The sequence below is a fragment of the Schistocerca nitens genome, chromosome 2 (assembly GCF_023898315.1).
Source record: "Schistocerca nitens isolate TAMUIC-IGC-003100 chromosome 2, iqSchNite1.1, whole genome shotgun sequence".
NCBI lineage: Eukaryota > Metazoa > Arthropoda > Insecta > Orthoptera > Acrididae > Schistocerca > Schistocerca nitens.
The window spans coordinates 678,045,336-678,189,514 of record NC_064615.1 but is presented as its reverse complement, the minus strand read 5'-3'; the positions used below and the strand labels follow the sequence as shown (position 1 = coordinate 678,189,514).

General features: G+C 43.1%; 1 protein-coding gene across 1 annotated transcript; it reads right to left on the bottom strand.

Annotated features, from left to right (window-relative positions):
- Positions 1–43,652: 43,652 nt before the first annotated feature.
- On the bottom strand, positions 43,653–137,117 carry LOC126234550 (UDP-sugar transporter UST74c). The gene is made up of 4 exons (XM_049943252.1): positions 137,091–137,117; positions 111,973–112,129; positions 83,390–83,626; positions 43,653–44,584 (listed from the first exon to the last, which is right to left on the bottom strand). The coding sequence occupies exons 2-4, from the start codon at positions 112,117–112,119 to the stop codon at positions 43,946–43,948; spliced, it is 1,023 nt and encodes a 340-aa protein (XP_049799209.1). The 5' UTR covers positions 112,120–112,129; positions 137,091–137,117; the 3' UTR covers positions 43,653–43,945.
- Between the last annotated feature and the right edge of the window lie 7,062 nt (positions 137,118–144,179).

The window sequence follows — 144,179 nt, the reverse complement described above, 5'->3', positions numbered from 1 at the left end:
TTTGTGATAGATCTTCAGGGAATATGTAAGGGATACTGTGTCGATAGAGGATCGACACCTCAGTAGATATTGGCTGGTAGTGTAAGATAGAACTGGTACTCTGAGTGACGGAGTATAGAGGAACCCAGACCAGCGTCTCTTCGACAGATGAAACAAACAGATTTCAATGACATGGCAGTAGAGTCAAGAATAACAGGGAAAGGTTCCAAAATTAACTACAGCGACATGCGACTACAGAGTCCTACCGGCAGTACGGGTTGCTATACATTGTGCCTTGTCAATAGCATAAGGTACTGTCTCATTGTGAAATTATCCCAATGCCACTTTGTTTACAGCAGGTACGCGCGAAAGTTTTCCATGAGTTAATCAGCATATGGCCATGTTAATAGAGGTAAATATTATGCTTGGTATCTAGTGACAATGTCATTTGCTCATTGAAAAAGCAAACCGGTATGTCTAGATGCCCAGATGCATCTGGTGCCTCTACTTGTAACTTTGGTATAGGGGAGAGTTGGACAAAACCGGGCCCTTCTATCTAGCGGTTGAACACTGGAACTACTAGCGGCAGCCATTTCATGCAATTGGAGAGATTGTCTAAAGATAGGGGTAAGTGCATATCTTGATTAAGTATATTTCACTGCATATTTTGATGTTTTTTTTTTTTCTCTCCATACACCTACAGCAACACACAACCTAGTGACGCCATTTCCAAGTCAACAAGTCGCTGTTGGGTCAAACCAGGTACCTAAGTGTGGGGCAAAACAGGGTACCCGGTTTTGCCCCACATGTCAGAAGTAGTGTAACATTATTGCTTTGATTGCGAAATAGTAGTTAAAACACATTGAATGGAAAAAAAAACAGCTGTGGGATTCTTATTATTACTTGTCATGATAATATAAATACAAAAAAAGAGAAGAATAAAAATATAGGCCCATCATTCTCTTCCATAAATACACAATAGGTACGTAAGGCCTATTGGGTTAAATAGGCCTTACGTAGGCTACCTAAATAATTGAAGTGCATTCATTTGACTGTTTAAGTTAGGTTATTATTTCTTTCAAGCTTTTTATCATTATTTCTTGAACAAATAAGCGTAATGTTTCGACAAGCTGTCATCTGTAGGCCTACAGGTTCTCGAAACATGTTCGAATTCTTAAAGAAACATTGAAATACTGCTTGACTGAGGTAGTTTGGCCTACCTAATCTAAACAATATCCTTATATTCCTCAACTGGTTTTTAAAAAAATTGTTTTGTTTGTCAGTCAGCAATGCCCAGGAATTATCGGAGGAAGACACAGAAAGCTGGAGCTTGGAATCCATGACTGCAGCAATTGAGGTGGTTTTAACCCAAAGAATGGGTTACAAGAAAGCTGCTAGAACATTTGGCATTCCACAGTCAACACTAGAGGATAGGGTCAAGAAAGCTCGTCTTATGCATCTGTCTGCGGAGGAACCTAGATTAGATTAGATTAGATTAGTACTTGTTCCATAGATCATGAATACGACACTTCGTAATGATGTGGAACGTGTCAGGTTAATAAAAGGTGTCTATACAAGATATTACATTACACAAAATATTACATGACACTTAATATATTTTTTTATGGTGGGGATTGGGGAAATTATCCACTTACTATATCCAAAAATTCGTCTAATGAGTAGGAGTTGCCATTGAGATTCCTTTAATTTCCTTTTAAATGCTATATGACTATCTGTCAGACTTTTGTGGCAGCATAATTTACCCCCTTCTGACCCAAAGTTAGATTTAACCTTGAGTAGTGAAGCTCGTCCTTTCTCCTAGTGTTGTAGCCATGTACACTGCTATTATTTTTGAATTCGTTCGGATTGTTAGTATACTTCATGAATATAAAATGGCAAGTCATTAATATATATTAAGAACAGCAGAGGACCCAAGACTTAACCTTGTGGCACCCCATTCTTGATTGTTCCCCTGTTTGAGAAATCACCAGTTTATGTGAACTGCTTATTTCAACTTTCTGCACTCTTACAGTTAGGTATGATTTAAACCATTTGAGCACTGTCCCATTCATACCACAGTACTTGAGCTTATCTAGAAGTATTTCATGATTTACACAATCAAAAGCCTTTGATAGATCACAAAAAATCCCAACGGGTGACTTCCGGTTACTCAGAGCATTTAATATTTCATTAGTGAAAGTATATACAGCATTTTCTGTTGAAAAACCCTTCTGGAAACCAAACTGATATTTTGTTAAAACTTTATTTTTACAAAGGTGTGAAGCTAGTCTACAATACATTACTTTTTCAAGAATTTTGGATAAGGCAGTCAGAAGAGAGATTGGGCGGTAATTGTTGACATCAGATGTATCCTCTTTTTTTTTATTCAGTAGTTTAAAAGGGCATACTTCAGTCTATCTGGGAAAATACCGTGCTTCAGAGAGCTATTACATATGTGGCTAAGAATCTCACTTATTTCTTGGGAACAAGCTTTTATTATCCTGCTGGAAATGCCATCAATTCCATGTGAGCTTTTATTCTTGAGAGAGTTTATTATCTTCATAATTTCAGAAGGAGAGGTGGGTGGAATTTCAATTGTATCAAATGGTGTGGGTAAGGCCTCTTCCATTAACATCCTTGCTTCTTCTAATGAACATTTAAATCCTATTTTCTCTACAACATTTCAAAAAATGATTATTCAAAATGTTTTCAACTTCCAGCTTGTTGTTTATCAAGTTTCCATTTGCTTTGATGGTGATGCCATTATCCTGTACTCTTGGTTGCCCTGTCTCCCTTGTAATAATGTTCCAAATTGTTTTGATTTTGTTATCAGAGGTATTAATCTCAGACATGATGCACATGCTTCTGGACTTTTTAATAACCTTTCTTAATGTAGCACAGTAGTTTTTATAAGATTTGGCTGTTTCTGGGTCATTACTCTTTCTTGTTGTTAGATAAAGTTCCCTTTTGTGGTTACAAGATATTTTTATTCTTTTAGTAAGCCAAGGTTTTTTGCGTGGTTTCTTATAATTAGATTTAACTACTTTCATGGGGAAACAGTTTTCAAATTCTCTTACAACTGTATCATGAAATAAGTTGTATTTTAAATTAGCATTTGGTTCATTGTACACCCTATCCCAGTCTAACTGCTGAAGATTTTCTCTGAAATTACTAATTGTTGAGTCATTAATTGAACACACAACTTTGGAGGGTAGTTTTGAATTACTGAATGGAGCTATGTCATTTTTCTGTAACTAGCTGAGCATCATGATCAGGAAGGCCATTCTCAACAGGACAAGAATTTATGTTTTTAAACCTACCTTGGTCTATAAAAGTGTTATCTATCAATGTGTGCTGCTGTCCTTTACTACCCAAGTAGGAAAATTAATGACATATGTCAAATTGGAAGAACCGAGCAACACTTCCAGGTCATTCTTCCTATTACACTCTTTCAGTGAAGCAGTGGCAAAAGCACTGGGCAAGTACAAAACTGTTTCCCCCCCCCAAGAACAAGAATGAGAGCGGGTTAACAACATACTTTTTCTTGAAGAAAGATTATGGGGAGTCACTGTACATGACCTTCGTAGACTTGCATTTGAGCTTGTGGAAAAAAAATCATATACCCAACACTTTTAACCAGTTGAGAAAAATGGCTGGAAAAGAGTGGATGTATAGTTTCTTGAAAAGACATCCACAACTGTTTTTGAGTAATCCAGAAAAAACTTCTTTGGCTAGAGTGCAGGGATTCAGTCAGGTGGTTGTCAACTCGTTCTTTGATCTATTGGAATCAATTCTTACTCAGCATAAAATGAAACCAACAGAGATATACAATGCTGACAAGACGGGTATTTTGACAATGCCCAAAGTTCGCAGCTTACCATGAGAGTGGCTGGATAAATAAAGATTTGTTTTTGATATGGTTTCAGTGGTTTGTAGATTTTACAAATCATTCAAAAGAAAAACCTGTCGTCCTAATATTGGAAGGTCACCGGTCTCCCCCCCCCCCCCCCCCAAAAAAAAAAAAGTCTTCAACCCCTTGATGTTTCTTTCTTTCATGCTTCCCTTGAGCACATACTATGAGCAAGAGGTCAGACAGTGGATGATTTCAAACCCTGGTTGGCCAGTAACTATTTACCAAGTAGGAAAACTTTTCAAAGGTGCTTTTACACGTGCAGCTGTAATGAAATCCGCTCAGAAATGCTTTGAGAAGACTGGTATTGAGCCCTTTAACAGACATGTTTTCCCAGATCATCTGTTTGCACTGGCAGATACCACTGATCGGCCTGCGCCTCTTCAAGACGTGCCTCACCAACTTTTGCAAACCTCTGTAGAAGCTGGCAAAACTGAGGTAGAAGTGCCGAAAGCACCTCAACCCCCAGAAGCAGAAGAGATTCCAGAAGAAGCACCCACTGAACAGCTCACGGCAGTACAGGCTGATGGCGGCCAACTAGAAATTCCTCAGCAAAACCCAAAGGATATACAAGTTGCTGGACCTTCAGGAGTGTCAGTTTCCATCCATCTCTAAGCTGTTAATGCCTCCTCCAAAGGTAAATTTGGAGGCGATAACCAACAGACCAATGAAAGCAATACGAAAAAAAGGTAAAACAGCGATACTCACTTCTTCACCATATAAAAATGAGTTGCAAGAAGAAGTAAAAAAGAAACAAGAGCGAGAAGAAAAAAAATGAAGAGAACACTTTTCAAGGCTAGTAGGCCTACATCTATTAGTAGACATAAAACAAAATTCCAAAAAGGCAAATGTTCCAAAATGATATGATCTGTGGAGGAGCAATCATTCTCAACAACATGTAGCCTGGTGAAAAACTCATTTGATGAGAGTTCTAGCTCTTCAGATGAAGACAACTCTAAGGAAGCTTGCATATTTTGCAACGAGTTGTATGCACAGTCTCGTTCGAAAGAAGGGGGGGGGGATTCAGTGCATTTCCTGTCATGGTTGGGCACATGAGGCATGCTCCAACGCCGAAGAAGAGGATGACACATTTGTTTGTGACTTTTCAATAAAAGTTTTACAATAGTATACATTGCATTGTATTGATTTAAATGTGTAACCGATTTTACCCAACCCATGGGCTAAAACTCGGTTTTTGCACCTGCTTAACAAAAAAAAAAAAAAAATTGTGATTCTTGAGTTTCTCCCGGCGTATTTGATAATCAAAATATCCACGGGTGTACTGCCGGTCTACAGTGTCCAACGGGCACAATATTTCGGCGATCATACATGTCGCCATCATCAGGTGAACTGACGGACTGAGCTCCTGTGAACGTGCCGGCACGGAGATCCGTACACTATGGCTGCTCAGGTGGAACTGGGTTCGGTCGCGGCGGCGGCGGATTTAAATACCCTCCGCCCGCGGCGCGCTCACTCCGCCGTCCGCGCCCCGCGCCACGGTCGCGCGGTGGAACAGATTGCGACGGCGTCTGAGATGACGTCGGTGTGATGGCTCCGTCCGCCGTGGTCGTCACAACTATACATTTGCTCGATTTACTCTTGATTAACCCAATCGCTGGTTCCCAAGCCTTGCTAAGATTATAGCCACAGTCACGATTTACGAGGTCGTCATTGGTGCGAATTTCGATGGCCTCTCTAACAACGCTGTCCCAGTATCTCGACGTCTGTACCAGAATCCTCGTGCGTTCATACTCCATAGCGTGATTTTCCGACAAACAATGTTCAGCGACCGCCGACTTGCTCGGATACATCAGTCGAGTGTGCCTCTGGTGTTCACGGCATCGATCCTCGACGGTACGCATCGTCTGACCAATATACGACTTGCCACATTGACACGGAATCTGGTACACGCCGGCCTTCCTCAAACCGAGGTCATCTTTTGGCGCTCCCCACCAGTGCACGAGTTTTATTCGGAGGACAAAACACAGTTCCGACCCGGTGTTTCTTCAAAATGCGGGCGATCTTTCCCGAGAGTGCGCCTGTATATGGGATAAACGCAGTGCCTACCTCCTCCCTCGTGATTTCATCCATATCCACAGGTTGTGCTGTAGTGGTTGGGCGGAGAGCACGTTGAATCTGCCACTCTGAGTACCCATTTTTTCGAAATACAGTTCTCAGATGTTCCAATTCCTGGGGTAGACTCTCTGCGTCAGAGATAGTGCGCGCCCTATGTACTAGAGTTTTAAGTACCCCATTCCTCTGTGAAGGGTGTGGCAGCTGTCTGCGTGCAAATACAGATCAGTGTGCGTTGTCTTCCGATACACCCCATGACCTAGGGTGCCGTCAGGCCTTCTCTTGACCAAGACGTCAAGGAAGGGTAGTTTACCCTCCGTTTCAGTCTCCATAGTGAATTTGATGTTGGGGTGTATGGAGTTTAGATGTGTAAGGAAGTCAAGGAGTTTATCCATACCATGTGGCCAGATGACGAAAGTGTCGTCCACGTAACGGAAAAAGCAAGTAGGTTTCCATTCGGATGACGACAGGGCTTCCTCCTCGAAGTTCTCCATGTACAAATTCGCTACCACCGGTGAGAGTGGGCTACCCACGGCGACTCCCTCCGTCTGTTCGTAGTATTCTCCATTAAAAAGAAAATACGTGGAAGTCAAGACATGCCTAAAAAGTTCAGTGGTCTTCTCGTCAAACTTCTGACTAATCAATTCTAGTGACTCTCGCAGGGGTACCCTCGTGAACAAGGAAACGACGTCAAAACTCACCATGATATCTGACTCACCCAACGTGAAGCTATCAAGGCGTTTAACAAAATCCACGGAATTACGGATGTGATGAGGGCATTTACCCACGTAAGGACTTAATATTCCCGTCAGGTATTTGGCCAACAAATATGTAGGTGCCCTGATGTTGCTGACAATGGGGCGTAATGGTACCCCCTCTTTGTGAACCTTCGGGAGTCCATATAGTCTAGGCGGTACCGGACCTTGGGGTAACAATTTCTTAGCGTCACCCTCCGGTAAATCTGCGTCCTTGAGAAGCGACCTCGTCTTGTTGTCCACCTTCTTTGTAGGGTCAACGCTGATCTTCCGGTAGGAATCGTCATTTAGCAGGCTCTGCATCTTATCAGTGTAGTCCTTATGGGAGACAACAACTGTAGCATTGCCTTTGTCGGCCGGTAAGACAACAATTTCAGAGCGCTCCCTCAGATCACGAATGGCCGCCCTCTCTTTACTAGTGATATTTGACTTCATCGGCTTGGATTTCGTCAACGCACGACAAGTTTCACGACGTATTTCCTCAGCTGATTTAGGCTGAGGAAATACGTCGTGAAACTTGTCGTGCGTTGACGAAATCCAAGCCGATGAAGTCAAATATCACTAGTAAAGAGAGGGCGGCCATTCGTGATCTGAGGGAGCGCTCTGAAATTGTTGTCTTACCGGCCGACAAAGGCAATGCTACAGTTGTTGTCTCCCATAAGGACTACACTGATAAGATGCAGAGCCTGCTAAATGACGATTCCTACCGGAAGATCAGCGTTGACCCTACAAAGAAGGTGGACAACAAGACGAGGTCGCTTCTCAAGGACGCAGATTTACCGGAGGGTGACGCTAAGAAATTGTTACCCCAAGGTCCGGTACCGCCTAGACTATATGGACTCCCGAAGGTTCACAAAGAGGGGGTACCATTACGCCCCATTGTCAGCAACATCAGGGCACCTACATATTTGTTGGCCAAATACCTGACGGGAATATTAAGTCCTTACGTGGGTAAATGCCCTCATCACATCCGTAATTCCGTGGATTTTGTTAAACGCCTTGATAGCTTCACGTTGGGTGAGTCAGATATCATGGTGAGTTTTGACGTCGTTTCCTTGTTCACGAGGGTACCCCTGCGAGAGTCACTAGAATTGATTAGTCAGAAGTTTGACGAGAAGACCACTGAACTTTTTAGGCATGTCTTGACTTCCACGTATTTTCTTTTTAATGGAGAATACTACGAACAGACGGAGGGAGTCGCCATGGGTAGCCCACTCTCACCGGTGGTAGCGAATTTGTACATGGAGAACTTCGAGGAGGAAGCCCTGTCGTCATCCGAATGGAAACCTACTTGCTTTTTCCGTTACGTGGACGACACTTTCGTCATCTGGCCACATGGTATGGATAAACTCCTTGACTTCCTTACACATCTAAACTCCATACACCCCAACATCAAATTCACTATGGAGACTGAAACGGAGGGTAAACTACCTTTCCTTGACGTCTTGGTCAAGAGAAGGCCTGACGGCACCCTAGGTCATGGGGTGTATCGGAAGACAACGCACACTGATCTGTATTTGCACGCAGACAGCTGCCACACCCTTCACAGAGGAATGGGGTACTTAAAACTCTAGTACATAGGGCGCGCACTATCTCTGACGCAGAGAGTCTACCCCAGGAATTGGAACATCTGAGAACTGTATTTCGAAAAAATGGGTACTCAGAGTGGCAGATTCAACGTGCTCTCCACCCAACCACTACATCACAACCTGTGGAGATGGATGAAATCACGAGGGAAGAGGTAGGCACTGCGTTTACCCCATATACAGGTGCACTCTCGGGGAAAATCGCCCGCATTTTGAAGAAACACCGGGTCGGAACTGTGTTTTGTCCTCCGAATAAAACTCGTGCACTGGTGGGGAGCGCCAAAAGATGACCTCGGTTTGAGGAAGGCCGGCGTGTACCAGATTCCGTGTCAATGTGGCAAGTCGTATATTGGTCAGACGATGCGTACCGTCGAGGATCGATGCCGTGAACACCAGAGGCACACTCGACTGATGTATCCGAGCAAGTCGGCGGTCGCTGAACATTGTTTGTCGGAAAATCACGCTATGGAGTATGAACGCACGAGGATTCTGGTACAGACGTCGAGATACTGGGACAGCGTTGTTAGAGAGGCCATCGAAATTCGCACCAATGACGACCTCATAAATCGTGACTGTGGCTATAATCTTAGCAAGGCTTGGGAACCAGCGATTGGGTTAATCAAGAGTAAATCGAGCAAATGTATAGTTGTGACGACCACGGCGGACGGAGCCATCACACCGACGTCATCTCAGACGCCGTCGCAATCTGTTCCACCGCGCGACCGTGGCGCGGGGCGCGGACGGCGGAGTGAGCGCGCCGCGGGCGGAGGGTATTTAAATCCGCCGCCGCCGCGACCGAACCCAGTTCCACCTGAGCAGCCATAGTGTACGGATCTCCGTGCCGGCACGTTCACAGGAGCTCAGTCCGTCAGTTCACCTGATGATGGCGACATGTATGATCGCCGAAATATTGTGCCCGTTGGACACTGTAGACCGGCAGTACACCCGTGGATATTTTGATTAAAAAAAATTGTAAAAAATTTTGTGTTAATTTTAAAATAAAAACATATGTTGATAACAAATAAGTCAGAAACCTAAACTATGGTTTGTTGATCTATTGCTAATAGATATATTTTTATAAAAATTTTAAGTTATTGTACCCAGTTTTGTCCGAATCTCCCTTAGTGTTTTAACACTAAAATCATGGTCAATCGAACATGAATAACTGTAAATAACTACTGCAGGATCCTGTAGGAGCTACCCGTTTCTATCGCACTTACGCATGTGAATGGCTGTCATAGTTTGCAGCCTATGTTGGAGAAATAGTGCAAAATAACGTGGCAACGTGTATGCATTTTTCAGTAATTAAAACCTCAATAAAGTCATAATATATGCAGTTGTAGTGCAACGATATATCCTTTTCCTAAGAGGTGAAACAGCAATCGTTAAATTATTCACAGTACGAGAAGTAAAAACCACACTCAGGAATGACGTGATTCCCTTAAAGTATTTTAAGCATAAGTTCCCCACTTATTTCAAATGAACAAATAAGAAATGGTAGTCAATATCTAACATCAATAATACTTTCTTTCATTTAGTAACACCCAACCTCAATAAAATATTCCACTCATAGTATCATTACATGACATAAAATTATACCGTAACTCAGTTATGGCGGGGCTCAATGGGAAGGGGCTGTCGTATCCTCAAGATCCATGTACATAGAATACAGTACATCAAAAATGCAAAAATAGCAACACAGAGCTCAGCAATCTGAGGCTAAATATCTTTGCATTTTCAGTAACCTTTGCAGCAGTGGGAGCGGTTAGGCCGCCATTATTAGTTCCAGAGCAGCTTTCATTGCACTCCTATCAGTGTGAACGTACTGTAAACGTTTGCTCGTGTGAGATGGTTGGTGCCTTTACCTCACGTAAAAAAGTGTAAAATTCAGAGTTGCCTCTTACATATCTCCTCCAAAACCTCGTGAATTATACTTTTTTTTAGTGACACTGTCAAGTGCCTCCTCTTAATAATCGATAGAATCAGCAATGCTACCGAATTAATGTATAGCTTATGTCACTTGTGAGTAGTTCACGTGTTGTATCTCAGTCCTCGTGTATATAGTTTCGTAAGTTTTCTGCTTACAGTCTTCTGACCGATCTCCCAAGCCCTGTTTTTTTCATTGTGCTCGGTCGGTAATCTTAGTGCGCGGCAGCAAAGGCAGCGTGATCTGTGACGAACTTAATCTCTGATGCTCATTGTTTCAGTTTAGTGCAGTAGCCCATAATTATCTAACAATAAATTGTGAAAAATGTGATACTTTTATCTCCCTCGGAACGGCGTTTAGTAATATTTGTTGTAATATGTATTATTTCTCTATCTTTGTTTCAATGACTGAACTGTAATTGCTGTACGTACGTATCTGTGATGGAGTAAGTGGTCCCGTAGACATTCACAACAGAGCAGCAACCAGCTTCCTGCTGTGTTGAGCTGACTGAAATCTACTCTCCAGTGCTGCAACACACACGCTTTGCTGGCACTCGGGTGGATGCTCGTGGACTGACTTTCATGTCTGCTTTGGTTATGTTAGGTCTTAGACACCACCCTGCACTGTGTAGCAAGGAAAGGACACATGAATGCGAACGTTTTGTATCTACCATATAGTTTATTTATTTATTTATTCTTTGCCCATGGACTCCAGCTGAAAATCCAGTTGAGAGTATTGGGTGTGTCATACAATAGGCTATTAACACAACGTGATTTAGTTATATATAAATGAAACAAATAATTAGACAGAAATAGTCTATAACCATACAAAGGTATTACATGTTTCACATTATATATACACACAAATCCAAATAATATACAGAAATAATAATTTTTAAATGTACATTTCAGTAATGATATAACATATTTAAACACCATCTTAGTATTCCCTCAAACTGTATATACATTTCTCTGAGAGATATAGTTTCAAATGATTTTTAAAACTCTTTTTTAATGATCTTGGGGAGTTAATTAAAAAACCTTTTGCCTGCTTCTTCAGGGGCAGTCATAGTGTAATTACTCCATAAATTTTTCTGTTAGTATTTTGCTGACAGGCAACTGTGTCTTAGAGTTATATAATTTGTCTAACAATAATATGGGGTACAGTGAGTAATTTTATTATCTTTTTATGGACTAGAATATCTGATAATAGTTTCAGTGTCGCCTTCTGGTGTTTAGGCTCCGCTTACACTCAGCAGTCTACTATGAGGCTTAAACAGGACGGTTTGCCTGATCTTGGGGCATGCTAGCTACGAGCCAGAGGTCCTGGCTCATAGAATAAGAAGCAGGAAGACATAGGGGCTTTCACAAAGAGGGGCGTCTGTCAAGTGTCGCACCTGCCGCTGTGCCGTCCGTAGCTGTACCTAAACATGGCTGTACCATAGCTGCATCCGAGTAAGGTTGTTCATACACAGTGACCAAACAGGGCTTCTAAGAGTTTCATGTGTGGCAAGCTAGTTGTTTACAACGTTTGTTGTGCCATGCAGCACTTCATGTCTTGTTCTCAGAGCTCTAAGGTGACGGTACCGCCACTCTAGGATCATCCCATCGACACCATCAGGTGTCAACTCACTCGCCGTCAGTCCTGTCATCACCAGCCCAATTACAACTGGTCCTTCTCTTGGCATCACTCCTGACAGCTCTGTCCAGTTCCAGCTGCACCCTCCTCTCACGGTCGAGCTTGTCGGTGGCAATGTCAGTCCCGTTATCAGTCCGAACGTCGCTGGCTCTGTCGCAGCCAGCCCTCGTGTCATCACCAGCTGCACTGACAGTGCCACAAGTCCGCATACCACCGGCGCTGTCCCAGCTGGCCCTGCAGTAGTTGCCAAGACTGTAATGATGTCAGTCTTGTTGTCAGTTCATCAGTTGTCACTCCTGACCCAGTCGACCCTAGTGTCATTCATTTTCATGTCAAGGCCACTGCCAGCCATCCATTCTGTCCCACCCTCACTGATCCCGGCCAGCTGAACTTGCAGTCATTGCCCAGTCTGTCGGTGCATTGCTGGCAGGGGTCCGTCCATTGCCGGCCATGCCCCAGCTGATTCTCCTACCACTGCTGTCCCTGTTTTGGCTTGCCCTCCTGCCATCACCAGTCCTGTTGACACTGATGCCAGCTGTCTTGTCAGTGTGTTGGATTCCGGGGTGCTGTGGCTGAGCCCCTTGCAGTGCTGCTGCTGCTGCTGCTGCTGCCATCGCCACTGTTGCGACCAGCCCAGCTGATGGCACTGGCATCACCATGGCTGACCACACGACTGCTCCAGTTGTGGTTACTGGCCTGGCCACCAGTCTTGCTGCCGGCTGGAGTGGCCGAGCGGTTCTAGGTGCTACAGTCTGGAACCACGCGACCGCTATGGTTGCAGGTTCGAATCCTGCCTCAGGCATGGATGTGTGTAATGTCCTTAGGTTAGTTAGGTTTAAGTAGTGCTAAGTTCTAGGGGACTGATGACCTCAGAAGCTAAGTCCCATAGTGCTCAGAGCCATTTGAACCAGTCTTGCTGTCTGCACTGGCGTTACTCCCCTCATGTCTCCTGTTGAGGCCATGGGTTACACCTTCCTGAAAATTTCTCCACGAGCGCTGCCTGTGCCTGGCAGCTTCACTGTTGAATGCAGAGGCCACTAACCGTTCCTCTACAAGGAGACAGTTTGTTTGTTGTTTTGGGATCAATTTCTGGTGCTGTTTAGTAGTTTTGTCTATATTTTCGTGTACTTGACGGTGAGCTTTGTCAAAGTTTCTGTACTATTCTTGTGTATCTGAAGTCATGGGTCCTACACCACAGGCTCCGCAGTTTTGTCAGTTGTCTCTTGCAGTCTTATTCAGTGGTTATGTACTTTACAATGCTCCTATGTATGCATAGTGTTTTTGTTCAGTTCAATGCGCATGGGATGCAAGGTTCTGTTACATTTTTTTGGTCCATTCTCGACCACTTTTTCCTTTGGCTGACTCTATTGTTGATCGTTACAGTACCCTGGACAGCCAGTGCTGGCAGTGGGGTCCCTGCGCCTGTGTGTGTGTGTAGCACGTCTTTGAGATGACTGTACCATCTGTTTTTAAGGGAGAGTGTGTTGTATCTGCCTGGTAATCGATTCTTCCATGCACCAGGCTGGCCATTTGGGCACTTGCCCTACCATGAGGATATGCATAAATGGCTCTCATCAACACAGAGATATTTTCCTTATAAGACCTGGGTTATTTACCATGGATGTACACGTCCTTCCACAGCAGATAGGGGTGGCAATCTCGCTGACAGGCAGTGTGCTTGTCGCAGCAGAGTGCTGTCAGCAGAGCACTATTTTGCTACACCAGGTCATGCTCCCTCATAGTGCCATATGGATATCTTCCCATGCCTGACTATTTAGGCCACCACTGGACCATTCTAAGTCAGTTATGCCCTACGTGTCAAGTCGGCAGAATGAGCAGTTCCATCTGACCACATCAGCATTACAAGTTGGCAGTAACAGAAATTTTGTCTCAGTGTTGGCTGCGGACCCGTCCCAGCTCGTCACGGTCTTCGCCAGTCATACGTCAGCCCAGTAACATCCCAGGTCTTCATGCTGTTGCTGATTACGACTATGGAGCTTATTGCGTTGGCAAATCAGAGACACTGTCACAGGTGAGACATTTCTGTTGTATGTATTGTGTGATATTCATCCAAGAACATTACAATTGATTTTTGTTTTGTTAATAACTGAAGCGTGAATTCCGTAGTTTTTCCTTTCTTGACACACGGTTTCGAAAAGAATAAGGTCTCTGGGTTTCTACTGGGGAAGCATAGCGTCTTTGTTGTTATGTCATAGTTGTTTCTGAGTGGCTTTGGAATTATTTTGTTTAACCTTTTGCCAGATAGTTTCAAGGCGTCAGTCCAATCCATTCACTTCAGCCTAATTAGCCGTTGGTGGTAGCTTATCTAGTTAGAAACAGAGTTCATAGGTCTTCTGTGAACTGCGTTATAGGGAGTATACCCAGTTGATTCGTGTATACGACTGTTATACGCTGGGGATATGTAAGTAGTGTACCGTCCCATGACATAGCAGCACAACATTCGGACAGTTGTCTTACGAACACGTTTGAGACGATCATTAGCTTTCAGACGAAAAGATGTCGTTCGACATTTTTTGATTCGCAACAATTTGCGTAGTTGTATGAACAAGGCAGACAGAAAATTAGTTCCTTGATCAGTCAAGATAGCATCAGGGCTTCTGAACGACAGAACTAAGTGACTGACAAAGGTGGTGGTAAGATCTTATGGGACCAAACTGCTTAGGTCATCGGTCCCTAAGCTTACTCACTACTTAATCTAACTTAAACTAACGTATGCTATGGACAACACAGACATCCACGCCCGAGGGAGGACTCGAATCTCCGACGGGGGGAGCCGCGTGGACCGTGACAAGACGCTTGAGACCTCGCGGCTACCCCGCACAACACTGACAAAGGCACACTGAACAGTTACTGCAGTCATGTCTGCAAGTAGTACCAGAATTAGATACCTGAAAAAGTGATGGTTGATGGATAACATGTATTTATTAATCTGTGCGCCTTGTGGGAAGAGGCCAATAATATAGAAACAGACGTTTTGAAATGTTCTAGTAGCTTGTGGGACGGCTTAAAAGGGAATTTTGGTCCTTGGTTGGAGTGCCCTTTGAGCACAAGCCAGACAATTCTGTATGTGTTTTCGAGCATCAGAAGCAGAAAGCTACCATAACATTTATGGCATATAGCCCATTATGGCATGCCTGCCAACTGTCTTGAAATTATGCTACGATACGCTGTTGAACTCTTTAGATATTATGATTGTTATCCAGGGGAAACTTACGCTATAAGATACCATCTTCTGCAATGAAATCTGGGAGGGAAGCATACCGGCGACAATCTACGTCTCTCGCCTGGGCTTCTTTTAGTTATTCTACCTGATCATCATCTATCTGAAAAACCCTACCTTTATGGCCTCGTGCATCAGATTTCTGGTGTAAACGGACTGGTTTGTGGCATGCTTCATAGTCATATTCCGATAAATGATTCCGTTGAGTTAAGCGATTATTGGGTTCCCTTAAACTCAACATCCACATAAAGGCAGCATGGGCAGTGACCACAGTGAATTTTCGCCCGTCAAAATAAAGTTTGAAATAATTTACTCCAAAAACAATGGCTAACAAATCTTTTTCAGTAGTACTGAAATTGATCTCTGCTGGGCTCGCCTGCCTGAAAGCATAACCTATGGGTCTTCCTTCACCAGTTCATTCCTGACTAAGGACAGCTCTGATACCGCAATCCGAAGTGTCCGTGGGAAGAATGAAACGTTTCTCAAAGTATGAGTAGATCAGCAAAGGTGAACTTGTCAAAATATCCTTAATTTTTCTCATAGCTGTCTTGCACTCCTCTATTTACTCAAATACAGCGCCTTTCATCAACATTTTAGTTAATGGTTTAGCTACCATGGCATAATCCTTCATAAAATGTCGATAATAATTAGCGAGACCAAGAAAAGATTGCCACTCTTTGATATTAGTAGGAACTGGAAAATTCTTATCTGTTTCTGTTAATGTATCTGGCTTAACTTCATCTGTGCTAATAATATTCCCCAGGTACTGAATCTGTGATTTTGCAAAAGAAAATTTCTTTACTTTCAAGCTTAAATGTGCTCTTTGCATCTCTTCTTAATCTCTCCACATGTTCCTCAATTGTTCTTGAAAAAATTACATCACCTAAATATATGAGACACATAGTGGCTTACAGACCTCTTAACAACAGCTCAACGAATCTGTGGGAAGTGACAGGCGCATTCCTTAGACACAAAGGCATGCATAGAAACTCAGAATCTGGAAGGAACCACAAAAGTTGTCTATAGTCGAACTTGTGTTGGAATCGGAATTTGGTGGTAACCAGAGCGCATGTCAAAAGTAGTTAAATACCTCAGTTCCCTAATCTACGGGGTAGAAGATAAGTATCGTATATTGTGACTTTATCATGGCAAGAGGTACCTCAACTATTGGCGATGACCATGGGCTTGCAGAAGATTGAATTATCCCTGCAGCCAACTGTTAACGGATAGTATTTTCAGCAACAGATTGTAGATGAAACATTAGTCTGTATGGTTTGTGAGTAATCGGTCTAGCATCTCTCGTAGGAAATTTGTGATGCTCGAGATCGGTTGATGCCAAATACTCCATTCCTCGAATACCAACACGTACAAAGTGTGGCTATAAAATAACAGTAATAATGCTGTCACAGAATAAGTACGCATGCGCGAAAGATGAACGACGAGTGGCTGTGAAGTGTGAGGTCTTCCAGTGGAATGCAGCATCGCTAGTGTGTGTAGGCAAATCGGCGTGACCGCGGCCTTCGTTTGTGTAAGAGCTGTTACTTCGTTTTGCCGTAAAAATAAGTGTAATAATGCAGCAACGAATGGTCGTGAAGTTTCATATGAAACTTGGAAAAACTGCTGCTGAAACGTGTCTTTTTACCACAAGAAGTGTATGGTGTAGACTGTTTATCACCTGTGCGAGGTTTTGAGTGGTTCAGGCGTTTCCAGGATGGCTAAGAAGACGTAGAAGATGACTCACGCCTGGAACGCCCTATAACATAAAAAAATGAATGAAAATATCGAAAAAGTAGATAATATGGTTCTATCAGATCGCTGGTTGAGTATTCGATCAATTGCCGGAACTGTAGGAACTGAAAAAGAATATCTAATGAAATTACATTGAAATCCAGACCATTAGTTCCTTACAGACGTTGTTAACTACCAACAGGGGCAGTTGAAAATGTGTGCCCCAATCGGGCGACAGGGACACGAACCTGGGATCTCTCTGCTTATATGGCAGACGCTCTATCCGACCCCCCCCCCCCCTCTTTTTCCGCTGATCTTATTTTGTTCTAAATTGTTCGTGGTATTCGTTCGGGGCGGACATCCCATGACACATCCGGATTATTCGTTGATCTGTTCACTGCTGAGCTACCGTGCCGGCATTGAGCCACCGAGGACACAGAGGACAATGCAACTGCAAGGACTTATCTCTGGCACGCTTCCCGTGAGACCCACATTTCCAACTTACTGTCCACACACTAAATTTTTAGTGCCCCTGCCCACTATACTCATTACTCGCGGTAGTCAATCTACCGATCCCGTAAGAGTTTGAGCAATGTGAGTGCATCCGCACTGAAGAAGATCATTGACCAGTAAGCCTTATCTATATGAAGATGGTATCTGTTCGTTCGGACATGTCCGGGAATCGGTAGATTCGGTATATTGACTGCCGCGAGTAATGAGTATAGTGGGCAGGGGTACTACAAATGTAGTGTGTCAACACTAAGTTGGAAGTGTGGGTCTCACGGGAAGCGTGCCAGAGGTAAGTCCCTGCAGTCGCACTGTCCTCTGTTTCCTCGGTGGCTCAGTCGGATAGAGCGTCTGCCGTGTAAACAGGAGATCCCAGGTTCGAGTCCTGGTCGGGGCACACACTTTCAACTGTCCCCGTTGGTATTTATCAACGCCGGTAAGCAGCTAAATGTCTGAATTTCATTGTAATTTCATTCTTCGAGAGCTGCAAGACCACTAATGGTATCTGTTGTTTCGGACATCTTCATGCAAAAAGAATATGTAAGGTAAATTTCCCATAACCAGTGTAACATGAGAAAGTGTTTGCGAAACTGATGCTGAAAATTCTTGCGATCGAACAAAAACATATCTTGTGAAAATGTTTGCACCGACACTTTGAATAGCCATTGAAAATGATCCTGATTTCTTGGAAAAGTGATAACATGTGCCTAATCTTTGTTTTTCAGTTATGATCCAGAAACTAAGCGCCGATTCATCCACTGGAAGGGGCCAAGGAGAGAAAAGAGCCCGAACGAGAAAATCGAGATTCAAAGCGACAATGGTGTTTTCTTTTCAGATATTCATGGAACTGTGGATCTTCACTGGGTTCCTAAAGGTCAGACTGTTAATCAGTGTTACTAGCTCGAGGTTCTTGCTCAACTCCATGAGGAAATAAGAAAAAAAGCGACGTGAATTGTGGAAGAACAAGGCATGGGTTCTGCGTCAAGACAACGCTCCAACTCGCACCGCAATGTCCGTTAACAGGTTTCTAGTGAAGAATAGCATCCCAGTGTTAGACCGCTCGCTTTATTCGCCTGCCCAAGCACCATGTGACTTCTGTTTATGCGCTAAGGTCAAATCTGCATTAAAAGGGACAAGATTTCAGTCTGGGCACCAGTGAAAGGGTGCTCATGGAGGCACTGTTTCCATCAATGGAAAATTCGCAAGGTGCGTTGTAGGGCTGACTGTAACAGGAGTGTTAGGTTTTAAATACAGCGTACGCGTCTCTGTCAGGGCCTGTGGAAAGGCCTCATACGACAGGCACCTTGCGACTGAGACGTGAGTTGCCTCACTGAATTGCACAGTACGCATTTTGTAATCTACAGGGTGTCCAGGAAATACGGACGGATATAAGTGCTATAGAACATATAAAATTTATTGTAAATTTGATTTTTTTTTACAAACTCATTAGTTAATTCTTTTATTTAAATATGAAAAATTATATCCTCCGTCTGACCATCCAAGGCCGTGCGGCTACGACCAATGCGTTTATTGAAGTTATCGATGATACGTTTACTAACATCTGGTTCCATGCTGTTAATAACCCTTTTAATTTCATCCTTCAATAGGTGCATTGTTTGTGGTTTGTTCACGTACAAAATGGTTCAAATGGCTCTGAGCACTATGCGACTTAACATCTGAGATCATCAGTCCCCTAGTACTTACAAGGGAACCTCCCCATCGCACCCCCCTCAGATTTAGTTATACGAGGTGCATTCAAGTTCTAAGGCCGCCGATTTTTTTTCTCCGGACTGGAAAGAGATAGAAACATGCCCATTGTTTTAAAATGAGGCCGCGTTCATTGTCAATACGTCCCAGAGATGGCAGCACCGTACGGCAGATGGAATTTTACCGCCAGCGGCGAGAATGAGAACTGTTTTAAATACTTAAAATGGCGACGTTTTCCTTACTTGAACAGTGTGCAATCATTCTTTTTCTGAATTTGCGTGGTGTGAAACCAATTGAAATTCATCAACAGTTGAAGGAGACATGTGGTGATGGAGTTATGGATGTGTCGAAAGTGCGTTCGTGGGTGCGACAGTATAATGAAGGCAGAACATCGTGTGACAACAAACCGAAACAACCTCGGGCTTGCACAAGCCGGTCTGACGACATGATCGAGAAAGTGGAGAGAATTGTTTTGGGGGATCGCCGAATGACTGTTGAACAGATCGCCTCCAGAGTTGGCATTTCTGTGGGTTCTGTGCACACAATCCTGCATGTCAACCTGAAAATGCGAAAAGTGTCATCCAGGTGGGTGCCACGAATGCTGACGGACGACCACATGGCTGCCCGTGTGGCATGTTGCCAAGCAATGTTGACGTGCAACGACAGCATGAATGGGACTTTCTTTTCGTCGGTTGTGGCAATGGATAAGACGTGGATGCCATTTTTCAATCCAGAAACAAAGCGCCAGTCAGCTCAATGGAAGCACACAGATTCATCGCCACCAAAAAAATTTCGGGCAACCGCCAGTGCTGAAAAAATGATGGTGTCCATGTTCTGGGACAGCGAGGGCGTAATCCTTACCCATTGGGTTCCAAAGGGCACTACAGTAACAGGTGCATCCTACGAAAATGTTTTGAAGAACAAATTCCTTCCTGCACTGCAACAAAAACGTCCGGGAAGGGCTGCGTGTGTGCTGTTTCACCAAGACAACGCACCCGCACATCGAGCTAACGTTACGCAACAGTTTCTTCATGATAACAACTTTGAAGTGATTCCTCATGCTCCCTACTCACCTGACCTGGCTCCTAGTGAGTTTTGTCTTTTTCCAACAATGAAAGACACTCTCCGTGGCCGCACATTCACCAGCCGTGCTGCTATTGCCTCAGCGATTTTCCAGTGGTCAAAACAGACTCCTAAAGAAGCCTTCGCCGCTGCCATGGAATCATGGCGTCAGCGTTGTGAAAAATGTGTACGTGTGCAGGGCGATTACGTCGAGAAGTAACGCCAGTTTCATCGATTTCGGGTGAGTAGTTAATTAGAAAAAAAAAATCGGAGGCCTTAGAACTTGAATGCACCTCGTAAGTTGGCACAGGGATAGGCCTAAAAAAACTGAACACAGATCAATCGAGAAAACAGGAAGAAGTTGTGTGGAACTATGAAAAAAATAAGCAAAATATACAAACTGAGTAGGCCATGCGCAAGGTATGCAACATCTAGGAGAGTGTCAGCTTGCGAGCGCCATGGTCCCGTGGCTAGCGTGAGCAACTGCGGAACGAGAGGTCTTTTGTTCAAATCTTCTCACGAGTGAAAAGTTTAATTTTTTATTTTCAGACAATTATTAAAGTTCAGGCACTCACACATAATCAACTTCGCTCTCCAAAATTCCAGGACATGTTTAGATTTGCTTGGACATATGCAGGATTTGACGGTCTACACACGGAAACATTTGAAAAAACATACGTATTGACAGAGCACAGGGAAAACTGTGCGACTGTGAAACTGTTGCATTCATTTGTTGCAGTTTATGTGACAAACTCTTATGTTTTCATCACTTTTTTTGGGAGTGATTATCACATCCACAAGAAAACCTAAATCGGGCAAGGTAGAAGAATCTTTTTACCCATTCGCCAAGTGTGCAAGTTAGGTGGGTCGACAACATATTCCTGTCATGTGACGCACATGCCGTCACCAGTGTCGTATAGAATATATCAGACGTGTTTTCCTGTGGAGGAATCGGTTGACCTATGACCTTGCGATCAAATGTTTTCGGTTCCCATTGGAGAGGCACGTCCTTTCGTCTACTAATCGCACGGTTTTGCGGTGCGGTCGCAAAACACAGACACTAAATTTATTACAGTGAACAGAGACGTCAATGAATGAACGGACAGATCGTAACTTTGCGAAAATAAAGAAAGTAAAATTTTCACCCGAGGTAGGATTCGAACAACGGACCTCTCGTTCCGCAGCTGCTCACTCTAACCACGGGACCACGGCGCTCCTCAGCTAGGATTGTCCTTGATGTTGCCTATCTTGCACATGGACTACTCAGTTTGTATATTTTGCTTATTTTTTCATAGTTTCACACAACTTCTTCCTGTTTTCTCGATTGATCTCTGTTCAGTTTTTCAAGGCCTATCCACTGCGTCAATTTATAACTAAATCTGAGGGGGGTGCGATTGGGAGGTTCCCTTGTTAGAACTACTTAAACCTAACTAACCTAAGGACATCACACACACCCATGCCCGAGGCAGGATTCGAACCTGCGCCCGTAGCGGTCGCGCAGTTCCAGACTGAAGCGCCTAGAACCGGACGGTCACAACGGCCGGCGTTCACGTACACTTTTGATTTCACAAATTACCTCACAAGAGAGTTAAAAGGCGTAAGATCGAATGATCTGGCAGGCCATTCCTGGTTGCCACGCAAAGAGATAATTTTTTGAGGAAACTTTTCATTCAGCAGAGCAGTCGTTTCACGGATTGTGTGACATGTCGCACCATCTTGTTGAAACCAAAATCTTCATTTTCTTCAATAAAAGGGAAAAACCAATGAGAAAGCATGTTTCGGTAACGGGCGCCTTCCACTGTGACGGCAGCTCCCTCATTATTTTCAAAAAAGTACGGGCCGATCACTCCTGCCTTGAAACCACACCACACAGTCATGCGTTATGGATGCATCTCATCTTCCACAGCCACTCGCGGATCTTCGTTATCCCAAATTCTGCAGTTATGTTTATTGACGTACCCGCTGAGTTGGAAGTTCGCGTCATCCGAGAAAATTATTCTTTTTGTGAAGTTCTCGTTCTCCGCTTGTCGAGCCAAGACCCATTGAGCAAATCGATCTCTTTCCATGATCTGCAGGCTTCACCTCTTGTGTAAGTTGAATCTTGTGCGCATGTGTTTTCAGATGTTTTGAAAGGATTTTATGCAGTGAACTTGGTGATAAATTCAATTGTTGAGCTCGTCGGTGAACCCTTTTTCTGGGGCTTACGGTCACGTTGTCACGCACGACAGTAATGTTTTCTTAACGCCGTAGTCCTAGTTTCTCAACGTTTGAAACGGAACCTGTGATCTCAAACTTCCAGATCAACTTTCGAACTGATGATTCGGTTGGAGCAACGTTACGTCCGAGTGTCATACGCAACTCACGACCGGTTTTTGTAACGACTTTTTATCACTTGGATAAGTTGCTCAGTTGTCATCTGCTCCACGGCGAAAATAATCATCAAACAACAATGCAAGTTATCAGGCTATTAAAGGGGAGGATCACAGATAACAAACATGAAAAAAACCACGGCTGCCAACCGTCACATGACAAAATGGCGCAAAAGTCAAATTCGTCCTCACTTCCCGGACATCCGTTATCACTGCCTGAAAACGGTATAGGAAGTCGTTTCCTTAAACAACAGTGAAATCCCGTCTAAATTTTCGCGCTGCTTCCAAATCGTATCCATATTTTTTCCTTTCAGTCTGGAGGTTTACGAAACAAGTCCCTGAAGGCATTATTATTTTCTCTCCTAATACACTTATTGAACAGCGGCTTAAGTGCACTCTTATCACCGTGAGAGAGACAAATAATACACTAATCTGAGCTTCTGTATCTACTAACATTTTGAATCTTTCCCCTAAGCTTACTTTTTAAAACTACATTTGTCACCTCAACCTCTCCATTTCTTATAGGATTCACTGTTCTTACTGGAGACGAGGGCAGATGGCCGGCCTTGCTTCATGTGTCATTTTTTTCCCCTGTGTCCTTTCATCATTTGTGTTATTTTGAGCAGTACTTCGCTGTTGGTAATCTCGCCTCAGATTATGGGGCAAGCCATCGCTTGTGTGCCCTAGAGTAAGACATTTTGTACAGTACGGAGCGCTCAGCACTCGGCTGTGTGGTTTGGTTTTCCACGCCGTTGACAATATGAGTAATTTACAGAAACACGGCACAGCTGTTGTCTCACGCTTGCATACGTATCAGAGTCAACTTTACTGCGTCGTCTAATAAGATAGAGGAGGACACCTTAACTTTAACACAAATCTGTCGGGTTATTCCGCGAAAAAATAGTTCAATAGCTCTCGCCTCAGCTTGTTCGATTAGCATTTGTGTGTAGCATCTTTCCCCACTGCATACACATGATACGATACGGTTCGTATAAGATTTGCCGAAGCCTCAAGACCTTCCGCAATTTTCTGGCATGAAGTGGATAAACGATCTCTCTAATAACTATCTCTTCTCTTGTCTGGGTAGCTCTCTGACAACCCCTTTGCGAGGATATCAAATGTTGTCGCATTAACGCACCAACTGACTTTACGAGGGTAACCCCAAAAGTAAGGTCTCCTATTTTTTTTATAATTATATAGACCCGTTTATTTCTACAGTGGTTTACATCAGTTTACAGCTTGAACATTTAGCTATTTTTCGACATAATTCCCATTTCTGTCGATGCATTTTTGCAGACGCTGAGGCATTTTTTTTATGCCCATGTCATACCAACTCGCCGCCATACTGTTCAGAAAGTTGTGAACCTCTTCTTTCACCTCGTCGTCGGAGCTGAATCGCTGGGACCACAGTTAACGCTGACAGGTACTGTGAGACTCTGAAAAAACTCAAACGGGCAATGCAGAACCGGAGAAGAGGACTGTTGAGCAAGAGCGTACACATTCTCCATGACAACGCTCACCCACACATCACTCGGCAAACTGTTTCTCTCCTGCAACAGTTTCAGTAGAATATAATCACCCACCCACCCTGTAGTCCTGACTTGGCGCCCAGTGACTATCACCTGTTCCCTAAGTTAAAAGAACGTTTAGCCGGAAAGCGATTCAGCTCCGCCGACGAGGTGAAAGAAGAGGTTCATAACTTTCTGAACAGCATGGCGGCGAGCTGGTATGACATGGGCTTACAAAAACTGCCACAGCGTCTACAAAAATGCATCGACAGAAATGGTGATTATGTCGAAAAATAGCTAAATGTTCAAGCTGTAAACTGATGTAAACTACTGTAGAAATAAACAGGTCTATGTACTTACAAAAAAAAATGGGAGACCTTACTTTTGGGATTACCCTCGTACATAAATGTGCACGCCACCTAAAAGTTTCCGTTAGATTACCAACAATTGGAATTCATCAAGTCAAGAACATAAATTGCTAAAGTAAACAATAGTCTGTATGTTGTTGTTGTGGTCTTCAGTCCTGAGACTGGTTTGATGCAGCTCTCCATGCTACTCTATCCTGTGCAAGCTTCTTCATCTCCCAGTACCTACTGCAACCAACATCCTTCTGAATCTGCTTAGTGTATTGATCTCTTGGTCTCCCTCTACGATTTTTACCCTCCACGCTGCCCTCCAATGCTAAATTTGTGATCCCTTGATGCCTCAAAACATGTCCTACCAACCGATCCCTTCTTCTAGTCAAGTTGTGCCACAAACTTCTCTTCTCCCCAATCCTATTCAATACCTCCTCATTAGTTACGTGATCTACCCACCTTATCTTCAGCATTCTTCTGTAGCACCACATTTCAAAAGCTTCTATTCTCTTCTTGTCCAAACTGGTTATCGTCCATGTTTCACTTCCATACATGGCTACACTCCATACAAATACTTTCAGAAACGACTTCCTGACACTTAAATCTATACTCGATGTTAACAAATTTCTCTTCTTCAGAAACGATTTCCTTGCCATTGCCAGTCTACATTTTATATCCTCTCTATTTCGACCATCATCAGTTATTTTGCTCCCTAAATAGCAAAACTCCTTTACTACTTTAAGTGTCTCATTTCCGAATCTAATCCCCTCAGCATCACCCGATTTAATTTGACTACATTCCATTATCCTCGTTTTGCTTTTGTTGATGTTCATCTTATATCCTCCTTTCAAGACACTGTCCATTCCGTTCAACTGCTCTTCCAAGTCCTTTGCTGTCTCTGACAGAATTACAATGTCATCGGCGAACCTCAAAGTTTTTATTTCTTCTCCATGAATTTTAATACCTACTTCGAATTTTTCTTTTGTTTCCTTTACTGCTTGCTCAATATACAGATTGAATAACATCGGGGAGAGGCTACAACCCTGTCTCACTCCTTTCCCAACCACTGCTTCCCTTTCATGCCCCTCGACTCTTATAACTGCCATCTGGTTTCTGTACAAATTGTAAATAGCCTTTCGCTCCTTGTATTTTACCCCTGCCACCTTCAGAATTTGAAAGAGAGTATTCCAGTTAACGTTGTCAAAAGTAATAATATTCTCGCTCAGCTTACCTGAAAAGGGTGGAACCAGAGCAACAGTTGGAAAAGTACTGTTTGGCCCTACATGTGACGGCAGCAGTGGATATTTCTCTTGTAATTTTTTCTGGTACTTTTTTCGCTAATGAATGAGGAAGGATCCACCAACTACTCTTTTGGATCTGTAATTTTTACAGCTTGCTCGTTTGGCGCTACACTTTTTGTCATGAATGGACTGTTTGCTCTTGTAATGCCACAGAGGAACCCACCTCTCTTGCAGGGTTAAATTGTATCAAGCTTTTTTTTTTTTTTTAAAAAAAAAAAAAGCAGGAATCCTGCATATATGTTTGTACTCGCCACAGAGGCCCCAGAGGTGATAAGAGAGCCACAGACATGATGCGCAAATTGGGGTGGCAATAATTAAAACAAAGGCTTTTTCGTTGCTACACGATCTTCTCGTGACATTTCCACCACCAATTTTCTCCTGCGATTGCGAAAGTATTCTGTTGGCGCACACCTGCGTGGGAGAAATGATCATCGTGATAAAATGAGAGAAATCAGAATTTGTGCAGAAGACTGTAAGTGCTTGTTTTTCCCGTGTGCCGTTCGAGAGTTCAAATGTGTGTGAAATCTTATGGGACTTAACTGCTAAGGTCATCAGTCCCTAAGCTTACACACTACTTAACCTAAATTATCCTAAGCGACAAACACACACACCCATGCCCGGGGGAGGACTCGAACCTCCGCCGGGACCAGCCGCACAGTCCATGACTGCAGCGCCCGTAGCACGCTCGGCTAACCCCGCTCTCGTTCGAGAGTGGAACGATAGGGAAATAGTTTGAAGGTGAATTGATGTACCCTCTGCCAGGCAGTTAATTGTTAATTGCAGAGTATTCATATAGATGTAGATATACTGTAGATGCAATAACGCGGCAACTTGTTCCTGAAAAACTAACTTTTGCAGGGCTAATCTGCTCTTAAAATAAAGCGGCACGAGCTACCACAGCTGCTGCTGCTTCCTGCCATTCTGCCAACCTGCGAGAGCATACTTGTATATCAGGCATGGTTACAAATTCTAGGGCCACTAGTTTTAGAGATTGGGAGGTTTTAACACAAGCGAAAAGGTATCAACGTGTACATGCCCACTAAAACCTAACCGTGACGGATTCCAATGGCGGTAGCTTGCAGAAAAATGACAGCATGCGTGGCAGCGAGACATAAGGCCGGTCCCCACTACAGCGCGGCGTGCAGCAACGGCAAGCGTTGACGCGGCGGCTCGCGGAATTGGCGTTCCTTTCTGCCATGAACCATGGACCTTGCCGTTGGTGGGGAGGCTTGCGTGCCTCAGCGATACAGATAGCCGTACCGTAGGTGCAACCACAACGGAGGGGTATCTGTTGAGAGGCCAGACAAACGTGTGGCTCCTGAAGAGGGGCAGCAGCCTTTTCAGTAGTTGCAGGGGCAACAGTCTGGATGACTGACTGATCTGATCTTGTGACACTAACCAAAACGGCCTTGCTGTGCTGGTACTGCGAACAGCTGAAAGCAAGGGAAACTACAGCCGTAATTTTTCCCGAGGGCATCCAGCTTTACTGTATGGTTAAATGATGATGGCGTCCTCTTGGGCAAAATATTCCGGAGGTAAAATAGTCCCCCATTCGGATCTCCGGGCGGAGACTACTCAGGAGGACGTTGTTACCAGGAGAAAGAAAACTGGCGTTCTACGGATCGCAGCGTGGAATGTCAGATCCCTTAATCGGGCAGGTAGGTTAGAAAACTTAAAAAGGGAAATGGATAGGTTAAAGTTAGATATAGTGGGAATTAGTGAAGTTCGGTGGCAGGAGGAACAAGGCCGGCCGCGGTGGTCTCGCGGTTCTAGGCGCGCAGTCCGGAACCGTGCGACTGCTACGGTCGCAGGTTCGAATCCTGCCTCGGGCATGGATGTGTGTGATGTCCTTAGGTTAGTTAGGTTTAAGTAGTTCTAACTTCTAGGGGACATTTGAGGAACAAGACTTTTGGTCAGGTGAATACAGGGTTATAAATATAAAATCAAATAGGGGTAATGCAGGAGTAGGTTTAATAATCAATAGGAAAATAGGAATGCGGGTAAGCTACTATAAACAGCACAGTCAATGCATTACTGTGGCCAAGATAGATACAAAGCTCATGCCTACTACAGTAGTACAAGTTTATATGCCGACTAGCTCCGCAGATGACGAAGAGATTGATGAAATGTATGATGAGATAAAAGATATTATTCAGATAGTGAAGGGAGACGAATATTTAATAGTCATGGGTGACAGGAATTCGATAGTAGGAAAAGGAAGAGAGGGAAACGTAGTAGGTGAATATGGAATGGGCGTAAGGAATGAAAGAGCAAGCCGCCTGGTAGAATTTTGCACAGAGCATAACTTAATCATAGCTAACACTTGGTTTAGGAATCATGAAAGAAGGTTGTATACATGGAAGAATCCTGGAGATACTGAAAGTTTTCAGATAGATTATATAATGGTAAGACAGAGATTTAGGAACCAGGTTTTAAATTGTAAGACATTGCCAGGGGCAGATGTGGACTCTGACCACAATCTATTGGTTATGACCTGTAGATTAAAACTGAAGAAACTGCAAAAAGATGGGAATTTAAGGAGATGAGACCAGAATAAACTGACAGAACCAGAGGTGGTAAAGAGTTTCAGGGAGAGCATTAGGGAACGATTGACAAGAATGGGGGAAAGAAATACAGTAGAAGAAGAATGGGTAGCTTTGAGAGATGAAATAATGAAAGCAACAGAGGATCAAGTAGGTAAAAAGCCCAGGGCTAGTAGAAATCCTTGGGTAACGGAATGGATATTGAATTTAATTGATGAAAGGAGACAATACAAAAATGCAGTAAGTGAAGCATGCAAAAAGGAATACAAACGACTCAAAAATGAAATTGATAGGAAGTGCAAAATGGTTAAGGAGGGATGGCTAGAGGACAAATGTATGGTTGTAGAGGCGTATATCACTAGGGGTAAGATAGATACTCCCTACAGGAAAATTAAACAGACCTTTGGAGAAAACAGAACCACTTGCATGAATATCAAGAGCTCAGGTGGAAACCCAGTTCAAAGCAAAGAAGGGAAAGCAAAAAGGTGGAAGGAGTATATAGAGGGTCTATACAAGGGCGATGTTCTTGAGGACAACATTATGGAAGTGGAAGGGGACGTAGTTGAAGATGAAATTGGAGATATTATAGTGCGTGAAGAGTTTGACAGAGCAATGAAAGACCTAAGTCGAAACCAGGCTCCGGGAGAAGACAACATTCTATTAGAACTACTGATAGCCTTAGGAGAGCCAGCCCTGACAAAACTCTACCATCTGGTGAGCAAGATGTATGAGACAGGTGAAATACCCTCAGACGTCAAGAAGAATGTAATAATTCCAATCCCAAAGAAAGCAGGTGTTGGCAGATGTGAAAATTACCGAACTATCAGTTTAATAAGCCACGGCTGCAAAATAGTAACACGGATTACCTACAGACGAATGGAAAAACTGGTAGAAGCCAACCTTGGGGAAGATCAGTTTGGATTCCATAGAAATGTTGGAACACGTGAGGCAATACTGACCCTACGACTTATCTTAGAAAATAGATTAAGGAAAGACAAACCTACATTTCTAGCATTTGTAGACTTGGAGAAAGCTTTTGACAATGTTGACTGGAATACTCTCTTTCAAATTCTAATGGTGACAGGGGTAAAATACAGGGAGCGAAAGGCTTTTACAATTTGTACAGAAAGTAGATGGTAGTTATAAGAGTCGAGGGGCATGAAAGGGAAGCAGTGGTTGAGAAGGGAGTGAGACAGGGCTGTAGCCTATCCCCGATGTTATTCAGTCTGTATATTGAGCAAGCAGTAAAGGAAACAAAAGAAAAATTCTGATTAGGAATTAAAATCCATGGAGAAGAAATAAAAACTTTGAGGTTCACCAGTGACAATGTAATTCTGTCAGAGAGAGCAAAGGACCTGGAAGAGCAGCTGAACGGAATGGACAGTGTTTTGAAAGGATGATATTAGATGAACATCAACAAAAGCAAAACGAGGGTAATGGAATGTAGTCGAATTAAATTGGGTGATGCTGAGGGTATTAGATTAGGAAATGAGACGCTTGAAGTAGGGAACGAGTTTTGCTATTTGGGGAGCAAAATAACTGCTGATGGTTGAAGTAGAGAGGATATAAAATGCAGACTGGCAATGGCAAGGAAATCGTTTCTGAAGAAGAGAAATTTGTTAACATCTGGTATAGATTTAAGTGTCAGGAAGACTTTTCTGAAATTATTTGTATGGAGTGTAGCCGTGTATGGAAGTGAAACGTGGACGATAAATAGTTTAGACAAGAAGATGGTTCAAATGGCTCTGAGCACTATGGGACTCAACTGCTGAGGTCATAAGTTCCCTAGAACTTAGAACTACTTAAACTTAACTAACCTAAGGACAACACACACATCCATGCCCGAGGCAGGATTCGAACCTAGAGAAGAAGAGAATAGAAGCTTTCGGAATGAGGTGCTACAGAAGAATGCTGAAGATTAGATGGGTAGATCACATAACTAATGAGGAGGTATTGAATAGAACTGGGGAGAAGATAAATTTGTGGCACAACTTGACTAGAAGAAGGGATCGCTTGGTAGGACATATTCTGAGGCATCAATGGATCACCAACTTAATATTGGAGGGCAGCGCAGAGGGTAAAAATTTTAGAGGGAGACCAAGAGATGAATACACTAAACAGTTTCAGAAGGATGTAGGTTGCAATATGTTCTGGGAGATGAAGAAGCTTCCACAGGATAGAGTAGCATGGAGAGCTGCATCAAACCAGTCTCTGGACTGAAGACCACAACAACATCTGGAAGCGGCAGATGCTAGCGGTAGCCAATGACGGTCCACCACTGAGGTACGGGGCGGGACCCACTGAAATGCCCGGTGCGTTTGATTAACTATATCGTGCACCTACAGGAAGAAAAGACGAAGTTGGGTGAACACATACCAATTTTTCATTTTCTTTACAATGTACTCTTTCACATATTTCATTATTCATGTTTTCTCATGTCACCATAAACAGATTTCATGACTACCGTTCATGATTAGTCACTGTCTCATGACACATTGAAACAATGTACGATAAAAGAGATTATTCAGATAGTTAACCGAGACAAAAATTTAAAATGTGACACGGTAGGAGGTACAGGAAGAGAAAACTGTAAGAACACAAAGGCTTGGGGGAAAGGATGAAAGGGGAAGACACCTGATAGAATTTCGCACAGAACATAATGTAATCACCTTGATTAAGAATCATGAAAGAATAATACATATTTGGAACAGAGTTTACGTAACCAGATTGTAAATTATAAGACATTTCCTGGTGCACACGCAAACCGGCAATAATTTATTGGTTACATGCTGCAGTTTACAACTAAAGAGACGATAAACGGTAGCAAATTAAGGAGATGGAACTTGAATTTTTTCGATAATGTTAAAGGTACCGTAAGACAACGACTGACTGAAACAGACGAAGGAATTCACTACAATACGAATGAATATCTTTGAGAGAAGAAGTCGTGAATGCAACAGAGGATATGAATGGGAAAAAGGTACAGTAGAAATCTTTGGATAAAACGTGATGTATTAAATGTAATTGATAAGAAGGAAAAATATAAAAATGCGGCAAATAAAGTACACCATGGGAAATGTCTAAAAATGACGTTGACAGAGAGTCCAAAATCACAACGCGATTTTGCACTTGGAAAATATAGGAGAATGAAAATGAGAAAGAAGGAAGAAAAGTTTGCTCAAAGGAGAAGTAACTGTCAAGAACTCATTTGGTAAGCCAGAACTAAGCAAATAAGAGAAGGCTAGAAAGTGGAAGGAATATGTAGAGAGGAGAGGGGGAGGAGTTATACATATTAATACGAGCACAATGTTAGATTCCTGTGAAATGTCTGAACACGCAAGGCAATACTGATCCTACCATTTAGCTACCTAGACAGACTGAAGAACGGCAAAACTGTGTTGAAGCTCTGGAGGTATCATCGGTAAAACACAGGGACACAAACACAGAAACCAAACTGCATTTCTAAAACTGCAATGACTTGAAAGGGAAGCAGTAATTGAGAAGGCAGAAGTAGAGAGGATATAAAATGAAGACTGTCAATAGCTAGAAAAGCGTTTCTGAAAAAGAAAATTTGTTCACGACGAATATAAATTTTGATGGTTGGGTACTATTTTACAAGGTATTTGTGTCGAGTGTAGCCTTGTATATAAGTGAAACGTGGACGATGAACAGTTCTGTCAAGAAGACATGGACGCTTTCAAAACGTAAGTGATGAATAACAATGCTGAAGATTAGATACCAGGATCGTATAACTAAAGAAGAGGTACTGAATTAAATAGAGGAGGAAGAGGAAATTATGGCACAACTTTGCTACAAAAGGAGTTAGTTGGAAGGGCATATTATGAGGCATCAAAGAATCCTTAGCTTGATAATGGAGGCTAAATGGTAGAGTGAGACCAAGGCTTTCCAACGGTAAGCAGATTAGAATGGGTGTAGAATGCAGTAGTTATGTAGAGATGAAGAGGCCTGCAGAGGAGAGACTACTCTGCAACACTGTATCAACACACAGACGAATTGTATTTCTTATTATTGCAGCCCAACAACAAATAACATCACTTTTCATTAGGTAGGTCAGTTCCGTATTTATTGCCAGAATATTTGTTTAATGTAGCCCCTAGCACATGTATTTGTGTATACATCTCTATTAGTCTGTGCAAACAGCCTTATGTTAGGGAGAAGTTACAACTTGAATGCAGTTTTCTTATGGTGACCGTCAGCAAATGAAGAAGTTTAATTACTTTTATGGCCACTCTGCCATTTGCAGCATTTCCCATAAGACGTGTATTCCTCCATGAAACAACAACCAATGATTGGTTACCTATTATTCATGACTTTCGAATGCACTGGCAGTTCTCAAAACTGTGTAGACGTCATCAGTGGCAGATGTATCGTAATGCACTTTAACATATGCTGCTATACGTTTCTTGTGCAGTGGAGGCTTTTCCGCTGACTTAAGGTATCATGTGACCATTTCAGGCATATTAAAGGATACACGCACGTTGTATGAAACTATTTTTAATTACCGTTTTTGTCGGAGAAAGCAGGTTAAAAAATAAATATGGTATTTTGGGACCCAAATATGGAATCGGCAATTGGGTTATAATGCCTAAATTGATAATTGTGAAAGCAATTATTATGATTGATCCTTCATAACTACTTGCAAGACTGTGATCAGTGAGACTTAATATTGAAAACGATTCACATAACATTGTATTTGGTACTTTATGCCAAGGTGTTTGACACAAAGATTCGATCAGGGATGTAAAATCTTACGGTAAAAGAAATCGACTTATCGAAGACTATACATCCTGACTGTAAAGACTGTTTTAGCGATTCTGGAAGGAGTAACTGGCAACATGTTGTTATTACATGTAATTATAAAGTATTCTAAACTTTGCAAATAAACAAAATATCTTAAGGTAAAACGAAATAATAAACAAGAAATTTGTTTACGTGGCCATCACTTGCAGCAAGCACAGAAATATTCGTTTTGTAAATAACAAACGCCATTTTCTTCGTGTGACGTATTTTATTTGTTCTACATGCTTTTCGCCTTTTACTTTAAGACACTTCCAGTGGAAGCTTTGTGATATTTGTAGATTATGAAACAGTCCAGGTCTTATTTTTTAAGTGAATAAGTGATTACTGACAGTTAATAGAATTTTTGGCTGGCATCTGCGTTTCCTCTCATTTGGTCACAGGCTAAGATCGCACTATACAATATACAAGACGTAAGCACATTTTCGTGTTATAAACTTTTTTCCTTCGCAATTTTTATGTTCTTTGCCCTAATTGGTGTGGAGCACAATTATTCTTCTGATACTAGCTGCGAATATTTTACCAAAAACTGATTCAGAGTCGTAAATACTATGTGTTCAGTTTATATCTCTTCTTATTTGGTTTGTTTATGTACACGTTGCCAACCTAACGAAGTATATGCTGAAAACTAAAGTCTGTTCACTCTGTTTTCTTTATATCTGTTTACATGTACGTGTAGTTAATCAGGCTCAGTTGGAGAAATTGAATGTGAATGTAACATATGCCAGAGCGTAGTTGAAAGTTTTCGTGTTCAACTGATTCGAGTTTTGATTTAAATATCTTGTGGAGCAGTTCATGTAAGAGTGAGGACAAAGGGTTGGGTGCTATTATTCTGGTAATAATCATTTGTTGAAATGCCAAGGATGTGATTCACGAGTTGGGGCAGTAATCAGGCCTCTTTTTCGTTCCCTTTAACAGAATTTCAATCTTCCGTCTCCACAAGGAAAGATATCCATCATAATAAAATCAGATATATACCGAATTTATAAAGTGATATGTAATACTAACCTGAAACTTCAACTCCTCTGTGCTGCTATTTCGCTACGTTACGAGACTTCATAGGTAACGAAGCATTTGAATACCTTAAGACCTCGAAAGTGATGAGGCATCCTGTGAGCATGCTCTTAGCACTCCATCGTGAGCCAAAAATGAGTTTAATATTATAGTCCAGTGATGCAGGTCATAACAGATATTAAGCATATAAGGACACACTTTTTTACGTGATGAGAGAATGCTTGGAGGAAATATAACCAATGCCATACTGTTGTACAGGATTTTCACAACAATTAACCATACTTTAGCGATGTGAAAATGCGTGTATGTTACGATTTCTTCTGTCTTCGAAAATAACGCGAGTAAGCGAGAGGAATTCTACATTGTATTCGCATGAGAAATTCGAGGTGTATGGACAACATCCTCCTCTCGGATTGAGTAAAGTGGATTTTTTAAACTGGGTAGTCTATGTTGGGGGTGGCATTGCAGTTACAACTTTGTCTAAACTGCACCTGCTTGTCTTGAAAGGTTTCGTCCAGTCGGCTCTTCAGATAGACAATACATTTGGTAGATGGCGCTGGACTAGACTGGAGAAGAATGGCCAGTTCTTCTGTCTTGAGATGAGCACTATATTCATAAAAAATATCATACAGTGTATCTCCTATGTTTCTGTTGGCTAAGATGCGACTTACGACTCGTGAGTAGATATAAGTGTGTTTCATTCCCCAATGTTGTTGCTACACGACTCCTGTATAGAGAAAGCATGGATCCGAAGCAGCCCAGTCCTTGAACACGTTTGTACCCCATGTGTCGTCTGCAGACTCGATCCCCCACCCCCTGGTTTCTCCCATCCTCTCTACCCCTGGCCTCTTGCTGCACCTCTACCGCTACGTCCCGCCCTCTCTCCATATCCATGCCCTACACCTCCTTTACCGACGTACCTTCAAGTGCCTGCCCCCTCCTGGATCATGACCTTCACCTTGATATCCACCCCTCCTACCAACTCTAACCCACCATCCCCTCCCTCCTCAGGGCTTCCTCTCCCTCCTTCTTCCTTCCCCTGAGCGGTTTTTTCCTCCCTCCTACACCCCCTCCCTTTCCAGTACACCCCTTCCATGTCTCTGGGTTTGCCTTCCCTCTCCCTCTCCCTCTCCCTCTCTGTCTCCCACTTCCACTCCCACCCCCCCACCCCAACCTGCTCATCTCCTGCCCCTTGGTGTGCCCCACAACCCATTTTCTTTTCATCTCACCCTCACCAGACCCCCTCTTCTCTTCTCTCTTATCTCTTCTCAGGCCTCCCCCCCTCGGCAGCTCCCTCCCGGCAATTTTTACTCTTCATCTCGTGCAGTGGTTTTAAAGTGTCATAGTTCTTGTGTGTTTTTTAATACTGTAGCCAACTTTTATCTTATGTGTATGACTTCGATGTATTTTACATGCTACACACATAGCCCATAGCCCACTGTGTTTTTAACTTTATGTGGACTTTTTTAACTGTACCTTATTGTGTTATTATGTTCCCCTTTTATATGTATCGTTTCAGCTTTTTATTAACTGTAATGTCACTCAGTTGAAGAGCAGTGGACTGTGCCACTGACAGTCCTCCCCTTCTCATATGGGGCAGGAGAATGAAATCACAGTAAAGAAGAAAAACAGCAGCATTAATATCCCAACGATCTCTCCAGCTCCACCTCAAACAGTTCACCTCCTGGTGCAACCAGTGGCTCCTCAAAATCAACCCTACCAAAACGCAGGCAATAATTAATAGGCCAAACCACCCCATCTCCCATCTGAACGATTTTTACCTTATCATTTACAGCCATACTACCCAGTAAACTAACACGCTAAAATACCTCAGACTAACATTTGATTGCCGACTAACATGGAAGCCCCATCTACTAACCATTCAACAGAAAGCTCACAATAGATTAAAATTACTAAAACTACCAAGTGACCAAACATGGGGATTGTACCCTTCCACATTCCATCACACCAATAAATCCTTGATCCAAAACATCCTCTGCTATGCCAATGTGACATGGACTCCCTCCTTTCATCACATCTTACAGATCCTCGGACACCATGCACTCTGCCTAGCTTTTCGAGTCTGCTTATCCTCCCACACCTGCGCCCTCTACCAATGTATAAAAGTCCCCTCCTTCCTATTCCATCTTCAACATCTCCAAATATCCTACATTACCCACAAACTCGGCACTTCCCACCCCTTAGTTTCCCCCTCTGCTCACTGCTGCTGGTACTCTGCCATGCTTCTACCAGCACTTGGCCCCATACTACATCTCCACACCCTCCATATTCTCTCTCGCTAGAACTTAAATTGCCTTCCCTTATGTGACCATGAAATCCATCCTAATATATACCCATCTTACCAGATATAAATGAACCCGTCCCATGTACTCCAGTCAGGACTTTCTTCCTCTCTACTCCTCTCCAATCACATCCTAAGCCTTAGCCCAGTATGGCATTCCTCTTCACTCTCCCAAATTTCTCTTTTATCCATCCATCTGCACACACACCCTCTTGAGCACTACCCCAACTGCTACATCCCTGTGATACCCCACTTCCTGGCAGTCTAGGACCACTCACCACTTCACATTGGCTTTTTGCTGCTTATAACTTGTGCGCTTGTCCCTCTGTCTTTTATCTTTCATGGCTGATCGGTTGATTTGAGGCAGGGGATCAAGCAGCAAAGGCATCGGTCCTATTGGATTAGGGACGGATGGGGAAGGAACTCGGCCATGCTCTTTCAAAGGAATCATCGTGGAATTTGCCTGAAGCTATTTAGGGAAATCACAGAAAACCTAAATCAGGATGGCCAGATGCTGATTTGAACTGTCGTCCTCCCAAATGTCCAGTGGGCTAACCACTGTCCCACCTTGCTTTGTTATCTTTCATGTACCATTCTGTTCCCGTTTCATCTGTGACAATCTTTTAATTCAGCACACACTCCACCTTTTATGTTTTAAATTATGTACCAGGATATATGTCTTTTTGTTGTGTCAAACATTCATTTGTCAATCTGCCATATTCAATTTTATACACTGTTTTAATATTTTTGCTCTCTTATGGCCAAGGAGGGGCGACTGGTATCCGTTGACAGCCCTCTCCCGTCCATATGGAACCAGGGGAATTAAATGAGCCGGCCGCGGTGGTCTAGCGGATCTGGCGCTGCAGTCCGGAACCGCGGGACTGCTACGGTCGCAGGTTCGAATCCTGCCTCGGGTATGGGTGTGTGTGGTGTCCTTAGGTTAGTTAGGTTTAAGTAGTTCTAAGTTCTAGGGGACTTATGACCTAAGATGTTGAGTCCCATAGTGCTCAGAGCCATTTGAATTAAATGATGATAAAGGAAAAAAAAACAGTAGCACTGGGATAGTGGGTCACTGTCCTAATATTATTACCCATCCTTATGTCCCTCCCAGCAGTAACTATCTGCTTGTAGATTTGCAAGAGGCCACTCTTCTTGTACATCAGTGACAGTTTGCTGTCCTATTATTATTATTATTATTATTATTATTTTTACCCTTCCTTGCCGCGTAGGGCTATTGGGTAGACTGGCTGGAGCAGTTCTCTAGTGATGGACTAATAGCGAAAATATCCTCTCTATATCCAGCACTCATTGATGAGATGGGCTAGAGGTACATTATAGTGCTTGAACAATGACAGCTACTCCTCCCCAACTACTATGTTTCACAACCAGAGGAAAGTACTTGAATTTTCCTACTGATTTGTACTTCCCACCAATTTTGAATTTACTGCCAATGGGAGAAGGAGAGTTAGACTGCACCAGTATTCTGGGTCAGCCTTCTTGGACTGTGACATCATAGTAAGACGGTGATAGTATTCTACACATGATGAAATAGAGTAACCTACATCCTTCCACACAAGCGATATGTAAATTGAATTTTTATAAATAATGAATATACTACTATTAATTATAATTATCACTATTATTATGTTATATGTATTGCAATACAATTAGCAGTTGAATTCATCGTGAAAATTCGAATTTACCATGAAAATTCGAATTTCTCACCGATTTTGAATTTTCTGCTGATTATTGCGTTTCCTGACATTTTTTCTGGGCTGGGGTGGGAGGGGAAGAGGGTAATTGGTTGAAAAGTAGTTGAAATTTGGCAGTTTAAAGCATAGTAAACCCCATTTATTACCTATATGAACGCCAGCAGAGAAGCTCGTGTAACATTGACCTTGTGAACAATACCCATCCACAGAGTATTTCACACTGTCTTTGATGTAGCCGACAGTAGGTTTTTTTGTAGGTAGGGTTGATGAATGCTGACAACGGCAATCCTGGAGGAAGAAGTCGTTGCTGTTTCATCTGAATGCTGTGGGACAACGATGCTTCACGTGTCTGACTCTGCTAACCAGGGTTTACCCGCAGTGTAAGTGTTCTTATTGGTTCCCACCAATTTTTTCTCCCATGACATCACGTTTTCGTGCGCCGTCTGGTGGCAGCAATGTGAACTACACACCAAGGCATATGCACAACAGAAAAAATTTAGGAATCATTTTCCCAACATAAAGAGAAATCACACTGTGGCCTTCCATGCTCACATCTCAGCACAGACTGATCGATTTATTTATTTTCTGGAAGAAGTGGGAGGAGGGGAGGAGAGGGAAGGGAGGGGAAGGGATGGTGGAGTGGTGGGAAGGGGTGTATGGTGGCGATAGGAGGGGGATAGGAGGAGGGGTTGCAGATGTGAGAGGAGGGAGAGGAGAAAGTCCGCGACATCATCAGTGTGATGTTGCCATATCTACACCATGGGTCAGGGGGGATGGGTGGGGTAGGATCTGCCATCTCGAATAAATTAAAAATGTGCTAGAATCATCCTTATTCTCCTCAAGCATTATCAGTCGATTATTCTTGCCTAATTTCACAAACTGAAACATAGTCGTGGTTTAAAACAGTTATCCAGGAAGTGTAGAATTAATTTCTTTTATTTCTGTCTGTGATCACAAAACTTTTATTCCTTAGACTGCTGGGTTTAATCAGTGATGACCAACTTCTGATCAATCATGGAAGAACCAAATACAACCAGTGGACTATTTATGTCTTATTAAAATGTGATGTAATGAAAAGTATTTTTATAGATATGGAAACATGAATTTAAAATCTCATGAGGCATATCTGTTTTACAACATGTCCTAATACACCGAAGAGCCAAAGAAACTGCTACATCTGCCTAATATCATATAAGGCTCCTGCAAGCACACGAAGTGCTGCAACATGATGTGACATGGATTCGACTAATGTCTGAAGTAGTGCTGGAGGGAACTGACACCATTAATTGGAGATCTCCTGTGAACAGCACGTTGAAAAGCCTCTCGGATATGTTCAATAATGTTCATGTCTGAGGAGTTTGGTGACCAGTGGTATTGTTTAAACTCGGAAGAGTGTTCCTGGAGTCTCCCTGTGGCAATTCTGGACGTGTGTGGTGTCGCATTGCCCTGCTAGAATTGTCCAAGTCCGTCGGAATACACAAATGGACATGAATGGATGCAGGTGATCAGACAGGATGCTTATGTATGTGTCATCTGTCAGAGTCGTATCTAGACGTATCAGACGTCTCATATAACTCCAACTGTACATGTCCCACACCATTACAGAGCCTTCACCAACTTGAGCACTCCCATTCTGACATGCAGGGTCCATGGATTCATGAGGTTGTCTCCATAGCCACACACGTTCATCCACTCAATACAATTTGAAACGCGCCACGTCCAACCAGGCAACATGTTTCCAGTCATGAACAGTCCAATGTCAGCGTTGACAGACCCACGCGAGGCATAAAGATTTGTGTCGTGCAGTCATCAAAGGTACCCATGTGGGCATTTGGCTTCGAAAGCCCATACCAATTATGTTTTGTTGAATGGTTTGCACACTGACACTTGTTAATGGCCCAGAATTGAAATGTGCAGCAATTTGCGAAAGGATTGACTTCTGTCATGTTGAAAAATTCTCTTCAGTAGTCATTAATCCCATTCTTGCAGGATCTTTTTCTGGTCTCAGTGATGTCGGAGATTTGATGTTTTACTGGATTCCTGATATTCACGGTACACGTATGAAATGGTCATACGGGAAAATCCCCACTTCGTCATTAATACCACGGCGATCCTGTGTCCCATCGCTCATGCGCGGACTATAACACCACGTTCAAACTCACTTAAACCTTGATAAACTGCCATTGTAGCAGCAGTAACCGATCTGACAACTGCACCATTTTTTTTTTCTTTATTGTATTTCCGATTCCCCATCTGGGATGGGCTGGCAGCAGCATAGGAGCTGCTCTTCAGCCGAAAGACATTACAGGTAGACAGGAAGACATTTAAAACAATATAAAGAAGGAAATATGGCAGAACATAGAAACAAAAAAGATGGAACATAAGAGAAGAAAGCATACAAAAAGTGGCGACTGCAAAACGGAGGTAAAAATCTAAAAAAGTATTGTACACACAAAAACACACACTGTAAGGATTAAAAGGCACCAGGCGAAGTACAGTTGCCGGCCGCGGTGGTCTTGCGGTTCTAGGCGCGCAGTCCGGAACCGTGCGACTGCTACGGTCGCAGGTTCGAATCCTGCCTCGGGCATGGATGTGTGTGATGTCCTTAGGTTAGTTAGGTTTAAGTAGTTCTAAGTTCTAGGGGACTAATGACCACAGCAGTTGAGTCCCATAGTGCTCAGAGCCATTTGAACCATTTTTTTGAAGTACAGTTGGAGCATAAAAAGTTGCAGAACGATTAAAACAGCCACGTGACGGACAATGCAGCACGGAAGAATCGTGGACTATATACAGGTCGAGCACACAATTGAAACCACATCACTGATGACACTGTAGAATGGCGCTGGACACAACATTAATGCAGCACACTTGATGATTAATAAAAACTTGGTAGGATCTGCCAGGGGTAGGGGACGAGGGAGAAGGGAAAGGAGGCGAGAAGGAGGGGAGAGAAAATGGGTTTGAAGTGGGAGGCGCACTGAAGGGGGCCGGGGAGGGACGGGATGGGAGAGGAAAACAGCCCCATGTCTGGCCAGATAGGAGTTTGAGGAGGCGGGAATGGGCTTTCTGCTCAATGGTCAGGAGGGTGAGGGTCGAGAGTGAGGCCAAGGTACCTAAGGGTGGGAGCACACTTGATGATTAATAAAAACTTGGTAGGATCTGCCAGGGGTAGGGGACGAGGGAGAAGGGAAAGGAGGCGAGAAGGAGGGGAGAGAAAATGGGTTTGAAGTGGGAGGCGCACTGAAGGGGGCCGGGGAGGGACGGGATGGGAGAGGAAAACAGCCCCATGTCTGGCCAGACAGGAGTTTGAGGAGGCGGGAATGGGCTTTCTGCTCAATGGTCAGGAGGGTGAGGGTCGAGAGTGAGGCCAAGGTATCTAAGGGTGGGAGTGAGCTGGATGGGATGTCCATAAATGGTTAGGTAGAAATCATGGAGACGGAAGGAGTGGGTGGTGTGGCCTATGATGATTGCCTGGGTTCTGGAGTGATTGGTACGAAGAAACCACTGGTTACACCAAGTGGTGAACTGGTGAAGGTGGGTTTGGAGGGTGTGTTGGAACTGTTGAAGGGTTGGATAGAAAGCCAGGAAGGCGGTGTCATCAGCATTGGGGGAGGTAGACAGGTGGGGATGGCTTGGGCATATCGGTGGTGGACAGGAGATAGAGGAGAGGGGAGAGGGTGGAGCCCTGGGGAACGCTAGCTGTGGGATAAAAAATACAGGAGTTGGTGTTGTGGAGGGTGTCAAAGGAAGGACGGCGTAAGAGGAAGGAAGCGACCAGATGGACAAAATTGATAGGCAGGGCGTAGGTTTGGAGTTTAAAGAAGAGACCGGGGTGCCATAAGCGGTCTTAGAACTGCGCCAGACACTTGTCTTATATAGACGTTGCCGACTGAAGCGCCGTGTTCCGCCTGTTTGCATATCTTTATATTTGAATACGCATGCCTATACCAGCTTCTTTGACACTGTAGTGTAGTAGCGACATCTAACATTTCTTGAGGGTATTCTCGTTCTGTCGATGCAACTACAAAAAAATGCGTGTTATTTTTTTTTTCTCGACAGACGTGTTTCGTATTGAGTTAAAGCATCATCAGTGGTCTATAATAAGTTATTTACATTTTGATTTGCTGTAAGGTCGAAAAACAGTTTGTTAACACTGTGTTGGTATTTTCACTTATGGTAATTTCTGCTTGATTTCTCGCTTACGTAGGGAAAGGCCGTCTGTGCTTCTAAGTATGTAATGTGGTTTGTGTTCTGTAGTGTTGCCAACACAACCTTGTTACTAATTTGTCTTTGGCCTATATTGTTTTTAATTCTTTTTAAATTTATTCTGTGTGTGGGTGGGTAATTCTATTTAATTACATTGCTGAGTATTTACATACAATGTAAAAGAAGGGAAGGAATAGTGATGGAGGTTTTCTTTGGGTTGGGGGAGCAAATCAAAATGTAAATAACTTAATTATACACCACCGATGGTGCTTTACCCCATCGAAAATACCGTCAAGTAATGTAAAGCAACTACGGACAATATGGCCACACAAATGAAGACATATAACATGCTAATGACACATACGTAATTTGCGGCCACTGCATCTCAGTTTGTTCCGAACTGCAGCGCTGTTAACAGGATGATTCTGCCGGTAGTATGACCTCGTTTGCACCACATTTTAAATGTGTCCGATGTAGCAAAGCTGATTTTCTGTGTATTTCTTGACGATCTAACTATGACTTTATTATATTAGGACACGCTGTAAAACAGGTATGCTCTGTCAGATTTTCAAACTCATGTTTCCACATCTATGAAAGTAATACTTTTCATTATGTCATATTTTATTGTTATGGGATGTAAATTGTTCAGTAGTTGTATTTGATTTTCTCATGTTTTTCTGGAGATCTGAGATTGGTCATTGCTGTCCGAAACCGGTAGTCCAAGGACCAAAAAGTTTTGTGGTCATTGACGGAAATAAAAGAAATTTATGACATTCGTTTCTACAAAACATTTATCCATTTCGTCAGTGGGGTGCTTATTGTTCACATTTTTCTTCTTCTTCTTCTTCTTCTTCTTCTTCTTCTTCTTCCTTTTCTTTGGTGTAGATACTCCGCTCAGCATCGTGGTCCTGCTGCGTAATTCGCACACATTCGACTTACTCTACTTTAACATTTCGCTTGAACTTTTCGTCAACTTTTCTTTCATAGCTGTCACTCTATCCCCAATACATGTAGTGACTTTTAACATTAAGCCGTCGTTGGTGCCCGCTTAGATATCTTCCACGATCGTCTTCCATGCTCGCAGTGCAAGGTGGCAACGTTCATGACTTTATACTGGAACATCGCGGTGACAGTTCACACTACGCCCGGATGGAGGGCGCATGCTATATGCCGTATGCAGTCATGTAAGAACGTCAGAAAAAAGTGAAATTTCTCTTCGTTGGGGGTAAGATGCTAAATGTTGGTTACTTTATGACCTTATGTAATCGACCAATAATTAGTTTATCAGGCTGCGTTTGTCGTGCGTTGCGAGAATCCATTAAGAACAAGATAAACTGTAGATACATCAAGGTAGGTAATGGCCAAATACTACATTGTATTTATGTATGATAATAAATAACTTTACTGCACAGAAGGTTCAAATTACATCACATATAAACATAGTATATATGCACACAAGAGAATCGGTTATAAAACCAGTTTCTGGTACATCATCATTGAATTTGACTTTCCACATGGAAAGAATAATATGTCAATAACATATTCACAATGTGAATATTCAGTGTGGATCTTACTGGTGCTTTGCAAGCATACACTGCTCCTTTCTAAGTCATATTCTTCTTCACTTCAACTGCTAACGCAGATCACGCTGTATTTCAGTCTTACAGAAGACGCAATTAACGCCACAGTTTAACAGCCATATATTACACAGAACTTATCTTTGGCACAACCGTTTTTATAGGCTGTTTTTGACTAAATGTAACCCACGAATACACCAGACTTCCAACTACACTTACGTTAATGCCCAAAAAATTGACCCATGAGAATACGTAGTCACCACCAATTATCATACCTAAATACGTAATGCTGACATTTTTTATGCAACCCACTACCATAGTAGTGAGAGCAGAATTATAATGTGTGCAAAGCATCATTGAGTAATTGAGAAATAGGCCTAACACGCAAGAGAGAACAAAATAAGCAATGAACAAAGGATCATTCCATAATGGAAACTCCATTGTTGTTCCAAGGTCGCCTGCTATCCAAGAAAGCGCTGTTATAAATGGTATCATCATTGCTGAGTTATAGAAGAGTAATCCATTCTTCCCGAGATCTGCAATATCTAGTTTCTTCTTCATGATGACTCCATAAGCCGCAGTGAAAAAGTCGTTCAGCAACACCAGGACGTAACTTTCAACGCTGAAAGCCAGATCATTACTGGCAGCTATGACAGCTCCGAATATCATACTGTAGACAGACAGCTGCACGGCCATTGTGGGGCGGGTACCAAACAGATAGAGTTCCCCCAGCATAGTCATGAGAATAGCGAAGCGACGGAGAACCTGTGGGAATCGCAGAACATCACCAGTAAATAAATATTACATACTTGAAGTACTCTACTATGATAAAAATGTAACAAAGCTGGAGAGTAGATACGAATCTGATGTAGGTCATTTTCAGTTTTGAAGGCTTTGAACGTCACAGAAAGTCTTATGGCTATTCTCACAAGCTGTTTGTTAAAGTGATAGAGGCTTATTTGCTTTGTATGAGCTACATCGTATGAGTGAAAGTTTTCTTGTTAGTAACCCCACATTGGGAAACAGTTTATTTGGTGAGCTATTTGTTACATTAACCAGTTTCAGAAGATAATGTATATACCTTACATTTTCTAACAATAAAAGCTACCCTCGAATGCAGCATTTGTTGTAAACAGAAAAAATGAAAGGATTAGGTACGCTAGCTACAGGTATGTAATTACGAAGGCTATTAGAAAAGTAAGGAACGATAGCTCGCGAAATGGAAACCACAGTGAAAATCAAAACTGTTTTATTTGCAATTGTTAGCTACACCTTCCAGATATTTCTCTACACAGTCGCTGCTCAGACTTAGACATCTGCCGTAGTGTTGTACCAACTTTTCAATTACCTCGTTATAGAAGACAGCCGCCAGTGCATTTCAACAATTTTCTACTCTGGACTGCAGCTCGTTGTCTGTGTCAAAATATTGTCTTAATAGCCAGCAGTTCCTTTGAGCAGAGATGAACCTCAGGGGTAGCCAATTATGGGCTGTATTGTGGGTGATCAAACACTTGCCATCGAAAACACTGCAGGAGCATCTTCATTGCGCCTGCAGAGTGCGGCTGAGAATTGTCTTGTAGAATGAACCGTGTGACAGTTATGTTACGTGGATTGCATAGCTTCAGGCGAAATCTTTCGCCAGACCCTCATACTTGGCGGGAGATGCTAATTTTTAGCCGTCTTCACGTTCTCACTGTGAGCTCAGAACTGAAAAGAGCGACATGATGCGATCGACGGGCGTACTAGACATAGTGCTAACGCATATGTGCAAAGCTTCATCAGATTTTCACTGTTTTTTTCATTTCGCGACCGATCGTTCCTTACTTTCCGATTAACCTTCGTATATAAGGGAAATAAATGAAAACGAGACAGATGGAAGAAAGTAAGTAAATTTTTTTCTATTTCAAAATTAAAAGCCTTAACTCCTAATATAGTTATTCCAGTGTATGGCAAGACATCAGTGCCTTCATGGAAACATATTTGCCATTGCCTATGGAACCCTGATTGCACACACATGTGCACTTCATCTTGCAAAGCAAATAGACAGCCAACGAATGTCTTTCTACAGATCTCCAAAAAATATGGAAGCCACATAGGGAGAGATTGGGACTACGTGGAGGATGTGTGAGGGCTTCCCAGCATACTCTAACCAACCCAGGCAACATGTGGGCGAGCATTATCCTGCAACAGAGTGATACCGTTTGGACTTGACGGCGCGCTTCAATTTCTGTGAAGTGTCCATATATCCCTGTGCGTTAACTGAAGCATGCCGTCAAGTCCAAATGCTCAGGACTGTTGACGGACAACTTCATTCGGTTGCAGGATAATGCCCGCTCACATGTTGCCAACGTTATGAGTACGCTGCAAACGTTTCACTGGGAAGCCCTTACACACCCTCTAAAGCAGTCCCAATCTCTTCCTCATGCAATTTTTAAATATTTTTGTAGCCTTGGAGAAAGAAATTCTTGTCCGTCAATTTGTGTCAGACGAGGAGGTGCACGACTGGGTACAATCATGTAAATAATAGATTTCAGCTATCAGTCGTTCTTTTTAAATTTTATTGACAGATCTAGATTTCAGCTAGAAACTAGCCATTCTCAACGCACTATCATTTTTGATCGATGCTTGTAATACCTGTTGGTCAGGCTTCATCCACAGTTCATTTAATAGTATTCATTTAATAGTATTAAATGAACTGTGGATGAAGCCTGACCAACAGGCATTACAAGAATCGATCAAAAATGATAGTGCATTGAGAATGGCTAGTTTCAGGCTGAAATCTAGATCTGCCAATAAAATTTAAATAGGACGACTGATAGCTGACATCTGTTTCTTACAAGTCAATATAACAGTCGCTGCGTGCAACAGCCTTCTGAATGGAAGGTAACCTGATGGGTACAATCATGGTTCCATAGGCGACGACAAATATTTTTCCATGAAGGCGCTGCCCGTCTTGTCACACAGTGGGATAAATGAATTAACGGTCATGGTGAATACTGCTGAAATAATAAACAGTTTATTTACTTTTTTCCATTTGTGTCAGTTTTATTTGATGCCTCTTATCACATAGGGTTATGAGGGAAGGTTGATGAGTCTGCTAAATTTCTAAGAATGAATCGAACATTTTTGTGGCATCTTCATGGTTGGTAAGCGTAATTATTTCGAGGATTGTATAAACAATTTCAACACTGTACAGCCTGCAGTTCATTTTGATAGACGTCTGAAACGAGCAGTGTGTCGACTGCGATTGAAAACTGAGAAAACCGAGTTTTATGCTGCTATTAAACATTTTCAGTTGAAGCGTTTGACTCCCACATGAATCAAAACAGAATTGGATGATGTTCACGTGGACTCCGCACCATCATTGAAGACCGTTTAGTTTTGGATTAATGAATTTCACCGTGGTCAGACAAGCACCAAAGAGAAAGCGGGCTCCGGTCGTCCCAACTGAGGTCACCTCAAAGGAAACCATTGACAAAATCCATGATATTTTATTGCCATACCGCCGAATAAAAATTCGTGAGATTGCTGAGACTGCAGGCATCTCAAATCAGCGATTCCATCCTATGCTGCACGGAGAAATGGCTACGAAGAAGCTGTGTGCGAGATGGGTGCCGCCATTGCTCACAGTCGACACAGCATTTCCATACAATATCTGGCGATGTTTAATCGCAATCCGCAAGACTCCTTTTGTGACTGTTGATGAAACCTGGATCCATCATTACACATCAAACTCAAAACAATGGACAAATTGATGAAAGTATACTGAAGAAGGCAAAGACCATTTCGTCAGCTAGTTAAGGTGATGGCCATTCCTTTTTTGGGAAAATGCAGAACCATTAAGTGGACCATATTATGCTTCGTTGTTGGATCATTTGAAATTTGCGTTGGCTGAGAAATGACCAATGTTGGCACACGAGAAAATGCTCCATCCCACACATCAGCGATAACATTGGCGAATGTACATGAATTGGGATTTGAATAGATTTCTCATCTAATATGTTCACCAGACTTAGCCCCAAGTGACTTCTTCCTGTTCTCCAACTTGAAACTTTGGATTACTGGGAAGAAATTTTTAAGTCAACTGAGGAAGTGATATTTCCAGTCTACGTGTATTCCGCAGAGTTTGACGGAACGTATTTCTCCAATGGGACGAAAAAACTGGAGGATCGCTGGACCAACTATGTATCACTCAGAGGAGACTATGTCGAGATATAAGCTGAGATGGTTACGAAATAAACATTTTTTTTTTACCAGACTTATCAAACCACCCTCTGGGGCTTCAGAGGACGACTTCGTGATAACAAGGTGCATTGAAAAATGGCGGACATCAGTGGACAGAGCGTCCCTTCAAGTTCAACGCCGTGGCGTTGTTGCAGAGTGCATCGCCTAGGGGCACGCGTGTCAGAAAATGTAGACAAATCATCCGATGCGTATTGTCGCATTGCGTTCGATCTCGCCTGCAGGTAGGGAACCAAATTAGCACATATCCATAGCGGGCTCCTGTCGTAATAGCTTCTCGAGAAGCAGCAGTTATTTCAGTGAACTGTACGCACAAACTGACATTGCCGCTTCACAAGCAGTGCACTTGTAATGCGATTTAAAAAGTTACAGCGATGCTCTATCCATTGACTTGCGTCTATTTTCTATATGTCTTCTAGTTTTCATGTGCTCATCTTCTTAAAGACTGTAGGTACTTAGGAATAACCCTGTGTAATATAGAGCGAAAAACGCTTAGCAAGAAACTGCGGGTACTGACATATTTCTTCGTGTTAGAAGAATTTTGTGATAAACATTGGGTAAGAAAAACAACTGGATTTATAGTCAAATCAAACTGGATTGCAGAAACTGATTCTATAGGGCCTGTACAATTAAAATTTGCTCTTGTACATACGTACCGTAAAATGATAATCTATATACAGTATACTATTATTGTTTTTTTGGGGGGAGGGGGCGAAGGGGGAATAAGTTATTGTTTACCTACATTGAGAATCTAAGCGGCCACCATCCATGCTTTTTTTGGTCTTATTTTCATCTGATAACGTTCCTACATTCATTAACATACCGTTGTTTCAAACTTTTCCCAACGAGAAATAAGGGTAGTTTTTCGGAGCCATGCAAATGGCCTCCTACCTACACCGAAATTCTTCGTTAGAGAATTTCCCCTCTGAACACAATTTTTCTTTAAACAATAAAACTGTACTGGATAAGCAGCGGGAAATTCAGTCGGATATGTTTGTGACGAAGGTTAGTTCACGTCATATTATTAGAGAATTGAAGGCAAGGTAGATTACAAACAACCTATAGCTGTAGTCAGTAACACTACATGAATTTCACTGCAAACATTTTTCAACACTGTGTCGTTTATTTTCTTGAAACGTGCCAGACTGCCTGGATTTGCAGTTCTGCAAGTTCATTAGCTCTTTCCAGTAATAAAGGTCCCGATATCGTAGCGTTCCGAGACACAGCTTGATTGAAACATGCAAGCGACACATATACGCCTTCGTGTTTAGCCGTTCGAAAAATATTTTCTATCTGGCTCGAACATTCTGGCTCAAACATTGTTGTAATGTGCGCTGCATTTTTAATTATCTTCGGCAATATAAGATTAACAATGCCAAATTGTTGATACACATCCGTTTCGACGCCCGTTTATTTTATTTTATTCTTATTGCTCTTGTGTATCTTCTATATTGGTCGCTTTTAGAGGTTCTTCTACAGTAATTCTTATGATGAAGGCTTGACCTTCGGAAGGCGTATATTCTAGTATTTTTTGCTCTCTAAATAGGCACTGAGCCGACAATTTAACATTGACAGTACAGTGAAACACGTTTAACGCGATGAAGTGTAACATTAAAATTAGTTTACACGTAGTACAGTATACAGGGTGGTCCATTGATAGTGACTGAGCCTAATATCTCACGAAATAAGCGTCAAACGAAAAAACTACAAAGAACGAAACTCGTCTAGCTTGAAGGGGGAAACCAGATGGCGCTATGGGTGGCCCGCTAGATGGCGCTGCCATAGGTCAAACGGTTATCAATTGCGTTTTTTTTAATAGGAACCCCCATTTTTATTACATATTCGTGTAGTACGTAAATAAATATGAATGTTTTAGTTGGACCACTTTTTTCGCTTTGTGATAGATGGCGCTGTAATACTCACAAACATGTAAGTACGTGGTATCACGTAAAAGTCCACCAGAGCGGACGGTATTTGCTTCGTGACACATTACCCGTGTTAAAATGGACCGTTTACCAATTGCGGAAAAGGTCGATATCGTGTTGATGTATGGCTATCGTGATCAAAATGTCCAACGGGCGTGTGATATGTATGCTGCTCGGTATCCTGGACGACATCACCCAAGTGTCCGGACCGTTCGCCGGATAGTTACGTTAGTTAAGGAAACATAAAGTGTTCAGCCACATGTGAAACGTCAACCACGGCCTGCAACAAATGATGATGCCCAAGTAGGTGTTTTAGCTGCTGTCGCGGCTAATCCGCACATAAGTAGCAGACAAATTGCGCGAGAATCGGGAATCCCAAAAACGTCGGTGTTGAGAATGCTACATCGACATCTATTGCACCCGTACCATATTTCTATGCACCAGGAATTGAATGGCGACGACTTTGAACGTAGTGTACAATTCTGCCACTGGGCACAAGAGAAATTACGGGTCGATGACAGATTTTTTACACGCGTTCTACGAGGGCCGTTCAGAAAGTAACCTCCGGTTGATTTAAAAAAATACACCAAGTTAAATAAAAATATTTTAATATATACATCTTACAACTACATCTTTGCACTATTTTTCTACATAGTCTCCATAGCGATTGAGGCACTTATCGTATCTCTTCACAAGCTTTGAAATTCCTTCTGCATAAAAATCACCCGCTTGTGCCTGGAGCCAGCCTGTGACCGCATCTTTGAGCTCTTCGTCGTCATCAAACCGCTGTGACCCGAGCCATTTCTTCAAATGCATGAAGAGGTGATAATCACTTGGCGCCAGGTCTGGGCTGTAAGGTGGATGGTTGATAACGTCCCACTTGAAGGACTCAAGAAGGGCCGTTGTTCTGCGAGCAGAGTGAGGACGGGCGTTATCGTGCAAAAAAACGATACCGGAAGTCAGCATACCACGGCGTTTGTTCTGTATAGCCCGTCGTAACTTTTTTATTGTTTCACAGTACACGTCTTGATTAATGGTCGTACCATGTTCCATGAATTCAACACCCCTTTGGCATCCAAAAACACCGTTGCCATCAGTTTTCTGGCAGAAAAATCTTGCGAGGCTTTTCTTGGTTTGGTAGGCGAATTTGAATGCGCCCACATCTTTGATTGTTCTTTTGTCTCAGGGTTCACGTACTTAATCCAGGTTTCGTCACCGGTCACGATTCTGTTTAACAATGGTTCTCCTTCGTCCTCATAACGTGACATAAAGTCTAATGCAGAGGCCATTCTTTGAGTTTTGTGGTGGTCGGTAAGAATTTTGGGCACCCATCGTGCACAGAACTTACGGTAACCCAATCTTGCTGTCACTATCTCGTACAAGAGAGTCTTAGAAATCTGTGGAAAACCAGTAGACAACTCCGACATTGAGAAACGTCGATTTTCACGAACTTTTGCATCAACTGTCTGAACGAGTTCGTCAGTCACCAATGATGGTCTACCACTCCTCTCTTCATCATGAACGTTTTCTCGTCCACTTTTAAATAAACGTACCCATTCACGGACAACTCCTTCACTCATAACTCTTGGTCCGTACACGGCACAAAGCTCACGACGAATAGCTGCTGCAGAATATCCTTTGGCTGTAAAAAACCTTATGACAGCACGCACTTCACATTTGGCGTGGTTTTCTATTGCAGCACACATTTCAAACTGCCACAAAAACTAAACTAGCGCAGGTACGACGTTCACTCGACCACGGCTTGATGCCGACTGACCTGTTGAGTGCGTGAACGCACAGATGGCGTCGCTACTCCCCCCACAACCCGCACTGTGACCAATCGGAGGTTACTTTCTGAACCGCCCTCGTATTTAGCCACGAAGCGTCATTCACCAACAGCGGTAACGTAAACCGGCATAATATGCACCAATGGGCAACGGAAAATCCACGATGGTTGCAACAAGTGGAACATCAGCGACCTTGGCGGGTTAATGTATGGTGCGACATTATGGGAGAAAGGATAATTGACCCCCATTTTATCGAGGGCAATCTAAATGGTCCATTGTATGTTGATTTCCTACGTAATGTTCTACCGTTGTTACTACAAGATGTTTCACTGTATGACAGAATGGTGATGTACTTCCAACATCATGGATGTCCGGCACATAGTTCGCGTGCGGTTGAAACGGTATTGAATAGCATATTTGATGACAGGTGGATTGGTCGTCGAAGCACCATACCATGGCCCGCACGTTCACCAGATCTGACGTCTCCGGATTTCTTTCTGTGGGGAAAGTTGAAGGATATTTGCTATCGTGATCCACCGACAACGCCTGACAACATGTGTCAGCGCATTGTCAATGCATGTGCGAACGTTACGGAAGGCGAACTACTCGCTGTTGAGAGGAATGTCGTTACACGTATTGCCAAATGCATTGAGGTTGACGGACATAATTTTGAGCATTTATTGCATCAATGTGGTATTTACAGGTAATCACGCTGTAACAGCATGCGTTCTCAGAAATGATAAGTTCACAAAGGTACATGTATCACATTGGAACAACCGAAATAAAATGTTCAAACATACCTACGTTCTGTATTTTAATTTAAAAAACCTACCTGTTACCAACTGTTCGTCTAAAATTGTGAGCCATATGTTAGTGACTGTTACAGCGCCAGCTATCACAAAGCCAAAAACGCGGTGCAACTAAAACATTCATATTTCTTTACGTACTACACGAATATGTAATAAAAATGGTGGTTCCTATTAAAAAAAAAAAACGCAGTTGATATCCGTTTGACCTATGGCACCGCCATCTAGCGGGCCAACCATAGCGCCATCTGGTTTCTCCCTTCAAGCTAGACAAGTTTCGTTCTTTGTAGTTTTTCGTTTGACGCTTATTTCGTGAGATATTTTCCCCGGTCATGATCAATGGACCACCCTGTATAAACTTGGCGGAACAAATTGCCTGCCAGAAGTCGCATCCAATGTTAAAGCACTGTGTAGAACTGATGTGAATGAAGTGTAGCATGTCATATTTTTCTGTTTGGTTTCGGAACATGCAGACGAACAAATATTACTTCAACTATTACATACAGCAAACTGACCTTGCCAGTATTCCAGATCTATTCCAAGAAGGCATAAAATCTTTTCTGCAAATAGAATATGTTGGTATTATCGATAAATTTACTACATGTTGATTCAATAGAGATAAGTTCGTAAAATATCACTGTAACTAAATGAAAAATAAGCAGCCTCTTTGTGTTAAGCGTCTCTTGTTCGAATCCATTGCAATTTTTTTGGGCATAAGAGACACATTCTTATAATCCAAGGATTGGTTGTCTATGAAACCCTCCATTGTATTATGTGAAACACATTTCGATGATGTGCAGCTAATTTCCCACAGACGATGAGAAGGAATTTTGGTTATAAATAAATGAGAGTCCCTTCTGCTAGAGAATGACATCCCTGGAGTCGAGAAATTAAATCTACTACCTTTATTTGACACAATACGTGAGAATTTTTCACCCAGATTCATTGATGTTAAACGGTAACAGACTTCCTGGCTCTCGTGGCGAGGAAAGTGTGTAGGCTTCCGCCTCCGTAGCGTAGCGGTAGCGTTACCACCTACCACGCAGGGGGCCCGGGTTCGATTCCCTACAGGGGACTGGGTGTTGTGTGTCCTTCATCATCATTAACTCGCAAGTCACCGATGTGCCGTTACCTAAAAAGGACTTGCAATACGGCAGCCGAACTCCCCCGAATGGGGCCCCCGGCCAACAATGGCATACGATCAATTTCATTTCAGTTGTGTGGGCGCACAATTCATTCTGTAATACTGAACGACAGCATACGATCAAGGTCAAATACCAACACCACATAGCTTTAAAGCGAGTCACATTATTCGTGCGCCATGCCTCATCGTTAACAGACTATTCGTGACCGCGCCATTACTCTTGTGGAGGAAGCGAACCGGACAGCTTCGAAGGCCCGGGCGCGGTATGGTGCTACAGATCGCAGTGCGCGATGGAAGATAAGCATTATCGAGATACTAGAGAATCCAATAGGCGTGCAGGAACTGGGCTTTGGAGTGCAACAACATTCCGGGATAATGAACTTTTCGACATGTGACGGCAAAAACGCGGTGCAGTTGAAGCATGCTACTGCGTTTGCCGGGTCGGTGGATCCGATAAGGCGCCGGCTTCGGGAAATTACTTAGGTAACGTGCTGACATGAAGGAGAGGCACCGTGATGATCATAGAGACTATCGATTAGCGTTTGCCGAGGACAGTATAAACCTTGACTGGAGTAACGTGATATTTTACGACGACTTGGCATTTTTGACAGCTAATGATGGTCTAGTACGAGTGTACAGGCCACATGGTGTCGTTTCGCCCCCAAATATGTCAATGAGTCATCCCATAGCGGCCCTGTATCTATGGCAGTTTGGAGCTGGATGTGTTCCCGTGGACGTGGAATATTTCACAGGATAGATGGTTGACTCGATGGTACCCAGTATACCTTAATTACGAGGGTCACTCCAAAAGAAATGCACACTATTTTTTTTAAATCCATCTTTTATTCTACATGTTGGAAAGTTTTATAGTGTGTAGATACATTCTTTAGGAACAATATTTTCACTTCTCCACATAATTTCCATCCCTCTCAACTGCCTTACGCCATCTTGGAACCAACGCCTGTATACCCGCACGCTAAAATTCTGGACCAACCTGTTGGAGCCACTGCTTGGCAGCATGCACAAGGGAGTCATCATCTTCAAACCTTGTTCCACGAAGAGAGTCTTTCAGTTTCCCAAAAAGATGATAGTCTCATGGAACCAGGTCAGAACTGTAAGGCGGGTGTTCCAGTGTTGTCCATCCGAGTTTTGTGATCGCTTCCATGGTTTTTTGACTGACATGTGGCCGTGCGTTGTCGTGCAACAGCAAAACATCCTGCTTTTCCCGATATGGTCGAACACGACTCAGTCGAGCTTGAAGTTTCTTCAGTGTCGTCACATATGCATCAGAATTTATGGTGGTTCCACTTGGCGCGATGTCCACAAGTAAGAGTCCTTTGGAATCGAAAAACACCGTAGCCATAACTTTTCCAGCAGAATGTGTGGTTTTGAATTTTTTTTTTCTTGGGTGAATTTGCATGATGCCACTCCATTGATTGCCTCTTCATCTCGTTTTCACAGCACAGGAATTCTACGACAGCACGTTGCTTCTGACGACCGTCAAGTGTAGCAGCCATCTTGAAGACATGCTGTGACGGAGCCACTCACGGGAACAGGTTGAACTAAGTTTGAAAACAAGCGGGGAGGATGTATCTACACACTGTAAAGCTTTCACACATGCAGAATGAAAACTGTATTTTTACAAAAATAGTGTGCATTTCTTTTGGAGCGACCCTCGTATGAGTAAATTCATGATCCCATCAGTATGACAACTACATATTCTGAGGGAGTAATCTGTTTCCAGTAGGACCAGGCCACCTTACGTACTCGTATGTAAGCGATGGTGCCGGAATGGTTTGCAAAAGAGAATGAGAATTCTCGTCTCGGCTGGTCTCCTTCCGCACCAGACGTAAGGCCTGTTTCAGCCGCATGGGCAGAGATGAAACGGACGAAGCGAGAAAATTGGCCTCACAACAGGTCAAAGCCTGTGATGACTTTTAGAACTTCACCGTAACTGCCTGAGAGGAGGTGGCAGAAAATGAGAGATTCATCACCCACCTCACAGACTCCCTTCCTCGTAGACTACAGGCAGTCACTGAAGTTGAAGACACTTGGACGGGATACTAAGTGGTGAAGATGCCACATGCTGTGGCCCACTGAGCGCCGAAAATATCTTAATAAGAATCATGAACTATCCATTCTATTAATTTAGTGATTTCAACTAATTAAAGAAATTAATGAAGTAACACAAAATATTGCGTTGAGCCATGTATGAACTAAACGTTGTCGGCAGGCACTTAAGGACACGACGCAGTTTTCTTGCAGTTTTTTTAGAGGATGTGTCCTTATAATGTGCGCCCCGATAGCTGAGCGGTCAGCGCGGCGGTCTGTCACGCCAAGGGCCCCGGGTTCGATTCCTGGGTCGGAGATTTTCTCCGCTCTGGGACTGGGTGTAGTGTTGTCCTCATTATCATTTCATCCATCATCATGGAAGGCAACGGGAAACCACCACTGGAATCACTTCCCTAGACGCTCATGCGGTGAACCTCTCTGACGAGGCTTTCCCCATGACCAGACCTGCCGTAATTTAAGTTTCCTTATACTAAGTGTCAACAAGGTGTTAATCCTTCTACTACACACATAATTCAAACGTTTATTTACTTTACGAACAGATGTGTACACCCTGTAATGTGACTGGCTCCTGTGTAATATGGAGGCAATTAAAGTTTCAGCCACGGCCATTTTTTGCGCTGTATGTAAAAGAGGAAATTTTGGCAGGAAATTAAATTAACATAGGGTAATAAAATTTGGCATGATCTGAAATACAATGTTTATTTTATTTTTCCTCCCCCCATGAACCATGGACTTTGGCGTTGGTGGGGAGGCTTGCGTGCCTCAACGATACAGATAGCCGTACCGTAGGTGCAACCACAAAGGAGGGGTATCTGTTGAGAGGCCAGACAAACGTGTGGCTCCTGAAGAGGAGCAGCAGCCTTTTCAGTAGTTGCAGGGGCAACAGTCTGGATGATTGACTGATGGCCTTGTAACATTAACCAAAACCGGCCTTGCTGTTGTGGTACTGCGAACGGCTGAAAGCAAGGGGAAACTACAGCCGTAATTTTTCCCGAGGGCATGCAGCTTTACTGTATGGTTATATGATGATGGCGTTCTCTTGGGTAAAATAATCCGGAGGTAAAATAGTCCCCCATTCGGATCTCCGGGCGGGGACTACACAAGAGGACGTCGTTATCAGGAGAAAGAAAACTGACATTCTACAGATCCGAGCGTGGAATGTCAGATCCCTTAATCGGGCTGGTAGGTTAGAAAATTTAAAAAGGGAAATGGATAGGTTAAAGTTAGATATAGTGGGAATTAGTGAAGTTCGGTGGCAGGAGGAACAAGACATTTGGTCAGATGTAAACAGGGTTATGAATACAGAATCAAATAGGGGTAATGCAGGAGTAGGTTTAATAATGAGTAAAAAAATAGGAGTGCGGGTAAGCTACTACAAACAGCATAGTGAACGTATTATTGTGGCCAAGATAGACACGAAGCCCATGCCTACTACAGTAGTACAAGTTTATATGCCAATTAGCTCTGCACACGACGAAGAAATTGAACAAATGTATGATGAGATAAAAGAAATTATTCAGGTAGTGAAGGGAGACGAAAATTTAATAGTCATGGGTGACTGGAATTCGACAGTAGGAAAAGGGAGAGAAGGAAACATAGCAGGTGAATATGGATTGAGGCTAAGAAATGAAAGAGGAAGCCGTCTGTTAGAATTTTGCACAGAGCATAACTTAATCATAGCTAACACTTGGTTCAAGAATCATAAAAGAAGGTTGTATACATGGAAGAATCCTCGAGATACTAAAAGGTATCAGATAGATTATATAATGGTAAGACAGAGATTTAGGAACCAGGTTTTAAATTGTAGGACATTTCCAGGAGCAGATGTGGACTCTGACCACAATCTATTATGAACTGCAGATAAAAACTGATGAAATTGCACAAAGGTGGGAATTTAAGGAGATCGGACGTGGATAAACTGACTAAACCAGAGGTTGTACGGAGTTTCAGGGAGAACATAAGGGAACAATTGACAAGAATGAGGGAAAGAAATACAGTAGAAGAAGAATGGGTAGCTTTGAGGGATGAAGTAGTGAAGGCTGCAGAGGATCAAGTAGGTAAAAAGACAAGGGCTAGTAGAAATCCTTGGGTAACAGAAGAAATATTGAATTTAATTGATGAAAGGAGAAAATATAAAAATGCAGTAAATGAAGCAGGCAAAAAGGAATACAAACGTCTCAAAAATGATATCGACAGGAAGTGCAAAATGGCTAAGCAGGCATGGCTAGAGGACAAATGTAAGGATGTAGAGGCTTATCTCACTAGGGGTAAGATAGATACAGCCTACAGGAAAATTAAAGAGACCTTTGGAGAAAAGAGAGCCACTTGTATGAATAGCAAGAGCTCAGATGGAAACACAGTTCTTAGCAAAGAGGGGAAAACAGAAAGGTGGAAGGAGTATATAGACGGTCTATACAAGGGCGATGTACTTGAGGACAATATTATGGAAATGGAAGAGGATGTAGATGAAGATGAAATGGGAGATACGATACTGCGTGAAGAGTTTGACAGAGCACTGAAAGACCTGAGTCGAAACAAGGCCCCGGGAGTGGACAACATTCCATTAGAACTACTGACGGCCTTGGGAGAGCCAGTCCTGACAAAACTACCATCTGGTGAGCAAGATGTATGAGACAGGCGAAATACCCTCAGACTTCAAGAAGAATATAATAATTCCAATCCCAAAGAAAGCAGGTGTTGACAGATGTGAAAATTACCGAACTATCAGTTCAATAAGTCACAGCTGCAAAATACTAACGCGAATTCTTTACAGGGACGTTTCTAGCATTTGTAGACTTAGAGAAAGCTTTTGACAATGTTGACTGGAACACTCTCTTTCAAATTCTAAAGGTGACAGGGGTAAAATACAGGGAGCAAAAGGGTATTTACAATTTGTACAGAAACCAGATGGCAGTTATAAGAGTCGAGGGGCACGAAAGGGAAGCAGTAGTTGGGAAAGGAGTGAGACAGGGTTGTAGCCTATCCCCGATATTATTCAATCTGTATATTGAACAAGCAGTAAAGGAAACAAAAGAAAAATTTGGAGTAGGTATTAAAATACATGGAGAAGAAATAAAAACTTTGAGGTTCGCCGATGACATTGTAATTCTGTCAGAGACAGCAAAGGACTTGGAAGGGCAGTTGAACGGAATGGACAGGGTCTTGAAAGGACAATATAAGATGAACATCAACAAAAGCAAAACGAGGATAATGGAATGTAGTCGAATTAAGTCGGGCGATGCTGAGGGAATTAGATTAGGAAATGAGACACTTAAAGTAGTAAAGGAGTTTTGCTATTTGGGGAGCAAAATAAGTGATGATGGTCGAAGTAGAGAGGATATAAAATGTAGACTGGTAATGGCAAGGAAAGCGTTTCTGAAGAAGAGAAATTTGTTAACATCGAGTATAGATTTAAATGTCAGGAAGTCGTTTCTGAAAGTATTTGTATGGAGTGTAGCCATGTATGGAAGTGAAACATGGACCATAAATAGTTTGGACAAGAAGAGAATAGAAGCTTTCGAAATGTGGTGCTACAGAAGAATGTTGAAGATTAGGTGGGTAGATCACGTAACTAATGAGGAGGTATTGAATAGGATTGGGGAGAAGTTTGTGGCACAACTTGACTAGAAGAAGGGATCGGTTGGTAGGACATGTCCTGAGGCATCAAGGGATCACAAATTTAGAATTGGAGGGCAGCGTGGAGGGTAAAAATCGTAGGGGGAGACCAAGAGATGAATACACTAAGCAGATTCAGAAGGATGTAGGTTGCAGTAGGTACTGGGAGATGAAGAAGCTTACACAGGATAGATTACCATGGAGAGCTGCATCAAACCAGTCTCAGGACTGAAGACCACAACAACAACAACAACATTTTATTTTTGACGCATGCATTGTTTAACACGATATTTTTAACACGAAAATCTATTTCGATGCTCAGTTTAGTATTCACTGTATACCTCTTTGTGTTAAATAAGAGATCAGTTATGGAAGAGCAGATGTACATAGAGGCTGGCCACGTAATAAAATTCGCTGACACACAGCTTCCCCGCTTTGGAACAGAGCTCCAATGCCCATTTGTTCAGGGAAGCAAACTTATAAGTGAGACAATAATTTTAACAAGAAAGGAGAAAACCACGAGACAAAAAAAAAAATCTGGATTTACATGCTGCAACGAACGATCGTTGCAAATGACTGCAACGAACGATCGTTGCAAATGACAGTGGAGGTGCTACAGCGACAGTAACCGGGAAAACGCCATTCGTGAACGTTAGTGCAAGCAGTATGAAGCCGGTTTTACACGAGCGACTTGCTTGTCTCAGTCGACGACTCGTGAATCGAGTCTACTGCAGCACTGGTGGCGTTTTATTCCTGTACTGACTCTCACTTGTCACGAGTGGTACTTTTCATTCACACTTCAGCGCTGAATCTGTGTTTGTTGTGAGAGCTGTGTGCTGTGCGATTTGACTATTGTTTTTATGAAAAAATTGAAATACACTAACAAAATGTAGGAACAAGCAATAAGTATATAATTTATTAATGATCAAAGCAAAATTCAAAGTAAATGTTCTTGACAAAATTCATACGGCAAATTCTTCACAACCTGAGAACTGAAAGAATACGACAAATGTCGCCCAAATATACAGCTGAAAAGAATTAGAGGAACAGTGCGTCAACGTCCGGCGTGTTAAACCTACTTCGATACAGGCTGGGTCATGTTGCACTGCTTGAGGCCTTCGCTTTCAATGTATGCAACATCTAAAGTCATTCGTCATGTATCGGCTGCGTTATGCATCACAATATCAGCTGACCCCTCAGAAGGAAGCGAGTACTGGTGTGCCAGTATTGTGATGCACACAGACGATATTTGTCGTTTGTAGACGTTGTATTCAACTATGTGTAAGGTGCCACTGAGGTAAGTCTCTAGACAATCTGTTACGGCACTGACATGCACTGAGTAGCCTCTCTCAAGGTGCAAGTCCGCCAGTACGATCCACGTGTACGGAAAGGAATTCCGCACACGGAGCCGGAAGGAAAGGGGCCCTAACTCGTGGACTATAGTTGTGGGTCCCGATTAAGCTTTCATAATTATTAAGTAATGATGGGGAGTATCAGCTACTGTAATGAAAGAGGGGTTGCAAATTACGTACTTTTATTGTTATAATTTCAGTGTCTGCTCAAAACAAGCAAGTGTCAAATACTCATTATGGGAGAATGGGTCAAATGACTCTGAGCACTATGGGACTTAACATCTGAGGTCATCAGTCCCCTAGAACTTAGAACTACTTAAACCTAAATAACCTAAGGACATCACACACATCCATGCCCGAGGCAGGATTCGAACTTGCGACCGTAGCTGTAGCGCGGTTCCGGACTGAGGCGCCTAGAACCTCTCGGCCACCGCTGCCGGCATGGGAGAATGACTATATATATACATATGAACGTGTCATAATTGTGGATCTTCATAGGGAAAGGCCTGGAAAAGTTCTCATAAAATAGACCGAACGAACAAGAAATCATTTTAAATAACTGCTAATCGCAGAGTTGAAGTGTTGGTAATGATTGCATTGGAAAGTTAGTGAGTAAGTAGAAATAGAACCCCAAGGGGTAAAATCATGGCTGAAAGGTACCCCACACAGTCACTGACTGATCAATCTGAACCAACACGTTTATCATCTCGTACGAATTTCCTACGCCGTTGCTGCGATACACGTTGCGCGGGACGGGGCGCGGTGAGATTGCAGATGGGGTCGGACGCGATCACAGTGCGGCCCATCTGCTCGTCAACTATCTTCCTCTCGGCGCCGCTCGACGACCAAGTCCGTCTACTATGGTTCCCGACAAAGAAGTGTTTTCTGTGACTCTCGGCGAAGAAATGTGTACTATGGCTCCCAGCGAGGAAGTCTCCACTATGGCTCACCGTGAGGGAGTGTCTGATAGTTTCCTCCCCTGATCCTTCCACATCTACATCTACATCTACATCTACATTTACATTTACACTCCGCAAGCCACCCAACGGTGTGTGACGGAGGGAACTTTACGTGCCACTGCCATTACCTCCCTTTCCTGTTCCAGTCGCGTATGGTTCGCGGGAAGAACGACTGCCGGAAAGCCTCTGTGCGCGCTCGAATATCTCTAATTTTACATTCGTGATCTCCTCGGGAGGTATAAGTAGGGGGAAGCAATATATTCGATACCTCATCCAGAAACGCACCCTCTCGAAACCTAGACAGCAAGCTACACCGCGATGCAGAGCGCCTCTCTTGCAGAGTCTGCCACTTGAGTTTGCTAAACATCTCTGTAACGCTATCACGCTTACCAAATAACCCTGTGACGAAACGCGCCGCTCTTCTTTGGATCTTCTCTATCTCCTCTGTCAACCCGATCTGGTACGGATCGCACACTGATGAGCAATACTCAAGTATAGGTCGAACGAGTGTTTTGTAAGCCACCTCCTTTGTTGATGGACTACATTTTCTAAGGACTCTCCCAATGAATCTCAACCTGGTACCCGCCTTACCAACAATTAATTTTATATGATCATTCCACTTCAAATCGTTCCGTACGCATATTCCCAGATATTTTACAGAAGTAACTGCTACCAGCCTTTGTTCCGCTATCGTATAGTCATACAATAAAGGATCCTTCTTTCTATATATTCGCAATACTTTACATTTGTCTATGTTAAGTGTCAGTTGCCACTCCCTGCACCAAGTACCTATCCGATGCAGATCTTCCTGCATTTCGCTGCTATTTTCGAACGCTGCAACTTCTCTGTATACTACAGCATCATCCACTAAAAGCCGCATGGAACTTCCGACACTATCTACTAGGTCATTTATACATATTGTGAAATGCGATGGTCCCATAACACTCCCCTGTGGCACGCCAGAGGTTACTTTAACGTCTGTAGACGTCTCTCCATTGATAACAACATGCTGTGTTCTGTTTGCTAAAAACTGTTCAATCCAGCCACACAGCTGGTCTGATACTCCGTAGGCTCTTACTTTGTTTATTTGGCGTCAGTGCGGAACTGTATCGAACGCCTTCCGGAAGTCAAGGAAAATGGCATCTACCTGGGAGCCTGTATCGAATATTTTCTGGGTCTCATGAACAAATAAAGCGAGTTGGGTCTCACACGATCGCTGTTTCCGGAATCCTTGTTGATTCCTACACAGTAGATTCTGGGTTTCCAGAAATGACATGATATGCGAGCAAAAAACATGTTCTAAAATTCTACAACAGATCGATGTCAGTTTTGCGCATCTGCTCGACGACCCTTCTTGAAAACTGGAACTACCTGTGCTCTTTTCGAATCATTTGGAACCTTCCGTTCCACTAGAGACTTGCGGTACACGGCTGTTAGAAGGGGGGTGAGTTCTTTCGCGTACTCTGTGTAGAATCGAATTGGTATCTCGTCAGGTCCAGTGGACTTTCTTCTGTTGAGTGATTTCAGTTGCTTTTCTATTCCTTGGACACTTATTTCGATGTCAGCCATTTTTTCGTTCGTTTTTCTTGGTGCGAGCCCGCCAAAACTGTCATTTTGGCCAATCTGAGGCAGCGCACTTTATTCCGCCAATCCGACACTTCCTAACAATTTTGTTCTGGAAGGTTTGGGCGTGGAGGTATAGGAAGAGCCTGAACGCCGACCAATCTGAACTCCTCTTTCCAGTAACTTGCGAGTATGACCCTATGGCACATCGCTGTTCCTGAATATTCGGATTTCCACCCTATCAAATAAAGTCCCGCCAAAAGCTTTCCGTAAATTTGTCTTCTCAATGTTTACGCTCATGTCGTCAGTGGCCCATCGGCACCAAACAAAAGGCACACCTGTGGAGGCGCCCGGTGGCTATTGCACAATATTGCGTTGTTATCGCACGGGACACGCCATTTGAGTGGTTGGTCTGTCATTCAGAGAAACCTCTGCATTAATGTCCGCCAACTGGCAAAGGCAGGGCTAGTTCGCTGAACTCAGCACGCAAACGCATTCTCTCCCGAGCATGGCTAATTTTGTCAAATACTCGCGCCGCCCTCTGCCGCGGTGCATGCGAGAGCGGGAGGTCGCGTACTGGGCTAGTGGGGCTGGCGTTACCTCCCAGCGCGCGTCCAGACAGCCGCCTCGTCTGCTGAAGGCAGGCCAAGGGGAACGGAAACTGCAAGGGCCATGTTTTCACTGCCCACCAACAACCACAAGGAATTCGGCATGCACTTTAGAATTACGAGTAGTCAAAGGAAATATTCTACAGTCAGCGTCCTCTGCCAGGATAATACCGCTGCCGGCCGAAGTGGCCGTGCGGTTAAAGGCGCTGCAGTCTGGAACCGCAAGACCGCTACGGTCGCAGGTTCGAATCCTGCCTCGGGCATGGATGTTTGTGATGTCCTTAGGTTAGTTAGGTTTAACTAGTTCTAAGTTCTAGGGGACTAATAACCTCAGCTGTTGAGTCCCATAGTGCTCAGAGCCATTTGAACCATTTGATAATACCGCTCTTTTCCATATAGGTCGGAATTTATTGATTAATTAAACCTATCTTATCAATCGATTAAGTATGCTGAGTAAAATGGAGAATGAAACACGAGGCTGGCAGCAGCTTGATGCGTTTCGCAAGCACACGTGCAGAGTGACATCTTAATGCAGTGACAGTTGCAATGGCAGTCTGTTTGATCCAAGAAGGATGGACATTCCGATGTGTTGCTGCTGATGTCGGCCTCTGCATGTGCCGTCCATAGCTTGTGGACACACTACAGGGAGACAGGTCAGTGCAAAAAGAGAGTTGGACAAGGTCGCTGATGCTATACAACCCCCGTGAAGGACGGTATCTGGCCATCTTGTCTTGTGACAGCCAGAGCGAGAGCACCAGCAGCAGCGAGTACTGTTTGTATAAAGCGTTTATTTTGCATTTGTTTACGACCTTCCACTAAGGAAGGGATTCTATTAGTGTTTATCTGCTCTGCATAGTAACTAACAGTTCTTGACAAAACTTTACGTAGTTTTCGTGTTAGATTTCTTAGTGTTTTCTTGATCGTTTAGAACAGAAAGCGCCCTAAAACCGTCTTTTGTTTGTTTCGCGGCCGTTAGCCACTAGTCACTTGAATCAGCAGTTGTCTTGTGACAGCCAGAGCGAGAGCACCAGCAGCAGCGAGTACTGTTTGTATAAAGCGTTTATTTTGCATTTTGTTTACGACCTTCCACTAAGGAAGGGATTCTATTTGTGTTTATCTGCTCTGCATAGAAACTAACAGTTCTTGATCGTTAGGAGAGAAACTTATTTTGTACTTATTTGCTGCGCTTAGCTTTTAAATAGTTTTTCTGGGAAAACCTAGCGTAGTTTTCGCGTCTCGTATTTCAGTGAGTGTTTCTTGATTATCAGAGTAGCTCAACAGAAGATTATCTTGGGAATTTGTCACCGTATAGAGTAGGGTAAACATAGTCATGTGTAGGGACTGTGGTTGTTGTGAGCGGACGCAAGGAGAATTGGCCACTCTTCGGGGGCAGGTGGAGGCTTTGTCTGTTAGGCTCATCGAGCTCGAGGCGCAGGCGTCGGCTCGTAGTGGCGTTGGGGCAACTGTGGTGAGACCTATGCCTACTTCGGTGGCCTTGGAATCACATGGAACCCCTGATATCGCTGCGTCTTCCGGCAGTGAGCATCTTACCGGTCAGCCATCACTCCAGGGTGAATGGCGGACAGTGGTGGGCTCGCGCGTGCCTGGCCGAAAGGCGAAGGTGGGATCTGGCCGCGTGGCAGCTGCCTTACCCCTTTCCAACAGGTACGGGGTGCTTCCTAGTGGTGATGACATCGTTTCCGAGCCACCACAGGATGCCTCGCCTGTTGGGCCAGTGGCCGATTCTCCGGCAAGGTCCCGACAGTCACAGAGGGCGGGCCTATTAGTTATAGGGAGCTCCAACGTTAGGCGGGTTATGGAGCCCCTCAGGAAAATAGCGGGTAGGTCGGGGAAGAATGCCAGTGTGCACTCGGTGTGCTTGCCGGGGGGTCTCGTCCGTAATGTGGAGGAGGCCCTTCCGGCAGCTATTGAACGCACTGGGTGTGACCGGCTGCAGATAGTAGCACATGTCGGAACGAATGACGCCTGCCGCTTGGGTTCTGAGGCCATCCTTGGTTCCTTCCGGCGGCTGGCTGATTTGGTGAAGACAACCAGCATCGCACGCGGAGTGCAAGCTGAGCTTAATATCTGCAGCATAGTGCCCAGAGTCGATCGCGGTCCTCTGGTTTGGAGCCGTGTGGAGGGTCTAAACCAGAGGCTCAGACGACTCTGCGACTATAATGGTTGCAAATTCATCGACCTCCGTTATTGGGTGGAGAACTGTAGGGCCCCCCTAGACAGGTCAGGCGTGCACTACACACCGGAAGCAGCTACTAGGGTAGCAGAGTACGTGTGGCGTGCACACGGGGGTTTTTTTAGGTTAGAGGGACCCCCCCTTGGGCGAAACGATAAAATACCTGACGGCTTACCAGAGAGAACATCATCATCGTTGATAAAGAACGTCCGTCCTCAGAGACCAAAAACAGGAAAAGTTAACGTAATATTGGTAAACTGCAGGAGTATCCAGGGCAAGGTTCCTGAATTAGTATCGCTTATTGAAGGAAATAGTGCGCATATAGTATTAGGAACGGAAAGTTGGTTAAAACCGGAAGTGAACAGTAACGAAATCCTAGACACAGAATGGAATATATACCGCAAGGATAGGATAAACGCCAATGGTGGAGGAGTATTTATAGCAGTAAAGAATTCAATAATATCCAGTGAAGTTATTAGCGAATGCGAATGTGAAATAATCTGGGTTAAGTATCAAAGGTGGGTCAGATATGATAGTCGGATGCTTCTATAGACCACCTGCATCAGCAACCGTAGTAGTTGAGCGCCTCAGAGAGAACCTGCAGAACGTCGTGAAGAAGTTTCGTGATCATACTATTGTAATAGGGGGAGACTTCAATCTACCAGGTATAGAATGGGATAGTCACACAATCAGAACTGGAGCCAGGGACAGAGACTCTTGTGACATTATCCTGACTGCCTTGTCCGAGAATTACTTCGAGCAGATAGTTAGAGAACCAACTCGTGAAGCTAATGTTTTAGACCTCATAGCAACAAATAGACCGGAACTTTTCGACTCCGTGAATGTAGAAGAGGGTATCAGTGATCATAAGTCAGTGGTTGCAACAATGACTACAAGTGTAATAAGAAATGCCAAGAAAGGAAGGAAAATATATTTGCTTAACAAGAGTGATAGGGCACAAATCGCAGAATATCTGAGTGACCACCATCAAACGTTCATTTCTGAGGAAGAGGATGTGGAACAAAAATGGAAAAAATTCAGAAACATCGTCCAGTACGCCTTAGATAAGTTCGTACCGACTAAGGTCCAAAGCGAGGGGAAAGATCCACCGTGGTATAACAATCATGTACGAAAGGTACTACGGAAACAAAGAAAGCTTCATCATAGGTTTAAGAGTAGTCGAATCATAGCTGATAAGGAAAAGCTGAACGAAGCGAAAAAGAGCGTAAAGAGAGCAATGAGAGAAGCATTCAACGAATTCGAACATAAAACATTGGCAAACAATCTAAACAAGAACCCTAAAAAGTTTTGGTCATATGTAAAATCGGTAAGCGGATCTAAATCCCCTATTCAGTCACTCGTTGACCACGATGGCACCGAAACAGAGGACGACCGAAGAAAGGCAGAAATACTGAATTCAGTGTTCCGAAACTGTTTCACTGCGGAAAATCGTAACACGGTCCCTGACTTCAGCCGTCGCACGGACGCCAAAATGGAAAATATTGAAATAAACGATATCGGAATTGAAAAACAACTGCTATCACTTAGTAGCGGAAAAGCATCCGGACCAGACGAGATACCCGTAAGATTCTACAGTGATTATGCTAAAGAACTTGCCCCCTTTCTATCAGCAATTTATCGTAGATCTCTGGAAGAACGTAAAGTACCTAGCGACTGGAAGAAAGCGCAGGTCATTCCCATTTTCAAGAAGGGTCATAAATCAGATGCGAATAATTATAGGCCTATTTCGCTTACGTCAATCTGTTGTAGAATAATGGAACATGTTTTATGTTCTCGTATTATGACGTTCTTAGATAATACAAATCTCCTTCATCATAACCAACATGGATTCCGCAAACAGAGATCATGTGAAACTCAGCTCGCCCTATTTGTCCAAGAAATTCACAGTGCCGTAGACACTGGCGAGCAGATTGATGCCGTATTCCTGGACTTCAGGAAGGCATTTGATACGGTTCCGCACTTACGTTTAGTGAAAAAAATACGAGCTTACGGAATATCGGACCAGGTTTGTGATTGGATTCAGGATTTCCTAGAAGAAAGAACACAACATGTCATTCTTAACGGTTCAAAATCTGCAGATGTAGAGGTAATTTCGGGAGTACCGCAAGGAAGCGTGATAGGACCTTTATTGTTTACAATATACATAAATGACTTAGTTGACAACATCGGTAGCTCCGTGAGGCTGTTTGCAGATGACACGGTTGTCTACAAGAAAGTAGCAACATCAGAAGACTCGTACGTACTCCAGGAAGACCTGCAGAGGATTAATGAATGGTGCGACAGCTGGCAGCTTTCCCTAAACGTAGATAAATGTAATATAATGCGCATACATAGGGGCAGAAATCCATTCCAGTACGATTATGCCATAGGTGGTAAATCATTGGAAGCGGTAACGACCGTAAAATACTTAGGAGTTACTATCCGGAGCGATCTGAAGTGGAATGATCACATAAAACAAATAGTGGGAAAAGCAGGCGCCAGGTTGAGATTCATAGGAAGAATTCTAAGAAAATGTGACTCATCGACGAAAGAAGTAGCTTACAAAACGCTTGTTCGTCCGATTCTTGAGTATTGCTCATCAGTATGGGACCCTTACCAGGTTGGATTAATAGAAGAGATAGACATGATCTAGCGAAAAGCAGCGCGATTCGTCATGGGGACATTTAGTCAGCGCGAGAGCGTTACGGAGATGCTGAACAAGCTCCAGTGGCGGACACTTCAAGAAAGGCGTTACGCAATACGGAGAGGTTTATTATCGAAATTACGAGAGAGCACATTCCGGGAAGAGATGGGCAACATATTACTACCGCCCACATATATCTCGCGTAATGATCACAACGAAAAGATCCGAGAAATTAGAGCAAATACGGAGACTTACAAGCAGTCGTTCTTCCCACGCACAATTCGTGAATGGAACAGGGAAGGGGGGATCAGATAGTGGTACAATAAGTACCCTCCGCCACACACCGTAAGGTGGCTCGCGGAGTATAGATGTAGATGTAGATGTAGATCTCTGAGTTGCAGCGTATTACGGATACTGCCAGAGCACTGCAAGACGGTCGCAGAAGGGGCACGGAGCCGCCGTGTCCGATCAGATTGTGAGGAAAGGGGTTACGAGAAACGACCCAGACGTCCTGTTCGGGTAACCCACTTGCCACGACAACATCTAGCAGTTCGCCTTCAGTTCTGCCTTTCCTATGTCAACTGCTAACTTCGTCAGTGGCGAAAGGCGTTCTTCACAGTCAAGTCCAGATTTGCTCTGACATAAGGTTCGTGCGTGGGGACGCCATGCTGAATAGTACCTACCAAATGTTGCCCAAGAAATCTACAGATTCGACTAAGGTACCGTGCTGGCGTGGAGAGGCGTGAGTGTTGAATGCCATGTGGATCTTGTCGTTGTCCATAGTCGTCTTACTGCCAGACAGTACGTCGAACAGGTTCTGTTGGACCATGTGGTGGCTGCTGCATTTGGTGATGGCCTCGATTCCCTTCTCATGTACGATAATGCCAGGGCCCATGTGACAGCGTCGCCTGGGATGACTTGCGAAGCCTGAACGTTAAAGTAATGGAGTGGACACAGGTCAGTCCCGACCTGAATCCCATCGAGCATGTGTGGTTCATGGTTGACAGACGTGCTAGTGGTCGTCCTGTTCCACCGTAGACTCCCCGAGAACTCTCAAAGGCTCTCATTGCAGAATGGGAATGGATACCAGCGTAGACTTATATGGAGTGTGTCACATTGGTGTCAGGCGGCGATAAATGGTCATGGAGGGCATGTACGTAATTTAAGCTCTCTAAGTCCAATGAAAAGTGATTGCTTACAATTCGGCACCACCTGTAGGAAATCTCAGTTCTCATTACGTAAATGAATTTGGAATGATGATTACTTGCCGGCCGTAGTGGCCGAGCGATTCTAGGCGCTACAGTCTGGAACCGCGCGACCGCAACGGTCGCAGGTTCGAATACTGCCTCGGGCATGGATGTGTGTGATGTCCTTAAGTTAGTTAAGTTTAAGTAGTTCTAAGTTCTAGGGGACCTCAGAAGTTAAGTCCCATAGTGCTCAGAGCCATATCAACCATTTGAATTTGATGATTACTTGTCATGTACTTAACTTGTGAAAGATAAAGATATAATCTGGTAACGTACCAAGTCCACAATTATTGTCCAGTGGAGTATAGCAGATGGCCAAGTTTATGTTCTCCAAATTATTTTGAACAGTGTCCTTAAAAATATTTATGTTTATCGGCTCGAGAAAATATATACTTAAAAAAATACATCAAAAATATTTAGAGGGCAATAATAAATGATTCATCTTTTGTATCTCGTTTCATTTCTAAGTGCCAAACAACAATGAAAATTACAATACTGGCCATTAAAATTGCTACACCACGAAGATGACGTGCTACAGACGCGAAATTTAACCGACAGGAAGAAGATGCTGTGATATGCAAATGATTAGCTTTTCAGAGCATTCCCACAGGGTTGGCGACACCTACAACGTGCTGACGTGAGGAAAGTTTCCAACCGATTTCTCATACACAAACAGCAGTTGACCGGCGCTGCCTGGTGAAACGTTGTTGTGATGCCTCGTGTAAGGAGGAGAAATGCGTACCATCATGTTTCCGACTTTGATAAAGGTCGGATTGTAGCCTATCGCGATTGCGGTTTATCGTATCGCGACATTGTTGCTCGAGTTGGTCGAGATCCAATGACTGTTAGCAGAATATGGAATCAGTGGGTTCAGGAGGGTAATACGGAACGCCGTGCTCGATCCCAACGGCCTCGTGTCATTAGCTGTCGAGATGACAGGCATCTTATCCGCATGGCTGTAACGGATCGTGCAGCCACGTCTCGATCCCTGAGTCAACAGATGGGGATGTTTGCAAGACAACAATCATCTGCACGAATAGTTCGACGACGTTTGCAGCAGCATGGACCATCAGCTCGGAGACCATGGCTGCGCTTACCCTTGACGCTGCATCACAGACATGAGCGCTTGCGATGGAGTACTCAACGACGAACCTGGGTGCACGAATGGCAAAACGTCATTTTTTTGGATTAATCCATGTTCTGTTTACAGCAACATGATGGCCGCATCCGTGTTTGGCGACATCGCGGTGAACGCTCATTGGAAGCGTGTATTCGTCATCGCCATACCTGCGTATCACCCGACGTGATGGTATGGGGTGCCATTGGTTACACGTCTCGGTCACCTCTTGTTTGCATTGATACATTTCAGATGTGTTACGACCCGTGGCTCTACCCTTCATTCGATCCCTGCGAAACCCTACATTTCAGCACGATAGTGCATGACCGCATGTTGCAGGTCCTGTACGGGCCTTTCTGGATACAGAAAACGTTCGACTGCTGCCCTGGCCAGCACATTCTCCAGATCTCTCACCAACTGAAAACGTCTTGTCAATGGTGGCCGAGCAACTGGCTCGTCACAATATGCCAGTCACTACTCTTGATGAACTGTGGTATCGTGTTGAAGCTGCATGGGCAGCTGTACCTGTACACGCCATCCAAGCTCTGTCTGACTCAATGCCCACGCGTATCAAGGCCGTTATTACGGCCAGAGGTGGTTGTTCTGGGTACTAATTTCTCAGGATCTATGCACCCAAATTGCGTCAAAATGTAATCACATGTCAGTTATAGTATAATATATTTGTCCAATGAATACCCGTTTATCATCTGCATTTCTTCTTGGTGTAGTAATTTCAATGGCCAGTAGTGTATTTATCTCGTTAAACAGATCTGAATTTTTCACTGTTGAAACTATTTTGATTAAAACGTATGTCTGTGTAAGTTATTACTTATGCATAGTTTTATTGTCCAGGTACTGTAAAAGGTGAGTACATTTTCGCTTTTAGATATTTCGTTACTCTTGCGGGAGAAGACTAGTAGGAAAAATTCCAGGCACTCGCGAAACTTTTTAAATGACACGCGTAAATGGAGCTACCCACAGAATGAAGATTAAAGAAAAAGAAAAGCACAAATCCATTACTATAATAGGACCGAACTCAGCGAGGAACGCTTAAATTGCGATATCAGCAGACGACGCTGCAGCCTCCTGTTTCTAAGCGTGCGCTGGCAAGCTACAAAACACTTTTAGAATTCTGTACTCGGTACAGTAAACTGATCGTTGGCATCACTGACCCACTTGTGATGCAGCTGGAGGCAGATTCACACAAACATGTGTCGCGAATCCACGACGAGTAGTCGATTTTGGCCAGAAAATCGCTTGTGCATAGCAGGCTCAAGTTTTTTCACGACGTCCTGACCAAGTTTCCAGGGGCAGGGAGTGGAGGAAACAAGCTTTAGCTAACCAAAACCCAACCCACAAACAGACACGGGTGAGTGGCGGTGCCGAGGCAACAAACTGCGCTTTCCTCACGAAGTGCTGCTACAAAGTTTTCTTTCTCTTTGTGTGTGCCTGTCGACGTCTCAACATTTCCGATTTTCGTGAGCGGTTGCCTTTAATCCAAAGGTATGAAGGTACACTAACCTAGTTTTTGCTACACACGTTCATTATGTGCACCTTTAGTTATACAGCACACATCGAACCTAAAATCCAATTCCTCCCCGGACTTTGGTTAACAAATCCAGAGTAATTGAAGCAACAGCCTTTTCTGTTCTGTGTCTCAACTCTGGCAAATTATTAGGTAGTGGCGGAAAGTAGACGCGATCTTGTATAAAGTCCCAAAGGAAAAGGAATTGCATGGCATGAGGTAAGGTGAACACGGAGTCCAGAGGGAAAGATTGCTATTGTAGTGACCATTACAACCAGTCCAGCGGTCAGGGATTTCGACATTCAACTACTCCTGTACAAAGAGGTGCCACTGGGGAGGGGCTCATCTTGGCCCCATATAAAGTCTTCGGGTTAACTTTTTAACTGGAGAAACAGACATTATTGCAGCACATCCAGACAGGCCACCCGCGTTATGGCAGCTTCAGGAAAAAAAAAAAGTGTGTGAGAGAGAGAGAGAAGTCCATACCCTTGACGCCTGGACCCGGCACAGAAAACGTTTAATTTTGGGTAATCTCTTCTCTTTCATACTGTACAGATTCATGAAGATGATCGGACCCCCAGATAGGAACATTACGGGTATTTACCACTTAGATCAAAAGTTGCTTTATCACTGAACACCACATGATGAAGAAAGCCATATTTTCACTTGCAAAGTTGTAATGTACAACATAGTCATCTGGCTTTAAAGCATGTACCAACTGTAACAACCTGTATAGATGCAAGTGTAGACGTTTTCTTAAAGCCTTCCCACTGTTGTCTTTGGCAACTGAAGTTCAAAACTTGCTTTCCGAATAGGCTTGCTACAGCTGTGAAGGTAAGATGATCTGACACTGTCGACGTCCTCTTCAGACACGTCTGATTGTCCCTTAATTTTACTTTTACCCACACTTCCGTTCATTTCGAATGCCATCAGCTGGTGTTTTTGCTTCGTGGGGAATCACAATTAAACTATAAAAGAAATGCTTGTTTAACTGAAATTACAGATTCACTCTTAAACTGCTTATCGCAAAAAAACTTTACACTCAGGAATCGCCATTTTACACATGTGGCGCTGCAAGTGGGAAAGCAACAAAACATTACTCGTGTAGGCGCTTCTCTGAAACTGCTTGAGCTGCTCTGTAGTTGTGAACTTGGACAAACACGCTCCAAAGCTTACAACTGATACTATTTAATATTATAACTGGGCATTCTTTTATGAACACCCTATACTTTGACGGGACTCCAGTACTGTTTTGTCTCAAAAATATTTTGTGTTGAACTGTAGCAAGTTTCATATTATAACTGCTTTTGTTTTAACAAAACGTAAATTATCTACCTTCGACCACAAGCAGATTAATAGAAATTACCTTTTACAAAGGTAACTGCGAAAAAAATGTCTTGTTATCATACAATAAACATAAAAGGAAATAATAATGTGCTCATTGTACTAATTATTATCCCGGGGATCTTTCCTGGGTTTTAATTATTACTTTGAGACAAACGGAGTATTTTTGGTGGTTACAGTGTTTTTGTTTCTGCAGCTTCTCTATTTCACAATACAAGAAGCAGACACTGTCAGTGACGATTGCAGCTGTGGTGAACATTAGGAAATAGATTCCCATTCTGCGACCATGCATTGACGTCCGCTTTTTGCGACACGTGTCCCGGACCGGAACTCGAACCCGGATTTCCCACTTACTGCGAGCGGTCTCCATAACAACTTCGGCCATCCGAACACGCCTCCAAACTTCCGTATGTCACGTAGTTGCAACTCTTATTCTCGTACAGTTCGTGTTTTCCGCACAGGGAGACAAATATTGTATGGTCATTTTAGACCGTCGAGGCAAGGATATATCATTAATGATTACAATGTCTGCGTTTATACAGTGTCTATATCTTCACAATACAATGTCCTTCAGAAGTGTATGCGTGCACGAATGCGAATCTATTTCGTAATGCTGTCCTTACATCGGACTGGCCAGCGTTTTCTTCGTTTCACCAACTATCCACGAGTAACGTTTAGTTTAGCATTGTTTGCAAATCTCTTTGCTATGCTGAGTAGAAAAGCCGGCCATTGTGGCCGAGCGGTTCTAGGCGCTTCAGTCCGGAACCGCGCGACTGCTACGATTGCAGGTTCGAATCCTGCCTCGAGCATGGATGTGTTTGATGTCCTTAGATTAGTTAGGTTTAAGTAGTTCTAAGTTCTAGGGGACTGATGACCTCAGATGTTGAGTCCCATTTTTGAGTAGAAAAGTTTGATTGGTTCTTTAAATGGTGCTTCCATTGTACAGACACTGTAGGCCAGTGACATCCGACTATGATCCTTGGAGGCCCTCTTGGGATATCATTATCTGGAGACTTCCTACGTCTCCATATGCAGGCAGCTTGGTGTTTTCTCTCAAACAGTCTTTACACTTGGTGTGAAAGTGAACGTGGACATGGAACTTTGACAACGTTTAGTTTTGAGACGTCACAACGTGGAATTGCACGTTGCAGAACATTCCGAAGGGCAGAATATGTGTCACATAATTACTTCATGGAGAGGAACGTGACCAGTGAGTTGCAAGATCCGCAATCTTCGTCACAAGCAGAACTTGCCGTACTGGACTGCGTCGTTTGCAAAAATGGTTCAAATGGCTCTGAGCACTATGGGACTTAACTTCTGAGGTCATCAGTCCCCTAGAACTTACAACTACTTAAACCTGACTAACCTAAGGACATCACACACATCCATGCCCGAGGCAGGATTCGAACCTGCGACCGTAGCGGTCGCGCGGTTCCAGACTGAAGCGCCTAGTACCGCTCGGCTACGCCGGCGCGTCGTTTGCACTTGAAGCCAGTGTTTGGTGGTTTTTATGCAGTCACTCACATGTTATGAGTAAAAAGTGAAACAATCAGAACATATGGTCGGATGTCAATGTAATTAAGTACACGTACATATCATCGGCGGTACGTAAATGATCAGAGACGCAATTCGTTGAATGCGTAGCACGGCCACCAGAATGCGTTACTGTAGTTCATGTTTATTGTTGTTACCAGGTCTGCTAGGGTGTTTTGAAATTCGCGTCACAAACTTGTAGGACTTGTAACCGAGCTGGGTAGCGCAGTGGTTAGTACACTGGACTCGCATTCGGGAGGACGACGGTTCAAACCCGCGTCCGGGCATCCTGATTTAGCTTTTCCGTGATTTCCCTAAATCGCTTATGGCAAATGTCTGGATGGTTCCTTCGAGAGGACACGGCCGCTTTCCTTCTCCATCCTTCCCTAATTCGAGCTTGTGTTCCTCCTCCAATGACCTCGTTGTTGACGGGATGTTAAATACTAATCTCCACCTCCTCCTCCCTCTGCAGCACTTGTAGAGTGTAATGAGTACATAATATTTTGGATAGGGACCCATGTCCAGAAACGTCACCGAACGACGCTACAGAGCGTCAGAGTCATAGGGACCGGCGCCTGTAAATGTGTGTATAAACCGGGGGATTCCCGGATGGTATTATAAACCGTTTAGGGTGCTGTTTAGGATGATGAAGATCGATAAATGTATCCATTTAAGATAAAATGCCCTGTACCAGAAACGAACGAGTTGAAAATTGTAAGCGAAAACCGATGTGGTACTTCCGACAGAACATGTACTAGTATTGTTGTTGCTAATATTGTAAGGTAGAGAACTTTCAGAGGTGGTGGTATGGACCAAAACAAGGAAGTGTCCAGTAAACATGGACTCTAAAAAGCGTACGGAGGACCCATAAGCACGTGTTCGTCTCCGCTACTGTGAAGTACGTCTTCTCTACTGAACAAATGCTCCTAGCTCTTCAGTACGCATTTTAGAGCTTATGTTTAATAGACATTTTGTTCTTCTTTTGGTCCATACTATCACCTCCGAATGTAGCTTACCATACAATCTTAGCAACAACAGTACCAGTACGTGTATTCCACTGCCAGAGGTATCAGAACGGTTTTCGCAAGTAACTTTCCACACCTTCATTTCCAGTACAGGGATACTTACTTCAAACTGATACATTTATCCTTCTCCATCATCCTGGACAGTTTGTAACGTCATCACTAGATCATATATGCATACATTTACAGACGCTGGGGCCTATAGCTTTGGCACTCTGTAGCGTCGTTGTATGACATTTCTGGACATTGGTTCCTATTCAAAATATTATGTACTCACTCTTCCCTACAAGTCCTAGAAGCCTGTAACGGGAATTTCCGAACATCCCTGTATAAGAGGCGTGAACGTTGTCAAATGCTGGATGATCACTGTGAAGGACGCGGCGACATCGTGTTTTCTTGTGAGACAGCGTTATCAGAACATGGCAGAGATAGGTAGGGTACCTTATTGTGGATCTCCATTCAGCTGGCTGGTCGAATCATGCAGTATAGAGATTTTTGGGGCATTCAGATTGGACAGTGGCCCAATGTTGGACTTCTTGGGAACGTGGGGGCAGTCATATTCGTCGTCAAGGTTCTGGTGGACCATGTGTGACCGCCATAAGGGAGGATCACCTTATTGTGCGCCGGATACATCCTAACCCCTTCAAATCGACGCCTGCATCCGATGAAAGGGTACAGTACCGCCCAACATTGAAAATAGGTACGAAATTCTTGTCAGAACAACACATTTTTTGTGTAAAAGTAACTCAATTTCAATTAATACAGCGAAGCCGGATACCAGTGTGGGAAAGAATGACAATTTATTTATTTAATTGATCACATGTGCACTCCCTCAACATAAATCCCTACATCCAGTTTGGTGAGATCTGTGTGGTGTAAATGAATGAATGTATGGTCGTCTGCTAACCACAGATAGTGAATCGGAATTTATGATCATCTTTGAGTCGATCCTTTGGCTACCTTTGGTGAGACCAAAGAGATGGAAGTTACCAGAGCTTTTGAGCGTCTGAAATGGGGCTGACCAATAAGGTAGCAAGGTGCTTCTCCCACTTCGACAGAGGTGCGAGAGAACCGGAATACGGCCATGTTTTCGGCACTCTGGCGCTGAACCTTCTGCTGTAAAGACCTGTTTTTTGTTGTGCTCCGTAATGAAAGTGTGGAGGCATGGTATGGATGTGGAATATTTAAGAGTAGTTAGAACTAATCATTTCTCTTTCCTAGGAACTTTTGTGGGGAAAATTACAAAGTGAGGCAGGTAATTTTAAGGGGATTGTAGTAAACCAACGGTCACAATGAGACCACGTGTAGTTATAAGTTGAGATACTAGCGTGTGTACAATAAGCTGAAATATTTAAGAATTAATAGCGTGTGTACAATAAGCTGAAATATTTAAGAAATAGCGTGTGTATCATAAGTTGAAGTATTTAAGAAATATCATTCCGTGTGACACTAAATTTAAACTCTGAGAGAGAATCAAGGTGAGTCGGCCGTTTTTCCAGCAACGCCACTTGGCTTGCATTGCACAGGAAGATGTGCGTTTATCTCCAGAGTTCACAGTAGGAAAGTAAAATTACAAAGTGGGGCAGTGTCGCGTGAAACTGGGATGGATATTGATTGAAGTGGGAAAGCGGAAAGTGATGAAGTTGTAACCGTTCGTTGTGTAATATTTCATATTGTTGTGTTGTGTATGTCTTGTAATTTGGGTATGTGTGTTTTGCATGGGAGTAGCAAGGTAGTTTCGAAAGATTTGTGGGTTATGCTTGTTCCTCCTGTATCGCTCGATCTGGAGGAAAGTTTCGTGAGGATGAATGTGAGAGGCGAAGTGTGAGGTATAATAAAAGATCCACCATCCGATCCAGGGAGTGCACTGTTGGGGCAAATAGATTACGAGACCATAGTATAGAGATTCACTAAAGTAAAGCCATGCCCACTGGGCGGAATTTCTCTTGTGATTTTGTTCTAGGTTGTAGAATTTGTGTGTTTAGGAATAAATCAAATAGTGAATAGAAAGAGATTGGTGGCCTTTTTCATTAAATTGTATGTTATCATAATGTCCCGAATTTATATAAAAGCCGTTAAATCAAAGACAAAAAGTAAGTGTGGTATTGCCAGTGCGTAGTGTGCAGTCAGAGTTCTATAAATCACTGATAGTCAGATGCGTGTTTCCGTTGCGTATTATTCATGCAGGAGGATAATTTGTAACTAAATAGTAAGATACGAGAATTCATGTTGCTCAATAAATTAAGGAAGAATCCACTCGCTTGGCAAACCACCCATCTTGCAGGCCTGACTGCTTGATGCCACAGTATTAGAAAGGCAAGTGGGTGCCTCTCACCGAGAACAAGTAACGGGCACCCTGCAACGTACCGTCCCATCCTGCACCATTGGTGGAGCAACTGGACCAGGGAATTACTGTCCCAAATGTAGGCTGCCATTTACAGCACAAACACGCGGCTACATTTGGAGTGGTGCCGTGACTGGGAAGTGTGCGCTGCTGACGAACGGCGTCGCATTGAGTTCAGCCTGTAACTCGCGGTTCTGCACTACCCAGGATGGTCACTGTTGGCGAGTATGGCGGCGACCTGAGGAGAGGTCCCATTCTTCCAGTCTGTTGAAGAGCCACAGCGCCAAGGTGTGAGGATCCATCAGCTATGTCTCCAGGTCACACATGGTAGCGACTGAGCGAATTCGTAAGGTACATCGCGGACGTCTTGCATCCTCCTGTGTTACCTCTCATATGATAGTATCGTGGTACCATTCTTCAACAGGACTATGCTCGTTCACATATGGCACGTGTCTCTATGAACTGTCTGCGTGATGATGAGCCAGCAAGACCGTGAGATCTGTAACCGGTAGCACAAGCGTGGGAGCAGCTCTAACCTCACGTCCCAGGGCGACTATCCAGGATATCAAGGACCAGTTACAACAGTTGCGTGCCAAATAACCTCAGGAGAGGATGCAATGGCTTCATGACACCCTACCCAATCGAATCAGAGCATGGACCAGAGAGGGTGCTACGTCATCGCGAAAGGTGAGCTCATATTGCCGAGATCTTTGTAAAATTGACTCGATATTGTAAACATCACAAGTGAAGTTCCATATCCCCCCCCTCCCCCCTCTGGATGCCACGCCTTTTTCCAGGCTGGTGTTACACCGTTTCAAAGGCACTGGCCCTAGGCTTATATCTCGACAAATCGTCGCTTTGGTGCGGTTTGTTACAGGTTTTTTGTATTTGGTCGTTTTCGTATTATATCTGCTTGCGTGTCACGAAAGATGACATTTTAAAATACCTAAGCATCGAAGAGTTTTAAAAAAATGGTCCTTTTGGTACAGTCTGTTACGTATGAATCGGTGAGTTGGAAGAAAGTAAATTTTTCAGGTGACATAACAAACTACTTGTTCTGTAAATAAAACCGCCTTTACTTCCTGTAACAGCAAGAAAAGGCGGTTTTATTTACAAAACAAATATTTCTGTGCTTGCTGCGGAGGATGGCCACGCAAACAATCTTGTGACATAACAAGCTGTTTTACTGCAAAATTGATTTAAGCACGGTGACGTGGAGTTTCCACGTAGCATTTGGCCCCAGAATGAAACAATGTACACCATTACAATATGAGTTAGCCATAGACTGCGGTGGGTAATCGAGCCTGAAGGTACTGGAGATGACCTCTTTTCGAATCTGTGATGTTGATGAGCAACTAGCGTTCTGTTCGCAGCGCTAGAATTGTGTTACGCAAGTTTATATTATCAAAGCAACAAAAGAGTGTGTTATGAGCATACAGGTTTATTCATAATGTACCCAAAATGCAACCACAAGCAAAATACAACAATGTAGACAATAGTGGGTATGCTTCATCTTTATCTTGTCCATCTTTCGCTGGCCACTGGCAGATACTGTTATAAAATGGCTCGTCAGGTATGTACTACAGAATTTTCATTACATTCTCTAGTTTCTTCTTTTCTGTTGGAACAGATTACTGAACAGTCATTTATATGGACATGGCCCCTTCTCTAAGCCAGTACCTTTCTAACAAACGCTACTGTTGATGGAACTTAACCCCGTGTTATACCAGACGATGCGTTTAGATATAAAGATCAGTTATCTCTGGTCAACTCGTCGATTCAGTTAAATGTCAGATAATGACGTAAGTGCGGTTAAAGTCTTTAGTCTTAGAGAAACCAAAAGATAAAAATGTAGATCCATATAACGTGTGTTAGCTGTAGTGTAATAGATAGAAATACAGCCTCTGAAGTGAAAGGTTGCAGATTTGCACCCTGCTGTCTGCTAATATTTTTTAATGTTTTCTTTATGATTGTGAGGCTGTAATTTAATAGAACTATGGTCTGGAGTTTTCGATGTTTTTTTTGTATGTAAGAACGCACTCCTTTTAGGACTGAGTTTGTTCTATTTTGTGAACGTGTCAAGGAACGTAAACAACCATGAATTTCAAGATTGCTGGCTTCGTATCTAGCTGATTCCCCCATAATTTAGTTCATTGTGTACTACGAGCAGGACAGTATGGCTAGCATACCGACAAGGGAGCACATCTGCATTTTAATGTACGCAGTGAAAAAGGAGTAGTGTTCTTATAATTTATCAGTAACATACGCAGCCTTCCTCGACAAATAACTCGCTGTCCAATCCGTCGACGCGTCCAGAATCTTCTTCGCCATTTACTATGCTCATCCTCGACGATAGCTATTGTACGCTCTTCCAATTTCGTAAACGAATTTTATGGTTTGAGGATCAGATACAGCCCCATTTACTCCGCTCATCCTCGACGGTAGCTATTGTACGCTCTTCCTATTTCGTAAACGAATTTTATGGTTTGCGGACCGGATATAGCCGATAATTATCACTGCGATCGCAAATAAGGTTGTCGAGCACGTTCCGTGTGATCAACCAGCTCGTTTCTGTGCGTGAACCGACCATAGTGAAAACCACTTTCAGCGTGTTTCCCCTTCAAAAACACGTCCAGTGTGAGTAGGGCTTTACGGAAACCTTAGAACACTCAGTCAGTCGGTATTCAGAATTTTTGAAGAGGGAGAAAGCTGCACTATGTACTTTTTACAAATTTGCTTGGGTAACATGTTCTTTCTTTTAATTCACGTTCCGAAACTCGTTAGTAGTAGAATGCAGTTAAATTAGGTATTAACTGCTTTGAGCAATGGCATACTACAAGATCATACTCATTTAAAATATGTCTTGTGGAGATAGTAAATATGTTGACTTGCACTGTGATTTGCAAACAATATTAAACAGTAGGTGTCCACACAGTTGTCTGGGTAGGTCATTTCAAAGTTTGGAGAAAGACAAGTGGTAGCCACCTCCAATAGAGCCATGTCTAGTAAAGCATTGCTACGTTTAAACCAACATTCACGTTGAAGACAACTATACCTTACGTTAACTGATTCTGTGTCGATGCTGGGCAGAATGTGACAACAGTAGCAGAAAAGGAAACATTTGGTTGCAGTACAACAATTAAGTCTTCTTATTAAACTTTGATTTAGTCATTCTGCCTTTGGTTTTTCATAGATTATCTAAGGCAACCCAGGCCAACTAAATGGTTTACTTAATAAGGCCATCAAAATCGAACAGTATTATTGTACATCAAGCAGGATTACGAAAATATAAAAGGACAGATATAGCTACACGAATGGGCGACATCAGTTTGTGAGAAGACTTAGCAATCTAACACATGAATGAAGAAAATATCTGTGACCTTAGATATAATTAGAAGATGTATTTGTGACATACTTAACGCCACATTTTACCCTGTAGAGGAACGTTTATTATACCTGGGAAATACGAACTTAGGTAATTACACAGCCTTCCTACAATGCAGACATGCTCCTACTTCATTTCGGCTGTGGCAGGTGAAGACTGTATCTCGAATAGGGCAGTTTTTGTCTCTAACACAGACACAGGTTCTCATTTAGCAGTTATAAATAGATAGAATCTGTTATGTAAAAGCGTGATCAGCATTACACACAGATGGTAAAAGGTATCGCCTTAGTACTTTCACAGCCCAATGGAGGGACTCTTTGTGCTTCTCACAATGTCCAAAAAGCATTAGTTTACTTTGAATCTTGACTGAGATACACAAGAAGTGGCATGAGTCCAGTGAACTGCCAAAGCCAGCCATTTTTTTAACCAGTTTATAACGTGTTACCCACTTTCGTACAAATGATTTTGATTTCCCCATACACGTAGACGCCGCGGCGTGACTCGTTTTCGTTTCACTTTGGGGTGGCTACAGCCTCAAAACGCGACACGTAAGATGCAATCATGTCTCTTCTTGTGTATCTCAATCAAGGATTCAAAGTATACTAATGTTTTATGGGCATGGCATGAAGAGCAAAGGTTCCCTCTATTCACTATTGGGCTGTGAAGGTACTAAGGCGATATCTTTTAGCATCTGTGTGTAATGCCGACCTCGCTCTTATTTAACAGACTGTATGCCTAATGTAACACTTTACATTCTACACGTTTCTCACTTTTCCCAACCACTCCTTGGAATATAACTTAAGTGAATTAAACTAGTTAGACCTAGTACTTCTCCTTCAATAATGTAATGAAACGCAATCAACCTTTGAAATCTTGGCATATGTCTGTCATAATCTTAAGGTTGACTAGTGAAGAATGCATGTTCATCACCTACTTTTCTGCAGTGTCCTACCTTCGTTTCTTTTCCCCCAGTAACGATATAAAAATCAGCAAAGCTATGTTTTTCGTGCTTTTAATATGCCATGGAAAATGAATACCACAGTCCATAAACATTATGTTTTATATGTACATACCACACTTTTTTTTACTTAAATAGAATCACAAAGACGTAACACATTTCTTTTAAAAAATATAATCTCACCGTTAGCATTGGCAGTGAAAGCTCCTTAGTACTTGAGAGACCGAAGACTACATTGAACAAGTACACAAAAGGCAATGGCCACACTTTAGTGACAATGGATGAGTCGTATGCGGGAAAAAATATAAATCCGCATTGACGGGCTGCGTACAGTATAATCACTGTTGCTGTCATTTGTCCGAGACCAATCACTCGAGCAGATGGAAACCCATACTTTGTAAGGACTACCTTGCACACTACCTGCAAAAGAAACAAAAATTAAACACGTAACTTAATTGTTATAACATGACATACTTCCTTCTACATTTACTTTTTTATTCGAACGTTTCTCACATTTATAGTGAATCTAGCTTTTCCTGTAGCGAAAACTGTTGTATTCTCTTCCACTCTATCAATGTGCGTGTTCCTGGCAGCTCAATAGTGGATCTAATGTCATCTGCAGCGTACCAACTTTTTCATTTCTGACTGCAACATAAGTGGAAGAGTAAACGATCAAATATAAACAGAAATGCATCTTCAAGGAGGTATGGTATACTGCATCTGTAGAATTCTTTCAGCTATTCGCTTGGGGGGAAAGAGACGACAAGCACCTCAGGAAGAGCAACCGGTTTTGGACGCGTTCAGGCGTGAAAAACCCAAATTTCCAGAGAAGAAGGGCGCTTAGCGCCGTTGATGGTCATGCTTCAGCTACAGTAGTAAATTGGTCTTTGTTCCCAGTACACTGGAAAAAGAAATAGTGCTCACTCAATTAAACCAGAGAAAACCTAAAACTAACAAGTTCTAAAGAGCAAGCACACTAAACAACGTTCCGTTTCAGCTTTGGTTCATTTCAGGATGGCGTTGTTCACTTTGACATTGGGGCAATCAGAATTTTTTACCACTTTTTTCTTAATCCAGCTTTTGTACGGATTTCGAGGTGAACTCTGTCAGCTGTTCTGTTGAAAGAAATTCTGTAGAAAGTAAGTGCAGAGGACAAGAAACCGTTAGAGGTATTTTCCGATGCATATGGACCGTCGTTATCAGGAGAAAGAAAACTGGCGTTCTACGGATCGGAGCGTGGAATGTCAGATCCCTTAATCGGGCAGGTAGGTTAGAAAATTTAAAAAGGGAAATGGATAGGTTAAAGTTAGATATAGTGGGAATTAGTGAAGTTCGGTGGCAGGAGGAACAAGACTTTTGGTCAGGTGATTACAGGGTTATAAATACAAAATCAAATAGAGGTAATGCAGGAGTAGGTTTAATAATGAATAAAAAAATAGGAGTGCGGGTAAGCTACTACCAACAGCGTAGTGAACGCATTATTGTGGCCAAGATAGACACAAAGCCCATGCCTACTACAGTAGTACAAGTTTATATGCCAACTAGCTCTGCAGATGATGAAGAAATTGATGAAATGTATGACGAGATAAAAGAAATTATTCAGGTAGTGAAGGGAGACGAAAATTTAATAGTCATGGGTGACTGGAATTCGTCAGTAGGAAAAGGGAGAGAAGGAAACATAGTAGGTGAATATGGATTGGGGGGAAGAAATAAAAAAGGAAGCCGCCTTGTAGAATTTTGCACAGAGCATAACTTAATCATAGCTAACACCTGGTTCAAGAATCATAAAAGAAGGTTGTATACCTGGAAGAATCATGGAGATACTAAAAGGTATCAGATAGATTATATAATGGTAAGACAGAGATTTAGGAACCAGGTTTTAAATTGTAAGACATTTCCAGGGGCAGATATAGATTCTGACCACAATCTCTTGGTTATGAACTGCACATTGGAACTGAAGAAATTGAAAAAAGGTGGGAATTTAAGGAGATGGGACCTGGATAAACTGAAAGAACGAGAGTTTCAGGGAGAGCATAAGGGAACAATTGACAGGAATGGGGGAAAGAAATACAGTAGAAGAAGAATGGGTAGCTCTGAGGGATGAAGTAGTGAAAGCAGCAGACGAACAAGTAGGTAAAAAGACGAGGGCTAATAGAAATCCTTGGGTAACAGAAGAAATATTGAATTTAATTGATGAAAGGAGAAAATATAAAAATGCAGTAAATGAAGCAGGCAAAAAGGAATACAAACAACTCAAAAATGAGATCGACATGAAGTGCAAAATGGCTAAGCAGGGATGGCTAGAGGACAAATGTAAGGATGTAGAGGCTTGTCTCACTAGGGGTAAGATAGATTACAGACGAATGGAAAAACTGGTAGAAGCCGACCTCGGGGAAGATCAGTTTGGATTCCGTAGAAATGTTGGAACACGTGAGGCAGTACTAACCTTACGACTTATCTTAGAAGAAAGATTAAGAAGAGGCAAACCAACGTTTCTAGCATTTGTAGACTTAGAGAAAGCTTTTGACAATGTTGACTGGAATACTCTCTTTCACATTCTAAACGTGACAGGGGTACAATACAGGGAGCAAAAGGCTATTTACAATTTGTACAGAAACCAGATGGCAGTTATAAGAGTCGAGGGGCACGAAGCAGAGGTTGGGAAGGGAGTGAGACAGGGTTGTAGCCTCTCCCCGATGTTATTCAATCTGTATATTGAGCAAGCAGTAAAGGAAACAAAAGAAAAAATCGGAGTAGGTATTAAAATTCATGGAGAAGAAGTAAAAACTTTGAGGTTCGCCGATGACATTGTAATTCTGTCAGAGACAGCAAAGGACTTGGAAGAGCAGTTGAACGGAATGGACAGTGTCTTGAAAGGAGGATATAAGATGAACATCAACAAAAGCAAAACGAGGATAATCGAATGTAGTCAAATTAAATCGGGTGATGCTGAGGGAATTAGATTAGGAAATGAGACACTTAAAGTAGTAAAGGAGTTTTGCTATTAAGGGAGTAAAATAACTGATGATGGTCGAAGTAGAGAGGATATAAAATGTAGACTGGCAATGGCAAGGAAATCGTTTCTGAAGAAGAGAAATTTGTTAACATCGAGTATAGATTTAAGTGACAGGAAATCGTTTCTGAAAGTATTTGTATGGAGTGTAGCCATGTATGGAAGTGAAACATGGACGATAATTAGTATGGACAAGAAGAGAGTAGAAGGTTTCGAAATGTGGTGCTACAGAAGAATGCTGAAGATAAGGTGGGTAGATCACGTAACTAATGAGGAGGTATTGAATAGGATTGGGGAGAAGAGAAGTTTGTGGCACAACTTGACTAGAAGAAGGGATCGGTTGGTAAGATATGTTTTGAGGCATCAGGGGATCACAAATTTAGCATTGGAGGGCAGCGTGGAGGGTAAAAATCGTCGAGGGAGACCAAGAGATGAATACACTAAGCAGATTCAGAAGGATGTAGGTTGCAGTAGGTACTGGGAGATGAAGAAGCTTGCACAGGATAGAGTAGCATGGAGAGCTGCATCAAACCAGTCTCAGGACTGAAGACCACAACAACAACATGGACAGTCGCCAAGCCAGGTTCCAGACTGCAAGCGACTTGCCGATTGGAGTGAAAGCAGGGATCACCAAACTCTGTCCACAACACAAACGTTATCTGTTTCTCCTCTGATCAATGTCAACGCTACGGTCTGCACCACATGTGGACAATGTTTTGCTTCTGACTCTCTCTCTGTCTGTCTGTCTTTCTTTCTTTCTTTCTCTTCCTCTCCCTTTGTCTCTTCAAGACGTTATATAACAAAGTCGGATCCCTCTGTGACTTGTTAATGTAATGCTCGTTGCGTTTGTTTAATGTCTTCCTAAATTAACACAGCAATTGCCGAATAACGTCACTATACTTACAGTAACATGGAAACAGGTATAGACAGTGGCATGTTAAATATTTTTAGGTTAGCGTCTTACTCCTATAGATGGGGTATGGAGAAAGGAGGAATAGCCATATTTGTAAAAAAAATGTAATTAAGAACATTTATATTAATAAACTTTGCTGAGAGCAGCATATAGCAGCGTGTACAACAGAAGCAGAATTTCACAACAAACTCTTTACAGTAATAACTGTGTACAGGACATCTTCAAAAAACTGTAATTAATTCATACATCACTTAGAAATTCTAGTTCTCTGTTTAACAGTTTTAAAAAGCTAAGTGATAGTTGTTTAACTCAGATTTTCTAAATCTCCTCCCGTAAGAATTTGTGAGACGGAAAACGAAAAGGGACCGCTTGTCGAAAATTTTGGATTCTGAGCTACTGTAATTTTTAGGTTCAGCATTAAATTCTGAACAATTTGTAAAAGAAATAGATTTTTGTCTCCAAATTTGAGTGAATTAGGACAGGTTAAATATTTGTGATGAAAGAGAGTTCTTTTGAGATAATGAGTTTTGAAGTTTCACTTCATTACCATTGTTTAATTGGACATATTTAAGAAACAAATTCTGCGTATATATTATCCTTAAAAAGTCTTTGCCATATGGCACAGAGTTTTTTCAGTTAACATTACGTATGTAATTAACCCCTTGAGACAACAGTGCATTGCACTACATATAAATTTAAAATCAAGTAAATTGGTCCCAAATTGAGAGAAATTTTTTAACACTGCGCTGTTTTCTTTTCGCAAAATATCGGTTTTTTATTATATGTTATTCCCAACTGCAGACTGGCAACATCTGTGGGTATTTATAACTCTAATATAAAAAGGGACTACTTATTTTGTTTGGCACAATTATAACCACAAAATGTTCGTTGTTTGCACAAAACTACTCTAAGCTCCTTAAAATGCCTCTAAAATTTAGAAGATGCTATTTTGTGAAGCACTGCATACACAGCTCTGAAATTTTGAGAAAGGGCCTGCTGTCAGGGAAATGTCATTTCCCCACAGCAACAAAATGTCTGTATTCAGAAGGCTGACATCGATTGCTTTTAATGATCTAATTGACTCCAGTTGGATTCAAACAACTTTCGAATCGATACGGTAGTGTACAGAATGAAGGAAATTATTATAATACACAAAACACGAAAATGGATATCTAAGACACTATCAACGTTTATCTTGTGTAGCTTTTCCAGGGACCACACCTTCTTCCGTAGACAAAGGCGTTACGATTATCGGTTTTCATTTCACAGCCGCTGGCTCGTTTCTTTTTCAATGCCCGTTGTACATGCTTGTACATCTTTACATTTGTCCTCTAGCCAGTCCTGTTTAGCCGCTTTGCACTTTCTGTCAATATCATTTTTTAGACGTCTGTAATCCCTTCAGTTGCATTTTTATATTTTTTCCTTTCATCAGTTAAATTCAGTATCTCCTGTGATATCCAGGGATATCTACTATGCTTTGTTCTTTTACGTATTTGATCTTTTGCTTTCCTCACTATTTCACCTCTCAAAGCCACCTATTCCTCTTCTACTGTATTCCCTTCCCGCGCTTCAGTCAAACGTCGGGCAATGCTCCCTTTGAAACTCTCAATAATTTCTGGTGTTTTCGATTTATCTAGGTCCCTGGTCCCAATTTTCTATCATTTTGCGTTTTCTTCAGTTTTAAAGTACAGTTCGTAACCAATAAATTGTGATCAGAGTCCACATCAGCCCCTGGAAATGTCTTACAGTTTAAAACCTGCTCCAGAAATCTCGCTCTTACCACTACATAATCAATATGAAATATACCAATGTCTCCAAGTCTCTTTCACGTATACAGTCGTCTTCCATGATATTTAAACCAAGTGTTAGCGATGATTAATTACGCTCTGTGCAAAATTCTACCATACAGCTTTCTCTTTCATTTCTTTCCCCCAATCCATGTTCACCTACCATTATTTCTTCTCTTCCTTTTCCTACTATCGAATTTCATTCCTCCAGCGTAAATAAATCTTCATCTCCATTAACTTTCTGAGTTTTTTCTTTTATCTCATCATACATTTTTTTCATTCTCTTCATCATTTGCGGAGCTAGTTGGCATATAAACTTCTACTACTTTGGTAGGAGTAGGCTTCGTGTCTGTCTTCGCTTTGATAATGCGTTCACTATGCTGTTCACAGTAGCTTACCTGCATTCCTGTTTTCTCATTCATTAACCTACCCACTTCTGTATTACCCATATTTGTTCTTGTATTTATAACCGTCTACACACCTTACCAGAAATCCTGTTTCCCCTTCGACCGAGCTTCACTAATTCTCACTATATATAACATCAGCCTCACTATTTCTCTCCTTAAATTTTCTAGATTACCTGGCCGATTAAGGGCTCTAACATTTTACATTCCGACTAGCAGAACGCCAGTTTTGTTTTTCCTGATGAGACGTCTCCTGAGTAGTTCCCTCACGGTGATCGGAATGGGGGCCTATTGTACCTCCGGGAAGTCTCGAATGGTGCTGCAAAAGGACCCATCTTAAAAAAAATGGGTCTAAGCACTATGGGACTTAACATCTGAGGTCATCAGTCCCCTAGACTTAGAACTACTTAAACCTAACTAACCTAAGGACATCACACACATCCATGCCCGAGGCAGGATTCGAACCTGCGACCGTAGCAGCAGAGCAGTTCCGGACTGAAGCGCCTAGAACCGCTCGTCCACAGCGGCCGGCTGGACCCATCTTAGGGCAATTACTTTCCCTGTTAATAAAAAGTTCATAAATGCGAATGAATGGTATCTAACCATTTCATTGTTACTAAACTTTGAAAAGCTTTCAGAATTAACCTTCACTCTGCAGCGGAATGTGCACTGTTTTTAAACTTCCTTGCAGATCAAAAGTCTGTGTCGATCCGGGAGTAGAAGCGGAACCTTGCCTTTCACCACTAATGCTTTTGCCCCCTGAGCTACACGAACACAAGTCACGACTTGCCCTCACAGCTATACTTCCACCACTATTTCTCCCCTTGTTCCCAAACTTCACAGAAGCTATCCTGGATACCTAGTCGTTATCTGCGGCGTTAGGCTACAAAAATTTCTTGCGATTCGACGGGACCCAAGCGGATCGTTATTCGGTAGCTCCAACTTACAAAGACTATTGTTGTGGTCTTCAATCCGAAGTCTGGTTTGATACAGCTTTCCACGCTTGCGTATCCTGTGCAAGTCCCTTCATCTCCGAATAAGTCTGAAACCTTCATCCCTTTGAATCTGCTTACTGCATTTTTGTCTAGGTCTCCTCCTCAGTTCTGCGCTCCACACTTCCTTCCATCACCAAACTGATTCTTCGTTGATATCTCAGTATATGTTCTATCAACCGATCCTTCTATTAATCAAGTTGTGCCATTAATTTTTTTTTCAATTCGATTCAGTACCTTCTCATTAGATGTTCGATCTACCAATACAATCTTCTTCTGCAGCACCACATTTAAAAATGTTATTTTCTCTTCTTACCTGAACTGCTTATCGTCCATGTTTCATTTCTGTGCCAAGCTGCATGCCAAACAAATGCATAAAGTGAAGACTTCTTAAAGCTACATGAAGTTATATTGGATGATAACAAATTCTTCTTCAGAATTGTTTTCTTGCTATTGCCACCCTGTTTTATATTCTTTCTATTTCGGACATTATCAGTATTTTGCTGATGAGACGTCTCCTGAGTAGTTCCCTCACGGTGATCGGAATGGGGGCCTATTCTACCTCCGGGAGAGCCAGTCCTGACAAAACTCTACCATCTGGTGAGCAAGATGTATGAGACAGGTGAATTACCCTCAGACTTCAAGAAGAATATAATAATTCCAATCCCAAAGAAAGCAGGTGTTGACAGATGTGAAAATTACCGAACTATCAGTTCAATAAGTCACAGCTGCAAAATACTAACGCGAATTCTTTACAGACGAATGGAAATACTGGTTGAAGCCGACTCGGGGAAGATCAGTTTGGATTCCGTAGAAATGTTGGAACACGTGAGGCAGTACTAACCTTACGACTTATCTTAGAAGAAAGATTAAGAAAAGGCAAACCAACGTTTCTAGCATTTGTAGACTTAGAGAAAGCTTTTGACAATGTTGACTGGAATACTCTCTTTCACATTCTAAACGTGACAGGGGTACAATACAGGGAGCAAAAGGCTATTTACAATTTGTACAGAAACCAGATGGCAGTTATAAGAGTCGAGGGGCACGAAGCAGAGGTTGGGAAGGGAGTGAGACAGGGTTGTAGCCTCTCCCCGATGTTACTCAATCTGTATATTGAGCAAGCAGTAAAGGAAACAAAAGAAAAAATCGGAGTAGGTATTAAAATTCATGGAGAAGAAGTAAAAACTTTGAGGTTCGCCGATGACATTGTAATTCTGTCAGAGACAGCAAAGGACTTGGAAGAGCAGTTGAACGGAATGGACAGTGTCTTGAAAGGAGGATATAAGATGAACATCAACAAAAGCAAAACGAGGATAATCGAATGTAGTCAAATTAAATCGGGTGATGCTGAGGGAATTAGATTAGGAAATGAGACACTTAAAGTAGTAAAGGAGTTTTGCTATTAAGGGAGTAAAATAACTGATGATGGTCGAAGTAGAGAGGATATAAAATGTAGACTGGCAATGGCAAGGAAATCGTTTCCGAAGAAGAGAAATTTGTTAACATCGAGTATAGATTTAAGTGTCAGGAAGTCGTTTCTGAAAGTATTTGTATGGAGTGTAGCCATGTATGGAAGTGAAACATGGACGATAACTAGTATGGACAAGAAGAGAGTAGAAGGTTTCGAAATGTGGTGCTACAGAAGAATGCTGAAGATAAGGTGGGTAGATCACGTAACTAATGAGGAGGTATTGAATAGGATTGGGGAGAAGAGAAGTTTGTGGCACAACTTGACTAGAAGAAGGGATCGGTTGGTAAGATATATTTTGAGGCATCAGGGGATCACAAATTTAGCATTGGAGGGCAGCGTGGAGGGTAAAAATCGTCGAGGGAGACCAAGAGATGAATACACTAAGCAGATTCAGAAGGATGTAGGTTGCAGTAGGTACTGGGAGATGAAGAAGCTTGCACAGGATAGAGTAGCATGGAGAGCTGCATCAAACCAGTCTCAGGACTGAAGACCACAACAACAACATGGACAGTCGCCAAGCCAGGTTCCAGACTGCAAGCGACTTGCCGATTGGAGTGAAAGCAGGGATCACCAAACTCTGTCCACAACACAAACGTTATCTGTTTCTCCTCTGATCAATGTCAACGCTACGGTCTGCACCACATGTGGACAATGTTTTGCTTCTGACTCTCTCTCTGTCTGTCTGTCTTTCTTTCTTTCTTTCTCTTCCTCTCCCTTTGTCTCTTCAAGACGTTATATAACAAAGTCGGATCCCTCTGTGACTTGTTAATGTAATGCTCGTTGCGTTTGTTTAATGTCTTCCAAAATTAACACAGCAATTGCCGAATAACGTCACTATACTTACAGTAACATGGAAACAGGTATAGACAGTGGCATGTTAAATATTTTTGGGTTAGCATCTTACTCCTATAGATGGGTTATGGAGAAAGGAGGAATAGCCATATTTGTAAAAAAATGTAATTTAGAACATGTATATTAATAAACTTCGCTGAGAGCAGCATATAGCAGCGTGTACAACAGAAGCAGAATTTCACAACAAACTCTTTACAGTAATAACTGTGTACAGGACATCTTCAAAAAACTGTAATTAATTCATACATCACTTAGAAATTCTAGTTCTCTGTTTAACAGTTTTAAAAAGCTAAGTGATAGTTTCCAGAATGAGATTTTCACTCTGCAGCGGAGTGTGCGCTGATATGAAACTTCCTGGCAGATTAAAACAGTGTGCCCGACCGAGACTCGAACTCGGGACCTTTGCCTTTCGCGGGCAAGTGCTCTACCACCTGATCTACCGAAGCACGACTCACGCCCGGTCCTCACAGCTTTACTTCTACCAGTATCTCGTCTCCTACGTTCCAAACTTTACAGAAGCTCTCCTGCGAAACTTGCAGAACTAGCACTCCTCAAAGAAAGGATACTGCGGAGACATGGCTTAGCCACAGCCTGGGGGATGTTTCCAGAATGAGATTTTCACTCTGCAGCGGAGTGTGCGCTGATATGAAACTTCCTGGCAGATTAAAACTGTGTGCCCGACCGAGACTCGAACTCGGGACCTTTGCCTTTCGCGGGCAAGTGCTCTACCACCTGAGCTACCGAAGCACGACTCACGCCCGGTCCTCACAGCTTTACTTCTGCCAGTATCTCGGCTCCTACCTTCCAAACTTTACAGAAGCCGTCCTGCGAAACTTGCAGAACTAGCACTCCTCAAAGAAAGGATACTGCGGAGACATGGCTTAGCCACAGCCTGGGGAATGTTTCCAGAATGAGATTTTCACTCTGCAGCGGAGTGTGCGCTGATATGATACTTCCTGGCAGATTAAAACTGTGTGCCCGACCGAGACTCGATCTCGGGACCTTTGCCTTTCGCGGGCAAGTGCTCTACTACCTGAGCTACCGAAGCACGACTCACGCCCGTTCCTCACAGCTTTATTTCTGCCAGTATCTCGTCTCCTACCTTCCAAACTTTACAGAAGCTCTCCTGCGAAACTTGCAGAACTAGCACTCTTTCAGGAGTGCTCAGTCTGCCTTCGGCAGTGACACAGTGCGGACCGTGTTGCCAGCCGGCCGCACTGTGGTGCGCGCGCCTGTTTGTTTACGCCGGAGCAGCTTCGCGTGTGCGGTGTTGTGAGTCTAGAACGAGATGGCACACTCGTACAGAAAAACGACTTTGAAGTTCAGTTTTGCGAACGACTATACACGACCAAAGGCACACGAGATTGAACGTTTCTTCAGAGAACAGGTAAAAATCGATCCACAGGAAATCGTGGGAATCAATTTATCGCTCGTTTCAAGCGTCGTCTATGTCAAGCTTGTTGACGAGGCTGCTTGCGACAGACTTCTACAATTATCACCGAACGGGTATCGTTTCTGTCATGCCGACGGGAATGTTGGTGCGGTTACAGTCGATCACGCGGGAATGGGGATCCGCACTATACGAGTCTTCGAACTTCCGTTTGAGGTCCCGTCTGAACTTGTCACCGACGCCTTTCGACCATACGGTACAGTTCTATCCCATGTGGCCGAAAAATGGACGAGTTTTACCACGTATCCCGTTTTAAATGGGGTGAGACAAATACGGATAGAACTGCGCAAGCACGTCCCCTCTTATTTGTACATAGGAGGTTGTCGAGCGATTATAATCTATGATGGGCAACCTCGCACTTGCTCGGGGTGCGGGAAAGAAGGTCACGTCCGCTCGGAATGCCTCCAGCGACGTTTAGTGCAAACTCCACGGGATGACGTTCAGGCGCCACAACAGACGACTGTCTTACCGTTGACCTTTGTGGAAGCCCTGAGAGGCGACGTGAGGGAGATTTCCGATGGGCACCAGCAGCTGCCCCCTATAGAGAACATGGACACCAACGGACTGGAACTCCGACCATCGGTTCCACCACAACAGACACAGGACACCACACAAGAGATGCAGCTGACGGCCGCTCCAGGCTCATCCGTGGTGGCTGCCAGTGCTTCCACCGAGAGCGTGATAGGCCAGGTCCAAGACGGAGGATACGCAACCCAGACAGCCGATGCGGAAGCAAGGCAACGGAAACAGCGTTCGCCGAAGAGAAGAAAGAAGCGTCGACTGACTTCTGCTGACGATAGCCATAGTCCCGAGGGGACAGTGGACGACAACGACAGTATCGACCTGAGACCAGTGGATTCAACAGATACCGAGATGACGATGCAGGAACTCCACAGTGATGATAACTTGAACTCTCCTTCTGGTGACCGGAAGACGGAAGTGGAGATGACAACTGTCCAAAATCAGAGCGATGACAACGTTACCTCCCATCCTTCGACCTATTCCGGAAATATGCTGGGGGATTGGGCGCAAGAAATGGACCAACAGGAACAGGATGAAAATACGAACGCGACGATTGAGGATAGTCCTGGCCAAAGGCCGGGAGGGGTCGGGAAATGTTGACCAACTTAGTGTGTTGAGGAGCGCCGGGGGTGCAGATGGCCGCTTAATGACACCGCCCTACAACTGATGAACACAAGCCAGGCGTACCGCATTGCCACGATAAACATTAATGGCATACGGACACCGCTTAAAATTCAAATGCTGAAAGATATGTTACGCGCTGCGGACGTGGACATTATACTCCTACAAGAAGTGCGTTTCACATCGCCGCCAGAGTTCTACGGTTACGAGGCACATTATTCAGTGCACGATGAAAGTGGATGCGGCGTAGCGATTCTCACCAGGGAAGGAATAGGAGTGGAGGACGTCAGGTCTCTCCCTTCGGCACGTGGCATAGCGATCACTGTCGACGGCGTTCGTTTCATCAATTTATACGCACCATCTGGCTCCACAAAACGAAGAGAAAGGGCGACTTTTTACACCGAAGAGATAGCACCGTTGTTCGCTGGACGCTTTGATAACTATATAGTGGGCGGCGACTTTAATTGTGTCGTCGACAAAAAGGACCAAGTACCTCATTATGTGCCATGCATGGAACTGCGTGCGTTGATTACCGAAATGGCGCTTCTGGATACCTGGGAACTGCAGCATGGTGACAGACCGGGTTATACGTTTGTCACGGGACACTCGACGAGTAGACTTGATAGGGTGTATGTGACACGAGCACTACGGACAGCGATACTGGATGCCGAAATCTGGCCAGCGGCTTTTACGGATCATATGGCGTACGTTTGTACGATTTCACTAACGCGTCAGAAGATATGGCGGAGTAAAGGTCACTGGAAAATGTATTGTGCACTTCTACGTGACACTGAATGTCACCGGTCGATAGAGGCGGCCTGGGAGACCTGCGTTCGCCGCCAACGAGCCTACACCTCGGTTCTCCAGTGGTGGATTAAATGCGCAAAACCAACGTTACGGAGAACGTTGATACGATACGGGCAGGACAAATCGCAGTGGAACCGCACGACGGCTGATTTTTATTTTACAGCCCTGACGGAGCTGATGACCCAACAACCATCGCCGGAAAGGCACACGGCCATGCGCAGGATAAAAGCCAAGTTATTACAGCTGACGAGACTAAGAATGGAAGCTATAATGGTCCGGGCGAGATTGGCGGACACAGTTGCTGCCGAAACCCCCTCCATGCACCACGTGGTACGTGAATGCCAACGACGACGCAGGACATTGATCAGGGAACTAATCTCTGAAACTGGCCAGCAAGTTGTGCACCAGCGTGATATTGCACATGTGTTTACCGACTATTTCCGCCAGTTATATGGACCTGTACATGTGAACCACGAGACACTACATGATGTCATCTCGGAAATGCCAGATAGAGGACCACCACTGGATGCAGAGACTTTCATCACAGCGATAACAGAGGACGAGCTGACAGACGCAATTGCCAGGGGGGCACCGAACAAGTCCCCAGGACAGGACGGCTTCCCAATTGAATTTTACCGCGCCTTTGCATACCTCATGGGACGGACCTGGATTCAGATGTACAACGAACTCCTGTTACCGCAGACTGAGATACCTGTCGAATTCACGGAGGGTATCATCATCCCAATACCCAAACCACGCGGTGGCAGAAATCCAGGAGATTATAGACCACTCACTCTCTTGAACTGCGACTATAAGATTTTCGCGCGCATTCTTGGGGCTCGCCTGCGGTCTTCACTTTCTGATAGACTCCTCAGAGATCAAACTTGCCTCGGCGGTAAGAGTAACGTACATACGGCGCTCGGTGACTACCGAGATATCATCGCATTAGCAGCGGCATGCCGAGTGCGTGGGGCACTCGTCGCTATTGACTTCGATCATGCGTTCGACAGAGTGGATCATACCTTTTTGCATGCGGTGATGGGCAGATTGGGAATCCCGCAGGCCTTCATCCTAGTGATCATGCGACTGTTACACGGCGTACGATCAAAGGCCTCGGTGAATGGGCGGGGCACTGACTACATTGTTATTTCAAGGTCAGTTCGTCAAGGTTGCCCCCTTTCGATATTTTTGTATGCAATGGCTTTGGAACCCTGTCTATATGGTCTCCGAAGACGGTTGGAGGGAGTGCCGTTGCCACAACTGACCTTTCATTGCCGCGCTTATGCTGACGATGTGATGCTGGTGGCACGGACAGGCGAAGAAGTACGTACGGCGTTGGCATGGATACAGCGATATGGGATGGCGGCAGGAAGCGTGCTTAATCTACAAAAATCACGCTGCATGAACGTCGGTCGAGGATTACAACCGGTGGAGGAAGGCCCGCTCATCTTAGTTAAGACTATCAAATGCCTAGGTATTACGTTCCACACGGATATGCAGCGGACAGTAGCGGATAACTACCGACGCATATTGAAGCTGATGCGGACAATGGTGCTGTTACAGAAATTAAGAGCGTTGGATATGATTCAGAGGGTGACCTATGTTAACGTATACCTAGCACCGAGACTCACTCACGTAGCGCATGTCCTGCCTTTAACGCGCACAATGGCATCACGGATACAAGCAACTTTCGGAACCTACGTGAGTGTGGGACACCTGTTTAAGATCCGATACACAACGATTACGCTACCACCTGGAGAGGGTGGACTTGGTCTAGTGAACGTGTATGAAAAGGCACGGGCGTTATTCGTAAGTACGATTTTCCGACAGTGGCGCGGTCAATTTCGCAATATCTCGGGTGCGTTGGCCGATGTACTAGCGCCCACTTCAATGCTGCCCCCAGTCAATGTGGGCCATATTTCACCGAAGCTGTCACATTTCAAGTCTTTTTTTTTGGAGCTTAGCTATGTCAGAGATTCCTTCCCAACAACACGACTACCGACGACGCGAGACGTATACCAACTCTTACTGCGCCGGTGCCCCAGGAATACCCTGGAAAAGAAGTACCCAGACAAGAACTGGCGACAGATATGGCGCGTTATACGGAACGTTTACCTCCCAACGTCGGTACGCTCAACATGGTATGTGGTGATAAATAGGAAGTACGCAACGAATCAACGGCGGCACGCGATTCATTTGGCAGACACTCCACTATATTTAGGCTGCGCAACAGTGGACACTGATGAACATCGTTTAGTATGTAGTGGGACGGCTCCAGTGTGGCACTTGGCACAACAGATATTGGCGTTCCTGTTACGCTCCGCCCCTCACACAATTTCATCAGACACACTTTTTTTCCCCCAAGAATCTTATTTCCCGGTCCAAAAAACCAATGCGGTGACATGGGTGCGGGGAATGGTGGTGGGCTACGTATATAACGAATCGGACAAGGACAAAATTGATTTTTGGCATTTTCTCCTGGATGGACACACGAAGCTGCAACAGCATAAGAAATATAGGCAAGACTTCGCTAATTACTTGCGACTTACATTTACCGACCCGCCGGCCAGATGGGGTGTGACGGGTGAGAGATGAGATAGACGAAGAAGCCGAGATAGACATCGATCACACTTACGGACCCTTAGTTAATTTCGAGAAGACGACCCAGTCTTACACCAACGTCTGGAGAACGAGTCGATAGATGGCTCTCTTGCTTTATCGAACGTCGGGTCGTGAGCAGATGTCGCCCCCGACACGAATTTCATTTCATTGCTACAGGAGCATGTTTCTTTTGTATTTGTACTATCCGCAATGTCTTCATGTCTTTCATTTGGGCATTTTCTGTTTTATTCATTTCCTTAAATAATTAATTTTCTCATTAGCCACTATTTGTCAACATAGGGACTTTGTAGACACTATTTATGCGATAGTACCACAAAATGTATGTCAGCAAAGGTGGTAAGCCTGACATTTGATTTAAAAAAAAATGCTAGAGCACTTGCCCGCGAAAAAAAAAAGTGGCCTAAGGCGCTAAAAAAAAAAGAACGAGGCGCCGGCGCTAAACAAAGGGGCTGATCCAGGTAAGCGCACACAACATAGTTTCAACAGCTCCCGACAGGGAATTGACTGTAATGGACAGGTTGACGTGTAAGATTGCAAAATATAGTGCTAGATGCTACTAGGAATGGCAAACTGAGTGACAGAATTCAACCGCGGACATTAAAAGATGGGCAGCTAATTGACGATGCCCTGAAAAAGTTGTGGGCGCGCTCACTTTATAGGAATTTGGCAGTGTACACAAATTTTTTCCCACCTTCCACACTCCTGTGTGCAAAAGGCAGATTATTTTCATCAACTTATATCTTATGCATTATGTTTACCAATATAGCTTTCTTTCTGTTTGCTGCGTAACTGTGCGACCTGCTCTCTTGGTTAAAATAGCGGATCGTAAGATCTTAGAATTTTGTTGTAGCTCCCATTTCATTACAAAAAAAAAAAAAAAAAAAAAAAAAAAGTGGTAGAGGACTTGCCCGCGAACGGCAAAGGTCCCGAGTTCGAGTCTCGGTCGGGCACACAGTTTTAAGTGATAGTTGTTTAACTCAGATTTTCTAAATCTCCTCCCGTAAGAATTTGTGAGACGGAAAACGAAAAGGGACCGCTTGTCGAAATTTTTGGATTCTGAGCTACTGTAATTTTTAGGTTCAGCATTAAATTCTGAACAATTTGTAAAAGAAATAGATTTTTGTCTCCAAATTTGAGTGAATTAGGACAGGTTAAATATTTGTGATGAAAGAGAGTTCTTTTGAGATAATGAGTTTTGAAGTTTCACTTCATTACCATTGTTAATTGGACATATTTAAGAAACAAATTCTGCGTATATATTATCCTTAAAAAGTCTTTGCCATATGGCACAGACTTTTTTCAGTTAACATTACGTATGTAATTAACCCCTTTAGACAACAGTGCATTGCACTACATATAAATTTAAAATCAAGTAAATTGGTCCCAAATTGAGAGAAATTTTTTAACACTGCGCTGTTTTCTTTTCGCAAAATATCGGTTTTTTATTATATGTTATTCCCAACTGCAGACTGGCAACATCTGTGGGTATTTATAACTCTAATACAAAAAGGGACTACTTATTTTGTTTGGCACAATTATAACCACAAAATGTTCGTTGTTTACACAAAACTAATCTAAGCTCGTTAAATGCCTCTAAAATTTAGAAGATGCTATTTTGTGAAGCACTGCATACACAACTCTGAAATTTTGAGAAAGGGCCTGCTGTCAGGGGAATGTCATTTCCCCACAGCAACAAAATGTCTGTATTCAGAAGGCTGACATCGATTGCTTTTAATGATCTAATTGACTCCAGTTGAAAATGGATATCTAAGACACTATCAACGTTTATCTTGTGTAGCTTTCCCAGGGACCACACCTTCTTCCGTAGACAAAGGCGTTACGATTATCGGTTTTCATTTCACAGCCGCTGGCTCGTTTCTTTTTCAATGCCCGTTGTACATGCTTGTACATCTTTACATTTGTCCTCTAGCCAGTCCTGTTTAGCCGTTTTGCACTTTCTGTCAATATCATTTTTTAGACGTCTGTAATCCCTTCAGTTGCATTTTTATATTTTTTCCTTCCATCAGTTAAATTCAGTATCTCCTGTGATATCCAGGGATATCTACTATGCTTTGTTCTTTTACGTATTTGATCTTTTGCTTTCCTCACTATTTCAACTCTCAAAGCCACCTATTCCTCTTCTACTGTATTCCCTTCCCGCGCTTCAGTCAAACGTCGGGTAATGCTCCCTTTGAAACTCTCAATAATTTCTGGTGTTTTCGATTTATCTAGGTCCCTGGTCCCAATTTTCTATCATTTTGCGTTTTCTTCAGTTTTAAAGTACAGTTCGTAACCAATAAATTGTGATCAGAGTCCACATCAGCCCCTGGAAATGTCTTACAGTTTAAAACCTGCTCCAGAAATCTCGCTCTTACCACTACATAATCAATATGAAATATACCAATGTCTCCAAGTCTCTTTCACGTATACAGTCGTCTTCCATGATATTTAAACCAAGTGTTAGCGATGATTAATTACGCTCTGTGCAAAATTCTACCATACAGCTTTCTCTTTCATTTCTTTCCCCCAATCCATGTTCACCTACCATTATTTCTTCTCTTCCTTTTCCTACTATCGAATTTCATTCCTCCAGCGTAAATAAATCTTCATCTCCATTAACTTTCTGAGTTTTTTCTTTTATCTCATCATACATTTTTTTCATTCTCTTCATCATTTGCGGAGCTAGTTGGCATATAAACTTCTACTACTTTGGTAGGAGTAGGCTTCGTGTCTGTCTTCGCTTTGATAATGCGTTCACTATGCTGTTCACAGTAGCTTACCTGCATTCCTGTTTTCTCATTCATTAACCTACCCACTTCTGTATTACCCATATTTGTTCTTGTATTTATAACCGTCTACACACCTTACCAGAAATCCTGTTTCCCCTTCGACCGAGCTTCACTAATTCTCACTATATATAACATCAGCCTCACTATTTCTCTCCTTAAATTTTCTAGATTACCTGGCCGATTAAGGGCTCTAACATTTTACATTCCGACTAGCAGAACGCCAGTTTTGTTTTTCCTGATGAGACGTCTCCTGAGTAGTTCCCTCACGGTGACCGGAATGGGGGCCTATTGTACCTCCGGGAAGTCTCGAATGGTGCTGCAAAAGGACCCATCTTAAAAAAATGGGTCTAAGCACTATGGGACTTAACATCTGAGGTCATCAGTCCCCTAGACTTAGAACTACTTAAACCTAACTAACCTAAGGACATCACACACATCCATGCCCGAGGCAGGATTCGAACCTGCGACCGTAGCAGCAGAGCAGTTCCGGACTGAAGCGCCTAGAACCGCTCGTCCACAGCGGCCGGCTGGACCCATCTTAGGGCAATTACTTTCCCTGTTAATAAAAAGTTCATAAATGCGAATGAATGGTATCTAACCATTTCATTGTTACTAAACTTTGAAAAGCTTTCAGAATTAACCTTCACTCTGCAGCGGAATGTGCACTGTTTTTAAACTTCCTTGCAGATCAAAAGTCTGTGTCGATCCGGGAGTAGAAGCGGAACCTTGCCTTTCACCACTAATGCTTTTGCCCCCTGAGCTACACGAACACAAGTCACGACTTGCCCTCACAGCTATACTTCCACCACTATTTCTCCCCTTGTTCCCAAACTTCACAGAAGCTATCCTGGATACCTAGTCGTTATCTGCGGCGTTAGGCTACAAAAATTTCTTGCGATTCGACGGGACCCAAGCGGATCGTTATTCGGTAGCTCCAACTTACAAAGACTATTGTTGTGGTCTTCAATCCGAAGTCTGGTTTGATACAGCTTTCCACGTTGCGTATCCTGTGCAAGTCCCTTCATCTCCGAATAAGTCTGAAACCTTCATCCCTTTGAATCTGCTTACTGCATTTTTGTCTAGGTCTCCTCCTCAGTTCTGCGCTCCACACTTCCTTTCATCACCAAACTGATTCTTCGTTGATATCTCAGTATATGTTCTACCAACCGATCCCTTCTATTAATCAAGTTGTGCCATTAATTTTTTTTTTCAATTCGATTCAGTACCTTCTCATTAGATGTTCGATCTACCCATACAATCTTCTTCTGCAGCACCACATTTAAAAATGTTATTTTCTCTTCTTACCTGAACTGCTTATCGTCCATGTTTCATTTCTGTGCCAAGCTGCATGCCAAACAAATGCATAAAGTGAAGACTTCTTAAAGCTACATGAAGTTATATTGGATGATAACAAATTCTTCTTCAGAATTGTTTTCTTGCTATTGCCACCCTGTTTTATATTCTTTCTATTTCGGACATTATCAGTATTTTGCTGTCCAAATAATAACTCATCTGCTAGTACTAGTGTTGCATTTCCTAATCTAATTCTTCGGCACCGCCAGATTTAATTCGGCTTAGTCTTGTTTTCCTTTTGTTGGTGCTTGTCTTATAACCTCTTTTCAAGGCACTGTCCGTTCCATTCCAATCTTTTGCCGTCCCGACAGAATTACAATGTCATCAGCCAACAGCCAAATTTTATTTCTTCTCCTTAATTTTAATTTCCTTTCCAAATTTCTCCTTGCTTTCCTCCATATTTTGGACAATGTACAGATTGAATAACATAGGGTATGGTCCACAACCCTGCACAAGTTTACAGATATATAGTAGTGTGTGTGTTTTGGGTGCTCTATGGCGATATCATCTGCGTTCTAGAGCAGTACAGGTATCTGAGCAACTTCCAGATTGGGAAATGGGCTGGTCAGATCCCAGTGGGGTGATTGTTGACCGAGCACCCTAAGGACAATGGTAGCTTGAAGCATTCTACACACACTGACGACACAACTCCCTACAAATAAACCAGAAATAATAATAGCTGATTCATGCACCATTTCCCACTCAGCCGGCCGGTGTGGCCAAGCGGTTAAAGGCGCTACAGTCTGGAACCGCGTGACCGCTACGGTCGCAGGTTCGAATCCTGCCTCGGGCAAGGATGAGTGTGATGTCCTTAGGTTAGTTAGGTTTAAGTAGTTCTAAGTTCAAGGGACTGATGACCTTAGAAGTTAAGTCCCATAGTGCTCAGAGCCATTCGAACCATTTGAACCATTTCCCACTCCTTAAACTAAGCCTCGTGAGGTAACGTGTATTATAATCTCTACATACATGGTCCAATCACATTAATGTGACCAACTCCTACGTCCGACGTCAGCGTGCAGTAACCACTCACAGACGGAAGGTTGCAGCACTAGCAGTGGACGGTATATAAAGCGTATCAGCGGGAGGCGGGAAACAGTGCAGTAGTAATGCGGAAACGGAGCGATTAATCTGAAGCCCGGAGGTGCATGGTCTTTGGCTTTCGGGTCAAGGGTGGAAGCATTTCAGAAGTGGCTAAGTTTATAAACTGTTCGCGTGCCACCATGGTTAAAGTATACCGTGCATGGCGAAATGGAATTACACACATCAAAAAAAGTTTTGCATCATTTCGGTTCCGAGACTTCCGGAACCTGTACAGAAAATTGGAATAGAGATCAACATAAACATCATCTCCGCCCTTTTTATTGCTCATGAAAACCACACATTGCATGTTGTACCACCACACAGCGAGATCTGCAGAGGTGGTGGTCCAGATTGCTGTGCACACCGGTACCTCGAATACGCAGTAGCACGTCCTCTTGCACTGATTTATGCCTGTATTTGTCGTCGAATACTATCCACAAGTTCATCAAGGCACTGTTGGTCCAGATTGTCCCACTCCTCAATGGCGATTCGACGTAGATCCCTCAGAGTGGTTGATGGGTCACATCGTCCATAAACAGCCATTTTCAATCTATTCCAGGCATGTTCGATAGAGTTCATGTCTGGAAAACATGCTGGCCACTCTAGAGAGCTGCCGTTATCCTGAAGAAAGTCATTCACAAGATGTGCACGACGGGAGCGCGAATTGTCGACCATGAAGGCGAATGCCTCGCCAATATGCTGCTGATATGGTTGTACTATTGGTCGGGGAATGGCATTCACGTATCATACAGCCGTTACGGCGCCTTCTCTGATCACCAGCGGTGTACGTCGGCCCCACATAATGCCACCCCAAAACAGCAGGGAACCTCCACCTTGCTGCACTTGCTGGACAGTGTGTCTAAGGGTTCAGCCTGACCAGATTGCCTCCAAACACGTCTCCGACGATTGTCTGGTTGAAGGCATATGCGACACTCATCGGTGAAGAGAACGTGATGACAATCCTGAGCGATCCATTCGGCATGTTACTGGGCCCATCTTCACCGCGCTGCATGGTGTCGTGGTTGCAAAGATGGACCTCGCCATGGACGTCGGGAGTGAAGTTGCGCATCCTGCAGCCTATTGCGCACAGCTTGAGTCGTAACACGACGTCCTGTGACTGCACGAAAAGCGTTATTCAAGATGGTGGCGTTGCTGTCAGGGTTCCTCCGAGCCATAATCAATAGTTATCGGTCATCCACTGCGGTAGTAGCCCTTTGGCGGCCTGAACGAGGCATGTCATCGACAGTTCCTGTCTCTCTGTATCTCCTCCATGTCCGAACAACATCGCTTTGGTTCACTCCGAGACGCCTGGACACTTCCCTTGTTAAGAGCCCTTCCTGGCACAAAGTAGCAATGCGGACGCGATCGAAACGCTGTATTGACAGTCTAGGCATGGTTGAACTACAGACAACACGAGCCGTGTACCTCCTTCCTGGTTGAATGACTGGAACTGAACTGCTGTCGGACCTCCTGCGTCTAATAGCCGCTTCTCATACATGGTTGTTTACGTCTTTGCGTGGGTTTAGTGAAATCTTTGAACAGTCAAAGGGATTGTGTCTGTTATACAATATCCACAGTAAACGTCTATCTCACGGAGTTCTGGGAACCGGGGTGATGTAAAAATTTGTTTTGATATGTGTATTAAAAGAGGTGCCGAGGCAACTGTGATGCACGACGAGCCATAGATAATGAAGGCCAACGACGGCTGTGGAAATGTGTACGGCGGAATATACTTAAACAGCTGACCACCCCGGTGAATCAGCGGGGTTACCAACAATTTCTCTTCAACGACCGTTCAGTAAACGTTGCTTCGTATGGGCCCCGTAGCAGGTGCCTGGTTCATGCACCAATGCTGACTGCTATTCATCAAGGAAGAAGGTCGGAATATGCACGCCAGTGACTCAATTGGACATCCACTGAGTTACGACAGGAGGTCATTTCAGATCACTCACGTTTTATGCTCCCTCGGACAGATGGATGTTGGCAAGTTTGGCCCTGTGATAATCGTCATAAGAGTCCAGGCCGGTGGTGGGAGCGTTATGGTCTGGGGAACGTTTTTGTGGGCGTTCCCTGGGTGATCTTGTCATTCTGGAAGGCACAATGGATCAAAAAAGTACGCATCTATCCTTGGGTACCACGTCCACCCATTCACGCAACTTTTTTTCCTTTCCATGGCATGACTGCATCTAGGTAGGACAATGCAACGTGTCACAAAGCTCGCAGTGGACGTGCATGGCACCATGATGAGTTCACTGTACTCACCAGGCCACTGAACTGTCCAGGCTTAAAACCCAATCGAGAATCTGTTGGACAATATCGACTGGGCTGTATGTGCCCTGCATATTTCTCAACTGAGAAACCTTGCGCAGCTGGCCACAGCACTGGAGTCTGCATGGCTCCACATCCCTGTCGGTATCTTCCAGAACCTCATTGACTCTCTACCTGCACGCCATCATTATCATTTTGAACAGTTTCCAGCCCGAGGTTGGATCTGTTTGGAACACTAGACTCGTCATCTAGTCCTGTTCTTCCAGTATCTTTTTGTGTTCACTCTGGACCAGTCGTCGCCTCTTTCCTTAACACGCTCCTCTACGCCTTTCAGCCTTCTATACCTTGATATTTCTCTTGGTCATTTCCTTCACACCTCCATTTCGTGTATCTCCTTGCAAATCCTTTTGTTTTCCATTCTCTTCGAGTGCCGACACCATCTTAGCCTTGATGTTTCTATCCTGCTCAGCAAACATTCCCCTTTCACGATTTCCCTTACAGTTCATTGCTCATCCTGTCTCCACTTGTTATTCATATCCTACTTCTGAGGAACTTCATTTCACATGACTGTAATCTGCTTACATTTCTTTTCTTCACTACCCGTGTTTCAGAAGCATACGTCGATATTGGGATATAGTAACTTCTACATTTCACTTTTTTGCTGTTTTTAGAACATCTTTGTTCCAAACCTGGCTCTTAACACTTCGCAGGAATCCTTCTGCCCTTCTGCCACGTTCACTGATCTCTTTCTCATTTCTTCCATTTTCCTCTGTCACACTTCCCAAACACTTGACACTTTCCACCTTCTTCTGTTGTCACCTCCAATCCTTATTCCGCTAGTTGTCTATCTTGCTTTCTAGTTGTAATCAGGATCTCAAATTTGTTTGCATTAAATTTCTTCACATACTGTCTCACAGTCTGTTCCCAAACATTCAGCTGTTCCTAAATCTCATCCTCTCTGTTTTCCCAGATCTTCAAGTCCTCTGCGAACATCATTGCTTTCATCTTGATTTTGTTTTTTTTTTGCTGAAAACAATCCGTCCTTTCACTTCCCAGTTTCACACAGACTTTTCTTCTACAAACACTATTAAGTACCCTTTATCGAGAACGGCCATCGTGAGGTCTTACCCAAATACATAATGGTGCTCCTGGAGCTGCCTCACTGCAAATATGAGGTCAAAAGTTGACCTCCCAGGTTCGAAGCCATGCTGTTCCTCTCTCAAACTGTCCTCAACCCTTGTTCGGATTCTGTTCTCCAGGATCTTTTCATATACTTTAATAGAGTGGTATCAGTGTGACCCCCCTGAAATTTCTACAATTTTTCCTACTCCATTTCTTGACTATATGAACAATTAGAGCCCACTTCAAATCTTCTAGAGTCTTCTTCTCATTCGACACCACCCTCAGCACACGATACAGCCCCTTGACAGTTTCACTTTTTTCTGTGTCAAGTCGTTTTCACTCCAGAGTTAACTTCTACCTCCTTTAGTCTATTACCCTCGTCTCCAATTCCGTTCGGATGCAAATGCTTGAAGTACTCCTCCCACACTATCTTCAGTGTCTCTTTATTATTAATCTCATCTCCCTTTCTATCTATCATTGTTGTTTCTTCTCTCAAACATCTCCTGTTACTTTTGACCATTCCATATAGTAATTTCTTACTGCCTCTGCTATTTTCCTCCATCAGCTTTGTCCATTCTTCCAGTCAGTTTCTTCTCTCCTAAGCCACTATCTCATTTGCCTCTTTCTTCCTCTTATACACCTCTCTTGATTTCGGTCCTTTCTCGGAACCATAGTCTGAAGGCCTCACTACCTCAATGACTCTTTCATTCCACCATCGTGTCCTCTTCCACTGTTTTCTACCTCTTGTCCTTCCGCATATAGCTACTGTAGGTTCTACCATAGCACTTTTAAACTGTCCCCATTCCTCTTCTCCTGTTTTTGGTTCATCCTTTGGTAACCTTCCAAGTATAATCTCCTGATGTTCTTTCTTGACTTCCGTTCCCTACAGTTTCCATACGCTAATGGGGATCTCCGTCTTCTTCCATTCCTTCATGATTCTCATGCTGATCACTGGTAGCTGGTGCTCACTATCTAATGCCTCAGAAGGTAGTACCTTTATATCCGTTAAAGGTCCCTTGCTTCCCAATCATAGAGTGTGTAATCCACCAAAGACTTCTCCGCTAGATTACTGCTGAACCACGTTCTTTTATAGTTCTCTTTCTTCCGAAACCATAAGTTTCCTGCCACTAAACTGTTTTTCTTGCAGAATTCCGGTAATCTCTGTCTTCTTCATTTCTACTTCCCCATGCTTCTGCTCCCAGCACATTTTCATACCCTTATCTTTCACTCCCTACATGTGCATTAAAGTCTCCCACGACTATTACCCATTATTTTTGTCATTCAACTGCTTTTGTGGTTCTTCCTCAAAGTACTCCTCCTCTTGAGATGTACAGCCCACTTGAGGGTGGTACACCTGAACGGCGCTGCAAAAGGTGGGTGTTCAGGCTTTTGACGGGTTGTCACATTAATGTGACTGGACCGTGTACCAAATGAAATGTCCTGATCGATTCATTGATCCATCATCGCCCAGACCAAACCGCTAAGGATAGAAACTTGAAATTTGGAGAGGTTGCTGATCTTATACTGTAGGAAACCTTTGGGAAGAGGTTTTTCGAAATTCCACCCCTGATAGGGTGAAACAGGAGATGAAAGGTTTATTGAAAAATGTTGCTATTAAGGCTATTTTGAAGCTACATCTACGAAACTATTTGGTTTCTCGGCCAGAAATAGAACAATATGTATTTAAGCATTTTTGGAAGTTCAAAGACTAAGGGCGTGTAATAGTGGGTGTAATTTTTTAAAAATAAATCATTGTTAAAGAACAAATAAGAATTTTTAAAGCTAGAGCTATTAAAATTGGTATTTGACTCCTCGGCTAGAAATTAAAAAATACCGTTCAGTGTTTTTGGAAATTCAGGTCTTAAGGGTTGAAATATGGGTTGAAAATTTTTGCTATAATATTTTGTTATATTACATTTTTGAACTTAAATTTATGAAAATTTATGTTTCAATTCTCAGTTAGAAATTAAAATAAAATACATGTTCCCGAGGTTTTGGAAATTCAACCCCCAAGGAAGTGAAATAGCATATAGCGATTTTAATGAAAATATTTCGTTATATTAAAATACTTTTGAGCTAAATCTAGGAAAACCGGTATTTGACTTCTCGGTTAGAAATAAAGAAATATATTTGGTGAGTGAAAGTTTCTATGCAAACATCACCACAAGAACTCAAAAGGCAGGATTAAGAAAAACCTCCGATCCTAGCTATCACAATCCCTTTTTGAGAAGAAGTACGTTCGGAAAAGACCATGCTTCTATGGCTTTAATTAGCGTGAAAAGTTTGGAAGGTGTTTCAGTTTGTGAATTAAATTAAAAAAGCTGTTTAACTGTCTCCATAACAAACTGGCTTTGTCAGAATTGCTGTTTAGTGCATTTATTGTTCAGTAGGCCTAACGTATGTTTATGAAAGTATTTTTGTTTTAATTAATACGCAGACTCGAGAGAAGCAGCGCGCGCAAAACTAGTATTCATTCACTAAGTGTTCAAAAGTATCCGGACACCTGGCTGAAAATGACTTACAAGTTCGTGGCGCCCTCCATCGGTAATGCTGGAAATCAATATGGTGTTGGCCCACCCTTAGCCTTGATTGCAGCTTCCGCTCTTGCAGTACGTTCAGTCACGTGCCGGAAGGTTTCTTGGGGAATGGCAGCCCATTCTTCATGGAGTGCTGCACTTAGGAGAGGTATCGATGTCAGTCAGTTAACCCTGGCACGAAGTCGGCGTTCCAAAACATCCCAAAGGTGTTCTATGGGATTCAGGTCAAGACTCTGTGCAGACCAGTCCATTACAGGGATGTTATTTTCGTGTAAACACTCCGCCACAGGCCGTGCATTATGAACCGGTGTTCGATCGTGTTGAAAAATGCAATCGCCATCGGTCTTGAACAGTGGGAAGCAAGAAGGTGCTTATAACATCAATTTACGCCTGTACTGTGATAGTGCCACGTCAAACAACAAGGGGTGGAAGCACCCTACATGAAAAACCGCCTCGAATTTTACTGTTGGCACTACAAACGCTGGCAGATGACGTTCATCGTGCATTTGCCATACCCACATCCTCACCGGATCGCCACATTGTGTACCGTGATTCGTCACTCCACACATCGTTTTTCCACTGTTCAATCGTCCAATGTTTGCGCTTCTTAGACCAAGCGAGGCGTTGTTTGGCATTTACCGGCGTGATGTGTGGCTTATGAGCAGCCGCTCGACCATGAAATCCAAGTTTTCTCACAGATGCAGTTTGGAATTCCTGTGTGACGGTCTGGATAGATGTCTGCCTATTATACATTACGACCCTCTTCACCTGTTGGCGGTCTCTGTCAGTCAACAGACGAGGTCGGCCTGTACGATTTTGTGCTGTAGGTGTCCCTTGACGTTTCCACTTCACTATCACGTCGGAAACAGTGGACCTGGGGATGTTTAGGAATGTGGAAATATCGCGTACAGACATATGACACAAGTGGCACCCAATCACCTGACCACGTTCGAAGTCCGTGAGTTCCGCGGAGCACTCCATTCTGTTCTCTCACGATGTCTAATGACTACTCAGTTCGAGATATGGAGTACGTGGCAGTAGGTGGCAGCACAATGCACCTAATATGAAAAACGTAAGTTTCTGGGTGTGTCCGGATACTTTTGATCACATAATGTATATTCGTGCCAACAAGAAATCGTAACCTACACATTGTCTATAACTTGGGTGTCGCAAAACAAAAATGGTAATACCAGAACAGTACTGTTTCAATACTTATGCCTCTTTACTGATATGAAACTTGTAAAACGAGAATGTAAATCCAAGAAATAAATGAATTAAGGGCTCCTTCATTTAGTAGTTCATTAAAAGACGACTGACTTTGAATGATATCTCTGAACATAGTACAGTAGTAAATATTTGTAGCTTTGGACATCTTCCTAATGTTTAAATGAAGTACAGACAGCGATTGTCAACATAACGAAGTTGTTATATACGTAATGCTAAATAAAGGATAGTGTACTTCCAGCTTGCGACCGTTTTCGATCTCAATAAGTGAGTCTCATTTACAGTTAACAAAGTTGAACAAATTTTGATCGCTGCCGTTGGTCGACAGATACCACTACGAGGCATATTTTATATAATGTTTCAATGTGCTTTATTATAATCGAAATCAGCTACGCTATATTATGATGTGTAAATCAGTGGAAGTCGATATCATACGGGGTCCTACGACAGTAGTTCACACCACAGACAGAAAAGGACGGAAACGAATGTGGCGAATGAAGTAGAAATCACCACACAGCATGAGGTGGTTGCGGGTACTATTGCAATAAACGCTTTTGGATGTGACTTAGACGAACCTCTCATCTATAGCTTAGTGCATAACGGCGGTGTATGGCGCTAAAATACAAATGACTTACGAGAGAATTGTAATCACTATTGAGTTTCAATTGCAGCATGTCGGACAACAGAAAAGAAATAAATCATAATTACAACTATAAAGATAGTCCGTTACTGATATATCAAAAGTGTGAAAATCAAGTTTCTGATTGTGAAAATAAGTAGTCTCCGTAGAAAATATTGAGTGACGTTCTTACGATACAGAAGCAAACACGGCGTGCATGACACTTTGGTTTCAAAATTCAGTGACACAAAAACATAAAGCACCGAAAATTAAAGCAATATCGCTATTTTTACATCCGACACAGAAATTTTATTACAGACCATTAATAAAAATGATGTAGTGCCGTAAAAGACTGCTGATCCAAGTCTTTTCACCAAAGAATGCTCTTTTTTGAACGACACTCCTGTGTCCGTATCTCGTACACCTCGTTCCACATCAGAATCATCAGCGTTGATTACCGGCTTCATTTGGATGGCGCTATAAAAAGAAAACACAGAGAAACTGAAGTACTGGTATGTGTAAGGAGACGTAAAAGTTATGTCATATGTATTCGATGTATTTATCTTAATTTTGAATATTTCTCCCTGTTTTTTAAAACGTACATAGAGGATAGTCCCATCCGAAAATCGGAAGTGATTAAGATATGTTGCTATGACAAGTATTCTTTCTTTTTTAAATAAGGAAATAAGAAATACTTTTGATGGACCATGTATGAACAATCAGTATTTTTACGAATGAGATTTTCCTATTTTGATGCTTGGTTCTAATGCAGACTGTAGCAAGGAATAAAAGAGTTTAATAAAGAAATGTTTAAAGCAGAGCTGAAAACCAATCATAGCACGGGAGAATATTGTACCAGAAGGACAGTGCATCTACGAGTAGAAACACGTGATGTTTCTCGATGGTTGCCATCAGTATTCCTTATCGATTGTATCTAGGCCACGGAGACGTGGGTTTTAAATATAAAAGTAATCCAAAATATGATGGTTACACGGCAAATAACGGTGAGACGCTTGGTGAGAATTATTGAGAAAGAGACAGAAAAAACAAATTAACTAGCGAACAAACTGGATTCGAAAACATAATTGTGACTGCAACGAAAATGAAACAGTTCTTGTCTTATTTGTGAAAGTAATGTTCCCTGCCGCAACACATTACTGCATCTGTTTAACTCCTGAAGATCTTCCCTGTGCGAAGTTCCAGATGGAGAGCTACGTTGGATAAATTTCAGGAGTAAACCCTAATGGTCCTCACTCGGTTGGTCGCTGTTTGTTCTAAGAGACGCCTGCTTACTTTATGTTTCCTTAGGATATCTCGTTGTGCCATAGGAATTCCTCTTCGCAGATCGAAACTTCTAACATAGCTGGTTTCAACAGTGAATATGTGCGTGTTTTTGAGGATTGCTGTTATTATCGCTAAAGGAACATTCACAGTCTTTTGATTTAAGAAAACAGTAACCATCTTCTTTATATGCTCATTAGTATTGAATAAGAAAACCAGTTACATGTAGCAATATGTTAAAGTCAAAGCAGACGAAAGCCAGTAAAACTCGGTAAGTCGATAGAACGATCGCGTTGGTTAATCACAGTAGCGAGCACCTTATCTGTTGTATCTTATATCATTGTCTTTTCTTTCTGAATTTCAGTTCGTGTCACATCAAACGTTCCCTTGGGCACTTTTAACATTTTTAATCACTTTTAAATACAAAATCATTACCTGTTCATTCGATAACAGATAACGTCTTAATTTCATCGAGCGCCGACTACGTCCAACTCTTCACACTTGCCCGCAGAAAGCACATTTCCTCGAACGTTCGTCACGGTAATTCCAGTCATTCGTTTACTTCCGAAAGTTCTTTTCAAATAATGTACCAGATGTGAAACATCAGCTTGACTTCGTAATTCATTATTTACTAATTATTAACATTTTAAGTTACGCGTATTGCCGCCAATTTTGTGCGGGTGTTTCTACGATCTGCCTTAGTTCAACGACATAGTCTCATATCGACTTAAACTTCCCCGTACTCTGGTCCGCGTGTCTTGATGTCACTATGGAATGGGTAACCTATGCATTTGTAAGGACACGCACAGCTGTAAAAGTGAATGTAACTTTGTACTGAAGTAAAACTATGTCCCATAAAGTGGCATAAACGAGACACTAATAAGGTGGTTTATTCAGGTGAATGCATAGTTGATGATTCAAGGAAGTCCTTCACTGGATTCCAAGAGATAAGAAAATATGAAGAAGATGAACGTGTGTTCACTACCTGATGCTACACTACTGGCCAATAAAATTGCTACAACACGAAGATGACGTGCTACAGACCCAAAATTTAACCGACAGGAAGAAGATGCTGTGATATGCAAATGATTAGTTTTTCAGAGCATTCACACAAGGCTGGCGCCGGTGGCGACACCTACAACGTGCTGACATGAGGAAAGTTTCCAATCGATTTCTCATACACAAACAGCAGTTGACCGGCGTTGCCTGGTGAAACGTTGTTGTGATGCCTCGTGTAAGGAGAAGAAATGCGTACCATCACGTTTCCGACTTTGATAAAGGTCGAATTGTAGCCTATCGCGATTGCGGTTTATCGTATCGCGACATTGGTGCTCCCGTTGGTCGAGATCCAATGACTGTTAGCAGAATATGGAATCGGTGGGTTCAGGAGGGTAATACGGAACGCCGTGCTGGATCCCAACGGTCTCGTATCACTACCAGTCGAGATGACAGGCATCTTATCTGCATGACTGTATCGGATCGTGCAGCCACGACTCGATCCCTGAGTCAACAGATAGGGATGTTTGCAAGACAACAACCATCTGCACGAACAGTTCGGCGATGTTTGCTGCAGCATGGGCCATCAGCTCGGAGACCATGGCTGCGGTTACCCTAGACGCTGCATCACAGACAGGAGCGCCTGCGATGGTATACTCAACGATGAATCTGGGTGCACGAATGGCAAAACGTCATTTTTTCGGATGAGTGCAGGTTCTGTTTACAGCATCATGATGGTCACATCCGTGTTTGGCGACATCGCGGTGAACGCACGTTGTAAACGTGTATTCGTCATCGCCATACTGGCGTATCACCCAGCGTGATGGTATGGGATGCCATTGGTTACACGTCTCGGTCACCTCTTGCTCGTATTGACGGCACTTTGAACAGTGCACGTTACATTTCAGATGTGATACGACCCGTGGCTCTACTCTTCATTTGAGCCCTGCGAAACCCTACATTTCAGCACGATAATGCACGACCGCATGTTGCAGGTCCTGTACGAGCCTTTCTAGATACAGAAAATATTCAACTGCTGCCCTGGCCAGCACATTCTCCAGATCTCTCACCAATTGAAAACTTCCTGGTCAATGGTGGCCGAGCAACTAGCTCGTCACAATACGCCTGTCACTACTCTTGATGAACTGTGGTATCGTGTTGAAGCTGCATGGGCAGCTGTAACTGTACACGCCATTCAAGCTCTGTTTGACTCAATGCCCAGGCGTATCAAGGCCGTTAGTACGGCCAGAGGTGGTTGTTGTGGGTACTGATTCCTCAGGATCTATGCACCCAAACTGCGTGAAAATTTAGTCACATGTCAGTTCTAGTATAATATATTTGTTCAATGAATACCCGTTTATCATCTGCATTTCTACTTGGTGTAGCAATTTTAATGGCCAGTAGTGTAAGTCTGTGGAAGCCCCTACGTAATGCTGAATTGACCACTAGGTACGACGACAGGCAGACTCGGCAGTATACAAGGTGACGTGGTGTGTTGTGTTGTCAGTAGAAAAGTAGTAAGAGCAGGATGCGTCCGTTAGGACAGCAGAGTGACTTCGAACGTGGACCAGTCATTAGAAGTCAAGTGAGTGATAAATCCATGACGGACATTTTAACTCATCTGAATTTATTAAGGTCAACTGTTAGTGATGTGACTGTGAGATGCAAACGAGAAGGAACAAGCACAGCTAAACTACGACTAGGCAGCCCTCATGTACTGACGGATAGGGATCTTCGAGAATCGCGGGCGTGTTTGTAAAAAATCGCATTAAATCAGAGAAACAAACCACTCGTCAGTTGCAAAGCGCTACCAGCAGTCCGGTTAGCATAATGAGTTTGCGTAGGAAGCTAAAAAGAATGACGTACCGTGATCGAGCAGTTCCTCATAGGACACACATTTCTGTAGTGATTGCTAAGTGAGGCGTGAGTTTGTGTAAAGAGCGACGCCAGTGGACGTTGGATGGGTCTAGCGAGTCATTTGGAGTGCTGAAGCACGCTATACCCTGTGGTAATCCGATGGAGGGATTTGGGTATGGCGAATCCCTGGAGAACGTTACCTCCTATCATGTTTAGTGTCAAAAGCGAACTACGGAGAAGGTTGTGTTACGATATGGAGTGTTTTTCGTGATTTTGCGCTTAACAAAGCGCTGAATGCGGAAGGATGTGAACACATTTTACATTATTGTGCGCAGTATAACAGTTCGGAGACGACGAGTGTTTACGTATGCATGATACTGCAGCCAGACATAAAGCAACATGTATAAGGCGATGGTTTACGGACGATAACAACCCTGCGATGGTATGGATGCCCAGAGCACTGCCATGAGCCATAGGAACACCTTAGAGATGGGTTAGAGCGTAGACTTCGCTCAAGACCCCGGCGTCCAATGGTTTCGGCTCTTGAGGAAGAACGGGCTGTCATTCATTCACAAACATTCAGACACCACATTGAAAGTGTCCCCAGTAGAGTTCAAGCACTCATGAAGGCGAAGGATGAACACACCCATATTAATATCAACTAATGTGTCTCCAGGTACTTTTGATCAGATGGTGTAAAATGAATAGATGATATTAGAAAACATTCAAGAGCGACATGGATGGGTATAATGAAGACTGTAATATTTGGCTCAGGCTGTAGGCTGTCAGTTGGCTGATGATGAAGAGTACGTCAACAACAGGTAAGACACAGTTCACACGAAGAAGGAATGATTGGAACTTTAAGTGATTAAACGAGTTCTGCTCGTACATACCACGTGGTGAAGTTACAAACGTTTGCATTTTGGTGGGTTTTTGCTCACTGCAACATGACGTCAGATATTAAAGAGCACATTTGGAAGACAACTGACCGGTGGAAAATGTTATCTTGGTTAATAGTATCCTCCACCAAAGACATCACAGTCAAATTTCTTTATTTGCTTTCACTCCAGGTGGTGTAATTCTAATGGCTAACAGCGAATTTTATGATATTCCTTTTGCCAATTTTATCACACGAACAGTTGTAAAAGATATCAACGGATTGAACAGCACCAATCTCGGTAAATTTCTGTAATAGTGTCGAAAATCTTTGCATGTTCCTACCAAAATAATTTGTTACTGTTATCATTAGCCTTAAAGAAGTAATATTTTCAATTATAGAGTTCTCAGGAGAGGCTGTTAACCAATCTTACATCATTTCCACAAGTCACTTAACTCTCAAAATTATACTGAGAATCTCAGCTTGGGGCAGTCCAAAATGTCTTGGTGTTAATTCTTCTTCCAGTTATGCTAATAATCTATTCCGGCAGCATCTGGCCTCAACTGATGTTGCACTACATCATTTTTCTAGTTCTGCGGGTTCTACTTAAGATCATTGATCTGTGTATTTTACAAAATCAGTGGCAGTAAGCCCTAACTGATCCGAACAGTCGCGGAAAGGCTGCTGCTGGTACCGAAGAAAGATAGATAGGCGAGAAATGAAGATGCTCGAACTGAATGGTACGGCTCTGGCAAGCAAACCAATGTAAAAGTTGAAACTATTAGCAGTGGTAACCACGGCAAGTGAGCCGGAGATGCGGAAACTATAAGAGACCCAAAGATATTGTTAGTTTCACAAAATAGACGAAAAGAAGGAGAGTTTAAGGCCCTGTCGATGACGAAGTCATTAGAGATGCATCACAAGGTGGGATTAGCAAATGATGGGGAAGAAAATCGTCCGTGTTCTTTTATTGCCTGCTCGTTTGTTAAGGGGTACTGAGATGCATGTTGCACATTTATGTAATAGAATAGGATTGGTAGTACGACAGACTGTGGACTGTAATCCGATCGATGACAATAATCGCACTACAGTAAGGTCGTGTGGTCTAGGGGTAGTCGGCCTTTGGCATAAGTGAAGTGAGAATGTCTTGTTTGCACCCCACCTGCCATTCAATATTATAGTGTAACAGTAAATGCTGCAAAATGGTTCAAATCTTATATCTCTGGCAGGAAACAAAGGGTGTTATTAGGAAAGAGACATGTATCAAGCTATCAGGCATCATCAAACTGGGAACTAATTACATGTGGGGTCCCACAAGGTTCCATTTTGGGGCCCTTACTTTTTCTTGTATATATCGATGACCTTTCATCAGTAACATTACCAGATGCCAAGTTAGTTTTGTTTGCTGATGATACAAACATTGCAATAAATAGCAAATCAAGTGTAGTCTAGGAAAGATCAGCTAATAAAATATTTGCGGACTTTAATCACTGCTTCATACTCAATTCTTTGTCACTAAACTTTGAAAAAAACACACTACATGCAGTTCAGAACTCGTAAGGGGTGTCCCACGAGTATATGCCTAACATACGATGACAAGCAGATAGAAGAAGTGGACAGTGTTAAATTCTTGGGATTACAGCTTGATAATAAATTCAACTGGGAGGAACACACCACAGAACTGCTGAAGCGTCTAAACAAATCTCTATTTGCAATGCGAATTGTGTCAGACATAGGGGATATAAAAATGAAAAAGCTGGCATACTAGGCTTACTTTCATTCCATAATGTCATATGCGATTATTTTTTGGGGTAATTCATCAAGCCAAGCTAAAGTTTTCCTGGCACAAAAACGTGCAATAAGAGTTATATGCGGTGTGAACTCAGGAACATCCTGCAGAAGCCTGTTTAGGGAACTAGGGATACTAACTACTGCTTCCCAATATATTTATCCCTTAGTGAAATTTGTCATTAAAAATAGATCACTTTTTCAAACCAACAGCTCAATTCATGGAATCAGTACTAGAAATAAGAATAATCTTCACAAGGATTTAAAGTCACTTAGTCTTGTACAAAAAGGTGTGCATTATTCAGAACACACATTTTCAATAATCTGCCAGCAGCCATAAAAAGCTTAACAACCAATAAAATTCAGTTTGAGAGATGCCTAAAGGATTTATTGGTGGCCAACTCCTTCTACTCCACTGATAAATTTCTCAGTAAAACCAACTGATTTGTGTATATATATATTTCATTGTAAATATGTGTGTGTGTGTGTGTGTGTGTGTGTGTGTGTGTAAGTACAATCTAACTTCTGCACCATTTCAGTTCAGTAATGTGTTCATTGTAAATAGGTATTACAGTAGTTGTATTACACGTTTATTACCTTATAAATAAATAAAAAAATATTTTAAATTCAGTGCATTAGTATGTATAAAATGACTCTTTCAAATAGTGTTCATTAAAAATGACGATTATTCCACTTGGGACCTGTGGAATGGTACATTAGCTTATTTGTTTTAGTTGTAAATATTTGTCATGTATTGTTGTTTTTCTGACATGTTCTGCATCCTGGAGGACCTCCTCACTACGGATCAATTGGAATGAAAGCAAATCTAATCTAATCTAATCTGCAATGCACGCACAAGTGTTTTCTGTTATTTTTCCGCCATCGCAAGTGTATCGCATCCGTCTTTCAAGAGCGCCATGGCACACTCACACTGTCATGCCACAATTAAGATCTCATTTCAAGTGGACCACGCAAGACCTCGAGCACATGGAACTGAATGTCTTATCCAGGATGGTCTTTATATTGCACCTCAAGACATTATTTGGATCCACTTATCAACTACTTGCAGTGTCATCTATATCAGACTCATAAATGAGGAGATGTGCACAGATATCGTATGCAGACATGCTCATGATCTCAAATGTAGAACGTCTGACTGCCATGTAGGGACTGTCACGATAGACCACGCTGGATTTGGTCTCCACACTCTGGGGGTCTTCAACCCCCTTTCGAAATCCTGTCAGATATTGTGATGACTGCGTTCAAACCGTAGAGTAACGCTATAAGCCACATGTATGGAAAGTAACAAACATTTGATACATTTCACACGATAAACTGTGTTCGGCAAATTACGGTTGAATTGACGAAATATGTGCCATGCTACTTGATTATCGGGGGCTGCAGGGCCATCGTAACGCACAATGGACAACTGCGTGTTTGTACCGGTTGCAGCCGGGAACGCCAAGTTCGATCGGCATATACCGAACACAGACTGTTTCAGACACTGCACTTTGCACCCCCTGCGGCGCCCACTGCCCTTCCACCGCATGGTGGCTACGAAAGTGACAGATGTTCTTACTCAGGACCGACACACTCTGCTGCCATCGACGGTCATGGTGAACCGCGCACCTCCTTTCACGGTGTCTTCAGCCAAAGCAAAGCGACCACTCGCGTCCATAAGCTGACCTTCTTGAGAAGATGGATGTCGAAGCAGGAGTTGTATCAGCTTCTGCCTTCCTGCTCACAGGGATGGGTCAGATGACTGCCCCCTACAATCTGATACAGAACAATATGTCCCCAAACAGTGGTAACTGCGAAAACGCAGGAAGCAGCGCCATACATCATATGACGATTGCCTTCTTCAGATGCATGAACTGGACGAGGACCCACCACTGGACAATGTAAAGGACTCTACCACCCAGGTGTCAGATAGAATAGATAGAATTAACCCCATCCCCACCAATGCAGCCCACCTGTCTCTTCACAATGTCACCGTGACTACAGTATCTACACCTGCCGTTGATGGTCGTCCACCTTCTGCTGCTGAGCATGTGTGCAAGTGCTCCACTGACAGTAGTCCTCAGCGGCTCCTGACTGCCACACCTGACTCTGATGAATCAGAGCACCCCATGAGTGCCGAGGGCAGGGCTGCCCCCTTGGCTGTGTCCAGCACTGTCCTGTCATAATGTCCACAGCTGCATTGGCAGCTTTGATTGGGACACCCATGGCGGCCGCAAACATTGTTCCCAAAGATGTCGAGTATTTCCCTGAGTCACACTCATAAATATTTATGCGCTGTTTGGATTGGGTTGGCGTTGTGAACGATCTACCTTCTTTGCAGATATGGGGAAAGCAGAACGCCTTTGTCCTGGGATACAATTCCAACTGCACCCAGGTGCCCAAGGATCAGTTACCACATCTCTCCATGGGCAGAACTTACAACAGTTGTCAATAACTTCTAGGTTGTGGACTCACAAGCACACATTCATGGTGACTGGCCTGGTTTTATGCACTATACTAGCCATTCCTCTGTCCACAATGATTGGGTTTATGTCTCATGCTCCATTGTCAGGAGAACGAGAGCTGCTGAAGTGTGGCCCATATTGTTTTCTGATTATGTGGCATATTTCTGTGCCATCATCCTTGGCCATCAGAGGGTATGGTATAGCTGTGGTTCATAAAAGTTGGATGTGGCCCACCTCACTTCTCTGGAATGTCAGCAGCTCATAGAAGACACGAAGAACTCCTGTATTCACTGGCGCCAACCAGTTGGTGATTATTCCACACCAAGCCTGCCCTCTGGAAGACCTTGATTGGCTATGGTAGAGACGTGGTGGCATGGAGGAGATTTTCCACAGACTCCTCTTACAGCATTCTATGGGACTGCTCCACACTGTCACACTCGCCCATGCAGCAGATGATGGCGAATCCTTGGACAGGCCCAGATCACCACCCTCACATGCCACCAACTTGAGGGGGTGATCGTCAGGACATGCACTCAAGGCAGAGTTGCTCAGGAGGGACTGTCAATATATCATATCATTGCAGAAAGACGCCATTGGCGAAGGGTTTTGATCCACATCCTCACGATGGATGATGCATAGATATTCAGTGCAATATAGGAAATGCCCTTCATGCCCATTACACTAGGCTGTACTCAGATTATCGCCATCCCCCAGAGGTGATCACAGAGACCTCTCAGTTCACTTTTGGCATGATTCTCCTGGATGCGGCAACAGATTTCAAAAAATTTGCTCTAAGCACTTGGGACTTAACATCTGAGGTCATCAGTCCCCTAGACTTAGAACTACTTAAACATAACTAACCTAAGGACATCACACACATCCATGCCTGGGGCAGGATTCGACCTACGACCGTTGCAGCTGTGAGGTTTCAGACTGAAGCGCCTAGAACCACTCGGCCACAGTGGGAAACAGATTTGATTGAAAATGTAATGGAGGTTGAGGTCCTTGAAGTGAAACAAACAGGAGCCACTCATAAGTCGTCCCGGACCCAGTGGCCTCCCTGTGAATTTCTGCCAGGTTCTCCAGCAACTGCTGGCCAGGCCTCTGGTTGTGACCCCTGTCAACTTTTCTCCCGACAGCCCCACTCTTTTTGGAAATTAAGAAACAACAGTAAAGTGCATTCCTTATAACCGAAAGATCCTGGGATTGAATCTCGGTCATCCACGGATTTTTCAGTCTTCGTTTTAATCTGAAAAGAGGGAGGTAGAGTATTTGACTTGTAATCAGAATTTTCGCAGTCCCCAGTTCGAAGCCTGCCACTGCTTGAATTTGGAATAAAATGATCAGCAATGGCGGACAACTTCTGGCCTAAGAAGTCACCTTCATTCTTCCACTTGTCAAGAAGGTGGAGGAATGGACAATGGTTCAGGGCTCTCACTTGCCCTTGGGGCGGGAAGCTGCCCCTAAAAGGCGGAAGAATTAGCTATTATCAACGGCAAAAGGCTGCAGAAGGCAATGGAAACCACTTCAATACAGGCACATAATGTGTATCCACAGGACATGTGGGTTATAATTGAAACAGTGATGATCTCTCCATTGCCAAAAGATTCCAATCTAGTGCCCTATTCAGATCTTCAGGAGGGTACTGCTATGGGTAAGGTGACCTTGAGAAAAAACTGAATAACTAACGAAAGGATAATGTTCTACTAGCTGGGACGTGGAGAGTCAGAAGTATAAACGTGTTAAGAAATGTGGTAGAAAATCTGAAAAGGGAAGTGCAGAGGCTCAAGCTAGATATAATGGGGGTCTGTGAAGTGATATAGAAAGAAGACATAGATTTCTCGTCAGATGAGTATAGGATAATATCGACAGAAGCAGAAAATGGTATGATCATAGTAGGATTCGTTGTGAATAGCAAGATAGGGCAGAGGTTGAGCTTCTGTGAACAGCTTAGAGACAGGGTTGTTCTCATCAGAACTGACAGCAAACTCAACACCCACAACAACAGTTGAGGTATACCTGTCGATGTCGCAAGCAGAAGAGGAACAGACAGAGAAAGTATATGAGGGTATTGAACGGATAATTCAGTACATAAAGAGGGATGGTAATCTGATAGTCATGGGGGACTGGAATGAGGTTTTAGGATAAGGAGCAGAAGAAAGGGTTATGGGAGATATGGGCTTGGTATGAAGAATGAGAGGAAAAAGACTAATTGAGGTCCACAATAAATTTCAGCTAGTAATAGCAAATATTCTGTTCAAGAATCACAAGAGGAGGAGGTTTACTTGGAAAAGGCCGGGGCGTATGAGAAGATTTCAGTTAAATTACACCACGGTCAGACAGAGATCTACTCCTGTGTAGCTTCCCTACGAAGACAGTTGCTGCAAAACTCTGTAGCCCACCTCTCCTTAGCTTTGTGTATGAAGCCATTGCACAACAAGTAATGAAGAAGAGTAGGCTGAAATTTAGTAGACTACTCGGGAAGAATCCATGCGCAAAAAAGTGGGGGACGGATATACTAAAGAATAAAGAGATACGCTTGAAGTTCTCTGAGGCTATAGATACTGCTCAGTAGACGGTTCTGTTGAAGAGGAATGTACATATTTAAAAAGAGCATTCACAGAAGTTGGAAATAAATTGGAAATAAACAGGAAGAGCAGGGGAGCTGAGGTGGAAACGCTGCATAAAAAATGCGGAGAAGGACTGGCTCAGCTTATAGAAAAATAAAAATAACAACCAGTGACATTAAAAGCAGGGGTTGTAACATTAGAAGAAATAGGAGGCCATAGTGAAGAGATAGGGGATCCAGAGTTAGAATCAGAATTTAAAAGAGCATTGGAAGATTTAAGATCAAATATGGCAGAAGGGATAGATAACATTCCATTGAAATTTCTAGAATCGTTGGGGAAGTGGTAACAAAACGACTGTTCTTGCAAGTGTGTAGAATGTATGGTACTGGTGAATGGAGGTGGGTCAAACGGTTATTTTGGACTAACCGTTATCACGGTTACAGTAATTTTTTTATAACCATGATTTTTAACGATTATAAATAACTGTCAGTTATTTTTCACTACCCAATACTTCCGACGAGGTTACAGTTAAATAACGAAGCAGGTGGAATCCGTCAGTTTAGTTATCAGTATAATTATAGCTGCAAGTAGTGCAAAGTGGCAGGAATGTCGTATGAATCGTGCCATAACCTTAGCTAATTAACTGTCCGGTACATTTCAGTTGGTGTTTGGACGGTTATTGGTGTTTCATATTATATATATGTAAGTTCTCGATCGCTATTAAAAAACGTGCTTTTTTAAAGTATGAATGAAGATGAATACCGTACTATAGGTTAATTCAAAGCTTAATTTCTTGTGCTGTTCGCTTAATAGAATAAGTGTACGGCGTTGTAATACAACACAAAAATATACGTAATGTGATAGATTCGTTTATTCTTGTACGAGATGGTCCGTACTCACGCTAATCTAAGCTTTAGGTGAGATTTGGAAAACTGCTCGATTTCTTCAGCTACCGTGAGGGTCTTAATTTTTTGGTGGGAGAATGACTAATTACTTTTCTCCAAGCCTTCAGTTTCTCGTGTATCTCTTACATTTGGCATTACTGTACGTAGAATTCCAGTGGATAGCTGTTTGTGTTAACCTCGTAAGGGTGACAGATTTAAACGCCTCAGACGTCATTACGACACCTCTTTACTCTGTTGATCATATAATTCTTCTTTTGGTATCCAGATTGTGAGAGTCTGAATTAATAGTACTGATGTGGGGAATACGAATTTGCAGCAAATTTTCAGAAAGCTCCTAATAACTGAATTTCCTGTACTGAGGAATACTTTACCTGTCGATTCCATGGTTTGCTTTTTTTCCCTTCTATCACACATCTGAGGCAATAATAAACACTTCGTCTGTCAGTGCTAGCTGCCTGCTTTGACTTCTCTTTTCCTTTTTACAATTTAATATCATGACAGTTAACTGTCTGAATACAGGCTAATTAATGAACGAGACAGATGAGCGCTCAAAATGAAGCGCGAAACTTTGCATACAGAACCTCGACATTGCAATAAGTGCACTGACAAAGTTTTTAGTGTTGCTTAACATAATGGTAAATGAACCGACTTGAGCTCTTTGAAAACAAAATGGGCGGTTATTATTCAAAATTGTTCACGTAATAAGCACAAGTCGTAGTAAGCCGCAATATAAGCAAATCTAAACTTTTATTTAAATACCACTGACAAAGTGTCTGCCCTGATTATTGTTGTAACCATACCTGTATTTATGCCTCTCCATCAAATGGTTAATTTGCCATACTTATGTCTGAAGTGTTAATATTCCATTGTACAATTTTCCTGTATAAGACTAATGTGAGCAATGCTATATATAAAATGTTTCAAAGTCATTGGCCAAAAACTAATTAAATAAATAAAGCCGATTTGCAATGGATGTGTGTAAACTGAGAAAATTCATTTTTCTCTTAGTAAAGCCACAAAGCTAAGTTTAGCCAAATTACACTTTTTTTTGTACTCAGGTTGGTAAGATACACTTTAATGAGATTGTTCTGATACAGCTCCAGCACTTTTTCATCATAAGCATTAGGGATATGGTATACTTTTAGAAGATACTCAACTATTTTCCATTTTTAGATCGCCTACAATACTCAAATATTTCAGTAACCCCTAAAAAATATTTACGTGCTGCATACTCTTTACAGTGTTTCTTAGCTTTTCATGCTGTTTATAAGACTGCTGCTATTACTACTAGCATAGTAGCAGCAACACACAGAAAAACTAGAACACGAAACGAAAATCAATACCCTCTAACACAACCAAAGGCCGGAAAGAGATTGACACATTTTTAGGAACTACAAGACGCGGAGAGAATAGAATCCCGTCATTTGTCAACTCGCTGGAACCACCAATGGCCAGTGGTTACTTCCGTAGCAGTACAAAAATATTTTATTCACTCCAGTAACTATCCTCTCTGGAAATACCACCGGGTTCTACGATCTTTAACTGGCGTCAGGAGCAGTCACCAACATCGAGGGTACCTGTAATGGTAACCCTTTAACTGCCGGAGAAAGAGAACTGTGAGCGAATAAGATGACTACCAGAGAAAAATACCGACCTCTGTCACTTATTTCCATAGCGCTCGAATTCCTTACGGTAACTATTTGCACTCCTCACCCCATACAAACAGACAAACAGAGCTGTGATTCAAGGGAACGACCGTACATGTGCAATGTCTTTACGATCGTTCCTATCAGCCACCGCTCTGACATTAACTTCATTTAATTGTTTGTGCTGAAAGTAGTGACAGACATGAAGTAGTACACAGTTCTATCAACAGATGGCGCGCAGTTTCACAGTTATTTCCATGACCTTTCAGTTAGTCTATCCCTCTCCATTGTAGCCAGATTTCAGATGAGTTGACGCGAAAACGTAGGACGATCTTCGGTAAAGAGATGGCGCGAGCCACTGTTCGCAGTTACTGAAGTAACTGCTGGTATCAGATGAGCGGTTATCAACGGACTGCTACTTCTCAATGACCGTTATTTCTGTTATTTTGCCACATCATCCACGCAATTCCGAAGATTGCAAGAGCCGAAAAGTGCGAGAACTACAGCACAGTCAGCTTAACAGCTCATACATCCAAGATGCTGACGAGAATAATATTCAGAAGAACTAAAAAGAAAATGGAGGATCTGTTATGTGACTATAAGTTTTTCTTTAGGAAAGATAAAGGCACCAGAGAGGCAGGTCTAACGTTCCGGTTGAGAATGAAATTAAGACTGAAGAAAAATCAAGACACGTTCCTAGGATTTATGGACCTGGAAAAAGCGTTCGAAAATGTAAAACAGTGTAAGATGCTTGTATCACTGAGAGAAATGGGGGTAAGCTTTAGGGAAATATAGGTAATAAACAAAATGTACAAGAATCAAGAGGGAACTATAAGAGTGGAAGACCCAGAGTGAAGTATTCAGATTAAAAAGGGTGTAAGACAGGGATGTAGTCTATCGCCCCTATTGCTCAGTCTATACAATGAAAGAGCATGACGGAAATAAAAGAAAGTTTCAAGAGTGGGATTAAAATTCCAGGTGAAAGCATATCAATGATAAGATTCGCTGATAGCATTGTTATCCTAAGTGAATGTGAAGAAGAATTAAAGGACTTGCTGAGTGGAATGAACAGTCTAATGAGTACAGATCAAGAGTAAATCGAAGAAAGGCGAAAGTAGTGAGAAGTGAGAGAAATGAGAACAGCGAGAAACTTAACATCAGAATTGGTGGTCACGAAGTAGATGAAGTTAAGGTATTGTGCTACATAGGTAGAAAGGACATAAATAGCTGACTAGCACTGGCAAAAAAAGGCATTCCTGGCCGAGTGAAATCTAGTAGCATCAAACATAGGGCTTGACTTGAGAAATAAATTTCTGAGAATGTACGTTTTGGAGCAAGGAATTGTATGGTAGTGAGACATGGACTATGGGAAAGCGTAAGAGCATCGAAACATTTGAGTTGTGGTGCTACAGAAGAAAGTCGAAAATGAGGTGAGCCGATAAGGTAAGGAATGAGGAAGTTCTCTGTAGAATCGGCGAGGAAAGGAATATGTGGAAAACTCTGACAAGAAGGGACAGGATGATAAGACGTCTGTTAAGACGTCAGGGAATAATTTCCGTGGCTCTAGAGGGAACTGTAGAGGGTAACTCTGTAGAGGAAGACAGAGATTGGAATACACCCAGCAAATAATTGAGGACGTAGGTTGTAAGTGCTACTCTGAGGTGGAAAAGTTGGAATAGGAGAGGAATTCGTAGTGACCCGCATCAAACCAGTCACAAGACTGATGACTTGTTACAAATAGGAAACAGCGCATCCCCCTGGCGCTTTTAAGCGAAGAAGTTCGGTTTCCAGATTCTGAGGGTTTCGTCCGTAAGAGATTAAGTGTCTGGCAGACTAGATGGAGGACATTTTCTACAGAATCGGCATATGCCAAGTTACGGGAATGTTGCTAGTCTGTGAGTGCTGAGGCCAAACTTGTCGCTGCGTGCAACTGTGCCGTAATACATCTCATGACTCAGTCTGTCAAACTGGTACACATTCAGACCTCGTCTTGGAGACAAACCTTCAAGTACTGTGCTCACGGCAAGAGATCGCCGTTGCGAGAAGGGCCGTGAGGTACGGTAAGAGAAAAATGGCTAGTGCGCATGCCCAAAACGAATAGCGTAGTTCTGGTGGCGAACATTAACGGTCCCATTGTTAAGCCGCTATTTCACGATGCGCGTAAACCGTACACCTATGCACCAGAGCCCCAAGCGTGCATATCTGTAACTACTTGCTGGTTCATGTAGACCTGTTACCATCCACGCGGGATATACTTGGCGCACATGCTCTCTTGTTAAGTCCTTCGTTCTACCGCGCGAAACACAAGGGGGACCGTGTGACCTATTGAAACGTCATTCCTTCAAATTATTTATGTCAGCTCAAGACTCCTATTTAATAAGAAATTGTTTTTTTATCATTATTTATGAAGTAATTGTTATTCTATTATGTAGGTTACTACTGTTCTGAATTACAGACTCGATAGTTAGTTTTGTATTAAGGCACTTGGTTACGCAGGTACATGTGTATCTAAATTTACATTTTGTAAATGGGGGAGCCACTTGTTTTTGGAGCTATTGCCCTGTCAGTGAAAATAAACCTTCGAATTAGGGCAGCACGAGGACAAAAACGAAAAGCCAGACGTTATTGAGTTCGACCCTGGCTGAAAGCAAGAAACGAAGGCAGAGGTTTATATTGCATATGAAAGAAGTGAGGCCCGAAGATCCGCAAGAATTTCGGAATTTCTTCAGGATGGACATGGCCTGTTTCGAGAAGCTGCTGTCTATGATAGAAGATGGAATTAGCAAGTGTGACAGAGTCACGAGGGAGACTATCTCGCCTTCTGGAACGTAAGAATTAAATCATACGTTTGTATGTTTTGTGATCATACCAGCCTAGATCACTGATAAAATACCGGTACATGCCCTGTTAAGTTGCAGGCTTGTTGCAACATTACGTTTCCTAGCGACTGGGGAATATTTAAGAGTGTGGCTTTTAGCCACAGAATAGCACTGCCCACCATTTCAAAAGTTGTTGTGGTTGTATGCACTGCAATTTGCAACACTTTAAAGGATTAAAACTTAGAAGTGCACTTGTGTTATTGTTCCAAGTTTGGAAAATGAAATACAATGTGCTACTCAGTTTTGCAGTCCTTGTCTGTTAGTATTATGATACAGTGGGTACATAGATACACCTTTCCTCGCTGTGTGCCTCAATTATTCGCTTAACGCCTCTTTGCTCCATTTAATTTCTATAATACGAAGTAATCAACAGAAAAAAATGTTGTCACAAACAGCTAGTATAAAAGAAAGTCTACTGGCAAAAAAAGTTCATTTTTTGCATTTATGAAAATCTACTTACCGAAAAAACGCGGAAAATCCCCAAAACGAAAATCTGAAATTAGTTACTAGCCGCCAAACAATACGCGATTAACAAGCAGAAAGCACTGCGGTACCTCCTTCTGCGCATGCGCGAGTTATCGCTACCTAGTGCTCATGCACGGATTGACGGCAGTTTAGAACTGCTCTCTATTCTGGCGCACGGATATGTGTCCGCTAATTTTCGTAGTTTCACCCGTTCTACTGCTAGATGGCTGTCGCACTAGACGAGTACCGTTGGCGGCGGATCGTCGTGTAATACCCGCCCTCGGTACTAAGTGGACCGATGGTGGAAAGGACGGCTGCAGCGCAGGTGCCAGCTGGCGCGCCTGTCAGTTTGTCAGTTACTGCGCGAGGGCAGCAGGTGTATCAGTGCTCGTCCATTCTTCGTTCGGCCTTTCCCCACGTCATCAAGTCATTAAGTGCGTAGATCAGTGTGCACCACACTTGAAGAACAGCATCGAACCTGGAGCTGCAGAAAGCAATCTTTGCGCAGCATTGTCTAAAACCCAGACACATGCAGCAGATCAGGTCTTCGCAACCAGCGCGTTTCTCGAGAAGACGGCGAGCTCACGCCTGCGAACAGCGATTGCTGTAGCCCCCTCCGTCGTCACAGGGAACGAGATGGGCACCCTTGCCGAGACTTGTGGAAACGAGGTAATCGATCCTGAAGGAAATGCTTGATGGAATCTAGAGTGCCTTAGTAGCCCTCTGTCGCATTCCAGAACAATTACTTCATGCTGCAGATCAGTGCGAACTGGGTAGTGGAAGATTTTTCATTTTCCCATTCAGTTGTGCTACGAATCCTGATTTATTTTCCAACGTGCCTGGCGCTCCGTCTCTACATTCATAAATTAATAGCGGTCGCGCGGTTCCAGACTGTAGCGCCTAGAACCGCTCGGCCACTCCGGCTGGCAATAAATTCCGTGACAACCCTATATTTTCTACTCTTTCTTCAACACTACTAAGAGTGTCGCATACAGCTGTGTGCCAGTGATATCTTCACTTTCACAAAGTGCTAAAGAATACGCCACAAACTCTTTAAAAATTACAAACGTAGTGTTTTACAAGTTGGCTCTGAAAGTCGTCTGCCATAACCAGGGTGCGACGCATGGTCCTCATGTTTGATAACGGTTCCGCGCGAAACTGCTCTACCTTCAGTGGTCTTGAACACTGAAGTGCAGCTACCAAACATTCTTTTATTAAATCGCCACGAAATGCCATGAAATGATGCAGTGACTTTGCTAAAAGTAATACAGTTTTGGATCTCATTCGAATTGCACACTCTTTCGATTTTTCTTCTTTTTCCTACTCTTCCTTTCAAGTTTTAAAACGTTTATCCTTCACAATTTCCGTTTCTGTATTCTTTGATGTGGTAGCACAATAGTGCCTTTGTGAACTGATTTTAGTGAAAGCATTCAGTGCGTTATGATGCATTAAACATTTTGCATACCCATCTTGCTATGTAAAAAGATAAGTTCTTTGCACTGCGGATTGGAATGCGAAGACATTGACGGTGTTACACAGTGCCGACTCTCCATTGCTGCTCGTCGATGACACCGCTGCCTTTTTCTCTTTATTTTTATTTCATCCCCCCTTACCTCATGTCGACGAAGGGGGGTTGGACTGTCAGCGGCACAAATCCGCTCTTCAACCAGTTGAACATGTCTTAGCCGGAGACGGTGAAACAAAAACAAAACAAGGAGACATATGTACCGTGAACTAAAATTATTTTAAAAGGCGAAGTTAATGGGAGAATATAAGTAAAATAATGCTGTTTTTATGAACTGTTTACAAACAGTGATAAAAATGTGAACAGACAGCACAGTTAAAACCAGTTGAGAAACACTTGAAGAATACTAAACACTTGAAGACAGAATTGAAAAAGAAACTTTGCATATGACAGAAGATACACTGGCCATTGAAGCTGGACCACTACACTTTCACTAAAGCTGGAAAAGGTTCTGCCCTGGGGTGGTAGGTTGTGGAGGAAAGGAAGAGTGGCTATAGAGGAAGAACTGAGAGTGGTGGTGATGAGGAATGAGGCCTGGTAAGAGGTGGTGATGAGGCAGGAGTCGTTTTAGGCGACAGAGAGAGAGGGATAGCTGGTATTGAGATCTGTAGATGTAGGACGAAAACAGGGTATGGGTGTGAGAGGAAAGGGGAAAAGAGGAGGTATGGTAGGGGGAGAGAAGAAGGAGGAGGAGGGAGCACTCAGGGGGGAGTGATGGAGAGGGTAGTGTGGATTCGGAGTTGGTAGGACAGATATATGTCAGGGAGGAGCTCGTGGTCAAGGAGAGGGAGATGGTTGAAATTTCTGTGGAAGAAGACGTAGAATATATGCAGGTGTAGGGTTGGTGCGATGTGTAGGTAGAGGCATGCCAGCACAATAGGATCGCAAAGGAGAGGGACACAATAGCGCTGTTGTAGGGGGCAAGTTTATGGATGGTGTAGGTTATTCGGGGACATTCAGTGTGAGTGAGGAGAGGGGACTGGTAAAGGATCATTGTGTGGAAGGTAAGCAGATGCAGAAAGCGAGGCAGAGAACAAGGTGTTCGAGGATCTGGAGGGACTTTGGGAGGGGCGGATATCCATGCAGCATTGAGATAGCAAGGGATGGGGCAGATCACGGATTTGTACGTGTGAAGGACAGGAGAGGGCTATAGGCCCCAGGTGTGGCCAGTTAGTAATTTTAGTAGTTGTGGTCTATTATGGGCTTTCAGTTGGACAGTTAGTAGGTTGCAGTTTCCACATTAGTTGCCGGTTGAAGGTTAGTCCAAGGTATTTTAGTGTGTTAGTTAGCTGGATGGGACTGTCTTATATGGTGAGGTAGAATTCATGGAGACGGAAAGAGCAGGTGATGTGTCCTATAATTATTGGTTCAAATGGCTCTGAGCACTATGGGACTCAACATCTGTGAATATCAGTCCCATAGAACTTAGAACTACTCAAACCTAACTAACCTAAGGACATCATACACATCCATGCCGGAGGCAGGATTCGAACCTGCGACCGTAGCGGTCACGCGGTTCCAAACTGAAGCGCACCGAGCGAGGTGGCGCAGTGGTTAAACACTGGACTCGCATTCGGGAGGACGACGGTTCAATCCCGCGTCCGGCCATCCTGATTTAGGTTTTCCGTGTTTTCCCTAAATCGCTCCAGGCAAATGCCGGGATGGTTCCTTTCAAAGGGCACGGCCGACTTCCTTCCCCGTCCTTCCCTAATCCGATGAGACCGATGACCTCGCTGTCTGGTCTCCTTCCCTAAACAACCCCCCAAACTGAAGCGCCTAGAACCGCAATGGCCACACCGGCCGGCCTATAATTATTGCCTGGCGTTTGGAGGGGTTAATCATAACGAGCCATTGGTTACACCAGGAGGTAAACTGATTGAAGGCATTTCATTGGACATCTGTTAAGACAACAGAGACTGACTTCCAGGATACTAGAGGGAGCTGTAGAGGACAAAAACTGTAGAAAAAGACAGAGAGTGGAATACATCCAACAGCTAATTGAGGATGCAAGTTGCTAGTGCTACGAACGCACAGTGAAAGAACGCACAGTCTCACTGGTCTCGCGAATTATTATAGGTGTCAGAAATGAAAAATAACTGTACATGTTGCTGTAGGGACTGAATAGTTTAGCAATTCAGCACCAGACAGGGCTCGATATAGTGCACGAATTCAAATTTACTACAGAATTAAAGACTTTGAATGGGGTTTACTTCGAGGGATTATTGGTAACTAGCTCAATGGCACAAATGACTCACAAGCATGTTAAATGTATCCTAATATTCTACCTAATGGTAACAGTGACTCACTGCTAACACCCAAACTTCCAGATGTCAAACGGTCAGATCGGTACCAAACGACAGAGTATCAACCAAACCACCGATATACACTGAAGAGCCAAAGAAACAGCCACACCTGCCTAATATCGTGTAGCGCCCCCGCAAGCACGCAGAAGTGCCGCAACGCGACGTGGCATGGACTCGACTGATGTCTGAAGTGATGCTGGAAGGAACTGACTCCATGAATCCTGCAGGGCTGTCCATAACCCCGTAAGAGTACGAGAGAGTGGAAATCTCTTTTGAACAACACGTTGAAAGGCATCCCAGATGTGCTCAATAACGTTCGTGTCTGTGGAGTTTGCTGACCAGCGGAAGTGTTTAAATTCACAAGAATGTTCCTGGCGTCACTCTGTAGCTATTCTAGACGTGTGAGGTGTTGCATTGTCCTGCTGTAATTGCCCAAGTCTGTCGGAATGCACAATGGACATGAATGGATGCAGGTGATCAGATAGGATACTTAAGGACTTGTCATCTGTCAGAGTCGTATCTAGACGTATCATTGGCCCATATCACTCCAAATGCACACGCCCCACACCATTACAGAGCCTCTACCAACATGAACACTCCCCTGCGACATGCAGCGTCCATGGATTCGTGAGGTTGTCTCCATACCCGTACACGTCCATCCGCTCGATACAACTTGAAACAAGACTCGTCCGACCATGCAACATGTTTCCAGCCATCAACAGTCCAATGTCGGTGTTGACAGGCCCAGGCAAGGCTTAAAGCTTTGTGTTTTGCAGTCGTCACGGATATACGAGTGGGCCTTCGGCTTCGAAAGCCGATATCGATGATATTTCGTTGAATGATTCGCACGCTGACACTTATTGATGGCCCAGCAATGAAATGTACAGAAATTTGCAGAAGGGTTGCACTTCTGTCACGCTGAACGTTTCTCTTCAGTCGTCGTTGGTCCCTTTCTTACAGGATCTTTTTCCGGCCTCAGTGATGTCGGAGATTTGATGTTAAACCGGATTCGTGATATTCACGGTACACTCGTGAAATGGTCGTACGGGAAAATCCCACTTCATCGCTATCTCGGAGATGCTGTAGCCCATCGCTAGTGCACCGACTACAACACCACATTAAAACTCACTTAAATCTTGATAACCTGCCGTTGTAGCAGCAGTAACCGATCTAACAACTGTACCAGACACTTGTGGTCTTACACAGGCGTTGCCGACTGCAGCGCCGTATTCTGCCTGGTTACATATCTCTGTAGTTGAATACGCATGCCTATACCAGTTTCTTTGGCGCTTCATTGTAGTCTGCGCTATACGCTGTCGTCCAGGAGAACGTGTGTAATCGGTAACACCTGACTTTCGGAACACGGGAAAAGCATAACTGTGAAAGGTGTCTCGTAGAGCTCCCGTATGGAAAACGCAAGAGCGTTGCTTTGTTGTATCAAAGGTCCCAGGTTCGAGCCGTGGTCATGCCAGTTTTTGTGCTACAGCACGTGTGAAACTGTTACTTGGTACAAAACATTCCTAACATGAAAATGGACTGATCGGACTTTGCGGCAATTTTCTATTGGTAGTGCGTTTTCGCTTCGGTTATTTGAAAGTAGCAAGCCTATATAGTACATTAATTTGTACTTTCACAGTGTAACATAAACAATCGCCACAGAAAAATAAAGAAACAAATGCATCACACGTGCGGAAGAAATATTAATAACCTACAGGTTGGATACGCAGTTATGGGGTTCATCAAATGTGCTTGGTGTACAAAAGTCATTTGCTTCACCACTATTGTGAAACCTTGGCTCCTGAATGAACACTGCCAGTGTGCGGTGGTGTTTGTATTGATTCCTGATCGTTATGTACTTATTATTATTCTTATTATCATATGTGTACTACTAATATTATTTTCTATTATGCTTATTATTTTTATTGTTAGTGTTATTATTATTATTATTATTATTATTATTATTATTATTATTACCATTAGTACTTCCGCACGTGTGCAGTTGTTTCTTTATTCTTATGCTCTGATTGTTTATGTTTAGAACATGTTTTCTCTACAACAGATTCACACGTACTAAGGACAAAAGCTGGTATGACCGGGGCTCAAACCGGCGACCTTGGTATAACAGACTAACGCTCTACCGGCTTCCCCACGGCGGCTCTGTACGACAACCGCTCACAGTAACGCTTTTACTATGCTCCATACGTCAGGTGTTACTTATTACTGAAAGTTTTCGCATGTTCTCCTGGACGACAGCACGTAGCCAAAACTGTATCGGTGATCTGGTCGATTATCGATTTACAACTTTTAGTAGCGATCTGACTGTCTGTCATCTGGAGGTTTGGGTGTGACTATACCACTTAAGCACGCAACAAGTGCTTAGCAAGGGAAGAAACTCATGGAGCCGTACAGCAGTGGCAACAAGACAAAGACGAAAACTATCCTTACAATGAAATGAAGACGGCGAAACCACCAGGGTTAGTGAATAGCTATCACAGCTTTAAGATAAAAGGAAAAACACCGCCATGTTTCCGAGGCACCTTACTACTTGCCGGCAAAGACGCCACAGTATACGTGCTGGCGTACAGAGGAGCTGACATTTCCAGCAAGCTCAACATAGTCTCATGGGATGGTACTACTAACTGAGGAGGACGAAGCTAAAACATTATTCCCGTATGCAGAATGAGCCCTGGCCAGTTTCATCTCCGAACATCCACAATTATATGTCCTACGATTTCCCCAGTGAACAATTTATTCGTTTTGTAGAAGTAGTTAAAAAACTTTTATCTAGGCACTGTTCGATCCAGTTGATTATTTTGTTACCTTCCGTTACCCGTTTTCAGAATTACAACTATTTCCAAATTAGCACTTTTTTGTGTATTTGACAACTTAATACTTGGAACACACGAAGTAATGTGGTAAGAGAGCTTACATGAAGATGGGGCACTAAAGAAATACCGAAATCTGTGACGCAATGGACAGATGACACCCTGTGACAGATGACTGGATATCCATTATGACATCTTTACTTCGGATTCTGAGGTTATAAAAAATATAAGAAAGCAAGAAAAACGTTTCTGAAAAAGAGAAATATTTTAACATCTTACATAAATGTAAGCGTCAGGACACCTTCTCTGAAAGTATTCCTCTGGAATGCTGCCTATGTGGAAGCGAAACGTGGACTATAAATAGATTACACGAGAAGGTAATAGACGCTCTTGAAACGTGACTCTATAAAAGAAAACTGGAGATTGTATGAGTAGATGGAATAACTAATAGTTCGTTACCTCAAACAGGTTTCAGAGGGTGTAGGTTGCAATAGTTATGCAGAGGGGAAGAGAACTGCACAGTATAGACTTCGGGCTGAATACCACAGCAACAATATTAGCAAAAATACTCGGTTTAAAGTATGCCGATGATTTTTCTTCAGCGTGGCCAGGGTCACTGTTCCCCACATTTCTTTCAAACTGACGTAGTGTTACACGTAAAATGTTTCACTACCAACAGCAAGTTAAGAACTTATTCAACAAATAATAGTAATAATAATAATAATAAAGAAGAAGAAGAAAGATAGACGAAGTCCGTCGGTAATCGGCAATCCGCTGCAGAAAAAGTGCAGTCGCCTCGCACCCGTCAGAGAGAAAGCGTACGACAGATTTAGCTGACGTGTAGTGTCCACATCGTCAGATATTTATCTTGCCGGTGTGTTTTCCTATTGAGTAAATTGCACGTCTGCTACGCGAGGCACCCTTGAGTATAACTATTTTTCAATCGCGAAAATAATTGCTTCACATTCTTGGAAACCGAGCCAAGCAATTCCACTGTGCATACTGCAGAACAGGTAGGCACGTAACAGCCTCACGTCGATTACTGAGTGTACTTACGGTTCTGTTGCTGCCAGAGATCGCCGGTCGTCGATAACACTGCAGATACGAACGGCAAGCGTTCGCGTCCCACAAGATAAGAAATCGCTGCTTATCAGGCCATAGATGATGCCAGAAGTGTGTAGGCCTATCTTCCGTATGTTACCACCTGCCTTCAGAATCATATAGAGTATTGCTAATATCTGTGATGGCTGTTCAGTTCCGTCATGTTTTTCAAAAAAATTAAAATGTTCGTTGTAGCAGCTATATATGTATTTTAATATATTGGCTTTCGGAATGTGCCCATATAGCCATCCAAACACAGGAAACGTTATATTAAATGATTATATTCGACAATTCGTGAATGAGATTATTTTAAGTCGTACCCTGATAACATACGATTAACAAAGGACTGATTTGACATAAAATAAGATTTAATACCGGAATATAAGAAAACGAGTAAATAAGACGAAGATGGAATACAGGATGCAAAGCGGTAATATACTATAAGATTCTTATTGGTAACACAATAAGAACTGATAAATCGCCGTTGGTACACGTTTGGGATACGCCCAGCTCAGTCCACATTAATTTCGATATGTCTAAATTAACAGTAAAATGTTCTTTGTATACCCTGTGAGAATTATTTCAAAAGCCGTGAATGGAGAATTGAATATCCGTACAGGTCCATGAGTACTATCCAAGCAGAACAGGAGAACAGTCAACAAAACCCATAGTTGTTTTACAGCCACATGTATAGATGCATCAGTATTAGCAGCTACACGAGTAAGTTTGAAGACCTGTAGGAAGCTGCTAGTGATTTGCCTGAAGATTCTTCCATTTCTTGTGATTCCGAGATCAAGAAAATTTATTTTATTACCTTTTTCGTATTCGATTGTAAACGTAATACTTTTATCCCGAAATCACAAGAATTGGAACAATGCACAAATTCAAAATCTATCGAAAACAAGCAGCCACAGACTGAATAATACATATGCTGATAAGCCAAAACATAATGAACACTGCTCATCGCGACGTTGGATGCCCCCTGGTGGCGTTGCGGCCACGTCACCCGATAACAGAAGTGTGTAAGCGGACGGAGGATCACCTTAGTGAAGACATGGGCTGCAAATGAGGGAATCCATTTAGATAAGCGACTTTGGCAAAGAGTAGATTATTACTACCCAGAGCCTGTGAACGAGTATCTCGAAAACGGCGAAGCTGGTCGAATGTTCACCTGCTACTGTCGTGAGCATCTGCGGAAAGAGGTAGTACGACAATGTAACGCAGGCCGTGATGGCCGAGCGGTTCTAGGCGCCTCAGTTCGGAACCGCGCGACTGCTACGGTCGCAGGTTCGAATCCTGCCTCGGGCATGGATGTGTGTGATGACCTTAGGTTAGTTAGGTTTAAGTAGTTCTAAGTTCTAGGGGACTGATGACCTCAGATGTCCCATAGCGCTCAGAGCCATTTGAGCCATTTTGACAATGAAACCACCACTAGGCGCTAAATGGCTGGACGTCCACAACTCTTCACAGAACGTGAGGTTCGAAATCTTGTCTGCTCCGTAAAGTAGTATAGATGGTGATCTGTGGCATCTCTACCAAAGGAGCACAATGCTAGTGCACGCACAAGTGTTTCGGTCCACACTGTTCATCGTACGCTGTTGAACATGGAGCTCCGCAGCAGACCACCCCTATGCGTTCACCTGTTGAACCAACGACGTCGTCAGTCACGATTGTAGTGGACACAGGACCGTCGCGATCCGACCGTCGATCAACAGAAACGTCGACTCTTCGAATGAATCACATTTTTGCTACGCTAGGTCGTTGGTCGTCTCCACAAACGCCATCATCGACGTGAACGGTGGCTCGAAACCGGTAGCGCGCCACGGACGCAGGCTGGTGGGAGCAGTATTATGCTATGGGAGACATTCTCCTGTGCTTGCATGGAACCTGTAGTAATAATCGAAGACACAGTGACAACTGCGAACCCCCGGCATCCCTTCAAGCTTGATGTCTTCCCTGACGGCAATGTCATCATGCAGCAGTATAATTGTCAGTGTCTCGCAGTCAGAACTATGCTCTAATGGTTTGACGAGCATTATAATGAACTCACGTTGATATCTCGGTGGCCAAATTCGCCTGATGTAAATCCTATGGAACCCATCTAGGTCGCTATCGGGCGCCATCTCCGCGTACTCAAATCAGCGGACCTTTATTTACGCAAATTACATGACCTGTGTGTAGACACCTAATACCACATTCCTCCACAAAACCTACCAACAAACTATCGGAACCCTGATACACAGAATCAGTGGTGCACACACATCAAAAAAAGTTTTGCGTCACCCCAGTTCCCAGAACTCTTGAAGATAGACGTTGATTGTGGATAGTGTATCACAGACACAGTTCCTTTGACTGTTCAGAGATGTCATTAAACCCGCCCAAAGATGTAAACAACCATGCATGAGCTGCGCCTGTTAGACTGAGGAGATCCGACAGCCGATCAGTTCCAGTCATTCCACTAGGAAGGAGGTACACGGCCCGTGTTGTCTGTAGTTATACCATGCCTAGACGGTCAATACTGCGGTTCTGTCGCGTCCGCATTGTTACTTTGTGCCAGGAAGGGCTCTCAACAAGGGAAGAGTCCAGGCGTCTCAGAGTGGACCAGTGCGATGTTGTTCTGACATGGAGGAGATACAGAGAGACTGGAACTGTCGAAGACATGCCTCGCTCAGGCCGCCCAAGGGCTACTACTGCAGTGGATGACCGCTACCTACGGATTATGGCTCGGAGGAACCCTGACAGCAACGCCACCATCTTGAATAATGATTTCGTGCAGTCACAGGACTTCGTGTTACGACTCAAACTGTGCGCAATAGGCTGCATGGTACGCAACTTCACTCCAGACGTCCATGTCGAGGGCCATCTCTGCAACCACGACGCCAGATGGACCCAGCAACATGCCGAATGGACCGCTCAGGATTGCCATCACTTTCTCTTCACCGATGAGTGTTGCATATGCCGTCAACCAGACAATCGTCGGAGACGTGTTTGGAGGCAACCCGGTCAGGCTGAACGCCTTAAGACACACTGTCCATGTCCAGCGAGTGCAGCAAGATGGAGGTTCCCTGGTGTTTTGGGGTGGCATTATGTGGGGCCGAGGTACGCCGCTGGTGGTCGTGGAAGGCGCCGTAACGGCTGTATGATATGTGAATGCCATCCTCTGACCGATAGTGAAACCATATCGGCAGCATATTGGCGAGGCATTCGTCTTCATGGACGACAGTTCGTATCCCCATCGTGCACATCTTATGAATGACTTCCTCCAGGATCGTTATCGCTCGACTAGAGTGACCAGCATCTTCTCCAGACGTGAAGCCCAGCGAAGATGCCTGGGATAGATTGAAAAGGGCTGTTTACGGGCGACGTGACCCAACAACCACTCTGAGGGATCTACGCCGAATCGCCATTGAGGAGTGGGACAATCTGGACCAACAGTGCCTTGATGATCTTGTGGATACATGCCACGACCAATACAGGCATGCATCAATGCTAGAGGACGTGCTACTGGGTATTAGAGGTACTGGTGTGTACAGCAATATGGATCACCACCTCTGAAGATCTCGCTATATGGTGGTGCAACATGAAATGTGTGGTTTTCATGAGCAATAAAAAGGGCGGAAACGATTTTTATTTTGATCTCTATTCCAATTTTCTGTATAGGTTGCGGAACTCTCGGAAACATGAAAAACTTTTTTTCATGTGTGTATTTTGTTCCAAAGACGGAGAAACAAGCTATTAGGCGGGTGGTCATAATGGTTTGGTTCATCAGGGTAGTATTTCTTAACATCCGAAACCACACAAAGAAGTATATTTTCGAACTTGTATAGAGAGACAAATAAAATATCCATTTACTAAGGAAATCATAACATCTGAACTGAACACACTAAGAGGAATAGTAAAAAACCACCACCATAGTCGACAATATTCGAACCATAAAACTTCACGCAAAAGAAAGACAAGAAAAGACAGCAGGTAAATCAAAGAATAACAAAGACCAAGTTCCGTCCATACTAATAGTTCCATGCTGCAATCAGCAATCATCTTCTACTGCGTCCTCTACTTGTGATTTATACTCGTCTGTCGCAACGTATTTCTATATCCTGTGATGTATAAAAACTAATCTTTGCATGTACAGCAACTGCCCGTGCCAAGTGCATATATATCGTAAAATAAGTCGTTATGTTTATATTACATGAATATTACGAAATATTGTCATTTTGGGACAGTAGAGAACAACATGTATAGGGCAAGTCGAATTACAATGAAACAAAAATCACAAGTGAATAAAACACTAAAATACACACTACAAGTAATTTTTATAAGTAATGAGTATCTTCAGTGTAACAGAAATACCGCTGAGGATGGGCAATGCAGAAACTAGACCGTTGAAATAAAATACTACCACAAAGCAGCTTTTGTCGAGCAGTTAATTAGTAAAATGACAAATTTACAGTATTTACAGGCTGCACAGCACCAAACGTACAAAACATTCTTATTACTCTCAGACAGGGATAAAGTGCTGTTCTCTCATATCAGAATACATTACTGAAGTTGCAAACATGGAAGAATCCTGGAGATACTAGAAAGTATCACATAGATTATATAATGGTAAGACAGAGATTTAGGAACCAGGTTTTCAATTGTAAGACATTTCCAGGAGCAGATGTGGACTCTGACCACAATCTATTGGTTATGAACTGTAGATTAAAACTGAAGAAACTGCAAAAAGGTGGGAATTTAAGGAGATGGGACCTGGATAAACTGACTAAACCAGAGGTTGTACAGAGTTTCAGGGAGAGGATAAGGGAACAGTTTACAGGAATGGGGGAAAGAAATACAGTAGAAGAAGAATGGGTAGCTCTGAGGGATGAAGTAGCGAAGGCAGCAGACGATCAAGTAGGTAAAAAGACGAGGGCTAGTAGAAATCCTTGGGTAACAGAAGAAATATTGAATTTAATTGCTGAAAGGAGAAAATATAAAAATGCAGTAAATGAAGCAGGCAAAAAGGTATACAAATGTCTCAAAAATGAGGTCGACAGGAAGTGTAAAATGGCTAAGCAGGGATAGCTAGAGGACAAATGTAAGGATATAGAGGCTTATCTCACGAGGGGTAAGATAGATACTGCCTACAGGAAAATTAAGGAGACCTTTGGGGAAAAGAGAGCCACTTGTACGAATATCAAGAGCTCAGATGGAATCCCAGTTCTAAGCAAAGAAGGGAAAGCAGAAAGGTGGAAGGAGTATATAGAGGGTTTATACAAGGGCGATGCACTTGAGGACAATATTATGGAAATGGAAGAGGATGTAGATGAAGATGAAATGGGAGATACGATACTGCGTGAAGAGTTTGACAGAGCACTGAAAGAAAGACCCGAGTCGAAACAAGGCCCCGGGGGTAGACAACATTCCATTAGAACTACTGACGGCCTTGGGAGAGCCAGTCCTGACAAAAGTACCATCTGGTGAGCAAGATGTACGAGACAGGCGAAATACCCTCAGACTTCAAGAAGAATATAATAATTCCAATCCCAAAGAAAGCAGTTGTTGACAGATGTGAAAATTACCGAACTATCAGTTCAATAAGTCACAGCTGCAAAATACTAACGCGAATTCTTTACAGACGAATGGAAAAACTGGTAGAAGCCGACCTCGGGGAAGATCAGTTTGGATTCCGTAGAAATGTTGGAACACGTGAGGCAATACTGACCTTATGACTTACCTTAGAAGAAAGATTAAGGAAAGGCAAACCTACGTTTCTAGCATTTGTAGACTTAGAGAAAGCTTTTGACAATGTTGACTGGAATAATCTCTTTCAAATTCTAAAGGTGGCAGGGGTAAAATACAGGGAGCAAAAGGCTATTTACAGTTTGTACAGAAACCAGATGGCAGTTATAAGAGTCGAGGGACACGAAAGGGAAGCAGTGGTTGGGAAGGGAGTGAGACATGGTTGTAGCCTCTCCCCGATGTTATTCAATCTGTATATTGAGCAAGCAGTAAAGGAAACAAAAGAAAAATTCGGAGTGGGTATTAAAATACATGGAGAAGAAATAAAAACTTTGAGATTCGCCGATGACATTGTAATTCTGTCAGAGACAGCAAAGGACTTGGAAGGGCAGTTGAACGGAATGGACAGGGCCTTGGAAGGAGGATGTAAGATGAACATCAACAAAAGCAAAACGAGGATAATGGAAAGTAGTCGAATTAAGTCGGGCGATGCTGAGGGAATTAGATTAGGAAATGAGACACTTAAAGTAGTAAAGGAGTTTTGCTATTTAGGGAGCAAAATAACTGATGATGGTCGAAGTAGAGATGATATAAAATGTAGACTGGCAATGGCAAGGAAAGCGTTTCTGAAGAAGAGAAATTTGTTAACATCGGGTCGCGATGAGCAGTGGTCATTATGTTTTGGCTTATCAGCATATGTATTATACAGTCTGTGGCTGCTTGTTTTCGATAGATTTTGAATTTGTGCATTGTTCCAATTCTTGTGATTTCGGGATAAAAGTATTACGTTTACAATCGAATACGAAAAAGGTAATAAAATAAATTTTCTTGATCTCGGAATCACAAGAAATGGAAGAATCTTCAGGCAAATCACTAGCAGCTTCCTACAGGTCTTCAAACTTACTCGTGTAGCTGCTAATACTGATGCATCTATACATGTGGCTGTAAAACAATTTAAGAGTGAGGAAGTCGTTTTTGAAAGTATTTGTATGGAGCGTAGCCATGTATGGAAGTGAAACATGGACGATAAATAGTTTGGACAAGAAGAGGATAGAAGCTGTCGAAACGTGGTGCTGAAAATTAGATGGGTAGATCACGTAACTAATGGGGAGGTATTGAATAGAATTGGGGAGAAGAGGAGTTTGTGGCACAACTTGACAAGAAGGGACCGGTTGGTAGGACATGTTCTGGGGCATCAAGGGATCACAAATTTAGCATTGGAGGGCAGCGTGGAGGGTAAAAATCGTAGAGAGAGACCAAGAGATGAATACACTAAGCAGATTCAGAAGGATGTAGGTTGCAGTAAGTACTGGGAGATGA

Coding starts and splice junctions, on each gene's coding strand:
- LOC126234550 (XM_049943252.1), bottom strand. CDS start 112,119: ATGAAGCCGGTAATCAACGCTGATGATTCTGATGTGGAACGAGGTGTA. Junction 83,627..111,972: donor CTACATCATTTTTATTAATG/GTCTGTAATAAA, acceptor TTTCTTTTGCAG/GTAGTGTGCAAGGTAGTCCT. Junction 44,585..83,389: donor TTTCACTGCCAATGCTAACG/GTGAGATTATAT, acceptor CGATTCCCACAG/GTTCTCCGTCGCTTCGCTAT.